Below are 124,036 nucleotides of genomic sequence, written 5' to 3'. Positions count from 1 at the left end.
CTACCTGGCAATGTAATGGCTCGGCTCCGTTGACTTCAATTTAGTTATGTCTCTTGATATTGGCTGGAGGACCAGATCTGTGGCATCTAGTTAGGGAAACAATTTTAGAACCAACAAAAATAAGTATTCCAGATGCAGCATTGAGTCAGCACATAGCGTTCAGTGCTGCCTGAATGTATTGAGTCAGTTGGTGCAGATAGATTTTAGAAGAGATGACTAGTTTTATGACTGTCTATGACATTTATAGACATTCTTGATCTATCTTTTGGCTTCATAAAATATAGGTCGCAGAATGTCTTTGCAGGTAGAGCAATTACTTGTGCGTTCCAAACAGAGAAAAGCACAGTATGTGTCACTCTGCAACTAACTAGATGCATTATGAGGTTAGCTGGGGGTTTCTGCCACTTGAAATATCAGAAATTGTTGAGGACAGGATGGCAAACTTGATAAACAAGGGATTTAAGTCTGTGTAACAAAATCTAGCATTCTAAGCTCTTAGAAAAGAAGAAAGCAGAGCTCTGCCATGATCCCCTGCAAAATGATTAACTCCTGCAGCTATTTCCACTTGTTTCTACCTGAACAGAAAATGCAGTCAAATGGAATATATCACAGAGAGACAGGTTCTGATCCTGCAGTCTTCCATCCTCTGTATGAAACACGTAGTATTTCAATAGGCTTCAGCAGGATTGCTGGTGTGCAGATGATCTGCAAAACCTGGCATGAACAATGGGAGCTGCAGGCAGCCCATCTGAACTGGAGACTCCTGTCAGTCGCCAGCTCAAATAAAATGCACTTCAACCTGCAGTGTATTTCGGTGGTTCACACTGCTTTCTGCAGCATGGGGTAATCGCATACTACTGACGCAGGGATCCCAAGCTCGAAGTGCTTTAAAAAAACTTCAAATATTTCACTCATGTCCCCATGTGATTCTGCCAGATGCGATTTTGCTGCAATTGTCACAAGAACCTTGTATCACCAGAAGCATCAGGGGATTCCAGGTGGCTGGATGTGAAAGAAGGTGTCTCTTCAGTGAGATGTGATCCAATAACTGCATGCCCCTCTTTTTCATGAGGAATGGCTCTTATAAAGAAATATACATCAGGGAATGTGTGGTGGGAATTACAGGACAAAGCTTTTTCTTGTGGCTTAACTCTTTGTGCTGCAATGCAGAGCACAAAAGTATTGGAGCATCTAAAATTCAGATGATGGGTAAGGGTGGCAATTCAGCATGGACCAGTGCTTGCAGAGTAATAACAATTAGCAGCATTCACATCAACTGCTTTTCATAGTTACCCTGCTCTGTGGTAAAGCTGACAGTGGTAAGCAAAGCTGTGTAGCTCTGGTAGATGACTTGGTTATAAGCAGCAGAAGTCCAGTGCGAAGATTATTTCTCAACAGTGCTTTTACTCCAATTACAAGTGCAGAGACTATACTGAATATAGATCATGACGTCAGGAAATCCTGAGAGAGATCCAAGTACTGCGATTTAGTTGATAAATTGTTTTAAAATCCAGTGTATGGCTAATTAACCAATTTTGTGTTGTCAAGAGCATTTGTTTGATAATTATTGACATTTTCTATGTATTGTCCTTACAGCCGGTGTTGGCTGATGCTGCTCAAGTCCATCTAGTCCTTTTGCTGGCAAGAGGCTGAAATGAATCAGTACCTGACAGATAAACAGAGGACCTGGGTTCTTTCTTCTGTTTACTTGTGTACTTGGTAAACCACTCTGTAGCTCAGAATATTTTCAGCTATATCCCGTAACTGGATATGAGCAAGGTGAGATGCCACATGGCTTCTGTCTCTCCTGGATTTTTCTGGAGAAAACTATCTTTGAACATATTTGCAACTGTACAGCTTGGCTTTGAGCACATCTCAGCGTCTTGTGCCATTGCAGGTGTGCCTGTCCTTACCTGGCCTATAGTCTCTTAAGCCTCCCCTGCAGACGGGAAAGGTCCTAGGTCTTACACCTGCCTGCTGCAGCTGAGGACACTGCTGATCTGCAGCCGCCTGTTGAGCTTTGTCTTCTGTGCTGAAGGCCACCTAGAACGTGTGACAACGTTTCATTTTTAGCTCAGAGTCTTCTAGCTTTGCAGTAAGCCAATCTGCTTGGAACTGCCCCAACCTAATTGCAAACAACCCCTGCTTCTGGCTGGTTCGTAATTAGGTTGCAGCCTCTTGTACCCTTTTCCCATTCAAAGAGCAGGTGTAGGCAGGCTTAGGGGAACTGGGTGGTTATAAAACAGGCTGATGACATTTTAGATGTCATTTTGAACTTGGCCTTCATTTTCCTTGCCTCTTTCAGGAAATGCCTCAGGAAAGCCATCAAATAAACACCAGTGGGCAGGGCAGTACTCACACAATGAGGTTCTTTGAGTAACGTAGATCAAATCCATTTAAGATACAGCGAGACAAAGTAGTCTGACAGAAGAACTGGACTGCCTGTCACCCAGCAATGGAGTTTCCCGAGCTCATTGCAAAGTTTTAGGGCTGTATAGCTGCCTTGCATGTATTTCTCATGCCACTCCTTCTAGTCAGATAACCACAACAGACCTACTTCAATGAACTGGGTTTCTTCAGCTGTGTTTGGGAACCCAGGATTGCCTGAATACCAGAAGATGAACACCATAGGCACAGCAGAACTATTCATTCCCTGAAAATTTGTCTTCTTTGATGCCTCTGGGGCAGGGCAGGCTATGCTCGGGGACTAAGTGATGGGATAGTTCTGGTGTAAAGAAGACAACATATGTATCGAGCTAAATAACCTCTTCCAGGCTTTCCTAGGGCAGGGCTCAAGTTTTCAGCTCCATGGAGCTCACAGAAAACTTCTAGTCAACCCAGAAGGTGAACAGGATGGGAGGTGGAGTCAGAGATGTGGCATATTTTTCCACTTTCGCCAGATATGTGCTGTAAAGAGGTGCTAATCTGTCAGCTGGGGCCTTCCCCGGTGCTGCCCTGTGTGAGAGCAGGGCTGTCTCCTTGCTGCTGGGAGAGGCTGTGTATGGGTCTACTGGAGCCTCGGCTGGGGGGACAGCTTGCTGTGCACCCAGCAAGGTCTCATTAGACCCTCAGTTCACGCAAGCAGTCCCTGAAGCCCACAGAGGGGTCTGCCCTTAAGGAGCACAGCAGCACTTGTGTGGTGGCAGGAAATACCCGTGTGTTTGTTTCACCTTTTTCTGCCTGAGATATGGGCCCCAGGGCCCCGTATGTGGGAAACGCTGCACTTCTTGCAAAAAGCCACTTGTGTTGGTGTGAATGTAGGTTTTGGTGGCAGGGTGGTGAGGAACCCGGCCTGGTCTGCCAGTGGCGCGCCCGAGGCTGGGAAACCCTTTGCAGCCCGGCACGGTGCTGTGTAGCAGGCATGACAAAGCCATGTAAAAGAAGCTCCCTGAAAGGCCTTCAGAAGTCAGAGCAGCCATACAGCAGCCCGGGAGCTTGTTAGCTCCCTTGCTACATCGGCCTTGCCATGAGCGAGAGCCTCCATCAGCGCCACCTCACCCTGCTGTACCTCAGGCCCCGCGCCTGCCCCCACCTGCTCAGGACAGACCCCCAGACAGACAGACAGACGGACAAGGATGCACTTGCTCTTCCCCCCACACTTCTTTTTCTCCCCTTTTCCTTCCATGGCTTTTTGCTTTTAAAGGTTGCTGCTGACAAATCTATCTATTTGGGGCAAATTGTCAGTGAGAAACTTCCGCTCGAACTCTTTGGGACAAAACTGCCTCTTTGAAAGGGTAAATCCCGTTGCATGAAGGTCTGAACAATGGCCAAATGTGTTGCTGCTACTGCTGCCGCTGCTGCTGAGGCCGGGGCTGTGACAAAGAGCGGATTAATTGGTGCCGCGGCTGACTGGTTCGAGATGGCTCCACTCAGCCCGCGCCGCGGGGAGCCCCATTGACTGGGCCCCGAGTCCCACTTTTCACAAACTCCAAACAAAAGTCAATTTCTTTTTTATAAGGCGAGGGAAGAAAAAAAAAATCAGTTCATGTTTGAGCTCGGGAAGTTGACTTGTTGGATTATAGGGCGTCATGCTCTCTCTGTCTGTCTCTCCCATGCTTTAAAGTTGCTTCTCCCCCTACGAGAAGAGTGAGGGGAGAAAAATTGAAGCAGAAGGGAGCCATCCCCATCAGCATGAATGTGAGCATGTGCTCCAGGGATCAGAAGTTATCCAGCAGCCTGGACTATGCCTGAACTCTTCTCTGGTGGAGATAAACTTCTCCAGGTTGTTGTCAAAGGTGGCTGCAGCACTTTCAGTCCCTAGGTAGACAGTGCCGTCGGGGAACGAGACCGCACTGGTGTGATTGAAGTCAACGTATCCATACGGGGCATCGTGATGGCAAGGTCTCCTCCCCTGTTCTAACAATGATGGTGTACACATGGGAAAGTGGGCAACACAACTAGATGCCTTGTGTCTGCCTTGCTTGGCCTTGGACTTGCCCCGACTCAAAGCAGGTCCCTCTGGGGAAAACAGAATGTGGCTCCGCAGGGCTGCATCCCATGCGCTCATAAAAACTACTTCATATATATGAGCGATCAGAGACTGAGAGAGACAAAAACAACAAAAACAAACCCAGGGGATTACTCTTGTTCATGCAGATGTTAATAGCCATTACCAAGTTGGCACGGTTTCTGTGGCTGAGGTTGCGCTTGGAACATTTTAGGAAGTTAATCCCTGTAATTGCTTTGATAATCTTGTGGTATTTGCGATATCACTTAATCAATATTTAGCTCTTCTTTTGGAAAGAAGTGATCCCCAAATACAAGAAAGAGGCTATTATCAGATGTAACTGCTGACCCTCTCCTCCTGGCGGTGGTATAGTATCAGATCTCCTAATTACCTGCAATTTATTTGCATATATTTTGTCCTTGCAAGGGGACATCTTACACTGGGTTCTATTTCTCCCTTGTCTGCGGAGCGGAGCCTTTGATCTGACACTCACTAATTGCTCTGACACACTGCGGAAGGAGTAGTGCGTCTAAGAGTTAAAGTTAATTTTCCCTTATTTATTTAAACATAATTTTTTGCAACTTATTCTAACTTTAGCAGGAAACACAGGATGTTTTACTATCCACAGCTTTGCTGCAGACTGCATGGTAGACAAACAGAGCATGAAACTAGGGTAGCAGGGCACAGAGTGCAGCAGTTTTAATTTCCCAGTTTGATTTGAAGTTCATGCTAATTCTCCTGTGTTACGTCTCCATGTGCTATGAGCATGAACCTCTGATTTTTTAAGGTCCATATAAACTGATTATGGGTTTTATTCCACACACTTTCCAAGTGTAACTAACTTTATAGAAATGGGTACAGTGAAAGCCAAAAAGTAGGAACATCTGCTCGTGTTATCCATGTAACTCTGCAAGTATAGTCTAACGTGAAAAGAGCCTCTGGCTTCATTGCTGAGCTATAGGATTTAAAACAAACAAGCAAACAAACAAAACCAAAAAGAAACAGCAACAACAAAAAACAAATCTTGAACCTTTGACTGTGACCTTCACCGTGCCACAGCATTTGCTTTTATTCTGCACTATGTTCTAACTTACCACTGGAAATCCTCTATTTTCCCAGCCTGATTCTCTTTCTGTCTGTATATATAGTTCAGAATTAATATATCTCTAATTATATCAGTAAACAGGGAGAACCATGAAATCAACAGATCTGTAGAAAGGTCAAATTACTGGTTTCATTATCTTCCTTTTTTTCCTCCTCACAGGAAACTGTGTTTCTCAAGTGAACTATGAAGATATGAAAGGTGAAATCTCACATTTTGCAGCATCTGGCATTGATGACTATAGGCAGCGGAGAGATCCTGTGCTGGGATTTTCCTTACTGTTGGGTTCTGTCTTAAAATCTTCATGGCTTCCTAAGAGGAGCTTCATTAGTGTGCAGAAGACAATACAAAGAATTATCCTTTTCATCGTGCCCCTATTCTTATGCTTCTGGCTGTCAGCTACCAACCTAACCTAAAACTAAAGATGGCAATTTTCAGCAGAGCAGCTGAGCTGGGGGGAAATCCAAGGGAAGGAATGGTCTGATATGTCAAAGGTGTTGGAAAAATCAAAGGGTAAGAGGCTGGAGAAGAGGTGGTTAGAATTGACTAGAAGGACATCATTAGTGATTTTGGAGAGAGCAATTCCTGCAGCGTGAAGTGGCTGAAAACCAGACTGCTGAGTGTCAGAGAGGTGAGTTCAAGAGAATGGGAGTAAACTAGTCATTTGAAAGGATAAGAGGTAAAGGAGATGAGAAAGGCATAATGGTATGTAGGGGAGGGCTGTTTTTGCAGGGACTTCAGAGGCTTATTTGAAAACAGAGGAAGAGGGGGTCCATAGAAAGAGTGTGCTGGTGAGTCTGGAGGAGAAAAGTGCTAAGCAAAGAATGAGTAGGGGTGGGAGGAGGCTGAAGGCACACTGGCAGGGAGCGCGTGAAGAAAAAATTATTTTTTTCCAAGGGTAAATGAAAAGATGCGGAGGGTCCACATCACAAGGGTCCAAAGACATTCACCAGAGCCTGTGCAAGGATAAAATGAAGCAGTGTGGATGCTGGCAGAGCTAGTGGTTAGTGGGTGTGGTAGAGCAAGGGAAGCTGAGAGGAGAGCTATGGGTACCTATAATCAGGCTGATGGGCAAAGCGAGGACAAAACAAGACAAAGAAATCAGAGCAGCAGCCAAAAGGTAACTGGAAAGTGTGCAAAGTTTAAAAGGCAGAAACAGCCACACAGAGTGGTCAGCGACCACCTTTTGAGCTGGCAGCTGATGCCTGAAGCTCTGAAACTAGGACTCAGGCTGCAAGAGCAACGAGAAAAAACCCAATCAGCAAAAATAAGAAGGAAGAGGAAGGGTTCCCAGGAGCACATCATAGGGCAGCAGCTAAAGAAAAAGAGAAGAAAGAGACTGGCACCACAGTTGGTGGACATAATAGAGTTCACAGTGAGGCAAAGAGAACTGGGGAGGTGGCAACGCCATTATGTACTGAGGATTTTGACACGTTAATCTAGTTTCAGGTGTGGCCATAAGGGCTTCCAAAACCAATTGTCCTGCCTCAGCTGGTGTAATCAGGAAATATAAAGGAGACACTTCAAATAATACAACAGCGGTGTTGTTCTCCTCATCTTTCCCCAGGCAGAAGGAGACTAAATTGCAGCTGGTAAACTATATGTTCTGGCTGGTGTCTGGTGTAAATTGCCCCAGTTCAAAAAACAGAGATGGTTTTTGATGTCCAGAGAAATATCAGCAATGAACCATTTAAGAGCTTTAAATCTGAGGTCCTGGTACACTTGTGTCCCTGGAAGAGCTTATGCAGTGTCCCATGGCAACACATTTCCCTTGCTTCTAACTGTGAAAGGCATAGGTATAGGTATATCCTTACCACTGCAGGATAATGAGGAGCCAGGGATGAGCTGCTCTGCAGGGAACATTGGTGTGCTGACTTGAGAGCAGAGACAAGAGCATCTGAGCAGGTTTAACACTCGGTATTGCTTTACTTTTGGTGGTGGTAGTGTCTAATGGATTGATTTTTGCCTTCTTTCCCTCTGAGCTGAGTAGCACTGCTGAAGCCTCTCTGTAGCCAGGGAACAAGCTAGGGCTGATTTTTTTTTTTTGTCCGTGTAAGAGACTTGGGAATCCTCAGGACTTCTCAGATATCAGGATTTGATCTTGGACAGAAAGACCTGCCTCCTGAGCCTGTGTTAGTTGCTCCCTAGAGACTACCTAGAGAGTCCAGTATTCAGCAAAGGGCTCTCCTGTTAAGGTTGAGCAAAGCACTTTGCTTTTGCTCTTGGTTTTCCCTTTGATGCCTAAGATCAACATACAGGTGCCTATATGAACCTGTAGGCACTAAAAGTACCTTATTTTAGAGATAAAGCCTTTGTTCTCCCTACATCTCTGATACTGCGCAGTGCTGAGCCGCTCAGTCACCCTTACTTTGTTTAAGACTTCTTTGTGGGTCTTAGCCCAGCTCATCTACAAAGATCTGGCAGTGTAAAGGGACCTGAAGAGAAAAAAGAATATGAGCTATGCTTCTTTATATCACAAGAGTCATGTGGATGGCTCTTTGCTTCCAAGAGAAACAGTCTTATTGCATCAAAATTTTATGAAGGTGATCTTTGCATTGGGTACTACGTTTGCTGCTGTAAGTTAGGCATAGATTAGGTAAAGGTAGAGATGATTTTCATGTCTGCCAGACACACAGATGCTATAATACCTGCCAGGATGCCAGTGCACTGGTCTGCGCTGTGCTCACCCCAAGCAGGGCCGTTTGCTCAGCCCCATTAGGGAGATGTGCAACCCCAGTGTGGGGACAGTGGGGTGTTGCTGAGTCTGAAGGACTGCTGCAGAGCACCAAGGTGATCAGAAGTGATCAAGTCTCCTGCTTCTCAGAGACCAGGCTGACAGGTGGGGAAACAGAAACTACCATTTTTTTTCATGCAAATTAAGCACTTATGGTGCAGAAACCACCAAGAAGCAATGAATGTGCAGCTTTGCTTTGCTTTGTGTGCCGTCACTTTTATAACTGAGCTCACTTTCAACCTGCAAGGGTTGAAAGCTCATCTCTATGAGCTTCTTCTCTAACAAAAGCTAGGAGTGTAGAAAGCCCATATGAGCCTCCTGCGATGGGAAGCCAACTCATTCCACCCCTCAGGGCTGAGGAGGGAGCAAGGTGGAGTTCCTAGCCCAGGTGATAATGCTGGAGTTGGAACATTTGCAGTTCCTGAGGTCCACCTTCAGTCCTGCCGAGGCAGTTGGATGAAATGAGCTATGTGTTCAGGACCTTGCTACCAATTTGACCTTAAAAAGATAATGTCGGTGTTGTGTGAAGACATTCTAAATGTATTTCTGGAGCCCTGGTTTACATTCTCTGCAACTTCTTTTTATGGTTGTTTATGTGAAAGTTTTGCTGTTTCAGGATAACAACTGAGAGTAATTTAATTTAACACTAACAAGGGTATGTGGTAAAAGTAATTTCCTCCAGAAAGGGATAGGCTGAGCTGGAGGGAGGCATCAGTCTTAAGCTGCTGCCTCTTTCAGAGACTGTGAAACATGACTTAGTGTCAGAGAGTCAGAAAGTTAAGTCAACTTCTGGGTACAAGAAGAGAGATATTTAATGTCTTGGTTGCTGTGTAATACTTCTATGGAACATTTATTTTGTTTGAAATAACAAGGTCTAAAGTGTCTGTTATATTCATTACTGGGGAATAAGTCTTATGCTTTCTTCTACTGTCAACCAGGCTTTCCAAATTAATTAGTCATTGGATTATTTAAGATGCAAAGACAGTTAAAACAATATTACAAGATATCTAAACTATTTTCATCAGGGCCCTCCATTGTGTTTGGTGTTGTATAAACAAATAGAGGAAATTAATTTTACGTGATTTTAGAAATCTGAATTGCAGAATTGGTAATCTCCATCTCACTTTATGGTGAGAAAAAGTCATTTTTTATGATGCATTCCTCAGATCGATTTTAGATTTTGATTTTTAGGTGAGATGAACTGCGTCCTAAAAACACCCATTTAGTAGACATCCTAAAAGTAGCTCTGTAACTCCTGCCAGGTGAATCTCAGTGATGGTCTTTAAGGACCTTACTGTTTAAGAGGGCAAAAAGGACAAAGGATAGTAGAAAGGAAATTATCTCCATCACACAAACAGGGAGCAGAAGAAGCAGGAAGAGACTGAAGGTGGGATTCATCTGACCACAAAACTGACATTTGCAGTATTAACTGCAAATGTTCAAATTTGGTATGTGGACTGTTAATAGACCAAATAAGGAAAAATCTTCTGGGGCACAGTGCATCCATCCTATATCAGACATCCAAAGTAGGCACTTCTGGGTTAGCAGTGGTAGGACTTCTTTCCTTCCACTGACTCAAGAGGGATCCAGTCTCTTAAGGCTCAGATGAAGCTATCTCCACAGGGATACTAAAGGTCAGCTGAGATGAATACCCAGCTCCATGTCGCACAGGGGGTTTGTGTTGGTGCCTGGTAATTAATCCAGTTTTCCTGAGAACATTGACAATGACGGTCTTCTAGGAAGATCTTTTGCATTAGTACAAATACTCCATCCAAGGCAGAGACTAATAATGGGGACCTTGAGTGCTTTCAGTTCTGCGAGTCATCAACCTATAAAGAGCAATACGTAGCCATAGATGTGGGGTCACTTGTCTCCCAAAATGTCTGTCCTCTGAATGGCCAGGTAAAACATTGCCAGGTTACAGTGCTCAGTCACAGCAAGGCAGAGCATCAGGCCTCCAGCTGGCCTCCAGCTGCCCAGAGGGAGGGAAGGTGTGCTTTATCTTTCTTCCATCCTGACCCCGTACACGCCGTTTGATTGTTTTTCCTCAACTACCAAACCTTAATGATGCCACATTGCCTTTGGGACCTTGCAGGCAGAAGCGTAGGAGATGTTTAACTGAAGGTACTTTTTGAAAGGTGACATAGTTCAAATTTCCTCTGAGTTATGTATCCATGGCCAAGCCATTCCAGTGACATCGAAGGGACACTTGGGAGGATGATTGATAACACTTGCACCACCTGACTGGAGAACAGAGCAAAGAAACAGTAGGCACCTTCTCACCTGCCAATTATTCTCTTTGAAAATGTACACATGGTGGCAGAATCAAACCATCAAAAAAAGAATTGGGCTATCTGAAAACTCGGACTGTGTCTTGGCATGCTGCATTTTGCATGTCTATAGCTTTCATATTTGATCAGTTCAAAGCCTTTTTTATTTTATTTTTTTTAAAAAAAAGCTATTTCAATGAAAAAATACACCTGTAAAGATAGAGAAAATGAATCAAAGTGACCATTTTCCACTGTGAACCAATGGCAGTGAGGGATAAGACTGGAGACCACCTGATTTTTGAGCCTCCCTTAATCATTATAACATGCTTTCTCCTCAGTTAATCAAAAAATTTCTCCAAGATACTATTTTATTCTAGATTTGATTCTTTCTTTCTTTTTCTTTTCTTTCTTTCTTTCTCTTTCTTTCTTTCTTTCTTTCTTTCTTTCTTTCTTTCTTTCTTTCTTTTTATTTCTTTCTCTCTCTCTCTCTCTCTCTCTCTTTCTCTCTTTCTCTCTTTCTTTTGATGTAAATTTTAAGCTCAGTTCAGTACATTCTGTCCAGGATTACAGGTTGTACAATCAAATATTTGTGCAAGGATGCACATCCATATATTTGTATTGGAGAGCAATTATTACTCTCTTCTACACTACTCTGTTGTCCTATGCTGAGTAAAGAAAACTAAGAACAATTAATTTCATGTATCTCCCATAAGCCAAAGAAGCACTCTCAATCTTTACTTTCAAGAAGCAATTAACTTCAGGTTTATTAGTCAAGTTGTGCTACGAAGTTTCAATCTTTCATTGTACACTGTGAATTTTAATTACAATTTATTAAAATAATTTAATTGACTTCAGTCAATGGGCGTGAATGAGGGCAGAATTTCCCTGAGAAAGCTGTAGACAGAAGAAAAGGCCACCCATCCTAAATGCCTTCTGCCTGCCCTTTTTTTGGGTTGCATCAGACTGTTTGAAAGAGGGCCGCATTTATCATCTTTGATGCCTCCAGCTCAATGGTCAATTCATATTAGATTCCACAATAGGCAGTGAACCAAATTCATCTCTGATACAATTCCATTGACTTCAATGGTCTTACCACAGGGGTTAATCTGGCCTAATATTATAGTATTAGACTACGTGTGTGTGTACTATTAGCCCAGACTCTTTGCTTGAGATCATGCCGGGTAAAAGCTGATAGCTGTTGCAGTTGCAATTTGCTCAAGAAATCCAATTCCTTTTGTTGACCCACTGAAGTTCACATTCCAAAAAAAAAAAAAAAAAAAAAAAAGACCCAAACCCCCTCCAAATCCCTAACCAATTTGAAACTGCAGCTGAATTTAGATGCATATTTGCTAATTTGGTTTATTATGCATGCAAATATTGGTATAAAAGGTGTTTCAATTATTTTCTAAGGCAGGGACCTATGCATTCTCTGCAGTCACAAAGAGTTTAAATGGAGTTATTTTTCCCTGCCTATAATCGTTCTCCCTTTTAAGTACCCAGGCAGAAAAAGTAAGTTTACTGCTTCTAGCACAATGGCTCTCTTCACTTTTAGGTTTGGGAGACCTGGGTGACCTACGAAAGTTAATTAGAAGGTTAACAAAGACTAAGGCAGAGTAGAATACAGCGCCTCTCCTCCAGCCAAAGATGTCATCCATTAATTAGGGAAATCGTTAAGGTGGCCTTTATTGAATCCATAGAAAATCGGCAGTTGGCGGTCGACAGTTTTGATCAGATTTTCCTCTCCCCAATAATACTACCCTTAATCGTAGGAGAAGCAGAGGGTTCGGGGCGGGACGGGAGGGGTGAAGGGGGAAAGTGTGTGCGCGCATAGGGGGAGTATGTGTTTCAGCGACATTACAGTTAAACAGCCGCCAATTGTGACGGCTTTGATTCTCAGGCTTACATGGCATACTTTGTCCATGATGTAATCTTTATTGAACCTGGAAGCTTGGGGGTGGGGGGCAGGGGGCAAGCGAAACTCGCTGCCGCTGCTTGCTGCCGCCGCTGCCGCTCAGCCGCAGGAAGCCCTGGGAGTTAATATTGCAGTCATCATAGGCAGAGCTGGCTGCTTTGGCATGGTAATACGCTATCTGACTCCCCTTCTCCCCTAGCACCACGACCGGCTGCTTCTAGCAACGAGAGCAAGCAGCCATCTGCACAACAGACCCTTCATTTCTCCACGAATACATTCACTTCAAAGTTGAAGGGCCTTTTTGAAGACCTCAGATTTTTTTATACCCTTTTTTTTTTCCCCTACAGTACCAAAGTGGTGTTGCTATGGAGAATTTCCAGTGAAACGTTAGACAATCCCGGCATTTTAACGTGTATTTTTTAACCTAGTGGGAGAAACCAGCTTACTTTTCACGTTTTTCCCTACGTGTTGAACAAGCTCTGCCACGGACAGTAGTTACAGCAAGTGTGTCCGGCGTTTTAACCAAGAAAGTGACCTAGCATCAAAGCAGTGCTCTGCTGGGACACGGGAAGCCATCACCTTCCAGTGGAGGAAGGCAAGGACAAGGGCGACTGCAGTTTGGGATGTTTACATTAAAGCAGTGCTGTCCCAGCTCTGATGTCCTGAAGCCTATGGGCTGGAGCCACTGGCTTGAGGGTTTTAAAAAATGTGGAATTGAGCTGTTGGGATGTTTAGAGGTCTATATCCTATGCCCCACATGGTACAAAATGTGTTAGAAAGATTTTTTTTTTTTTTTAAAGACAATCAAATGATTAATAGTTTAATTGACTGGTCTTCTTCAGGAGAAATTACACATAGTTTCAGGCCATTAGAGACTAACAAGCTACTAAAAAAATCTAGCACTCAATCTTGCATTTCATATTCTGGTAAAAAGCTTCTTCATGTTAGCATGAAGTTCTCTACCATAAAATGTTCAAATGTTAAATGCCAAGAAAAAATGGCTACATTTTAGAATCAAGTTTCCATCTGAAATGCACAGCACACACATCAACTTTATTTCTTATGTATTTTTGAGCACTGCAGTAGATACTGTTTTATTTTTTATATAACCTATAATTCAGCATCTCCCGTAAAATATTTCAGCCTTTACCTAGTATTTTAAGATGTAAAATATGTCACAGTGAAAGCAAGTATCAGCACAGGAGCGGTAGCAAAGAAATGTCGAGCTTCCTGTATGCTCCATGCAACCCCCAGCTTGTCTGTATCCTTCTTCTCATATCAAAAGGGAGATGAAGCAAGGTTTACTCCACAAGTTAGGCTTTCTCTGTGCTTTGAACAGCTCACAGAGAATTGTGATTTGACCTGGAGAGGCGTTGTGTTCCCACAGCTCTGTTTTGGGCTTTTTTTCTCTTTTAGGCTAAGAAACAAACTAACTCACCCATTGTGTAGCCACTGAGGTCGCCTAGATAAAGTACTATAAGAGTGCCACACACTATTATTCTTTTATTACGGAGCAGCAGTAGCTTTTCAAGAGCAACTGTGGATTTTTATATGTTTTCCTACTGCCTTTTGTCTTCTAGTAGCAGTCCTGTGGTTTTGAGAGCTTCGTTCTCTGCCTGGAGGAGGGTTCCTAAATTTAAGGTGGCATCTTTAGGAGGCTTTGGAAGTCATTCTGGGTAGGTGAATGCAGGTTTCCTGTTACTTAAATGTATTTTTGGATCATTGGAGCTTCCATATTAAAGTATGTATGAGGGTGGAGAGCTGGTATCAGCTCTCTTTAACTTCAGCACTCTTGTGATGAATCTCCTGTCAACATTGAATAGCATTTGGAGAAAGCCCTGGTGTAAGCGGTGTATTACTCACGGAGATGCTGTCCAGAGTAGAGACAGGATGAGGACACCTCCCTCAGGGGAGGGAGGAGATTCTTGTAGCCATGGCTGTAAGAAATGTATGAAGGATGAGAAGGTGACTTACAAATATTTTTTTCTCAGCCAGTGCTCCTGGAATTACAACCCAAATTTGCATCATTTGGTCTGGAACTTTTCTGGATTTTTCCCATGATTTTTTTCATCTGGTGGCTGAGACTGAGAGCAAAGCAAACACAGATCATTGCAAACACAACTTGACAATGATTTCATAGTTAATACATCTTTGATAAGGCTATTAAAGGGTGCATACTGAGAAGAGAAAAAGTGTTATTTATTTATTTATTTATTTATTTTTAGTAGTAAACCCACTTATTTTTCAGTTTCCTGGAAAGGCACAGAAAGGAATTGGTACAGGAGATGAGGAAGAATGCTGGCAGAAGCGTGGAGAGACTGGAAAAGATTAGAGCAGGCTGCCATAACACAAAGCAAAGGAAGTTCAGTTAAAACTGTACTTCTGTTGCCCAGGTCTCTCGATGTCCACGAGCCCAGTTGTAGGTGCTACTGCAGGTGCTCCTCCACCATCTTCTCTAAAAGCATCATGGGAAGGATGTCTGGGGAAGACCAGGTATCTAGAGGAGGGTTCCTAAATTTAAGGTGGAGTCTTTGAGAGGGCTAGTAATTCTGCATAGCTTTAGGCACCTACACCTGTTTCAGTGTCCTTTTATATCCAGGGGAGCAGAGGAACACTTGAAAAACACATTCTTTTGACATTTTTCCATTCTAATAAAGGAACTCTAGTATATCTAAATTTCAGTGTAACCGCTTTTGGGAGGTCATGACCTAAACAGGAGGAACAGGGAGCAGTCAGATCAAGGAAAATCACTCTTTGGGTTTCTCAAGAAGTTACCCAATTTATATTTTTAATAAACACCTGGGTGCAAAATGAAACACCATCAACTATTCAGAGAACGACAGGAATATCCAACAGGAAGAGTTGATCGCCTTTACAAATAGAAAACCATTGATTTGTAATTGTGTAAAATGGACTTATGGATGAATCAGAAGAATTTCTGCTTGAAGCCAGAAGTTCATTACTTAGAAATGCAAAGGGGGAAAAAAAGACCTGTTACTGACCATACTCTGATCATGGGACACTAGAGCTATAGGGTTGCCAAGTAGGCAAATGCAATTCTAGGTTATTTCAAATTAGCTGTTTCCAGTGGAGAAAGAATAAAAATAAATAAATAAATAAATAAATAAAATAAAAGAATTGCTGTGCTCTGCCATGCACTGAGACTTCCTGTGAAACTCTATGAACAAAACCTACAGAAACTGAGGATATCACAAATAACCAAAAATAAGGTCTAAAATCTCAAGAGAAGGGCATTAGACTTCACTGAAGGGATTAAAGCAGCATCTGAAGGCTGTGCTGAAAGGCTTGGGAGATGGCCTGGGACTGGAGGTAAAATTTTTGGGGGGCAGCAGAAACTGGAACAGGTTCAAAACAGATGAATAAGGAACCAGTAACCAGATGGCTGAGGACCAGCAGCTTTTCCGGGGACAGGGGAGGCCAAGGAAACTTTGGCAAGCCTGGAGGTTACTAACTGAGCAGGACTGCAGTGAGGATTCAGAAAGCTAAAAATACCAACAGCACAAGGAAATCAGAAAGTTGCAAAAGTCAGAAACCTGATGTGGAATTAAGGCTGTGGGAGGACTTCTATTGACTGGTCTCACAGCTACAACTGCAGAAACTGGAAGGGAGGAAGTCAGACTGACCAATCCAATATATAAAAATATATAAATATATATAAGGAGGGAAGCCCAGAACCTTTTGTATCAGTGTTTAATGTGCAGCCTAAATCAATGGCAGAGAAAATGGGCAGCAATAGCGTTTCCCAGGAACCAAACCATTCTGAAGCCTTACCTCCAGCAAAAATAAATGACGGGGCTATCCACACCGTTTCCAACCCACAACACACAGTGTGAAGTCAGAAACCAGTCCCGTAGGCTGGGGTTCAGCGGAGATCTTGGAGAAGAGATGGGAAGAAGCTACCTCAGTAGTGGGGGAACCTGAGGAGCCATCGTTCCTGGCACACCTCCAGCAAGGGCCGCCAAGATGCTTTGGCAATGGACCAGTTCAGAGGAACTCAGCTGGGCTTGGCCTGGCTTGCAAAGATCAGTGAAAGGAGGCCAAAGGCATCCTGAGAGGTGCTGGAATTTGCCATGGGGCTTGGGTGCAGTTCTGCAGTGAGAGGGGACATCGCTGGAGAAGAGCGGCAGGACCCTGTGAGGGTGGGGGACAGTCTGATAGGAGGGATGGGAGTCCTGCTGATGACGTTTCTGAGTGATAAGGATCAATGTTACAACCTGTTTGTGAGGCAAGGGAAGTGGTTGCTAAGGGAAGCAGCCCTGTTAATTGCTCATTTAATGGGGGCAGGTAGAGGAGCACTGCATTCAAGGTAGCTGGGACCGTGGCCAAAAAAGAGCAACTGGTGATACCCAGTGAGAGCCCTTGCTCAGCTCTCAGGTGCAAAAGGTGCAGCTTATTGACCTGAAAAGTCAGACTGTGAGGTACAAGGGTCACAGCTGCCTCAGGTGGGTAGGACTGGCTGTGGCCGAATGCGTGAGGGGTTTCCATCTCTGGGGAACTGTGGCCAGCAGCTGAGCGTGCAGGTGGTTGGGTGGGCATGGACTGAAGTGAGGAGACACCGTGGTGGGGACTGTGCAGTCTGCTCCACAGCTTGTTGCAGAAGGCCAGTCACAGAAGCATGGGGCCTAGCTCCAGCAAGAGAGGGCTGAGGCCCTCGAAGACGTTGTGTGGATGAGGTGGGGGAGCCGAATGCAGGGCAAATCTGATCTGCAGGGCAAGAGTGACCTTACAGGAGAAGGTGTTATCATGCGGCCTGTGCTGTGCCCGTGGGAGAAAGCTGGGAAGATCCCCTGAGGTCTGGGAAACCTTGGTGGTGAGAGCTCCTGGGGTGGAACCTGCATAAGCACCGTTTTTACTTCATCATTAAAATGAAGTAAATCATTAAAAAATCACTGGTTTTACTTCATCATTAAGACTCAAGGCTTATCTTTAGAGGCACTGAAGCATTAAGCAGCCCCACTTTGGCGAAAAGGTGCTTTACAGACCACTGACGAAAAGTACTGAGGGGATCTAAAGGTGCTTTCAGCAGTAACTTCGATGCCATCCCCAGGTCTGGTCACAGACAAGGATAGTGCATACCTCAGTACAGAGCAGAGCACGCTGAAGGGGATCATGCTGTGATATGTGCAGTCAATGCCGTGAGCAGGTAACACCCTGGGCAGTGCAGCAGTCCAGCCTGGTTTCTGTACCGGGTTTTAAGAAGAATTGGCAAGTGGCAGTGGAAGCAAAGAGCAGGAGTGAAGGGCAGGAGACAGCCTTTCTACTGCGTCAGTAGGCAGCACTTGAAAGTGCCGGCTTCTGGCTGACACCAAGTGATCTTGGAAGCGGTCACTGCAAAATAGGTCCCTCTCAGCCTGTCTGCTGTACTGAGATGGCTCTGGGCACGCTCGGGGCTGCTGCTAAGAAAGACTGCATTTACAGCCGGCCTGGGATCAGATCAAGGCTGCCACTGAGCCCAAGCTTCCTGAAATGAGAGTTGCTCTGAAAAGAGGTACCTCCTCGTGGACACACAGCCCCGTGAGAGAGAGTTTTCCCTAACAGAAAGGAAAATATGGCTGTGCACAGGGCTCGGCAGTTTCCTGGGCAGTCACAGACATGCAGGGCTCTGTGGGGCTCTGAATTTACTACGAAGGCTCTACCTTTGGATGTGCCAGTATCACAGAGCTGCTGTATGAGCTGGGTGAGAAAGAGACGCCACCACAGAGGTGTGTGAGAGCTGCTGCTTTCAAATTTAGGGTTGCTTTTGCCTTGGCCAATACTAAAACACTTTCACGCAGGCCCAGATTCCAGTCCCTGCAGACTGGATACTGCTCTGAAGCAAGAGCACAAGGAACTTACAAAGTTGAAGACTTAATATCAGTGATGGTCTAAATAATCCAGAGACCTCGTAAAGGGGAATTCTGAGGGACAGTTTGCCTGGAAAGAGGAGAAATGGTGAGGTTTTGTAGTCACACCCTGCAATAAGAAAAATGCTACAGACACCTTGTCCCAGCTGCCTGGTGGTAGTGAGCTGCAGATATTGCCCTGAATAGGATTGCTCAGGAGAGGTTCTCTAAAATGTAAGTTTGTCTCTCCACCTTCACAGTGTTTTCAGGTGCAAAGGCTTCTGGTGCATGCCATGAATACCACTAGACATAGGATTAGAGATGTCAGAGAAATGTAAATATTTCTTAAAGATCACACCTTCGATGTAGCATGCTGTGTAACTAGAAAGTCTATTGGCAAATGTACACGTCCACGAGTACTGCGAAACTGTCATTGCAACAAAGATCAAAGGGAAAATGATGTAAAAGGTGGTAAAACTTATCCAGTGATGATTCTGGTACAAGATGATGACCCTAAATACCGCATTGCTCAGTTCTGATCCATGTAAGCATTTTGAAACTGCCAGATATTCAGAGAATGTAAAAGTCTTAGGCAAACCTCTGATTAACGCTGAATAAAGAACCAGAAAAAGAGCATGCGAAATTTGTCAAGAAATTAGCAATTTGCAAAAATAAAGCTATTGAGATAGGGCAGACATAGAGGAGCAAAGAAGAAGCTGGTTAAGGATTTATAGAGAAGGGGCGCAAAAAAGGAAGCCCAAGTCTTTCAGTCTCCTCAACTTCTGCAGTCAGGAACATGGCAGATAAGGGAGAGAGCCTGCCGCATGGCTGCACATGGCACACACACACACACAGCACGCATTATACAGCTAAGGACTGTAGGTCACGTCATCAGCTGGGAGAAATCAGCGAAGCTTCATTTACTTTCATGGAGCACCACCAGTTCCCCCCAGCTGCAGATTCGGCTCCTCTGTGCCCTTCTGCTCCGCAAAGTGAGCTGTTTTTCCCGGCAACTTTGTTTTCTGGGGTTTGTTATTGCTGTGGGGGCTGGGAGGAAAGCAAAGATGTGTCCTCCTGAAGCGGACCTCACAAGTATGTAGGGAGATGCCTCCTTGTACAGTCGCCCTTTGCCACCTTCTCCTGCCCCTGAGACCAACCCAGCGTGCTTGGTTATGTCAGTTTTCCTGCCCGTTGTTGCAGAGAGGGAGCCAGCCTCCTGACTCCTGAAAAGCCTTAAACTTAAGTTTCAGGAAGAAGGAAATTTTATTTACTTTATCAGATAGAGGGAAAAACAAGAGCTATGATGTAGCCTCGAAGATTACCTGTGTTGTGATCAACTCAAGCCTCCATCTGTCTCTCCAGACCACCACATCAGTGTGTGTCTCGGAGTGAAGAAAATGTAAAGCCCCCTGCTGCAGTGGGAGAGGCTGAGAGGGAGGGCTGACAGGGGGCAGGATGATCTGAGGATGTGAACTAGGAGGCAGTGAGGGGCAGAGGCCAGTTTTGACTCTGCATCCTCTGCAGCACTCCACGTGATTGCTCTGGTGGCTGGGAGGGACTGTGAGGCATTTCTGTGCATTTCGGTCAGAGCAGAAATGGGGGGCAGTGTCCCATGACACAGGGGATCTGGGATGGACAGAGAAGGTGTGGGGGGTGGGAGGGTCCCAGCAGGTGTGGAGAAGAGAAATTTCTGCATGGAAGCAACAGCTGCAAGTCAGCAGATCCCTGCTCCACACCTGCTCAGCAATGCCTTCATCAGGATGAGGCACCCCTGGGGTACCAGCTCCTTACATAGCCCCACAGGAGCAACTACCTAAGCTGCTGGTCCCGCTGCCCTTGCACAGTCCCAAGCGGGCTGGCAAGCCCTCTGCGCACGCTCAAATGCAGAGACCCACCAGAGGCAGAGGCTGGCAATGAGAACGTGCCACTTAATCAACGGACCCTGCTCTAACGGGCTGCAAAACAAACGCCACTTCCCTCTCTGCCATATTGCTTACCGAATCACCGCGTAGCGAATAAAATGAAAATCCAGGCTTTCCAGGTCATGAACTCTGGGCCGTGGCGGCCGTGCCAGCGCTCTGCAGAGCGCCGAGCACTGCAACCCTCGCGGTGCCCGCGATGCTCCCCAGCGCCCTGACCACGGGGCACCCCGTGGCTCTTGGAGGCTGCAGCTCCCCCGATCCCCTCCGTAACTGCGGTGGGCTTCAGGTCGGGTTTATATTCCTTTTGAAAACCTTTGCCACATATGCAAACAAGTTGCACTGGGTGGTGCAATTTGAAACCGAAATTAAATTAAGAGGTGACGCGCCAACAGCGTACACAAAACAAGGGAAGCGTTTCCGAATCACAGGCTGGGGAATGAGGAGTTTTTACATAATGGCAAAATTAGGGTTTGGATGACTGGTATTCTTCAACAAACTTTTCAGAAATATTTCCTGGAGCAAACCCAAAGAGAGAATCCTCATCTACCCTATTCCTTTCAGAAGTAATTGAATTCACTTGTTTAGGGTTTCTGCCTCCTCCACCTTTCATTCAGCGGCGATGTGAATTCTGCTAATCTCTCTACAAAACAGTCAATCTCCTCTAGTCTCACTAACCATCATTCAGCCACCCAGTAATGCAAAATTGCTTTGATCTTCTCCGTTTACTTCACCTCCAAAAAAAAATTGTCTCCATAAAAAAAAAAAAAAATAGAAAAAATCTTTAATAAACTCTGCCAACAAAAGGAACCTGCACGGTTAGTTCAGCAGCTTTTTCCCCCTGCAGTGGGTTGTTTGAGAAGCCCTGGGAGTTAAGGACACTGCAAAAGTGGCTTTGAGAATGGGTATATAGCATTAATGTGAGTGTCCGAGTGGTTGTGCAAGCCACGGAAAATTGTGTGAAGAAGAGGGAAAATGCAGGGAATGGATTCGTGGTCACTCCTTCTGGACACTGCCTTTACAAATAAACCTCTGTCACAGATATTTTCAGACCACAGCAGTGCTGCTGCACGCAGCTACCCGGCGCTGTACCCGCACTGTATTAACTCAGATGAGCAGCACGGTGCTTTGGGCGTCTCTTTGGGGAGGAGACACGAGCACCGTCTCCCCAGGGGATCAGTGCATGTGCCAGTCACCTGCAGAGCACCCAGAGCGCTCTCCCCACGTTTTCCCAGGGCAGCTTACGGCAGCCTCTCCGCCTCCCCTGACTACACATTTTCACTGGTACATATTCAGATCTTCATTGTTACAGCAATCAGCAAACTTCAGATATGTTCCCAGAAAACACAGCCATAAATTCGTCTTCTCTGTTCTCCTTGGGAAAAGATCGTAATTGCAGAAACTGTAAAAGCTATTGTAGTTCTGTCTGAGAGGGGATACATAAAAATGAAGCCTTCCCAGCCCTTGTTTTGTCAGATTCTGTGGAAGCCACAGTCATTTCTTCACATGCAAAATGGGTGCTTTTTCTCATTCCTGTACATCCCCTGGAGCAGAGCACAGTTTAACCCGATGTGCCACAAATCTCCAGTACCTCTGTGACGAATTTACAGGCTAATTTCCTTCTGCTTACTGTCCCAGCCCGGTGATCGTCAGAGCTAGTGCCGTAAAATGCCCTGCAACACCTGGAGAAAAGTTGCAGTGCTTTTGGCAGCACCCCTCAGCTGAGAAGGGCGAGGCGCCCCGCGAGCCCTCGGGGCAGGTCCGGGGAGCACTGCGAGCGGGGCATTTTGCTGGCATGAAACTCACTTCCATTCCACGCACAGCCGTGTGTCTATATGTGTGCTTTTATTTTCCTAGACACATTAGTTTTAGTTATTTATCCATTTGTGCTCCAGATAATTACACGCTGCGGATTCAATTGGATGCAGATTTATTCTTCACTTCCTGTCCTAAATTCTCCGCAATTAAACAGCTGCTGTGTGCTTGGTGTAATGAATTTACACAAAATCTGTGAGGGTTTGGCATAGCAGAAAGGTTGCTTGGCACGGGCCTGGGATGGCTACTTTACGTATGACTGGCAGCACCTGCGCGGGCCGTGCCTTCTCTCCCGAGCGAGCACCACCGCGCCACGGTGCAGCCTGATCGAGCCATGAGCGGGACGGAAATGGTTACAGATTCACAACTTGATTTGCTTGGCTGTTTTGAATGTCCTCTCCCGATCTGAAAAGAGAATTTCCTCGGCTGTCGATGGGCTAAGTCTTTTGGGAAGACCTAGATGGAGAGGAAGGAATTATTCAGGAAGCCTCCGCCTGCAGAGGTGCCTCCACACCGTTTTGCCAGGAGGAGCTTTCTCCCGCTGCTCTGCTGAGAAAGCCAGAAAATGCAGAACTGGGCTCTTTTACATATTTCTGCGTGTACCGTGGCGTTTTGCAGCATTTTGCATAGTCATTGATCAAATGCAGATCAGGAGGTTATCCTGCCCCTTGCAAGGGCACGCAGAGAGCAGCATCTCTTGGTCCTCGCTGCCCTACACCTTGTCCTGACCCGCCTGGCTCGGGAAGTGATGCCGGAGCCCTGTGTCATACAGTTCCCTCCCGATATCTGCCTGTTGTCCCCACGGTGTCCCCATATCCCCACGGCACCTGCAGCCTCAAGTTACTGTGCTCAGTGTTGGTGTGTGGGCAGCACTCAGCCCTTTTGCGGAGCAGATGCAAAGTTGGCTAGAGCGGGGCCCACAGAGTGGAAATCAGCGATGCACTCCTGTTTATGAGCTAGCACACATGTCTTTTTGTTTCCTGATACCTTCTGCATAATGAAGTCAATGAGAGTTAAACTCCTCAGCTGTGATTCACATATTCATTAATCTTCTGTAATAAGAAGAACAAATTTTTACGGCGCATACAGTACGCTTATTACCAGCATAAACAACTTGCTGCATCGAAAAAAAAAAAAAAAAAAAAGGAAAAAAAAAAAGTGTTGTGGGAATTAGGTCCCATTGTATTGAACTGAAGGGAAGAAGAGTTAGAGAAATCTGCTTTGCACTGCTGGCTGGGCTCAGGCGGCTGCAGTGTGGTTGTTACCCGGCAGCGATTCTGGATGTGCTCGAGAGAGCCAGCCTCACGGCTCCCACAAGTGTCATCGGGGGTTGCTGAGGCCCCGCAGGAATTAACGGGGATTTAGCAAGCCCTGGGAGTCGCTGAGAAATGCCTATAGAAGCAGCGCATCTGAAAGCAGGACAGATGATTTATTGAACTTATCAGTGCAGTGGTGAAATAACACTAAGGCAGGAGCAGGGAGCAGACCGTGCAGGCAATCCCGAGGCATCTCCTTTCTGAGAGATCACCCCGTGGGACAGCTTTTGGGGCTGGGATATCCCTCCTCGCAGCAGATGACTTTGAACTTCAGTTAGGATCACAAGAAACATCCACCTCCTTCTTTCCACCCCCTCCACAACCAGTGCCTGTATTTGCTGTGACCACCTATCCTTTCTCTGGGAACATGCCTGTTGCTTGGCTTTAATAAGGGACAACCCTGGACATTTTAAAAAGGATCATTTTCCATTTCCCATCCCCCTTGACTCAGCTCCTGCTCAGGGTATAGTGTTTTTTTCCCATTTTTCCCCCCATGGAGTTCAAGAGGAACAGGATCAGGCCCATGACACAACACTGTGATACTCCTTGTGCTTTCTGCTCCTCGAAGGCTGAAGTCCAACCCACGCTCTCTTCTCCCTGTGAAATGAAGTCGGAGTTCCCAAGGCTTCGGGTCCAGCTCCGGGGGAGCTTTGGGCCAGACAAAAACTGAGCGGACAGGAGCTGCAGCCCGCAGGTTGCTGGCTCCTATAAAGACGTACAGAGAGCAGCATCTCCGCGAAGGAGGCTGACGTGTTTAGTGACATAAAGTGGCTTGACTGTTAGCTTCTTTTTTTGCCTCTCTCTAAATGACAAGACATCTCTGCTCCCCTCCAAGTCCCCTCACCCTCCCAGCCGCCCCCTTCCCCCTAGATGCTTGGTGTTTCTTCTTTTTAGAGCGAAAAGAGAGAGAGGGAGGGAGGGAGAGAGAGAGACATTTTCTTTCACACAAGCCCTCAGAATTACAGTTCATGAACTATTCAGTAAACTGACCGGCATGAACCTCCCTTCAACGGCCTAATCTAAGGGGTGGATCTATGTGTTTTGTTGCTTGTCAAAAACAATCACTGCTCGGCCCATTACATTTACAGCACGTCGTCCTTTAATTGGTGTAACACACTGAGGGCTGAAAGGAAGAAAGTCCTACAAAAGCCCCCGAGTGAATGAACCCTGACTCACACAAAAATACTCTTCAGAAGTTCAGATCTGGGCACTAACAAGGGAGGTAGAGAGTTAGCTTGAAAAGGGGTTAAGTTCAGAAATGTGCCACCTTGAAGACCCTCCCATCAAAGCCATGATAGCATTGACAAGATGCAGGGGAAAAAAAGTTAATATTCTGGCCTTTGGGGGGTTGAGGAAGGGAGGGGGGAGGACTGGGGATTCTTCTCCGCGCCCCTTCCCCATGTAACCCTTTTCGCTTCGGGGGCATTCCCATTGTGTCCTTCGGCTGCCTAAAAAAAAAAAAAACGAAAGGGGAGAAGGAGAAAAAAAGGAAAAAGGGAAAAAAGGGAAAAAAGGGAAAAAGAAAAAAAGTGAAAAAAAAAAAAAAGAAAGCAACGACTACAAGCGAGGTGCGGCACAGCCCGGCCGGCGGAGCTGGCCCCGCCCGGGGGGGACAAAGCCTTCCCTCCCCGCTGCATGCCGCCTCCCGGCCCTTAATGATTAGACTAATTAGCAAAATCGATGTTTAACCGTCCGAAGCCACACTTCGGGGGGAGTGAGAGGGGCGAGGGTGCCGGGGCCAGCGCCAGATCCGACACGCAGCGCCCCCGGGAGCCCCGGGGAGCCCCGGCGGGGCCGGCGGCAGCGGGGAGAGGGGGCCGGGGGGGCCGCTCCGCCTCTTCTCTTCTCTTCTCTTCCTCTTCCTCTTCCTCCTTCTCTTCTCTTCTCTTCTCTTCTCTTCTCTTCTCTTCTCTTCTCTTCTCTTATCTTCTTATCTTATCTTATCTTTCTCTTCTTTCTCTTCTCTTCTCTTCTCTTCTCTTCTCTTCTCTTCTCTTCTCTTCTCTTCTCTTCTCTTCTCTTCTCTTCCTTCCCTCCCTTCCCTTCCCTTCCCTTCCCTGCCCTTCCTTCCCTTCCTTCCCTTCCTTCCCTCCTTCCCTTCCCTTCCCTTCCCTTCTCTTCCCTGCCCTTCCCTTCCCTTCCCTTCCCTTCCCTTCCCTTCCTCTCCTTCCCTTCCCCTTCCCCTTCCTCTCCCTTCCTTCCCTTCCTTCTCTTTCTTTCTCTTTTCTTTTCTTTTCTTTTCTTTTATTTCTCTTTTCTTTTCTTTCTTTTCTTTCTTTTCTTTCTTTTCTTTTTCTTTCTTTTCTTTTTCTTTTCTTTTCTTTTCTTTTCTTTTCTTTTCTTTTCTTTCTTTCTTTTCTTTTCTTTCTTTCTTTTTCTTTTTCTTTTTCTTTTTCTTTTTCTTTTTCTTTTTCTTTTTCTTTTTCTTTTTTCTTTTTCTTTTTCTTTTTCTTTTTCTTTTTCTTTTCTCTCTCTTCCACCTTTCTCCTCTGTCCCACCTCTCTCGCACGGACTCTTGCTGCCGCGGGATTTTTTCGCTCTCCCCCCGAAGATACAATAACTATTTTGATGTAAATGGCGAGCCTTGGGTGGGTCCCTGGGGTAGAGAGTTAATGATTCTTCTTCCACCGGGCTGCGCTTTCACTTTTCCTGTCTGCACCGTGTTAATAAATTAATGCACCTTTCATTACTCCTACACGCATCAAACCCCAGCTTTGCATTTTCCGGGCTGACCCCCGTTCCTACACTTTTGTGAGCGAGTTGCCCCCATGCTAAGGCCGGGGCACTTTCAAATGCAGCCCCATAGTCCTATCCAGGTTTGTAATCCGTCAAAAAGCCGTTGATTGCTGCAAGCGTTACTTTTCATTAAGAAAACTTAGAAGCAATTTGGAAGAACCCTTCTCAATGAATACATTTACCCCCAAATGCTTTTTATTCTTCGCCTATACTTGATGAGTTTCTCTGGCACAAATCAGTTCTTACAGGCACAGAATGGGCAATCCCCTGATCCCCATCAATTGTCATCCAGAGTTTGGGCCACTTTGACCGCCAATAGTGGGGAAGTCAGAGCTAATCCTCAGAAGGAATCACGGGAAAAGAAAAGCAACAATAACCAAGTCAAGCGTAAAAAATGAAAGAGAAATCTCTATTATCACTCACTACATTTCCCAGCGATGTACTGAAAAAATCAGCTCGTTTGTCATTCGAGTCAGACACCCGGAGAAGAATATGGGGTCGTGGTGGGTTGGTAGACTCACACGACGTAAGGAACAATATTTTAGAGCGAAAGGCCTCTTCATTTGCCAAATCCTCCTCACATCCGCCATAACCATTAAATACAGACTGACTTTATTCTGTATGGGAAGAACAAGGGGAAGGGAGCCTTCAGCCGCAGAGCCAGACAAAAGTCCCCAGGGCCGGGGACAGGGGAGCCGAGGCGGGAGGAGAGCGCGGGCTGCGTGTCGGGGAGCACGCGTGGGGGCGAGGGCGTGGGGGGGTGTTGGGGGGTTTTCGGGGGGATTTAGGGGATCGTGGGGGCGTGCCGGGACGCGTGGGGGTGCTGGGGGCTGCGAGGGAGCGGCGCGCCCACGCGTGGGGCGAGAGATGAGTGGGAAAGGGGCTGCGTGCGGGTAACACGCGTGTGCACGGACAGGGTGGCTGCGGGGGGGGACACATCGCCGCTCCCCACGCCGACACCCCCGGCTGGCTCCCCAGGAAGGCCGCCAGTCCTTTTCTCCAAGCGAGGGGCAAAGGCAGCCCTCGGCCGGCGGCCGCCAAGCCTGCCGCGGGTGGCGGGGCTCGGGCGAGTCAACAACTTCAGAGCCACCCGGGGGGGGGCACCGGCTATTTCGGGGAGCCCCCCAGAGCCCCGGGGCCCTCCTTGCTCCCCCGGGCTGGCGGAGTGGGGGGCACCGTTTGATTATTCTATTATTTTGTTCCTGGTGAAAAATAAAATCAGTTTTTAATTTTTTAACGGATTTGAGCAAAGCTTTGATTTATTTATTATTTTCATCGTTTTTTTTTTTTTTTTTGCCTTTCTTTCTCGCCCCCCGTCCCCGCAGGTCTCGGGGCAGGCCCGGCTCTCCCCGGCGGCCCGGCCAAGGGCAAGGGGCGAGCCGGAGGGCTAGGGACAGCCGCGGGCCACTAGCCCCGGGCCACCAGCCCCGGGCAGCCCCGGCCGCTCTCGGCAGTCCCCGCCGGGGTGCAGCGCCCCGGCCGCGCTGTCCTGCCCGGGATTTACATAAAAGTGCGCTCTCTTTGCATCATCCCTCATCTCGAAAGGGTGCTTGAAGAACTCGAGACACTCTGCAGTCCTAATTAGTGATTTTTGTCCTCTTGTTACGGGGCTCAGCATCTCATGCAAATGAACTCTTCATCGCCGGCACCATTACCCCTGCGCCAGAATTAACTGACTCTTATCTTTAATGATATGCCGCTGAACTTCTCGGAGCCCGGCTAGCTTTTTATCTTGATTACTCTAATCAATAAGAAATGATAGAGTAGAATTATAAACTCTATTGGCTTTTGAATGTTGCCGACAAGCCCTCTAGATGCGCTCCCCTTTCATTGTTATTTATTAAAATGATCTTCAGCTAACGGCGGATGCAAATAGGGAAACGAGCCGGAGCGGGGGCCCTGCTCGGAGGCCCCCCCCCCCCCCCCCCCGGCCCCCCTTGGCCCAGCTTGGAAGGGGGCAGTGGGGCTTTGTAAACAAGTGCCTCCTTTTACCAGAGGCGAGAGTTAAAAAGAAACAATAATAATAATTAAGGAAAAAAAAAAATACAGCGCCACAAAACCAAACCTCCCCCTTCACAACAAATTCGGACACCCCCCCGGCACCCCGCCCCGAAGCCCTGCACCCCCGGCAGAGGGGGCACCCCAAGGGCCCGATCCCGGCCGGGCTGCCCCCCGGGGACCCGGGGAAAGGGCTGCGGGGTCCAGCGGAGCCAGCGCCCCCCCCTCCGGTAAGGCGGCCGGCAGCGGCTCTCGGGGACGTGCCCCGGCATCGGCGCCCCCGCTGCAGCCCCTCGCTCGTCGCCAAAACGGTTTTTGCTTCTCTGTCAGCAGCAATTAGACACCCTCCCGGTGACACGCAGCGCTTTGCTTTCAGGGGGAAGGATGCGGGGGTATGCGCGCACACACACGCTCCCGCTAATAGCGAGGGCGAGTTTTGTGGCTGCCCTTCCCCCCCCCCCCCTTTTTTTTTTTCCTCCCTTTTTTTTTTGAAGCTAAAAGAGTTGGGCTGCTGTCAGTCCGTCCCGTGGCCGTGTGTCCCGCCGCAGCCAGAAGGCGTGGGGCGCCCCATCCCACCCCATCCCACCCCATCCCATCCCAACCCACCCCATCCCATCCCATCCCATCCCATCCCATCCCATCCCATCCCATCCCATCCCATCCCATCCCTTCCCATCCCTTCCCACCCCATCCCACCCCACCCCACCCCATCCCATCCCATCCCATCCCATCCCATCCCATCCATCCCATCCCATCCCATCCCATCCCATCCCATCCCACCCCACCCCACCCCATCGCATCCCATCCCCTCTCCCTGCCCGCAGCGAGGGGTCAGCGTCCTGCCAGCGCCGCAGAAATGTAGCTATACCGCCAGGCATGCAAATTTTCGAGGACTGCCGGACAGGGGAGGATGCCTTGGGTTGTCGGCGTGGAAACGAAACGAATTTTGGGGAAGGGAGCTCGGTGGGGAAAATCCCCGTCCTCTGGGGCCGTCGCTTCGCCCCTATACGAAGCTGCACTGCGCTCCCCAGGCGCGGTGCTGAAGTTAGCGCCTTGCTCTTTGCCATCACCTGTCGGGGAAACTCCCCGGGGCATGCGGACCCCCGCTGCAGATACTTTTCCCTAACCGCTGAACCGCTGTGATCCTTTTTGTGGGGACCTGTGCTGCGTGCGAGCCTGGCCCCTTAGCGGGATAAGCGATCAGAGGGACGGTGGCGAGGGTGGAGATGAGTTAAACGGGGAGAATCGTAAAAGTAGCACCGCCGGCCAGCCAAAAAAAAAAAAAAAAGAAAAAAAAAAAGTGTTTTTTCCGTCCTTAGGAGGAGCGCACTTGGGATTTTTGGTGCCGCACCCGGCTGGCGGACCGAGGGCGGCAGCGGCAGGGGCAGGTTCGGCATCGCGCTCCCACGCCTGCGAAGCGAAGTCGGGCGCCACAAAGGCAGCCTCGACCGTGGGGGAAGGGCTGAACGCGGCAAAATCATGTAAAATCTCGCTTCTTAGTAACGTCTCGTTATTAGGAATGATGACTAAACCTCCAGGATTATTCTGGACTGTAAGTTATCAAGAGCCCACTAATTTCACATTAAAACCCATTGACTGCAACGGCGTGATTGAAGGGTTTTTAACAATTAACATAATCAGAAAATGAGCGGAGATAATTTTTATTCAACTCATTACTTTTTAATCATGTATTTCTTTTAATTAATATCTGCTCCGTGAAAATAACAAAAAGCCGAGTCCCAGCGCGGCCCCGGGCAGGGGAGGCGACCCCGAGGCGGGCAGGGACGGGCCGGGGGGGGGGCCGGGGGCGGCGGGGCCGGGGACAGGAGGGGACCGGAGGGACCGGGGGGGATCGGCACCGGTCCCAAAGCCTCCCTTGGGGCTGCAAACAGCCCTTCCCCGGCGCTGATCCCCGCGGGCTGGGGCTACGAGGTCCCCCGGCCCCCCAGCACCCCCCAGGGGCGAGGGGCAGCCCTGCGCCTGGGGCTCCGAGCCCTCCTAGCTGCTCCCCCCCAGCCCCGCGGCTGATTTGGGCCGTGGAGGGGCTGCCCCTGGCCGAGGCGGAGCCGCGAGCGAGGGGAAGGGGGATCCTGACGTCTGTCCGTCCACCTGTCCGTCTGGCCCTGCAGAGATCCCAGTGCCCCCTCGAATAGGGCCGAGTCCTGCCAGCCGTGGGGAAACACCGAGCACGCAGCAGTTTGAAGACCAAAAGGTTGTGGGATTGGGTTTTGGTGGTTTTTTTTTTCTTCTTCTTGTTTTTTGTTATCTTTTTTTTTTTTTTTTTTCCCAAACTAGTTATTTTTTAATGAAAAATCAAAGACTAAATGAAAAAAAAAATATATATATATTTCTTCTTGGAAAAGAAGCCGAGCACACCCATCCACACCATTCCATCCACTTAAGGTGCATTCACCACATGTTATATTTACCTTTGAGATACTATTTTTTTGTTTTTTAATAAATCCTGTGGGAACCCATGGGACAAGGGAGGTGACTTTCGGGTTCGAGCAAAGGGCCCAAAGCGCTGCAATCAGCACAGCCAGGTGTCACAGCAGCTGCTTACAAAACATCATCAGGAGCCTTCGATCACCTGAAGCCTTTTGGAAGTGACTGCTGGATCCTGCCAGCATCAGGAAGGACGTGGGGCATTCAGTGTTGCGCTTACGCCCCCTCGGCCAGGGCACGCTCCCTTCTGTGCCCACGCACAGCCTCAGAGCTGAGCAGACCCGCAGCCTGGCAGGTGAGAAAGCTTGGCCCTTTTGGGGACACCGATGCCGTCAGCACACCCCTGACTCGTTGACCCGAGCAGCACCCAGCTCTGAGCAGAACCTGGGCTCTCCCCCAGCCATGGTCATCACCGGCATATTGCTGGTATAACAACCCCAAATTGTGCTGCGGGGTCTTGGCTGTCTTTTTCCTTTTTTAACCCTTGCAGTCAACAGCGATGTGAGAGGAGGTGGACTTGTGGAGCTGGGGAGTCAGCACCTGCCCCAGCACGTGTCCTCGTTGCTGGGGGTCGCTCGTCGGGAGCTTTCTCCACATCTGGAGGGCAATCCCTGGGCATTGCCAAAAAAAAGAGAAGCAGGAAGCTGCATTGCAGAAACGTGCTGCTTGGCTCTGTGTGGAAACGCTGAGAAGACAGAGAGACAGACAGACAGACCTGTGGATCTGAGGTCTGCTGAGGGCTGGCCTCTTCAAAAGTCATTTTTTTTTGCTGCATACCTACCTTCTTTATCTATATATTTACTACTTCATCAGTATCTTCCCGTTTTACTGTCACAAAAGGCATCCAGTCTAGCAGCTTTTCTTTCATTTCATAACGAATGACACAATTAAGACTTAATTAGAAGCATATGAATAAGGAAGTGGCACGCCACCCAGGACCTTAAATGTGATATCATTCAATTGCTCAAGTACAGCATTCTCCTGGAAAAAAAAAAAAAAAAAAAAAAAAGCCTTTTCAATCTGGATCTTTTCAGACTGATGTGACTGACTACTGACAATTAATTGTTTTCTAGTCATGGTTCTAAAAAAGATAATGTGCTTCTTCTTCCCTCCCCCCCCCCCCAGCAAAAACTGCTGACAGGTGCATGGAAATGACAATTCTCTGTGCATGGGATCCTCAGAGATTATTATATGCAAACATTCAAGGTCTAAGCAAAGATCATGTGGCCCGATATGATTCCACAAGCTGTTACACTGTTATGAGCTTACAGAAAATAAAAGCCTTCAAACCAATATGTGGGGTTGTTTTCCCTCTTCAGAGTGTGATGGTGCTACAGAGGGAAGGGCCTTAGCTGGCAGATGTCCTCTTTATGATTGATTGTGAATGAGAACATTAATGCTGGCTTTCTGGCTACATATCTCAGGTCAGTTCTCTTCCCTCTGATGTTCTGGCCACAAGGACGGGATAGCATCCACGACTCTTCCTCCTCTCAGATCCTTCTGGGCGAAAGTGGCTGGAGTGTCCATCAGAGGCTACAACAGCCATGGGTTTCAGAAGAGGATGGCTATGGAAAAGTGCAGATGAATGCAGGGCAGGTCTCTGTGATGGTCAGGACAATAACCTCTGATCCCTTGAGGATCTCAGGTGCCGGTTCAGCCTCCCCCAAGTGAACCAGCTGGCCGTAGGGAGGAGGTAGATGTACCAGGTTGCATGTAATCCTCACTAAACCTTTCTCTGAGGTAGGGAAGCTCCAAAATGAGAGCATGGTGGTTTGGGTTAGGGTGGGAAAACCATGCACTCCCAATTCCCTGTACCATTGACCAAGACAGGCACAATGAAGATCCTGCTCGAGCTGGACAGTCAGGCATAATAATTTTAGCCACCAGCTATTTGGAAAATGTCAGTGCTATCATTCTTCCTTTTTTTCTTTGGTGAGTTCAGGGAGTCAACTTTGACTTTCTAGAAGGTTTGTAAAAATGTGTGAGGCATCATCACCCTTTTTCTGTAGGTCTAAAATTTCTGACGTTTATTTGGGAATAGCATTTCTCATGTAGAGCGTGCTGTCTGTGAGTGGCTTCACATCCCGAGTGCCTGACCTGCCCTGATTCCCACATAGCCAAAGCATCTTTACTGCTCCAGAGTGCTAGAGGATGAAGGACAGGACTACTTGGCATCTGATTTGCAAATCCACTGGTAATTTTGGGGGTTCTTCAGAATTAAAGACTGAAATTATTTTAAACCATCGGTGTCAATATCACTGAACTGCTTTTTTTTTTTTTCCCTAACTTGTTCTTTTGCTCATTCTTCATGATTTAGAGCAGATGTAACTGTCTTCTTGCACTGAGTGAAAAGGCTTTAATATTCTTTGCTACGCACATAGAAAAATAATACTCTGACAGGACTGTGCTAACAGGCACCATGTCTCAGGCTGGCCAGAAATATTGCAGCTAGACAAGGGTTTGTCAATCATTTTTAAACAAAGGCTCACATAATCTTTCGAAAATAAGAAATTGCTTAGACAATTATGCAGCATTGCCAAGATGATTTTCACTTGCAAGCAAACAAAAATAGAACTACAAGCTAGTAGTTTATTTAACATATTTGTTCCCCCACAGGTTCATTTTCCTGGGTGTGATGGGGATGTGTGCATACCCTTAATTAAGTAGTTGTGCAAAACTGCCTTCTGGACTGCTGTCTGATGCTTTGTGGTGTCTGGAAAGCAGTTGTTGAATGTGGTGACCACTGCTGGGCTTTGACATAAGCCATAACCATCACACAAAGGAGCCAACTTTGGCCCTGTGAATAATCAGGGACAGGCAGGGCTGTGAGGGAGGCAGGGAAGGAAAACTTTCCATAGGCAGGAATTTTTTTTCAAGAAGGTGTAATAAGCTGGTCATGTTGAGCTTTGCCATCTTTGCAGTGAAATTAGTTAAAATTAATAAAAAGATTCCTATTTTCCCCTCCTCAGAGATGCCTCTGCAGATGACACTCGCACTCCCAGCTCTTGCTGGCCCCTGTTTCAGCTGAGGACAGCCGTGTAAGCTCAGGGCATCAAGTCTCAGCTCCCAGGGATGTAAATCAGGAGTAAGACCACTGAAGGCAGCCGGGAGACACTGTACAGGCAGAGATAAGAACCAGGTTTGCAGCTCCAAACTCATCGTTTTCTCCATTTCAGGCTGACATCTCCACAAATCCAGCAAGACAGCATAGGAAATCAATATTCACCTGCTGCGTCCTGCTTCTTCACTGTTAAGTAAGGTCAGGCTCTTCCTCCTGCTGAATTATACGGACCTTTTCCTGTAGGCAGGGTGGGCACTGATGTATTTTCTGTGTTTTCAGGAATAACTGGGACTGTACAATAATGCAAGCCTTCTGTTAGTCTGAGTGTTATTTCTGAGATTTCCTGGTAAAGGCCTTGCTTGCTTTGGCCATGAATATAAGCACTTGAGCAGAAAGGTAACAGCACCACTTTTATAAGGAAACTGATTAAGTTTGCTCCACAGCCAAGCTGTCAGACAGGGTGAATGCTGATTTCTGCCTGATAACAAAATTTGTCTGTTATCAGAGAAGAGATGTGGCCCCTGCTTTCCTCAGACCCTGTTTTTGATCCACAGCTGACAAAGTTCATGAATTTCTAATTTTGCTTTGTAATATCAGGGTTATTACTGATAAAAATGAGAAGTACTTAATGACAGGATGCCTTTTTTACGGGTCTGCAGCAACGCATTTATTAATGCCAGAAATATGTGTATTCGGATTTTATTCTAAAACCCTTTAGACTTGTCTTTTTTCTTTCCTCCAAAGGCCAGTTTTCCACCCATAGGAAGAATACATTCTCCATCGTTTAGGAGGAGGAAAACACACTCCCTCGAAGGCCAGGATTTAGCTGCCACATGCCGTGGGACAGCACATCCCTCCTGACCTGGGAAGACGAAGCTGCGGCCACCAAAAGCCCCAGCAGGTCCTTCCCAGTGACCGTGCCTGTCTGCAGGAGGGAAAGCCCCGGCGAGGAAGGCTGCTCTGGGGATGCGAGAGGCTTGTCCGTCCGTCGGCCCCCGGGATGCCAGTTTTCTGCAGGAAACGCCGGCCTTGGGGCAAGGGGCGAGCGCGGCCGCGATGCGCCCGAATGCTGCTGCCCTCTCCCGGGTGGATGCAGCCAGACAAGACACATCGGGCCGGGACGGAGAGCCCAGGGGACACCTTCGCCCTGCTGGGGAGCAAGAGAGAGCAGGGCAGTCCTCACCCCAGAATAAAGCGATCCCCAGGCTGGGAGAGTGCCGCAGGGGCACCTGGAGCCAGGGTGATGTCGCCAAAGCTCCTCAGACTTTGGGCTGCACATGGGAGCGTGGGCCACACTCAACTGAAGAGCGCGTTGTGGCTCTCAGGCTTTGCCCATCCTATCAAGGGATCCTGGTCTTCCAAACGTGGTGCTCTTGGCCATGCTTGGGCTGAGCCCGCAATGCCGGGTGTTATGCAGGAGGGTATCTCTTGGACTCGGCCAAAATCTTGGCAGGGTCAGCTCCGAACATGGAGCCACAGGGCTCCGTTCTGCCTCTTCGGTGCATATCTGAGCAGAGAGCCTGAGCCCTGGTGAAAGGCCCATTGAATTCCCAGGACTCCGGTGACAAGGGATGGGCATGGGGTCAGGGTCCCACCACCACAGCCGCTGGCATAAAGCGAGGCCCCGCGTCTGCTGCCGAGGAGGCTGCGTGGTGCCACAACTCACGCTGCGTGCCCTGGCAGGGACCTCCTTCAGGGGCTGCAATTTTTGGGGGGAAAATATAGGGACAGCTGGCAGGCGGGCGCGAGCAGCGTGCCCAGCTGGGGATTACATGGGGGGCAGTGCACTGCAGGAGGGCGTGGGCTGTTCCTCACCGGCGCTTTTTATGACTGGGGGGATCACTGCTGTAATTACTGCATTTTTAGCACTTTGTGGGTCGCTTCCTATGCGACAGATACCTCGCACTTCCCCCAAACCACGCACAAGCCACGCCCACAACCACAAAGCCACGCCCATAAACACGAAGCCTCGCCCACCCCGATAACCCACGCCCACCCCCCCGATAACCCACGCCCACCCCAATAACCCACGCCCACCCTGTGAGCGGCGCGGCGCTTCCGCTTCCTCGGCGGGGCCGCCATGGCGCCGCTGCCCGGCTTCCATCTCCGCCTCCTCCTCCTCCTCCTCCTCCTCCTCGTGCTGCTGCTGCTGCCGCCCGGCCCCGCCGCGGGGCTGCAGGCGCTGGGCGAGGCGGCCGAGATGGCGGCCGGGCTGCGGGCCGGGCTGCCCGAGCTGGAGCTGGTGCTGACCGGGCTGGAGCCGCCCGAGCTGGAGCCGCCCGAGCTGGAGCCCGAGTGCCGCCGGCTGCTGGCCGCCTTCGCGGAGGGCAGCGCGGCGCTGTCGGGGTGCCTGGCCCGCCGAGCCCGCCCCGTGCGGCTGTGCCAGGCGTGCCGCGGGCAGTACCGCAGCCTGCTGGGCCGCTACCGGGACATCGCCCGCGCCCTCGGGGTGCGTCCTCGGGGAGGGGATGGGGATGGGGTGGGGGTAATGGTAGCGGGGGGCAGCGGGGGCAGCTGCCCCGCACCCTTCCGGGAGGTGGTCTGTGAGTACCGGCGTGTCCCCGGGCGTTGGCTCGGTGAGGTTTGTCCTCTCCAGGGCAAGCGTCCAGCCAGCAGTCATTTGAGTTGGAAACCGGCGCCGCGTCTGTTTGGTTCTCGCAGGGGAGCTGTTCTGTAAGGCCTCCGATCAGGTCGTGTGGAGGTGAGGGATGGAGCACGTAGTTCTCGCTTCTGTGTGACACCTTGCCTCCTGAAGGGTTTGTAACGCAGCCGAAATGCCCTGCACTTCAGGGTGGAGGCCATCGCTGGGGAACTTTCAACACAACGTTTTCATTGCCAAACAAATCCCGGTGCTTATAATGTGTGTGAACTCGCTAAGGCCTCTGTTCTGGAGTACCGGCAGCCTGGGAGGGCAGGTTCAGCATTTCGCCTGAAATGCACGTCTGTGTTTGCCTTGCGCTCTGTGCGTGGATTGCCTAACCGAAGAAATAAAGGAGGCAACCCCTTGTGACCTGGGTCCATGATCATAAAAGTGGCCAGATACCTGATGTAACCTAATGTTCCCATCCTGCAGTAATTGTACTGCAGCATGGAAGAAGCGGCCAAGTTAAGTTTTGGACAGCTCTGCAAAGTAAAATCCTCAGTAGGCTAGGCAAACATCTTTAAGGAATGATACAGTTCTACCAGATCCAGTTTGGGATTTAAAATGCTTTTTTTTCCCTACTCAGGATTAAAGCTGGTGAGGAAGTTTCACAGTTTTAACTCGCTTCCTGAAGCAACCAGCGAGTTTCCTGCATAAACAACTGCCTTGCATGTCTGCATGTCACTTAGCAGAATGGAAGCGTGGGAGTTGCCAGAAGTGACTTCTGCCTTTGAGTCTCATGGGGAAACCTATTTAAAAAGTAAACCCATTTTAAAAGAGAGAGGTGCTGGATCTCTCATAAAGCTGTGTAAGCAACATGCTTCTTGCTGAAGGGATTCTTTTCTTGCATGTCCCACGTTGCTCATCAAAGAGGCTTTTGGCAGCTTTGGCAATTTTGGGGAGTGCTTAAGGCAATTTAGCAGCTAGAAACCAGGAACTGGAGCATGGGAGTCAAGTGACTGGAGAGCGTGGTTTTCTGTCAGTGACTTGGGGAAGAAATGAAAGCTCTGGAGGAGAAAAACGTTAGTCTAAGTTCTGATAGGGATGCTTTGTTTCCTATTTATTCTGTAACTGCTTTTGGAGTGATTCTGCATTTTTCACTAGCTTGGTCCAGAGAGTAATTTGCTGTAAGAGTTCTGCCATGCCTCCCCTTGGAGGATGGGGTACATTGGATGGCGCTCTGAGATGAGATCAGCCTGGTACCTGTATTGGGTGAAGGAGAGCCTGGCCAGACACCAGGCTTGTGGGAGCGACCGCTGTGCAGAGGACCCGCGTTCCTGTATGCGGGGGGGTGGCCGTGGTACAGCGTGTTGGTACGGCACTGCCAGACCTTGCTCTCTCGTGTTTGGGGTTTGTTTGCTTGGAGGCCGTTCTGTTGGTTCAGCTCCTTCAAATAAGTCTGCAGTCTGATGAGAATGGTACCCTACCCATCTCTGGCTTGAGCTGGCTCCTAGGGCAGCAGCCCAGAACTGGATGAGTACAAGTTGGCTGGCAGAGCAGGCTCTGACTCTGTGCTTTCATGCGTCTGTGTATTTTTGACCAACAAGCGTGCAGTCCTAGTAGACCTTCAAAGACCATGTGCACTAAGCTGTGTTGCTTGTAGGATGATTTGGAGGATCAGAAGATGTTTATCGTTCAGTTGATTCTGCTCTAGAAATGGCAATGTGATGAGATGCGTTCATTTAGCTGTGTTTACCAAAAATACTTCTCAAACTTTCCCTTCATATTTTTAACACCTGATGGCTTTTTTTTTCCCCTTTTTGCTCTAGAATTCTTCTGAGAGCCACAATTGTGCCAAAAGCATCTTGACCTCGGACAGGCTGCAGATAGTTGTGACCCTTTCAGAGTTCTTTAACGAAACCTGGGAGACAGCCAACTGTGCAAGTAAGTGACTCATTCTACAGCTTTCATGCCACTGTTAGGACTTAGCTAACTTTGGCCCTAAGATTTGCACAGATCAGAATTGTATGTATTTGTTTAAATACATACAGTATATAACATAAAGATCCTAAACTAGAGCAACTCCAATGAGGGCTACAGGAGGTTTTTATTGGTTAAGGGATACTGCCAAAAATCTGAGGGTGTTCGTCTGCATAAAAAATCAGAAGTTATATGTGTTTGTTCTAGGCAAGCCTTTCAAAAGGAGGTTACATTAGGGTTGTGTGTGTTTGTGCAATCTGCAAACCCTGCTGGAGACTTCCCTTAGTTTCACTGTAGCTTCTTCTGTTTTTCCCATCTTTCCTTTTTTTTTTTTAATTTATGTAAGGAACTTTGACTTTTTTGTTAATAAGTCAGTAACTGCAATGCTTACTTGTATCTGCCTCCACAGTCATGCCTGTTATTTCACTTCATGGGTGGAGGGCGTCCAAGTCCATCCTTGTGCCTCCCTATCCCCATGCTGATGGCGCTGTGCCATGCTTACAGATAAACTGCAGCTCTTGGCTCTTCCCCTGGTGTGGGAAGTGGGACGCTATGCTAAAAGGTGCACTAGAAAATGGAGGGAATAGCACTGTGAAGCTAAGCATTACGGATAATGGGGCTTTCTACAAAGTCCTCTGAGAGCCTGGCAGTTTTTTTTTTTTTTTTTTTTTTTTCCATTTGCGAGTCTGGCTTCATGATGGCTGGAAAGGCAGTGTGGAAGGAGCCCTTTGGTCTGTGCTGTCCTGCCATGCTCAGATTTTGATCTGTGTGCTGCCTTCCCTGTGTCCTTGTGAATGCCCACTCAACACTGATGGTGCTTCCTTCTTTCATGAGAATTTTCTAGGATGTCTGCTTGCTCTCATAGTACTGTTGCTGAATGTCTAAATTCCCAAACCCCTGTCACTTCCAAGGGTTTGTCTGGTTACAGCACCTGAAATTGGGTGGCTGGCTGCCTGGGAGTGTTAACGGGCTGGGGTTGAGCGGGTCTGTGACCTGGAGGAAAGCCCCAAAGCTCCCCTGAAAGCTGGTGAAATGGTCAGCTCTTGTATTAAATAGCATTAACCTACACTCTGATTTCTACCACTGTTCATGGTCCAGCTTTTCCCTGGGTGCCCCCCCCTTTCATCTCTGCTTCTGATGCTTCTGCTGCCATATAATGGCTGTTACTGTTGCTGGGCAAAGCCAGATTTTCAGGGTAGAAAATAAAAGTAATGTCTTGTTTTATCTTAAAGTCCAAAGATAATTCAGACCTCCTCTTCAGAAAGCTCTTGATGATAGTCTTCATCTTTCACTTAATCAAGGCCAATTAATTCTGAAAAATGTTCTCGATGAAGAGTTAGGTCAGCAGGTCTAAGACATCAATGGCAGGCAGATAAGGAAAATGCAGTGTTGACTAGACCAGTCTTTTATAGTCGAGAGCTCTCTTTGCAAGAGTGGAGTGCCTGGGGCTTGTCAGCTATGGAAATGTTAGAATATCCTGATGTTTTTCTTTCTCTTTGACAGATTGTTTAAAGAACAACAGTGAGGGATTATCAAATTCTACTGTAGAATTCCTGGATTTATTCAATAAGTCTCTGACATGTTTTGAACATAACCTTCAGGTATTTATGCTGTTGTATTTAAGAGAATCACTAAATCCTCTAATTGCTAGAAAAATCTTGTTTATGCTGAATAAACTGTGGATACGTATTAGGCAAATAAAACTCTCAAGCTCGCCAGCAGTTTAGGCACATAGATCAGTGATCTGCAAAAATGTGGTTATTTACAGACTGAGAGCCTAAAATTAATTCTAATTGATATTCACCTTGACTTCATTTTGTATGTAGTTGCAATGTTACTTCACATCAGAATTTCTGAATTCACAACAGTTGATAATTACATAGTAAGTACGATAATGTCTGACTGCTGTCACTTTTTCTACCTCTTCGTGGAACTGTTGTCTTCTGACTTAGCAATTCAATCTTTAAATAACCTTTTGATAACATAGACTAGTTCAGAAACACCAGCTACCTTATATGATTGTTACAATTCTCTTGACTAGTGAATTTTTTGGTAGTCCGTACCAGAAAGGCAACATAATGCACTTTGTGAAATAAATGTGGTAATTTTCCTTAAAGAAAATGCCATAAATCGCCTAAGAAAAGGCACATAATCCATTTCATTTGGAAACTAGCCAAGTTCTGACATCATTCAATAGTAAAAATGGGAAATGATGGGTATGGTACAATTTCTGAGGTAACAATCTGTGTTTTTTATTATTAATGCTATCTAGGAAATGTGCCTGGATAGGCCTTGGTCAGGCGCAACACGGAGTGGTCTGTCAGTCAAATATCCAAATTCGATCTTAACCCAGTGGTCAGTGGTTAGCTGATACAGTAATTACTGGGTTTGGAATGTCTTTAGAAACTAGTTTTGTTTTCAAGTATGTTCTATTGCATTTGGTGATGGTGAAGGCCATAAGTCAAAAGGATTGTTTATTATGGCAAAGTCTGCGGTGGTCAGAGTTGCTCAGCAGTAGCAACAGTTACTTGCCTATGGTCAGATGATCAACCTGGTCAAATGAAAAAAAAAAAAATACAAAACACTGTTAAGGAACCTGATCTGTGGCTCCAGAATAACAGTTAGTTGCTTGCAATTTTTCTCCTGTCTCTCCTTCTGGGAGCTGGTACTTCTAAAAATGTTTTTTTAAAAACATAACACTTGCTGATTCAAGAGATGCATAATCTGCAAAAAAAAAAAAAAAAAAAAAGGGATCTTGTCACTAGAGCAGCCCAGTGAATTAGTGTTTTGGTCCCTTTTCCTCCTGCATTGTCATGTGAGTTGTCTGTCTGGGCCTTTTCTCAATGTGGGTTGTTATAAATCTGAATTTTGGTTCAAGCTTGACTGTAGTTTTTATAATTCCTTCAAACTCTGTATGAGTGCTGTTCTGTAACCCTAGGGACAAGCCATCGATGTGTCACCAAATAACTACACCGAAGTATGTAAGAACTGCAACGGAACCTACAAGATGTTGAACGACCTCTATAACAACTTGCAGAAGCTGAACAGACATGGCAGTGAGTCTGGACACTCCGCACACTTGTGTATCGATGTGGAAGATGCAGTAAGTACTTGTTCATGCTCAACAGGGAGACCTTAATCTGTGTCATGCGTGCTTTTCTTGCTAGGGATTGCTTTTTCCCCATTCAGTTTGGGACCAGCAGCAGGGCTTTTGGCAGGCTGATGTCCAGTGGAAGGGAGGGAGCCCAGTTAGGTCCTGTCCTCAGTCAGGCAGCGGGAGCGTGACTGAGGCTCCTGATTGCCTGAGCACATTCCAGTTTGAGTAGCTGCACTTTAATTTCTTGTTACAGTGAAGGGGGTGGATTTAAAAAAAAAAATCTCTTAATCTTCTGGCTTTTAATGCAAAGCTTTACTGCTATTGTTCTAGCTGGTGTGATAATTGATTCCCTATTACAGCAGCTGTTTCTAGGGGTCCTCAGTATTTGCGACCTATGTTTGGAAGGAGCTTTGTTACATTGTGAGGTTTCAAGCAGTTGGGTAAAAGGAGTGTTACTGAAAGCGTGAGATTAACCCTGTCCCCACAAACTGTCAGTGAGTTCTGCGGGAAATGAGCACGTGGTATTGTCTACAGTATATATGAGTATAGTCTTTTTTTTTTTGAGGCTTGTTGAAACTTTGATGTGAGATTTTGGCTCCACGTAAATTTCATGTTTCTACATTTCTAGGGATTTGCTTGTTTTTGGGGGGAGATCTGTTCAAGCTGTTTTCTGAGGTCATGTTTGAGTGCTTGAATATCCTGAAAATGCACACGTTCTCCTTCACAGTTTTCTTATGTTTCCGTGTAGATGAACATCACTCGGAAGCTTTGGAGCAGGACTTTCAACTGCTCCGTTCCCTGCAGTGATACGGTCCCGGTGATTGCAGTTTCATCCTTCATCCTCTTCCTACCTGTTGTTTTTTATCTTAGTAGCTTCCTTCACTCAAAGCAGAAGAAACGGATACTCATTCTGCGTAAGTGATGTTGCTGGCGTTGTGCTGTTAGAGTTGGGTGGTGCCAGGGACTCTCTTGGCTCTTGTGGGAGCAGGGGCCCAGCCGGCTCTGCCTGCAGCTGTGCTGACAGCGCTAATAGTGACTATTAGTCTGCTGCTGTCCCCTGAAGAAGGGTGGGAAAGAGCTTCAGCCATATCTTTTCATTAAAGTTTTTGGACGTGAACAGAAAGCTGTTTGCAAGTCTGTGGCGGATAAATAGAGGGAGTGGAGAGACGAGTTTTGTGGAATTCTTTGTGTTTAATTTTCATATAATTTTTCCCTTTCTAGCCAAGCGTATCCAGTCAAATGCCAGTCTTGTGAACATCCAAGAAAAATACAGCTGAGCTGCAAAACAAAACCTGAGAACTGCTGCTGGTATACAGTGGGTACAATTGTGTTGGAATGAGGCCGGCACAAAAGAGGAGTTAATTATGGTTTAGTGTAATGATACAGAGCAACACAAGTTAAACAAAATGCTGTCTGACTTCTAAGCAAGGATATTAACAAACGTGACAAGGCAGGGCTGTGTGACACTGTATGGACTCTGGCTTTGAAAAATCTGTGTTTTTTTTTTCAGTCTCAGGCTGAAGCTGGTGTTTTTCTCTCTAAGCTTTTGTACTTCTCACCAGTAGAATAGCTATACTTTCTTTGCATGTTTTTTTTTCCTCTTTAATTTATCATATTTGATTCACAGAAACCTATCTGAGATTCTGGATCTTTTTGAGGTGATTTTCGTAGACAGGAAAAACTTGAAGTAATATTTGATGTTCCTGTTTGAAACATTATTTCCATGTAACACTCTGTCTTGTCAGACTTGGAATGGACAGGAAACCTTCAAAAAAAAATAAAAAGTTCCTATCTTTTTGATCTTCTCTCTAAAGTCATGCTGCTGCTCAGCTGATTGTAATGGTCTCTGTGAAAAGCATGAAATATGCAGAGGAAGTGGTAATACATAATGTTTAAAGCCAGCAACAAAAGCAACAGAACTGCCAGTGCTAGACGTGAATAGTAATCATTGATGACTACAGTATTCAGCTATCTCTGATATAAGTGGCATATTTAGTCATTTGCACACTTCAACCACTAAAATATTTGCTTTTCAAATGTTATATTTTCAGAGGCTTATTCTAGGTGTCTGCCCAGGTCATTGGGAATGCATCACTATCTGTTTATTGCGTTGTTTCCTTTGCCTTTAAAGTGTGGTGTTTTTTTTTTTGCTTTTATAAAGTATTGAGGTAAAGTCAAGTCACTGGACATGCTGAATTTCCTAGTCTAGAGCTTGCTGTGGCTTAATACAGAGGTATTTACAGGAGTGTGGTAGGGAAAAAATGGTCCTTTCATGCATAACATGTATTGTACAGGTAAATGAACCAGGGGGTTCATGCAACTTGAAAACTGTCTTGAAGGACAATGAAGATGCTGTGCTTGGAATTTGATGACTTTCAAGAAACAGTCTTAAAAATTAGCCCTGTGAAACAGATGAATAATAAATACAAGCATGTGGAATTCCAAAGCAGATGAAAAAGCTGTACAGTAACTGCAGGGATGGGTAGTGCTGCTGACAGGCAGTGGGTACGGTTCAACAAGCAGCAGCTGCAGTGATACCAGAGGTTCGATTTGGCTGATGATGGTGCTAATTTGGGAGAGTGATGGGGTTGAAACAACTTATAGCTGTACTTGATGTTAATGAATGGCTTTGCTCCCATTTGGAAATAACTGTTTTTTATAACCGTGAGATAAAACTAAATGGCCATATCATCTAAAAATCAAATTTCTCTTGAAACCTGTGTGTCTGACTGTGGTCAACAACTGTATGAAAGTCTTACGTACTTGACTTGCATTTGAGCCTAGTTTGTTTAATTATTTCTTTGCACAAGGGCTCAAATACATATATAATGGTTTAACAAAACAATCCTAAAGTCATCCTAGTCATCGTGTTTTTTTTTGGTTTTGAGCCATGACATACTGTCAGTTTTAAAGTCAAGTTGACACTGTGTGTTTGTTATCAAGTAAAATACTGTGTTAGTGATTGGCTCCATCCACATGACTGCTTTTTTTTTTTTTTTTTTTGCATTCTATGACTGAGAAGTATTTATCTCCCTCTGTTAAATATGAATTACTAGGTCAACAGTCAGTTTGTTCTAGGTAGCTTGTAACAATAATAGAAAAGTTTTTCTTCTGGTTATTCTATAGTTACTTCCTTGTGGCTGGGAGAGGCATGTTGCCTGTAGGAAAAAAGACATTTAATATTTTTTATATCTGTTATTCTTAAACTTCAACTTTCTGGGACTTATTCAGCTGCCTGCTCTAATAGCATTACATCGATTTGGGACATCATATGATTGAGAGCTGTTCAAAACAATCTTTCATTCATGCAAATAAAGCCAGTTTGTATGTGCAGCACTTCAGAATGACAGCTTTTATACTGTAAGCGGTGGCTTTTTGAGCACATTCGTGTTAAGTAGGTCTCAAAGTCATTACTTCTGGATATGGTGGTTAAGCACTTTACAAAAAAAATAAAAAATAAAAAATCAGCTTTTCTTATTTTCCTGGCTGCTAAGCCAAACGGAAATACTCATGTGACTTTTTTTTTTTATTTTAAAGCAGCAGTAATGTTTACACTTGAGATTTTAAATCTTATATCCACTATTTCTCCTTTTTTTTTTTCCAAACTTTGTACTGCTAACTTGCTTTACACAGTTATATTTTTGGTAGGATGCTTCACATATAAATTGACTGAATTCTCTTTATAATCTTTCCAAGAGTAATGTGGAAGCACACAGATGGTGTGTTTGAAGGAGAACTAGAACTCATTTTGCTGCTAAACTTTCATCTTCGTTTATTTTTTGCCTTTTTGGTATTATATGTACAAAACAGTGAACTTTGGAAATACTGGTTGTTTGTATCCTTTTGTGCAAATAAACATTTCTAACTGTGGGGTGGCACTTTGATTCGTATTTATACTTATTAGGAATCCTCTAAACGCTGAGAGTCAGCTTTAATAAAGATTGTCAATAAACAGTGAACAGTGTGGTTTCTTAATTGCTCCATTTATAGGAGTTTTATATTCCTGCTGTTCGGGGTTTGTGTTTAGAGGTACCTGCTTATTATTCCTCATTATGCCATTTGCAGGAAAACAGTATCAGAAGGACATTTTCAAAGCAGCGCTGCAGTGAATTACAGAAGAAATGAATTGCAACTGTTGAGAAAGGGTGGAGTTTGAGTGCAGTTAAATCCTGCAGAAGTATACAAAAAGAGTCTCAGTTGCAATGGAGTTTCTTAGTTGTCTGGGGGTAAGGGTACTTGGGATAACTTGGTGTCCTTCTGGGGTGGCTTTTAGTTACCTGCACTGGCCCCTCTTTCAGCTCCAGCAGTTGCCCTGTTGAATTTCTTTTGGACTGGAAGATTTTCTTAAAATGACAGTGCAGTGAGTCAGGGTGCAGAGACCTGGGTCTCAGTTGATGATAGCATTATGCATATATGGTAGATGTGAATGTCTCAAAGGCAAATTTAATCTCAGTTTGTCACAAAGGGACTTCCAGAAAAGCTGGGAAAGTATTATGCCAGTATCTGAGGTGCAGCTTCAGCTGGAAAACTAGGTACAGTTCTGCCTGCATGTGTTCTTGGGATTTGAAAGGGAATAAGTATAAGAGAAGGACAGCAGGAGGAGTGGGGGATTAACCCAGTGAGTGGAACAGAGGTGCAGGTGGAATTGAGGGTGGAAATGGGTATCTGGAAGCACACTCAGTTGCACGCTTTTTAGCCTGATCTTCATTAAGTTTGACTTAGGAGAGCAGTGATTTTACTGATCACATGGCTTATCGTTCCAGAGAAACTCAATATAAAATGAAGATGGTCTTTATGTTTGACCAACACTTCTCTATTTTTGCAGTGTTTAAAGGTACCCTTTGAAACAGTGGAGTCAATAAATTCTATGACTTTCCTGAAGCATTACGTCTCCTAGCATTACAAATAGTATCTGTTCCTACTTGCTAGAGTCAGCCAGGATGACCTGTGTGCAACTAGTAACCTCGTGTTGTGCCAAGGGTTGAAGTGAAGTTGTTGTCTGCTGGAAAGATGGTGCTGGTCCAAGCTGTTTTCCCCCAGCATCTGCTCTGAGGTCCAAGGAGCTGCCTGGGGTGTTTCTGATTTGTGCTGGCAAACATAAACGTGGGAGCAGCCACAAGCACATCTGCTTCTCTGGGGCTGCAGGGGGCTAGGATGGACCTTCGTTCCTTGCACAGATTAGAGATAGGGGAAGAGGAACATTTTGTCCTGTGGGGTTTTTGTAACTTTCAGCCCTAGACAGAGAAGAAATGGTTGTCTCTTTACCCCTAGACAAAACAGCCTCCTTGTCCACCTTTCCTGTTGAATCCTGACTTTGAAATATTTGTATACGGTGACACTGACTTTCACTGTCATCAGTGTTTTATATGGGATCTCCACTCTATATAGATATTGCCAGATTGCTTATGCTGCAGTGAGGCTGTCTGCTATCAGGGAGCATTTTGCTCTTCTATTTAAGCCTTAACTGTGTTTCTTTTTCTCTGGGCAGGTCTACTTTGAGACCATTGGAGGTCACCAAGTCCAACTCCCTGCTCAAGCAGGACCATCTCTAAAGCTGGATCAAGTTGCTCAGGACTCACAGACGTGTTTGGTTCCCCACTTTTGGGCACTGTTGGGTTCTGCTCCAAGCAGGCTGTGCTTTCAGCTCCCCAACATGCAGGGGTGCAGGGTGGCTGCCGCAGCTTGAAGAAACAAGTATGAAAAACTGATGTCCCCTGCTGCCAGCCCACTGTGGATAAAGAATACAGGGATAGTTTATGCTATGGTGTAGCTTCGAAAGGAGTCTGCGGTTTGAAGTGTGAGCTGTTTGGTTTTTTATTTATTTCTGTGCATCTCACAAATAGAAGTAAGACTGACCAGGTGGCAGGAGGGCAGGGATGCTGTCGCAATGCTTTGCAATCAAATGCAAAGTTGCAGAGTTAACTGCTAATTATTTTTTTAAATTACTTAATGATTTTTGCTGGAAATAAGTTAAATAGTTAAATGAACCCTGAAATCTTCACCTACTCCCATCTAAGGTGAAAATGTTGGAAAGCTATTTCAAATATTTAATAACAGAGACACTTGCTAGTAGCTCGGTTGAAGTTTTAACTTTTAATGCTGAAAATTCCACTCTAGTGCCAGCACAGTAAGTATCATGGATTGCTGCAATTAAGCCAGTGCCTTAAGTTATTCATAATACTCTTTCTGGGCAACATTCCCACCTGCTTAATCTCTGCTCTACAAGCGTTTATTAGAACTGACTGTTGAAAACACCAAGCTAAATCAGACACTAAAAAAAATAATAAAAGAAAAATCAATCAATATGATGCCCTAAACTGGTTTAATATCTTTCCTCTTTAATAATCCTACACATTACTGATTTATTTGCTGTAATGAACATGCCATTCAACCAAAACAAGATTAGCTGAGAACACCACAGCATTAAGCACAGAGCAACTTTAGTGCTGCTTTACATTTCATTGTAATGCTCAGCACTTACAGTGTTGTCTCTTTCTTTCCTCTGTAATAAAGAGTTTGTGTGAGGATCACGAAGGGCTCTGGAGTGTTGTTTTGTTAAAGCATTTGAAGCAATAGATTTGAGTCTGAGTTGCAACATAGCAGCTCCTTCATCCAACCATAAGTGGAACCAAACTGGTGAGCAGGATTAATGCATGAATTTCTATTCCCTGCAGGATTTTTCCGGGGTTAACCATGAAATAAATGGCTTATGTCAAACTGATCTAGGTTAAGACAGAGAGTACAGCCACTGGCAATCAGAATATTCCTTTGGACTTCATTCAAAAAAAAATTTTTTTTTTAGTAGCATTTGGAACAGCAGCAGTCTTCTGTGCTGCCGGAAATGCACACTGCAGTGAGCAGGTACCTTGTTTTTTTACAGAGGAGTCCTGGGATAGATGTGGTAAAGACAGATGACTTTCAAAGCAGTCTGTAGAAAGAATCGGGAAAATATGAATGACAGAAGTATCTTATACCTGGCCAAGCTGTAAAAACAACACCTGGCTAGGTATAATGCAAAGTCTGAAGACTGTAAGCTCTCCAGCTTCCAGGTAAAACTGTGTGTGCCTGTCTTCCTATTACAGGGGTAATCCTCAACTGGGAATCTCTAAAGGCAGTGGGTTGCTGTATTTTTATTTTCCCTCTGTCATGGAAAGAATGCTTTAGACAGTAACATTCCCTTCTTGATGATTAAGAAGCAAGTTGTATTTGTTAGGACATCCATATAATCTCCATAGTTCTAAAAAATAAAAAAAAAAAAACAGACAATGAATTTTCCAGGGATGCTGCTTGCAGTACAATGTTATTTTTCATTTTCTTTGGAAGACTATGATAAGTTGCATGTGTGTACTTCAGCAGCTTTTTGTGTCTTGGAGTCAAGACTTGGAGTTAAGTATTGCAAAAGTGTGCTGAACTGGGAGCAATTAGTCAAACAGAGAAATGAGAAAAAGGTCAAAGAGTGTTTGCACTGTGCTGGAAGAGGTTTTCAAATGTGGGTTGTGTTTCTGATGCTGGAATGTGCATGTTTCTTTTGGCGAATGCTGCTTTTTTTTCCTGTTGATCAGAACAGAGAATTGAAAGTGATCTGGCAAAGGGAGAGTCAAGAGATTCAAGGCAGCTGTTTCTGGAGGAGGAAATGGACTCTGAAAGTCTGCAGCCTTACTTTACATGTCTCCATTGAAAAAATAGTCTGAAGATGCTTTCAGAATGTCTGCCTGGAAGGTGAGTGCTGGGGTGCAAAGAGAGGGCTAGCAAGTATTGGCAAAGATGCTAGCTTGCCATTAATATGGCAGGTTTTCCTGGAAAAACAGTATCTCAAACTGAATGGGATGGAGCACTCGGAGGGGAGCATGTGTGCTTGGAAGGGAGAATTTCCTCCAGAACAACTGGTGTAAAGCTGGTCATGGGATGAGTAATAACAGTCATTTATATGAGATATGGCAGTGCCTTTTTTTTTTTTTTTTTTTCTGTTATCAGAAGACACCACAGCACCATTTACTCTTTTGTCCAGGCCGCACAGGTATTTGCCATGATTGCATTTATCAATGCACCCCCACAGTTTACCTGCTTTGCATTACAGCAGACTGTTTCACTAGTGCAGACTATGCTTTGTTGTCTGTTACACAGATAAGCAGTATAAAAGGTGTATGTACATACATGAGTGTGTATTTATATATAAAAGAATATGTATGCTTTACTGTAGCCACTTGTGTGAGTTACTTTAGGTCTGCTCATGAGCGTTTTATTTAAAGACCAAGTGATCTGTGTGATCTCCTAAATCATGGCAACGGAAGCACTTGGACTGACCTGTTTGGTGTCCAAGCAAACATCAGGAGAAGGGACAGTGAGAAAGAAGGAATGAGGCAGAAACAGCAAGACTGCTCAAGAGAAAGCAGGATCGAATAGTCCTGGGAAAGCCTCTGCCCTGCCTTAGCTTGTATAACGGGGACTTACACAACACGTAACCCAATCTGACCCTGACCCTGCCAGTGTTCAGAGACTATATTTTTACTGAGATTAAGCTTTTATTTTCTTTCTTTTTCCCGGTACAGTTTCCTTGGCTTTCAGCTTGCCTGTTGGCTGTCTGTCTGGCATGGCTGAGGCTACCTTACCTGTTTGTTCCTATGACACTTGGCCAGCTGCCCTTTGCGAAGGGCGGCCCTGCGTGTGCCCAGCCACCCCGTGGTGCCCCACAGCAGTGCTCACCAGGGACGGCCTGGTGTCTGTTCTCTGCTGGCAGCAGCACTGGCAGGGAAGGAGAGACAAACACGGTAAATGTAACCGCACCTTTCAGTTTAGCAAAGCAGCTGTGAGCTTCCCAAATAAAATGTCACGCTGCATGGGAAGTGGCAGAGCTTGGATCCTCTAGGAGGCCTGGTGTTTTTTACCTTTCTCTTCATGGTAACGTGAGGGACTGGTGTCATGCCACCTTGCTGTCCTGCCTGCTGGCCTCACCCCTGGAAAACGCTGAGATCCCCATGCCATGAGAAAGGCCAGGGGAAGACCCAGCCCTGGAGGCTCCCTTGGCCATCCCACGCAGCACGGGGCCACCACACAGCCCCCTAGGCCTGCTTGCCAGAAGCATGTGGGATGGCTGGAAACTTGTGCCCCATTTTCACACAAACAAATCATCTTGCCTAAAGACAGTCCTAGCTCAGGCTGCCCTTGGTGTCCCCCATTTCCAAACCTCTGGGGGGTGCAGACTGCACTGGGCACATGCAGCCCTGTGTCATGGTGAGGAGCTCCTGCTGACTGCCTCATCTCCTGCTCCCCTGGCCTTCTGGGGACCATCTTAGAATCACAGAATCATTAAGGTTGGAAAAGACCTTCAAGATCTCCCTTCCTTCCAGGTCTGTGTGGTCCTCTCTGTGTCTTTAGAGTGGGGATGAGCTTTTTCCCTAGCTAGGACACAGGTCATGGATGCAATGTGGGCCTACACCGCTACCTGGACGTTGGCTGGCACAGGGTGTTTTTTGGTCTCACCTTTGAGCTTCCTGGTTTTAGCTTGCTCTCATCTCAAGCTGCCTGGTTTTACACTTGCAACTTTAAAGCATCTCTCCCTGGGATAGCTGTTCCCACCTCTGTGGCACCATGGGGGAACAGGTAGGAATTCCAAGGGGAAAAATGCTAAACATTTTCCCCATTACTGACTTAGGAGTTCAAACCCAGCCTTTAAAAATGTGCTAAAATCCACTGACTCAGAGTACTGTGCAGCATCCCAACAGCCAGGGCACTTGAAAGGCAGGGCTTGGACTCCTGTGAGACTCTGTGATTGCTGGAAAATATTCCTCCTCTTTCAGATATTAGGTATTTTTGAAAACACTTGGTCAAGTTTGGCATGCAAGTGGTCATTAGTTCATATTTCTCAACTTATCTCAATTGATAGTTTCCTGTTCTTTCTCTAGTGGGGCTTTGAACATTCTTATCCAAGGGCTGCTGTACAGGGTATATGGACTGGCTTTTCCCAGTCACCCATGAGAGGGCCCTGCAGTGTTACGTATGGTGCCCCTGGGGTTGAAAGCCACCGCTCAACTCAACCTTAAGCTGTTAGGGTCAATGCAAGGGTGAGCGTCTGGACATCCCTGGCTGGTGCTGTAAACCACACTAGCTTCAGTGCCTCTGACCGTTTCTCTTGGATTTAAAATCTTCCAGCAACACCTTTCAGGTGTTCTCCTGTGCTCCCAGGTCTTGGTGGCATATCTCCCTGCTCTGAATTCCATGATCTTCACGGCTTCTTCTGGCTCCATACCATTGCACCATGATGCAGTAACATTTGCCATCCCAGGATGGTTTCTTCACCCCACGGTTCCCACTCTGTCTTTAATACTTGCTGTCCTGATTCAGGCAGGTGGGTGCAGCTCCCTGTGATGCCGTCAGATGGGAGCTGGGTTCTCATGATAATGCAGAAGTGACCATGGCAGCCTTCCCAAGGAAGCGTTGCTCAGCCAGCTGAGAGGGAGAGCAGAGACTCGCAATCACTGGGGGCTGAAAGCAAAGAGAAGTCTGTAGCCTTGAAGGGCAAAAGAGACTGTTCGAGGTGAAAGCAGATTTATGTAGACTATCTCCCAAAATGCTGAGCAAAGACAATCTTGCAGCATAATCATTTTAACATTTGATATCTTGCAGCATGAGCAGATTGTGGATTTGTACGAGGAAGAATTGTTTAACCCTCACCAATACCCAAATGCTTCAGAAAGAGCTTTCCACCTGAACACAGATTCTCTTCCCAGTCACACATCCAGCAGGAACTCCAAGTTCACAGTGACTGACCATGACAAACACTTGAACTTTGCAGGCTGCCAACCCTGCTCATTCCTGCCCTTTTAACACGCTGGGACCTACATGTTCACTGTTTGAGCTAACTCCTCTGGACCATCTACAACATCTAGAATACATCAAAGCTGGGAAAACCTGTGTTTTTGTCTCTAAAATGACTCATATTTATGAATGCTTCAATTCAAGATTTGCTTTTTTTTATTTATTTTTTTATTTTTTTTCTGTACTCAGCTGAGAGTGCTGAGTACAGGAATGGTATTGTCCTTTACATGATCAGGGCAGTAATTAAACTGCGTGTTATGTTGATGGCGTGATGCTATGAAACTCATTTTTTTATTCATACTAGAAACTCATTCCAGGGGGACAATAAGCATAAGATAACAGGGACAGGTATATAAGTGACAGGAAAAAAAATAGATTTATAAATAAATATATATATGTATTTCTTTTTCTGCTAAGTGCATCTTCTTGATTTCAGAGCACATTACCTAGCTGCTGCACTGTGAGTCAGACAATTCATGAAGTGGGTTGCACAGATTGTCTAATTTACTCACTTTCAGGGTCTGAGGGGGTTGGTAAGGGAAAAGGAAAAAAAATGTTAGAGATTGTTAGATGTAAGACTAAGAGATCCCATCTTACTGGTAGGAAAAAAAAAGATATATACTGCTAAAAGGAGATAAAAAGAGCATAAATTCCAGTCAGATGTGCCTCTCGTGAGAAATGACTAATTAAATGACATCGGTAGCTTAAAAATAGACCTTGCTTTAATGGGAAAATATTTTAGAGGTCATTTAAAGAGAAATCAAGACCCAGGAAAGATGAGCAAGTATGACTGCCTGCCTGGGCTTTGTTATTTCTTGGAAGTAAATCTCATTTGGGGGGCAGTTTCAAGAACAGTGGTAAAGCCCAGCACATGTACAATAGCCATGGTCATGCAAACAAGCACCATGCAGCCTTACAGAAGGCCCATGGAGGTCAGAAAACAATGAACTGAGCGGTGGATAAATGAACCAGCTATGGCGTGAGGAGTACAGGAGGGCAGCCCTGAATCCAGCCCATAGGAGCTGCTGCGCTGGGCCAGCGCTGCTCCAGCAGCCTGCCTCCACCCTGCGCTGCCTCGCGCACCGTAAATAACAATTATCGGTTCCTGTGATCCACCCCCGTCGTGATTTCATAAACCTTTGCCATTTCTCTTCTGCAGTTGCCCCAAATAGATATTTCTCAGACCACGTGCCCGAACACCTGCAGGATGAGGTTTGGTTTAAATTTAGTTTACATACTGAAAACATGAAAAGGATTAATGCAAAGGGGAAGCGTTTGATCTCTTTGACCAAATAACCATATCAAAAGCTCTTTTCAGTGCCTTTTGTTGAAACATATAAAAGTCACGAACTCCCAGGCTTCTAGCCAAATACATCCGAGTGTATGGGCCAGGTTGTTGCCCAGTGTAAGCCAATGTCACTCTGCTGATCTCGAGGGATATGAAGTGACTTTCCCCATGTTTGGACCCAGCCTCCGGGGATTAACAAGGTGCTTGTATGAGCAGTAATGCTGATCAGCCTGCAAAGAAGTGGGACAAACAGGTTTGCAAGCCTGTGAATGTATCTGAGAGGAAAAGCTAGCTCCTGAAGTAAAATAGATATTATCCCCAAGAGGGACTGACAGATTATCTTTGAGATGATTAATAGGAATAGGATTAAAAGCATTATTTTATTCAAAGCCTCGCTTTGCTCTGAATACTTCGGTGTTGACTTCCTGCTTAGTGCCAGCTGAGGTTGCTCCCCTGCAAAGAAGTTCCCTTTAGTTCTCATTTTGATAGCAGCAAAACCTGATCGCAGAAATTCCTCACCCTCCTGAGCTGCGCCGATGGTCCAAAGAGAAAAGAGGAGGTATCTTACTCTGTTTGTTCACCCTGTCCTTTACTTCAGAGGTTTTCCAGCTTGCTAGGAGGGGTGCTGATGGTTCCCCAGCTGGGAACCGCCAGAGAGCTGTGAAGCTGAGGAAATCCCTGCCGAAATGGGAGCTGGAAGCGGTTTGTGGGTTGCTCAGAGCAGGTGTCCCAGCAGCGGTCCAGCTCCCCACAGCTGCGTGCCCACAGCAGGACAGCCAGCACAGCTCCTGGAGTCTGCAGGGCCGGAGAAACTTCTCCTCGTGTCTTGTCTGCAGCTGCTTCTGCCTACGTTTCACGCAGGTCCATGACAGTGGTGGAAGCATCCCTCCTTGGTGGGGTCTCATAAAATTGCAGCCTGGCAGCAGTGGATGTGGCCATGGTGCTGGCGAGCCCTCTGTTCCTCCAATGCAAGAGGATTTTCTTTCCCCTTGGTACCAAGGAGTTTTATGCTGAACAGACGGAATAAGACTTTCCAGCAGAATAATTTTCCTGGAAGATTAAGAAAGTCAAATATTTCTTAGGATCTCTATCATGTCTGAAATCCCCTTATCCTGCATATGAATTACGTTTTTTTCTTTTCCAACCAACAAATGCACTGATGCTGAACCCGATGCTTTCCCTCCCAGCTGTTGCTGCTTAGCTGCTCTCCTCTCTACTTAAAAACTTCTTTTTTTTTCTTTTTTATTATAGAGAGAGCCTGAGGGAGGTCAGATGGAGCATAAGTGCTCTGCTTTTTTCTTTCATTAGCACAAGTGATGGCTACCCATGGATTTCAAATTTGTTTCAGCTCTTACTGGGAGCTCTTTGCAACCTGAAGCAGGGATTGATTGTCGGTGAAGAGGTTCTGCAATAACAAAGACAGAAGTCATACAGCAAAGGTCTGACATGTGAGCTGTCAGAGGTGATGCCACCAGCAGCTGACCTATCATAAGACCTCCGGGAAAAGCCACCGGGCGCCGTGCTTGGGAGTTTCTAGTGCCCTGCTCCCCGCTAGTTTGTGCTTGGAAACAGATTGACTAACATAATAGAGTGATTTTGTAATCTGTCATAATACCATAAGCTACAGATCCACAGACTTTGACCCCTCGCAGGTATAATGAGCTCCTTTATTCAGCTGCACATGCTCTCTCGATGGGGGAGGAAGGGGGGGGCTTTTTCTAATTATATATCCAAAGCATATGTTTTGCCCAGAAACAAAGCATTATATTCATTAGCAAAATCCTATAAGCTAGGCTCTTTTTATTAGCCAGTTAACTAATTGACAGTTAAGAACGTGTATTAATATCACGGTGTAACCATGCAGTCACTTAATCTGACAGCTTTATTAAAATCATAGCATTGCTCTTCTAAGTTGCTGCAGCGAGAAGCTGTAGCATTTGCATTATAAACCTCGGTGTTCGGAAATGTTGGGTGCTCAGCTGCAAAAAAAAAAAAAATCGATACATCATCATGCAGGCTCAGCCTAGTGGCCGTCTCCCTTAGTGCTTTGACAGGACCGGAGAAGAGCGCTAAAGGTCCTCGCATTGTTCTTTAAAAATCCGCTCAATCAATTTTAAGTAGGTCTCGGGAGCGCGCAAAGCATATGTTGGTGCATTTTCTTTCTCCCTTCCTAATTCAGAAAGTGATCTCACTGGAAGAAAATGCAGAGCGTCGCGCGTCTGAAAGCATACTGTGGGATGCTGAGAGCAGCACGGGGCGGGGGGCGTATGTCGGGGAGAAGGGGGACCCCGAGTGCAGCTGCGGATGTTGCACCGAGCAGAGCCCGTCCATTTGCGATGGTGGGTTAAAGAGGTGAGTGACTTGTGTGTGGAGAAGCTTAGGGAATAAATACTGATAATGGAATCAATGTCATCACAGTATGAAGACGTTGTACAAATCAATCTTCCGTCCTCACTTCACCTAAATAATAACCCTCTACAGTAGCCCATGCTTAAAAAGGTTTTGGTCACAGATTTATGTCGCAAAGCACGGTGTTTTGGTGAGGAATAATAATAGGGGCTCTGCAGGATTACATTATTCCCTTCGTTAGGCTTGCACAGCCTCTGCGTTTGGCTTATAGATCATTATCACTCAGTGTCGGAGGTGGAAGATGGAGAATACAGTATGAAAACACACAATGATGTTTTCACAGGTCTTTGTTTCATATACCTTGGCAGAAAACAAGGGAAAAATGTTTTCAACTCCCTGCCCCGAGCTGCCACTTGTCTGGCTGCAGCATTCCCATTGCAGCTGGGAGTTTTGTGTCTAGCTGGGCTGAAGCTACTGGGTATTTGCTGAGCTGGTTGGTGCGATCGCTAGGCAGGATAATGCCTTGCTAATCAACATTTTGTGGAGTGCTGGCCTAACCTTTTCCATGGCAAAGACGTGCATGTGTGTCCCTGCCCTCACTAGGTCAGGCTAAATCCCGTTGATTTTACTCTTCCTTCTGCACCCAAATCTCCCCAGCCATTGTTTCAGCTCACTCAGCAGAAGATTGCCACCTGGCACCGAGGACCATCTTGCTCCTGGTGCCCTGGGTGCACAGCTCAGGCAGGTGGGAAGATACAAGTTGCTGATGTTCTGGTTTTTCATGATCTGTCCCAGCTTTCAGGAATGATCTGGGATGGGATGGTTTGGACCAAGTTAAAATCATCAGGGCTGAGGAACTTGAATTTGGGCTGGACATTTACAATGCAGAAGCAGAGAAGTCAACAGGTCCTCAAGAGACTGTTGATCATACTGCAGATAGGAAGGCTGCTCATGAAAAAAAAGGCAGTTTTTGAAGCGAAGAAACCTCTCTACACAGATATCAGTGTGTGTGCATGAATATAAGGACAGGTGATGCTCCTTTCACTGGACAGTGGCAACAGGAGATGCTATTTAGGACAAACGTGAGCCTAGCCACCTTTGATGGTCCATTGACCCCTTTCTTTGCCGCATATAGTTCTGCTGTACTAGGGATGTTCAGGGGTACATCCTGGCCTAGTCCTTGTAGCACCCATCCATGGACCTGTCGTCCATCTCATCCCTCTATGAACCAGCTGGCACAGTGCAGCTCCGCCAGCCTCCTGTAGCTGCCAGCTACAGGAGTTCACTGCCTGCTGGACGCAGAAGTACTGGCTTTGGTCTGTTCTAAACAGCCTCTTCTCACAGGTAACCAGTGATAGGACTAGAGGGAATGGCCTCAAGTTGTGCCAGGGAAGGTTTAGGTTGGAAATTAGGAGACATTTCTTCTCAGGAAGAGCAGTCAGGCATTGGAATGGGCTGCCCAGGGAGGTGGTGGCGTCACCGTCCCTGGGGGTGTTCAAGGAAAGGTTGGACCTGGTGCTTAGGGACATGGTTTAGTGGGTGACATTGGTGGTAGGGTGATGGTTGGACCAGATCATCTTGGAGGTCTTTTCTCCCATGCTAATGTTGCAATATTTGTGTGCAGCAGCGCTTCTTATCTTTATTTTTCAAAGCTTTGTAGACCTTAAACATGCCCCTTCCCACCATCCCCTCTGCAGAGTCCCCACCTGCCGAGCCGCTCCTTGTGCTGTGACCACAAGACGGTTCCCTCGATCCTTCCAGTTGCCCTTCCCTGTGCCTCCTCTATCTCCACTTTCTCTGCCAACTGTGTATACAAACAGCCATTCACTTCGGACACAAATGTGAGATGCGGTTCAGTTCAGCCAGTGGGTACTAGCTTCTCTTTGATAGATATTAACTGTATTTTAATCCTCATGAAAAACATCTTTTACCCTTTGCCTTCTGACACTTTAATCAAAACTCAGGAGCTCTTGCCCCCTTAAAAATAAGCAGAGGACAAAGTGAAGCAGAGAACTGTAGTTAATTATAAATTGTTAATGAAAGCTGACAAAAGCTTTCTGGAAGCCAGCACAAGTCCTGATGCGTAACATTTACATGCATGGTTCTACAGCTATTTTCGAGGCAAATCTTGCATTGGTGTCTATCAGACAAGAGTGTCAGTGGGAGTTTTGCCTGATCACTGGCAGCATGATTGAGATTATTGAGAAACAAACAAAATGTCAGGGAAAGCTCTTCTTAAACATTCAGACAACATTCGTTAATGAAAAACAGGTACGGCGAACATACTGTAGAGTTATGCTGTGCTAAGCCTCTGTAACTTGGGCCAGGCTTGTGGGGTGGGCTATAATATCACACTTGCTGAGCATTTTCTGAGCAGCAGAGGAGTAAACAATACCTCTAATGCGAAACCAGAGGTAAAATGAATTAGGTGATGATAACCCTTTAAAAAGAAAAGGTATTTTGTGAGTTTCTGTGCAAAGACCTTTTGAGCTCTAAGCTTTATAATCAGCTTGGAAAATAGTTTAACCCACAGGATCTTTGTGACTTACTTCTGTCTTCCCCAGTTTACAAGGTCAACCATCAAAACACATGTTGTTTGAAGAACGAATGTCAGGCGGCAAGGTCAATTTATAAATCATTTCCCATTTCTAAAGGCAGTGCCACTGCACTGTTTTTAGGCTATGATTAATATCATGGCATAAAATAGTTAATTTAAACAAACAAACAAAAGGGAAACTCAGTGGAAAAAAAGGGGTGCTTTTCAGATAATCCACTTACTGCATCTTTGTTGTGCCTATCGTCATAATACCCCTCAGTCCCAGTTGCTGGATTTAGCCACAGTGCTTTCTAATTTCCAGAGAGGCAGCAGCAGCACGCCAGCTTTTATCGTTAGTATTCCTGATATGAGCACAATGTCCTGATGTCTTTGCAACCCTGCGGCAAAGTCTGCACCTCCGCAAGGGCTGACCTGCAGGCATGCTCCCTCTGTGAGGCTGGTGAAAGGTAAGGAAACGCAGAGAGGGGAGAGAGGAAGAAGAAAAAGAGAGGAAGAAAAAGCAAGAGAGGAAGCGAGAAAGATGAGAGAGAGATGAGAAAAAGATAAGAAATGAGAGAGATAGGGAGAATAGAAACAGAGGAAGAGAAACAGACAGAGTTTGTCTTCACCGAGGGCCTAGAAAGACTGGAGAGAGAGCTCCCTTGGAGAACCTGCATTTTGGACCTAGGTCTGTGGAAACCCCCTACCCCTAATGCACTGTTCAGTGTTCCCATTTCCAGAATTATCCCCAGCACCCAACAAAAAATAAAAAAGTAGGCCCAAATGCCAACCAAACTGATTCCTGATATAACTTGTTCCATCCTCAGATTTTCATCTGAGGGTAAGACTCCAGGGAATCACAGCCCAAATATTACAGAGGAGCTTATGAGGTGCATGAGCTCTTATTTTCCCACTCTGGGCACCATGCGTTGTTCAGGAACATTGTGTGTGTTTTTTCTGTTTGTTGCTGTCGTTTGGTTTGTTTGTTTGTTTGTTTATTTGTTTTCCTTTTCCCCCTGACATTAATCCCTATAAAACTGAGATATAAGTTCCCAGCAACTTGCCCTAGTAACTTCTGTCCTGAATTTGTCATCTCTAAGTAGGAAATACCCCTGATTTCCTACCATCTTTAACTACAGATGTGAACTACAGACAGATGTGAACCACTGAGAGAAGTTCTGCAGTATCCAGCGCACTGCCCATGAAAGCTCCACTTCGCTGTCCTACAGATCTTCTGCCATCACTCTCCTCCAGTGCTTCTCCACTGCCTCCACCATCCCCTTGCTGTCAGCCTGGCCAAATCCTTGCACCTAGTCAGGAGCGGATCTATGGAAGCTTTTGTGGAAATCACTCCAAAATGTTGGGAAGCGTGCCAAGGAGAAGGTGTTACATGGCCTTTCGCATCTCTCTGTGGAAACAAATCAGGTATCAGGGGCACAAGAATGTGATAATCCCAACCAGAGGGAGTCACACACTTGTGGGAGCCCCAAGAAGAGGTTAAAACATGGTACTTTTCTTCCTCATACGGTCGTGTTAGATGCGTTACACAGTGAACTCCTTGATGGCCCTGGGCAGCCATTGTATTTGTTGCCATTGAAATCAACATGTAAATCCTAAGGTGACAGGTCCACTCCAGTCCCAGGGTGGATCACGGGGCCATTTATTTGAATCTGGCTTCTCTGCCAGAAACAAGTAAAATAGCAGCAATAAAAAATGCTAGCCAGATAAGCAATGGTGTTTGCAGGGCAGTGAAGGCAGGTGTCCACCCATCCTAGTACATTTAGCTGGAGGCACCTTCCCTCCTGTAGTGTGTTTGTCTTCTTGAGATCGTTTTCATTTCACAGGTGTCCAGGCTGGTCACATACAACCTTTGCTGACTGGAACTAATTGAATTGACCACCTTGTGTCATGAAACATGCACACAGGAAGAATATTTCTAAAACAGCTGGGCCAAATACAAAGGCTCCTGTGTGACATGGTCTGCAGAGCGGAGGAGGCTGCGAGACAAGAAGCAGGGGTCCTGCACTGCCACTGAACACAGCTGGGTAGCCTGAGGTGGGCCACAGCCACATGCACAGTGCAGATCCTGCTGCCTGGCTCATGCCTGTAGCTTTTCCACGGCTACAGGTGCTTTTGAAGCTCTTACAAAGAGCTATTTTCTCAGTAATGCCCATTTCAATTAAATATGTCATGCAAATCTGTTATCTTCTCTCCTTCCCACCTGAACACACTGATAGCATTCTTCCTTTCTTGGTTTAATGACCCAGATACGGTAGACTTATATAAAGTCACATTGCATTTTGTTGGAAACCAATATACTTGCTAAACTGGCAAATTGAAATCGGTCACCGTCTTATCGGACGTGTCAGGCAACGGCATGAGCTGGAGAGCTCCCCACGGCTGTGTTTGATCGCCATCTGCCGGCCATTCCCTACCTCTGGAAACTCCTGCTCTCCGGATTCCCTCGGCTGTAGGAAGGCAGTTCACCACGACACAGAAGTTCAGGAAGGTCATGACATCTGGGATACGAGTTCCCACAGCTATAGACGTATCTGCCAAATTGTAATTACCATTTCACAGGTCGTAAAATCTTACATTCAGGTTTGAAACTGCCTATTCGTTACACCAGAAATGTTCTACATTTCACCATTCCTACTAATTCCTGCTAAAACAGTCCAACTGTCATCTTTGGTGCCTTACTAGATCTGTAGTAGCTGTTCTTCTGTAGAGATTACAGGATTTTGTCAAAGCATTGTCTTTCTCCTGACCTGGCACCTCCTCTTCTTGATTCACGGAACTGTATGGTTCCCCCAAGCTGCTCCTGATAAAAGCGCAGGTGTGCTGCTAGGTAACACAAGGGGCAGAAGATTTGTCCAGCTCATCAGAAAATGGACGTGTTTTCAGCATGAATATGCATCAGTTGTTGTGCAGTTTCAGATACCGGGCTTATAGTTTTTCTGCCTTCACACTACCATTTCTCCTTTCTGTGCCTTCTGCAGCCAACCTTACCAGTAGTTTGGGTCTCTGGTTCATGTTTAGGGATGAAGGTAGAACTGAAGATAGAATGCTTTTTTTGTATCTTTCCTTTGATGAAAGCCCCAACCTGCACGCTTGGTAGAGGCAATCAGCAGCTGACAATCTCCAGTGACACTGGAAACAACATCAGAGGATATGCAAAAGCGATGCTGGTGGCTGTGAAACCACTATGTGAATGACCACGCACATAACACCAACCCCACAGGTCAACGTTACCAAGCCTTTTGCACTGGAAGGAGAAGTCAGACTGATAAGTGTGCTGGGAGGTGCAGGAGGCAGCCCCCGTGCTTCTGGGGTAATTGCAATAAACCACTCTGCCCCTGTGGAAGTGTCCACTACGACTGCGAGTAGCGCAGCAGGGGTGTGTAATGCAAGAATGCACTTTTGTGACTTGACACAATGAGTGTTAAAAGTATTCTGAGAGTGTTTGGGGAAGATCAAATTCTTCTAGTTTAGAAATAGCTATCTGCTGGGGTGTTCCCAAAATGTTGTCTCTACCTCCAATAGACGCAGCTGCACCTGAAATGCAAACAGGTTGCGGTTATTTGACAGGCTGCCGGTGGGAAAAGCAACTGATTCTCCCTTTCCCCATGGAAGTAAGGGATAACCATTATTGTTCATGGGGAAATTGTGTACACAAGGAACAACACTCAAACAGACTGTTAGGGTCTGTGCTAGAATGGCCTCTGCTCACTCTGTTATTCAGATTCTGGGTGACACACCTCCTAACCAGGAAGCCCAGAGCTGGACAGCAGAAATTATTTTTCCAGTGACGGTTCCCTGATAGCTGGAACAGGCTCACAGGGGAAGAGCAGAGACAGGATGAAGCCCAGAGCAGCCTCCAGGATTCCCTCACTAGATCAGTTAATGCCAAGGCAGCCCCCTCACAAGCCAACTTTGCCAACACCTGACAGAAAATCAATAGCTGGGCTCCATAATAATGGCATTAAGAAGCAGTTTCGTGACCTGCCCTGTGAGAGATGCCTGCTTTCCTCCTGATCTGGCTCCTGTGATCGGCTGAATGCATCGACCAAAGATTTGTTGTGGGGCACTTACACACACTGTTCCCTGTGTGGATTGTACAGTGCTTAGGTAAGATGTTACCCTAGCTCAGCCACTGCTGGTCCTTCACCTTGGAGCACCCACAAACCTTCCTCATCCAACAGGTTAATTTTGCAAAACCTGTAGGAACTTAACTGTCTTTGAGAGCTCTACCCCTTTATCTGAAGAAACGGACTCGGCAGCTGAACACAGTGGCAGAAGAAGCATTTCCTCTGCTTACAAAACCAGGCTAAGGTTCTTATTGATTCTTTTTTCTTTTTTTTTTTTTTTTTTTTTTTTTTTTAACTGTACGGAAACGTTTCACTGTCTCACTGGGAAATTTAGGACTAGAAATGTTCTTGGGGAGGTGAGTGCTTTATGTATTCAGGCATCTTCCAAAACAGCTATTGCAAGAGCTGTCGCTGCTGCAGGAAGTACTCAGTGAAAGGCCACGCACATAGCAAAAGACATAGCAGGAAGTATTTTATTCTGCTTATAAACTCTGCGAGGATCTGACAGGGAATTGTTACAAAAACACCTCACACGCCCCTCAGAGCCCCCAGCCCTCCCCCACGAGCCGCAGCCACCGCGCGGCGCGGGCGCCATCTTGTGGCGAGGGGAGCCTCACGCAGCGGGGACAAAATGGGGGCGTGCGCTGGGCGGGGGGGCGTGGCCACGGGCGGGGTGGGCGGAGCCACGAGCGGGGCGGGCGCGGCCCCCGCGGCGGAAGGCGAGGGGCGTGGCCTCGCTCGCGGCGAATCACAGCGCGGGCGGCCGGGGCGGGCGCGGCGGTGTGACGTCACAATGGCTATGGTGGCTGCGCAGTGACACGTCTCCTTGCGGCGGGGCCGGCGGGAGCGGGCGGAGAGAGCGGCAGGGGCGCGCGCGCGCGCGCTCGTGCCCGTCTCCGCGGGAGCCCGCGGCGCGTGCCCGGCGGGCCCCGCTTCGAGCCGTTTGAGGGCGAGGGCGAGGCCGGGCCGGGCCTGGCGGTGCCGCTGCCGCCGCCGCCGCTGCCGCCGCTGCTGCCCACGGGCGGGCGGCCATGGCGGGGCAGCAGTTCCAGTACGACGACAGCGGCAACACCTTCTTCTACTTCCTCACCAGCTTCGTGGGGCTCATCGTCATCCCCGCCACCTACTACCTGTGGCCCCGCGACCAGCACGCCGGTGAGCGGCGGGGACGGGGCTGTGCGGCGAGGCTTCCCCCCCCCCCCCCCCCCGGGGGGCGGCCCCAGGGGTTCCCGGGGTGTTCTGAGGCGTTAACGCCCCCCCCCCCCCCGGTGCTGCCCCGCTGTTGGGCTTTGTGGGGTGCCCGGGGCCGGCACGGTGCTGGGGGCCAGCCCCACTGGTGTCTCTTTCAGGGGATTTGAGCCGGGGATAAACCCATTTCGTTCACCCCACCTTTCTATCTCGTAGTTATTTTTTGCCTTTGTATGCCATTTTAAAGGGCTTACGCGTTTCGCTTTGACTGGCTTTTAACCGCAGAATAAATGCTCGACGGTGAAATCTTCCATTACCTCCTAGGAAGGAGTAAGTAGGAAAAAATCCTAGAAGTAATGTCATTTTAGTGCTAGATCGCAGCTGTTTACCTATCTCCATTGCTGGCAGACATGCTTGGGGTTCTGCCAGGGCACGCTGGCTGTAGCACCTCTGCGTTGGGTTGATCTCTGCCCTCTGGTGCTACCTGTTGTACATCGGGGAGTTAGCCCTATCTGTTTGAAAGGAAGGTTTCTTTGCCTTGTCTTGTGCTGAATCCCGGCTGCTGCAAGATGTTGCTGGTGCTGAAGGCATTTTGTGGCCTTTTGGTTGCTCCTGAGGAGCAGGAGATCAAAGAGAGAAGGTAGCTCTACTTCTGGACCTGCTCCCCCAAATGCAAGACTTTTGTTTTGTTATTGTTCTGGTGAAGGGTGGGAGGTAATGGGAAAGAAAATCATTCTTTCTCTTTGGTGATGGTGTACTCACTCCATAGTTTTTAGCAGCTACTGCTGGGGAGAGCTGCTTGGACTTAGCTGAGGTGCTGTGCAGAGTGGCACGGCCAGCAGTGACACTGCTGCTAGCTCCCCGGCTTCGGGGGACTGACAGAAAAACCAGGATCCATAGAAATGTTGCCAGACACAGGAACACTTTACTAGCATTATGTTTGAACCTCATATATAAGGTTATCCTTACAGAATGCTAGAAAATGGGAATGTAAATTTGGAGTACGGCTTTATGAGTTGTACCCAATTTCCAATTAGGTCTACTGTTAAACGTTACTCATTTCTTCCCCTCTGGCCAGCGTTGTCTTGCATGTGTGTGGAGAGCCTACCGCATAACCTTCTGCAATTAGTCCTGGGTTCTTACGAAGCTGTAGCAGACCACTCTTTGAAAACACAAGATAAATTTCATTGCAGTGTTGGTACAGAAATAAGTCAACTAAGTGAAAATCACCAACCGTGGTAATGAGTGGAAATGAAAGAATAATTTCTGCCTCGTAATTGTCTTAATGGGTTTTAAAATGTGAGCACGGTCCAATTTTTAGCGTGTGGCTTCATCGTGTGCCTACGCTCTCCTGGCAGATGTCGTAGTTGCGTTTTGTTCCACGTGGCTCTTTCTACACAAGAAGTTGGTGTTGTGCAAGATCCCGTTCGGAGCTCCTGGAGCCCTCTCCTGCTTCATTGGGTTGGTCTCGTTGTGTGTGTACAGCTCGCGTGACTGGTTTCCAGCAAAATCCCCTGAATAGGCTTCGCACAGCTTTGTATGTATTCAGCCATACCTGTTGCAGCATTTGAAGGGGATACCAGGAATAAATTAAAACCTTATGATGGTGCAAAATGTTGGTTGTTTAGCCGTGACTTCTTGTTTCCAGAATAACACGCTAGTTTAAAGAACACAAAACCAAAACACGTGTAATTTGGAAGCAAAGAGATCCGATTGGGGTGAACTTCAAAGGAAATCACCCAGCTGACCTCCTCACTTCAAGACCTTTTTGCAAACCACAGCACCTTAAACACAGAGTAGGTTTCTTTTGGGGGTAAAAGCTACGTTGGAAGATGTGCTTCAGCCGCTGATGGGTGTTTGATTTGTGGGAGCAAATCAAAGCTGGTGTGAAGTAAGAGCGAAACATTTGTAGTGTGGAGGTCAAGCCTTCAGTGCCCGCTGTTTCATCCTACAGATGTACTGCCGTGGATTACCGATGAGTGATTTCCAGCTGGCTTCAGATGATGGTTAGCATCACAAGTCTGGGAACTGCTGCTGTTCCCCAGCATCTTAGTGTTTGCTCTGTGCTGTAGTTTTGTAGTAAATGCTGACAGAGTAAATGAAAGGGGGGGGTGGAATCAAATGCTTTTTTGCCCTAGTGAAGACTGGAAAGTAGGAGTATATATCTATATTGCCTCATTGCTTAGAGAAAACACAAAATGTTACCTAATCACAAATTTACAGTAGGATAGTGGTTTTGGCAAGCTATTAAGATTTTGATCTTTGTTCTTTTTGGAGTAAACTTTTGAAATGTCATATCAGTGCTCCTCAATGCTGAAGAAGAGCGTGACTTAACTTCTTGCATCTCTCAAATACTGGGTAGAACTTGACCTGCTTTGATTTCATGGTTTTCTGAGTCTGTTTTATCAAGGCACTGCAAGAGAGTCTGTCTGAAGTGTTGCTGCAGCCTGCAGTAGGGATCAATTTTTTTTTTTTTGAGGGGGAGAAAGGGAGGGTTGTTGCTGTCCTTTGGTTGTCACAGAATGCACTATCCTATAACTTCATTACCTCAGCTTTGATAAACCAAACAGGCAGGTAATTGACTTTGTAAAACGTATTTGTCCCAATGACTTTATCTTCCCGGTGTTCATTGTGAAGCTAATAAGGCTGCTGTAAAAGGTTAATTGTTTGGCTTTGCAGCTTGGGCTGTAGTTTCATAACTGCAGGGTAACTTCAGGGTAGCGGTGCTCTGACAGAAGACAACTTGTATTTTCCCCTTTCCCGGTGTGCCAAGCAGAGCATCTGACTGCTGTGGTGGAAGAAATTGCATTGAGCTGAAGCTAAATTTTGACTTTCCCCCCTTGCATTACTTTTTATGAGTATTGGTTTCTGGATAGGGTTGATTCATGGATGTCTGCGCTGGCACGGGGTGGGAAGGGTGCAGCTAAAAGCCTGGGCAGGCACCACTGATTATTTCGGGGATGGTGCTGGCTTCAAGTGACAGCGGCACTGCCGTAATGTTTAGCTTTGACTTGTATCTTTAAAACACATATATGTGTATGTTTAAAAACACCCAGCTCGTGCTTTTTGTGGATTACCTCTGTTTTGGGTAAATATTGGTATAGCTTTAGCATAATTACTGTGAGTAAAACCGTTGCAAGGACTGTTCTTGACTTGGAAACCAAATCTGCTGTTGCTAAAAAGTTATTCTGGTCCAAATTCACTTCTTAACTGAGGAGATATTTTCTGAAAAGAGCATTTTAAAGTTGTATTTCAAAAGTTTCATCTTGAGGGTTGAAGAAACGATGTTTATTCTGAGCAGTTAGGGATGGATGAGTGCGATCCAGAGCATCTGCATGTTGCTGGAATTGCTTTGAATTGGTTTAATTGTAAGTTTGTGTGGATTAAACAGCAGCAGCCAGAAAGGAAATGGAGAGCAAGAGGTGAGTGAATTTAGTTGGATAATGCGTCAGTCGTTGCACAATGCCGACGTGTTTGCTGAACTTGGTGTGCTTCTTGACTTACACCTGTGCTGCTGAATTGAGGCACACAATTATAAAACTGTGCTGAAACAGGTAGGGGTCGATTGCAGTGTGTTTTGTAGTTACTTAACTACACCCATCTGGGAAGGCTCGTCATTCCAGCCAATTTTTGAGTTGAGTTAGGTATACATTAAATAAATTATTCTGTTGTAGAGCACTGGTTATTCACAAAGTGTTACAAAGCTGCTGGGAAGAATAAAGGTCTCTGTCTCGAGCCTCTTACGGTAACGTGAACAAAACAAGATGTTGAAAACAGTTCAAAGCCCACAAAGAATAATAGCTGTGTGAATGCAGAGGTTAATGTAAATTTTCTCTCTTAGTTTCTTCGGTGATAGAAAAGAGACTGTAGGAGCTATTCTGCTTGGGATGTCAGCCTTACTGAAATGAAGGAGCAGAAAAACCTACTGTAAGAGTGGAGGTAGGGGGGAAGGATGGGCTGCTATGTTTGTATTATCTAGGAACGAAAATACTGACATGAAATGGATAAAAGGTGTTCAGTTTAATTGTGATAAAAATCCGTATAATGTGCGCAGGGTTTTTTGGGTTCTTCCCCTTTGCCTCTCCCAAAACCCTTCTGCTCCTGCTCATCAACCTTTTTCCCCCTGCATCCTCCCCTCTCAAATGTCTGTGCCTGAGACGTAGCTAGAGCTTTCCCAGAGAGCTAATACAAATAAATACTTAGGAAATCTGGTTAAAGGAGGCTATTCCCTGCTAATATTTGGAGATACCTCTAGGAAGTAGTGTAGGCAGTTTGAGAAACACTTCTCTAGTGCAGCCGTTTTGCATTGAGGCTGGACAAAGTACAGAAATACATATGCAGGTAGTACTTGGTAGGCATGTTCAAAGCCTTGAGTGAAAGTCCTTCTATGCAGGTTTACTGTGTTAGGAACCGTACTTCTCTGCATGTCTTCCCACTGTGCTGGATATTCCCATGTAGGAGTATAGATAGAAAGGTTTCTCTGATGTTTTTATTTTATTTTTAGTCTGTCGATCTCAAGGCTCTATTCAGAGGTCTGTATTAATCCCCTACTTTAAGATGGAAGTAGAGGAGCGGAGGGAGGCTACAGTTCTTTGTCTCTTTAAGGACAAACAGTGAGTCTGCAACTTGGATTTGTCTCAAGCCCAGGTAAGGAATGCAGGCAGTGTTCCTTCTGTTTTATTTGTAACAGAGTAATGAACACTTGCACCTAACAGCAGCTGTGGGAGGGGATCTCAGCCCTCCCTGATAGTGCTGCTTCCGTTCCAGGGTAGCACTCTGTGCTGCTCCTAGTCTCCCAGAAAGCTAAAATAAAAATGAAGTTGGTTGGAGCGGGTTGACTGTGACCCCCATCCTTGCTCACAGCTCACTGAAATCTCATTAACCTTACCTCGGAAGGATTTCTCAGCATTTTAGTGTGTGCTGGTACGAGGCAGGATAAAAGTACTGGATGTTGGTGAAGTAGAGGATAAGGATGCAGGATACCCTGCTCGCTCCTGATGCTTATGTGATGGACGGGCATGGGTGTGAAAACTCGTTAGGTGTGAATTTGAGTGTTTTGTGTTCACGTGTGCGTGTGTATCATCTCATGTTAACATAACCTGTGGGTATTGTGTCAGGAAGTGGAAGGAGGAGTCAGTGACACTCAGATACGCATTTAAGAATGATTATTACATACAAATTGATTTTTTTTCCAGTATTAAGAGATTGAGTGTGCTGTGGTTAACTTAAACTATTTCAAGTTCAGAAAAATACAGTTTATTAAGTGACTATAATGAGGGAGAAGAGAGTATGGTGGTGATATTTAATGTTTTGTTAATTTTTACTTTGTCACAGTTTGGAAGCATTAGTGTTTTTTCAGAAACATTGGAAGAAAGGGCAATCATCATGAGATGTCATTGGTAATGCCTGGCAATTATCTCACAGAATACATTTTAAAACAAAGCTTTTGGACAGTTATCTAAACTGCTCTTTTATTTGGAAAAAAAAAGTCCTTTCATGGAAGCTTTTTGAATTACTGTAATTTTATTATGAACATTGTAACATCCTAACAGTAAAATAAAATTAATAACCCTGTGTTGGAGATTAATTGAGTAGCTTCAAGACTGTCCAGAGCACTTAAATCTGAAAAGCCTTTTTTTGCAAGATAAAGACCAAGCTATTACAAGAACTTTATCTCTCATTACATGTATGTGAAAATAAAGCTGTTTCTATTATTTTTAATTAAACCTGTGTAATGGAAGCTTATGGAAACAGTATGGTAAAAGTGGGATTATGTACCTTGCTGTTCATGTTTTATTTTCTGTAGGGATATATTGTCTGCTCACGTTAGACCCTATCGAGCTACCAGAATGGACAGGCCATGTGTTGGAGAACTTGGGTTAGTGCCATTCAACCCGATAGATTCAAGGGTAACGTATGATGGTTCAGTTATGGCTTTGTGAGCAGTTAAACCGCTCACACAGTAGGGACAGGAACTTGAGAGAGGAACAAGGTAGAAGACGCAGAATGGGGTCATCAGAGACTGCAAAGTGGGAGTTTAGGGCTGGTGGTGGTGGTTCTTTAAAGTCATGCCAGTGAAGAAGGTGCAGTTCTGCATCAATTTGAACAAGTCTAGACCAGGACTGTCTTGTCCTGTGTTCCTGCTGTCTTTGCCCCCGTGTTTCTGCCTTCTCCTGCTGAGGGAGCTTGGCTGGAAGCCACCTCACACACGTGTGCCTGCCTCCGAAAATGAGGGAGGCTGTGCTGGTTGGACCATATCAGGATTAGATGGTGCCTGAAGCAGGTACTTCATTTCCTTCCACAGCAGAAAGATTTCTGCCTGCACTGTTTTTTAAATGATCATACAGTTTAGAAGATTGAAGAGGTGCCTTCAGATTTTCACCTTTACTTAACGTTTCCCTTGTACAGAAAATTACTTCTAAGAATTGTAAATACAAATATGTTGGTGATGACGCATTTTAGACTCAAAAGGTGCCTTTCTGTTGGTTGGCTGGCTGAACTATTTGAAACTAGCATAGTTGCTCACAACAATGAAGTGCGAATAGTGCCTAAAGAATATGCAGGGTTTTTATTCTCACTTGTTTAGTTTTTGTGTGTCCTTACAGAAGTTGTTACGTATGTGGATGCATCCCTGTTCTGTTACTTGGATGTATCCCAAGGGTACCAGGACCCTGATGCTGGCTGATGGTGTGACCGATCAAGTATGCCACCGGTTTAGAGGCTCCTTGGCTGATGACCCTCCTCAGTTTAGTTTGGTTGTGTTTTGAGTCTGAGACACCAAACAAAGTAGAGAACAAAGGAGAGGCTGAAAGGGAGTGAAAGGTAACCAATTTTTTTTTTTTTGGCAGTCGTCCTGGATCAGTTCAGCTGCCTTTAAGAAATGGAAACTGCAGATTGTTTCACATTAGTGTTGCTTAAGTAGGGACCTGTAGGTTTATGTTTATCTTCACAAAGTATTTTATGTATATACACAAAGACAATGTAAAAGGGTCCTAAAAAGTCTGACCCAAAATTCATGTTGACTTAGTGAATTGCAGAGTTAAATTAGTGAAGGGTAGGAATCGTTAATGTTGCTCCTTACCTAACTTCTCCAGTTTTCTATCATCTGCTGTATTTCTCCTGTTAACTAATCACAAGTTTCTTTATTTTTTTATTTTTTACAGGGATAAGTATATTCATGTCAAATTATGAATTCCAGTTATTTTTATGAATGCAGTTTTTACCCTAAACTACTGTACAAATCGTAAAGGGAAAAACAGTTCTAAGGATATCTATGGCAGTCTTGTTCATGTTGCTTCCATCATGCTTTTTGTAGTACTGAAAATGATGCATCAGTTACAGCTGAGGACCTCTAATTATTTTTTGTGAGCTATATTATCTCAACTTTTACAATCTCTTTCAAAAAGCTATTACCATATCAGTGTTATTAAAAAAAAAAATGGCTGAAGGGTGATATTTTTTAAATATTTTTTAATTGTTTCTCTCATTAATGAAAATAAAAATATATTTTGTTGTCCTCTGCAGGAGCATTGTGACTTCTGCAAAAACTTGCCAAAAAGTCCAAATATCATCAACATCTATAGAAACAAAAGAGCAGACATACTGGGTCAGGTCTGATGATGTCCTTATAATATGGCAAATGCTTATATGCCTTAATAACAAGACAAGTATAAACAGTGCTTCTTTTGCATATTTTTCCAGTTGTCAATGGTTTTCAGTTCAGTGACTTCTTTAACATAGCATCCTATGGCAAGGAGTTCACCAATTCTGCTGACCGCAATGCAAATAATCACCTTTGTTTTATATCTTTCAGTTTTTTTTTTCCTCCTCAGTTGTTGTGCTGGAGGAGGCAGTAAATTATTGTCATATCTGTCCTGTCACTTCTGGTTTTTACAGCCTTCTATTACTTCTCTTTGCACTTCTCTCTGTCTTCCGGGGTAAAGATTTGTGGCTTGTATTTTGGATGTAAATCTTATCATAGTTTTGATGGCGCTTGTTGACCTTAATTGAATGTTTTCTAGTTGTCCCTCTCTGGTAGGCGGGGGCCAGGACTGTGTATCATACTTAAGGTTGTGTATACCCTAAGCTTGTGTGGTGAAATAATATTTCCCTTGTTTACTCATAACTCAACGTTTGCTTTGCTTTTTATCAATAATAAGTGTTCGTTCAGCTGACATTGTCATAGAACTGTTTCTCACAATAACAAGATATCATTCCTGAGAGGTAACGGTCAGCTTTCATATACATATGAAACTAGGGTAGTCCCCAATGCTCTTTTTCATGTCCTGGATTTCTCGAGTCGTTCTGTTGTCCACTTGATATTCACAGCTCTTCAGGATGCCCTTGTCCTTGCTACCCAGAAGAGCTTAGTATCATTCAGAAGCTTTATTTTACTGCTTGTTCCATTACTCAAGTTGCTTATTAGTAAAACTTTAGTATCACAGTTCAAACACTGATTCCTACAGATCGTTTGGTGATTTTTTTTTTCCCCTGTGAGAACTGGCCGTTCCCTCCGTCTTCTAGCCACGTATTTACTTTTGCAATATTTAAGTGGCTTTTCTAAAAGATTTGTAAGAGGAACTTTTCAAAAACTTTTTGGAAACCATAAACTGTATCACTAGGATCTCCGTTCATATGTTTACTTTCTGTAGAGAACTCAGGTTTGTAAAGCTCAATTTTCCTTTACAAAAATCTCACTGATTATCTGTGGATGTATGGTACTTATCTGTCCTTCATTATAGTTTATTGAAGGTATGCATCGGAATAATACTGAATACAGGTATTTTAGTGGTTGGTGGTGTCCTGAATGACTTGCCAACATCTTTTCTGGAATGACTGTGTTCTGTTTTCCTCAGAGGTCCCCCACATCAATTTGGTAAAATAAAACTAATAATTCAGGAGTGTTGGGCTCCAAGACTTCCACATCCTATTGATTTCATCTAAAATTATTAACTGTGATTTGTGTGGGTGTCATTCTGTATTAAAATGGCTAGGTTTTGACTCTTCTCAGCCTCTGTTGCAGGTTTGCTGATGCAACTATAGGTATGGCCCAACTATAAGCTTGATAATTTAGGTGATGTAGATTAAGACGTTAATATAGTTAGTCCCACTAGTTTTGCCAGCACAAATGAGATGACCAACTAATAAGGGAGCCAATCACTTGATAAGGAGTAATTGTAATGTGGAACTGTGCCCTGAGACCAGTGAGGCTAACCGTAAACAAAATCCAAGAAAAATCTAACCTCTAAGAAGTTGTTAACTTTCAAGATGTTGAATTATCTTAGTCATCAAATAATTAGTAAAAAATATTATCTCTTGGTCAGCAAATATGTGTAACAGTATGTGAATGTAAGGTTTGGCTATCTTTTGTCCCACTTAGCCTTAATCTTGTTACTGGAAAAAAAAAAAAAAAGCCCTGGAAGGTAAGGCTTGCTACTGAGGACTTGGACAGGACTTTCTGTTGGTTGTGAACTGCCTGGAGTTTTAAGGGTTAAGAGCAACATGTTACTCAAACCCTTCTGGTATTTTGATTACTTCTATGAATATTTACTGGACAGATGCAATCTCTTTGGAAAACAACTAGGATTAGATTATTCAGCTGTAAACATTTCAGTGAAGAGGCTAACATGGACGTGACCTCTTTATGGATCAACTTGGGGTAATGAGGGCAATTCTCACAATAATAGGTATTAAAATTGGAGAGCATCTATTTAATTTGTTGAAATTTCTGCTAATATGATCAATTCAAAGTCTTTCACCAGTGTTTTATGTGACTTACCTCCTGAAACACGCTTTCCAATAAAAAAAAAAAATCTTAACCGAAACACTAGTGTTCATTTGAAAGCTTTTGCCTTTGTACAACTGTATTTTAGAATGCTGTTAAACCAACTTAATTTACTTCATGCCTCATAACTTGGGGTTTTGCACTGAAGTCAACCCTTTTGTAATAAGGTTTGAAGTTATTTAGCATTGAGCTCCTGCAAGTTTGAATCTTGCCTTAGTTCTTGGGGAAGATGGGTCACTGCTTTAAAACATCATTGTCAATTTGTCAGTGTCTTCTTTTTAAAGTGTATGTAGTGTTTTTCCTTATCTTCTCATTCTTTTAAAATATTCTCAGCTACCCTAGGTGGCCTAATAAGTCGGTGCGGCAACGTTGTCATACTTGTATTCATCACCTGCTATTTGGGAATCGGTTCTGTAATTTAACAAAGTAAATTTGTTCAGAGGTCCCCAGCTCAAGACTTCAGTAAATAAGTTGTCTGTAACGTTGTTTAATTTCCGTGATTGCATAAACTCTTAAGAGGTCAGCCTTTGCATAAGTGTATGTATACATAGCTTGCATTAAGGGCTTGTGAGTAACTGGTGAAAGGAAACAGTAACCTTTTAGTGCACAATTTACAGGATGAAAATTATCAAACAGCAAACTGTGTAACCCTGTCTGATTCCTCAAGAGGAGGTAGAAGATGAGAAAAATCTCCCTTAAGTTTTCTTTTGGCTCACTTGTTGGAGCCCTCAGAACCTTAGACAAAAAGGTTGGGCCTAAAAAAGCATAATTTGTTAAGCTTGCCTGTGGATAAAATGGAGCCTCCTGTATTTTCAAAAACAAGTAAACGAAACTTTTCAAGCACTTTAAATAGTAGAATAGCGAAGACCACTTCTGCTCCTTTGTCAGAAGGGAGTAGGGCAGGAATTATTTCTGAAGTGATGGATAGTGTAGGTTCATTTACACTGGTTACTAAAAATGAAAGAAAACTATTACAGTGTTGTTGTATTTGTATTGCTTTATGGTGTTTGCCTAAAGCCAACTTAAATCCCTGATCTTTTCTTTGATGTCTTAGCATAGCTGAGTTAATGGGTGCTGTTACTGTCCACGGTAGCAGTCCATTCTCTATATGGTACTGCTTTTATCACGTTTCACGAGGTTGTGCCAATGTACACCTCAGATCTTTGTGTCAGCAGAAGGACTCGTGTCCCTCGGTGCCTGGCAGGGCCCGTGCTGCTGCTGTCCTTGCTGCTCCGTCAAGAGACGTGTGTCTGCTGGTAGTCCTCAGCGTGATCGGGCTGTGGTAAAACAATGTGCAGTTGCTGCCTTCTGTTAAGGCCTTGGATTTGGAAGACAGTGTTTGTGCGGGATGTCAAAGACTTGGCATCTTTGTGATGTGGTGGGACGGGAGGGGAGTGTGTGTGCCAGAAAGGAAGGCTTGGGTATGGTTGAGCATCAAAAATGTACAACCAAGTCAAGCATGGCCAAGTTGTTGGCCACAGATGGTATGTAAGCTGTGGAAACTGTGAATCCAGCCCGTGGTTGGCCTCTTTCTGTGTCCGGGTGCCTTGTGCTCCTCACCCTGCCCGTGATGGGTAAATGGGATAGATGTTGAGACTGACACGAGATGTTTCATTTTCCACTGTCAGGGTGATCAAACACTGGAACGGGTTACAAAGAGGAGCCCCTCTCCTTGAAGATACTCAAAGGCCTACAGCCAAGGCCCTGAGCACCTGCTTTTGTTGGCACTGCTGTGAGCAGCAGGCTTAGACTACATGACCTCCAGAGAGCTCTTCCAGCCTCAGGTGTTCAGTGGTTCTGTGATACCCAAGAACTACGTGGTCTGGGTCACCCACCCAGGAAAATTAGGCAAGTCTGCCTTACTCATCCTAAAATCACTCCCTCTGAAGGTGTGGCTATTCAAGAGGAATACATAAGTTCTGACAAAGAGGACAGGGTTAATTGTTAATACTTAAGGATTTCCTACTGATCTCTGTATTGTTGTCTGGAATATAAAAAGAAAAGCCTTAGTCACCAAGTAAAAGAAATAAAGACCAAAGATCAAAGACAGTCCTTTTTATCTTTTTTTTTTTTTTTAAATAATGGCTTTGAGCTTGTTGTTCGGAATGCCTCTTTGTATTCAAGATAAAGTTGACTATATCTCTAGACCAATGATTTCCAGTCACTGTCTAGTTAAGGTACGTAGTCAAATGGCCAGCTACCGGTTAAGGAAGAAATGCTTGTAAATTATTTTCCTCCAAAAGTAGTAACCTGATTAATATACAAATGAACTGTACTTTTTTTTAATTAGATATCCATAACCTAACTGTGTCAGGGTCTGATTTTATTTTCATTTCTCTAAAAGCTTTGGACAGTGTTGGACTAGTCGATTTAAAATACTAACTAGTATCATTGGAGGTTGTGACTAGTTCTTCCCAAGTAATTGAAAGAAGTGGCCCTGATTACTTTTTGTACCAGTAACTTGTTAATCTCTCAAGAACCTAAGGAGTGTATTAAGATTCAGTTTTGGCTGGATATTCATGTACAGTTATTAAGATACTGTAATAGGCACTTCTGAAAACCCTGAAAGGTTTCTGAAAACTCTGCAAGGAAAAGAGTTATACTGATGAAAAATTGCATGTGAATCTCAGGAATTTTGGATGCATCTGAAGGAATTTGGGGGGAAATGAAGGAATCGTGGGATGCTTCCCCGGGTTACTGACAGGAATGAACTGGCACTCTGTCCAAGTCTGAGAGGGGTGCTTTAACAATACCTTGATACATGGATTATTGTTGGTGAGATTAATTCAGAAGCTCATGGATGCATTACGCCTTTGCTTTTCAAGGCTCTCTAATACCTATTTTAGGAGAAATGCACTATTGTTAAGGATTTTACCCATCAAATGAGAAGTCACTTTGACCAGAGGAAACTCATTTTTCCCCCACTTGTCTCCCTGTAATCCCATCTCAAAGGGCAGTGTATGAAGGGCTCTTAGGCTTTAATGGGGAGCCATGATCTGGAGTGAGAAGAAACAGAACTTTTGTCTGCTTTTCAGACTCTGAACCTTTTTCCCTGACAGAGCAAGGATTCCAGAGCTAAGATCTAAACGCGGTACAATTCCTATTGTATGCTGCTCAGGGTAAAGCTTTGCAATGAATTTATTTATTGGGTAAAAATAAAGGGTATTCCTGCATGCTCGGGGTCTGCAGGGGATTGCAGGGGCAGCATGCCAGTTCTGTGGCATGGCAAATCCACTTGTGTGAAAGAGGGATCCTTGGGAGAGGAAGGCAAAGCAAAAAAAAAAAAAAAAAAAAAAGGACCTGATTTATCCACAGCTTGCTCATTAGGAATACATTGCTGCTTTTGTTAGGCACGGTAATTATCTGGTATTCAGGCTCTAGCTAGGCTTTCTTTTTTGTTTTTCTTGTGCAACCAACTTCTTCCTAACAAGATAAGTGTTTTCTTTGGTGCAATCTTACAGGTTATCCTTAAATAAATAGGAAGTCTTTTTTTTTTTTTTCCTGTGTACAGCAGAAATGTCATGTATCTTTCCTACTCAGGGTGTTGTTTCACCAGTAGCTTTCTGCCTAAACTGCAACGGATGCTGTCTTTATTCTCTCTTCCTCCTCCCAAGTTTTTGAATTCCACAAGTTAATGTGTTAATGATGAATTATGACAGAAGGGAGTGCCTGGGGGTAGTTCCAAATAATTTGAATAGTCTGGACTTTAGCATCAAATTGAGCAAGTTCTGGTTCTCTTTCTGTTCCAGACAGATACCTATAAAAAATCACTCATCTTCTTAATGCCCTGTTACCTTGTGGGGTTGTTAATCAAATGAGACCATTGCAGTGCCAAGATTGGAAAGAAATTAATGATGTATTTTTGCTCTGATAGGGTTTAATCAATTGTAGTTAAACTTGATCCAGAGTTTTTTCATGTGTGTGTAAAATGCAGTGACTGCTTGGCATCATATCTTAATTCTTTATTAATTTGAAGGGGTCCCCCTGCATGGCGTTGCTTTTCCAGAACATCATTGCCATGACTCTTGTGTCTGACTTGGGTGTCATGTTTACACATCCAAAGGGCTTAACTTTTGCTCCTACCATTTGCCTCGTTTTTCTTTTCCTTGATGCTGTTTTCAGACTGTTCACAAAATAACAGCTCTTGCAGCTGTTACTGAAAGGCTGTTCCAAAACCTCAGTTCTCAGGTTGCTACAAAACACCTTTAGCTTCTCTGTGGTCAGTTTTCATTTGACCTAGTGCCAGCTCTAATTTACCTTTTATAACTTTTTTTCCTTTTTTTTTTTTTTTTTTTCCCTTCTATTTGTCTCGTCTTCCCCGTGGGCTTTTTGGAAGCTTTTTGGCATGGTAAGGTGAAGGGTGTTGGTCGTTCTTGCAGGGAGGATGTAGACAGGGGAGAAAGGAGAGGATCATCTGGCAATTGTCAGGGCTGGACAGCAGGCAGATGTGGGAACCGGGGCATTGTGTCACAACATGGCACAGATCTTTAAAGACAGGGCAGAGCATCTTGTTAAAAGCCTCCTTGCAGAAACACTAGGAGTCATATCCTGTTAGGCTTTGCTTCACAGGATTAAGTAAAGCAAGCTCTCTTAGTCACCTCTAGGTCCCCTCCAAGTTCTCTTAGTCACTTGCTGTTTCTCCCAGTGCACTGGTAATCCATTTTCACGTTAGTTCTAGGAATTTCTCCAAGCAACGTGGTCAGCTAGGGCAGCTACCGAGCAGCAGCGCCCCTGAATTGTGCTGCAGAAATGCCTGTGGGGCCATGCCATGGATTGGGTCGGGTAGCTGATCTCATCTGATCTGCTTGAATTGAACAGTTGGCTTCATCTGGCTTCAGCACAGCACAAAGTTACAGATAGTGTTTGAAGTGAAAGACTTGTACCAGCACGTGTCTTGTCTTAGAAGGGTGATACCTGATTTGTTCAAGTATCATAGGTGACTTTAATAAAAACATAGTGCTGTGGCTTGTAGTTGTCCAGTGGCCATTTGAAATCCCCAGATTGTTTTCCTGCCTATTTCTGTAGCAGAGTTCTGTAGTCCCCCATTACTTAATTGTCCGGCTAGTCTTTAATGCAGTCAGCTTTTATGATACACCAGATCTATGTGCTGGTAATGTCCCTTAGCTTTGCGTTTAAAAAAAAAATCTAATTTTAAGTAACGATACGCTCGTGTCTAGTTGTGGCAAATTTAGTTCTGAACCAGTAGAGCTCTCCCACAATTTTTTTCTTAAAAAAAATAAAAAAAATAAAAAATTCTGAAGACAAACTGCCAAATTAGTTTGCATTCTTCCATTAGGGAGTCAGTGTTGCATTTTAACCTTGTTTTCATTGTCTTCTGAATCTTCACAGTGCCTTACACAACAGTGAGGTGAAACTAGGTTGGCAGTTGCTAAACCAAATACTAACCATATCTTTTTTGTTCAGAAATTTCACATTTAATACATATTTTAAGTATGTGACCAATCCTTGCTGATGGGGAGAACTTCAAAGTATCTGTGCAGTTTACCTATTATACAAAAATGGGAGACAAGCTTGGAAGATTATTTTGAAGCCCTGTAAGACTCGGATCAGAGACAGGGGATTGAATTATCCTCTCTCATCCCTGTCTTCAGGGATGATAGGACAACTAAATTAATCTTCAGAAAGAATCCCGTAAAGCTGTTTAGCGTTATATTGAGTTGCTGGGAAGATACGCTGTATAGAATTAAGGAGTTCAGAAGAAGTTGATAACATTTGTGTGGTTCAGCATTACCGTGCGCTGCTTTGACTTTTTTTTGTCTGCTTTACTAGTTTGTGGCTGATCAGGTATTGTCTGTGTTCGCACTCTTTCTGCCAAATCAGCCAGAGTTTAAAACGTTATCCAGTGCTCACATCTGATCCAGATTTAGTTTGAATTTGTGGTTGATCTGATGCACCGTGTTGGTATTTGCGATCATGTTTCTCTGGTCTCAGATAGTTTGGTGGCTGCACGTTAAAGTTTCTAGATATTTCATTTGAATTGTGTGCTTACAGATGCTTGTAGATTACTGTGCTGTCGCTGTTACTGTGATAGATTACTGTGCACACACAAACTAAGAATGAGTAAATAGAGGTGGTCATTGTCTTCCACTGTAACCTTTTAGAAATTTGCCAAAAGAAAACGTTTCTATGTATCATAAGCACACTTCTAGTTAAGATGAGGCCATCACTTTGTTAAAAGTACAAAGTTCAGGTTTAAGGCTGACTTAGGATGTGGTCGATGTGTGCTTTGGATCACAGTTGTGGGTATAATTCCTGCGTTTAGATAATTCACTGACTCATTTTAAAATAGCAAATTTAATGGCTTTATGTTCACCAGCAATATCTAAAAGTGTTGAGTCAGGAGGAAGATTTTTTTCTTAGTTCTTTTTCCTTTAGTCTGAGAAGTGGTCTTATTCTCATGCCGGTCAGGTACGGTGTCCACCGCACTTGAGGAGCATTACGGGTCAGACTGCATAGTCTCTAGATAGGCAAGTTGCGTAAAGGAAAACGAGATCAAAGTCACTTTTATAGCATATAATTTCAGCGCTTACAGAAATTCTCTACAAGCTGTTTGCTTTCCACCAATTTTTTCTTGGTTTGAAAGACTACTTTAACCAGGTTAGCCTGGTCTTGCTGAACACTGAAATACAACTAAACTTCTGTCAGTGGGAATTGCTTCCATGCCTTGTCATGGTGATGACAATGTATACGTCAATATAATAACAAAATTGTTTCCAGCTCTATCTTCTCCTAAAAGGAAATGTAAGGAAATCTTGTTGGCTGGTTTGTTTATAATGGATCCAGTCTTACTGAGCTACATGGTTTACACATAAGTATTAACTTTTCCCTCCTTTCCCCGCTTAGTAGGAAAAACCTAAATGAAGGCAACTTATAAAAGGCAAGCATTGCAAAGAGAAGGAAAATGCATCGTAATTTGAATTGAGGAAATAGCTGTTGATCTAGCCTTACTCTTTAGCTGCATAAAAAGTTTTGCACTATTTTTTTGTACACAGTAGTTGATGTAGTGAAATGGGAGACTTGCTGGAGTTGACTGTAAAATGGCAGAAGAAGAATCTGCAGATGGCTTCACGCGAGCAAAGAGTGGGTTCACAAGCGTTGGTTGCTTCATGGCAATAGGAAAGTTATAATAGATTCCTTTTAGGTAGTAAAGAATAATTTGGACTAACTTGTTACAGTTATGGAATGTGCAGACTCACTTAGATGGATGAAAAGCATTCTTTCTTTCAGTACTCCTGGTCTTTTTGTTAGTCCTCAAACTCGCCTTGCAATACATTCTCCAGGATGAAGTGAGTGTGTGGCAAGTGCTTATGGCTCCAGGCCTGTTGGTGTTACAAAGAAGCTTTTGGACAACACATGTAGATATGTGGTTTAACTCTTACGCTGTCCTGTGTGGAGCCGGGAGTTAGAGTCAGTGATCCTTGTGGGTTCCTTCCAACTCAGGATATTCTGTTTGCTATTTTGCTTTTTGTGAGATTGATTAATCAGAATCTCTCTCATTATTTTTTACAGAGCAAATTCGGTTAAAGAATATAAGAAATGTATATGGAAGATGCTTGTGGTATCGCTTGCGACTGTTAAAACCACAGCAAAACATAATTCCCACTGTAAAGTAAGTATATTTCACTTGCATGACTTCCATTAAAACAATTCCTACATCCTACTTTTATAAAGCTATTTTTCTTAATCAAAGCAGCTGGAATTATTTGCATTGTAGTTGTTTTTGTGTCATAGAAGAGACATTTGCAATTTACTATATTTGCATAGTACCTAATCATTTTTATCTAGTAGGGCTTGAAATCAAAATGAATGCTTTATCCTTTATAAAATACATGTTAAATGAAACCAGTGAACCTCAGCACTAATAAATATGTAAACAATGCATTTATTTGTTCAAAAAATGCTCTTCCCTCACAGAAATTAGTGGTGCTAGGGATATCTTTTGATTTAGATATTTGATGTGTAACTACATATATTCAAATATACAATAGTAATAATTCGTATGTTCAAAGCTGAAGACTCTGTATCCTTCAGTTTCTTGTTTCTTACTCCTGCTCTCAATATTTTACCTTGTAATGCATTTTTTGCCTTTAAAAAACAAGAAAACATTTGCCTTTGTCTAGGATAAGATTAAGGTCATTCTTTGGAAATATGAAATGTTACTGTATGCCTGTTGAGGACAGACAGTTAAAGAATGTGAAGTGGCTTTGATAGGGGCTTGCCTGTTTGTTTGTTTGTTTAAAAAAAAAAAAAAGTTGGAAGTCAGGTCAGCTGTCTTTATCTGTGCCAAAGGTGGAGTTATAACTGATACTTGATACCTGCTTTAAAGCACTTTAATATTTCTTGCTGTTTGAATATTGTCTTGTAGACTGATATTTGTAGAGTTACACTAGACCTAATGCATTTGTACATGTTAAAAATTTTTTCTTCCAAACAGGAAAATAATCCTCCTTGCTGGATGGGCATTATTTTTGTTTCTTGCATACAAAGTTTCCAAAACAGACCGAGAGTATCAAGAATATAATCCTTATGAGGTTCTACATTTGGATCCTGTAAGTAATAGCATCTTTCAGTAGTGTGTACTACTGTAATTGTATGTTTTGTGTCTAGATGTCAAATTTTAGACTTTTTTTTAAACAGAAGTTAACTCCAATGAATGCATCTAATGGTTTTGTTCTTTTTTTTGGCATCTGAAAATTGCTGCTGTTCGTTGTAAAGTCCATCATTAGATACTCTGTATATCTGTACTAATGTATAACTTTTGCATCTAACAAATTCAACATTCAAATGACTTCCTTAATGCGATGAGGTGGATTTTTTCAATAATTTTGAGGCTTACTTTGGTGTTACTTTTCTCCCTTTTTACAGTAAGAAAAATTCTGCTGTGTATGCCCTGTAGAAAATCCTCTCAATAGCCATTTTCAGCGATGCCGCTGCATAAGCCATATAAACAAAATGCTGATTCATTTGACTTAGTCTGTTATATAGTGATATTTCTCTTGTAAATGGAAGAGTTTGCTGAAGGGTATTAGTGATGTGCATTTTGAAGTAGTAAAGGTTACCTTGAGTCTCAGTTGCATCTGTGAATGGAGCATCGAAAACCATAAATTCTACATAGTAATACAAGTCAATTAGTTTATTAAACTGAAAAAATGTAGTGTTGCTATAGAAAGCAGATGTGCAGTGCTTTCTTTATATTGAATGTCTGATTAAAAATGAATATAAGAAGTTATATGTCTGGAGGAGACGAATAGACCTGCCGGGCATGTATTAAACTCTGTCTTAACGGCAATACCTCAAGCAAATTTTCTACTGATGGTAATTATTTCCTACTCTTTTGAGTATCCATAGAGTCATCTTTTCAGTTCTGAAGCCTGACACGTTACACTCTCCAGTCTAAGGAAACGCACTCCGAATACAGCTCAGCACAAGAATAAGGAAGAACTTTGAATGTACCCCCGTTTTGATTAAACTTGATGTGTATTGTTAGTGTGGGAGAGCTTAATATGAATATGAACATTTACAAATACAGCTCTTGCAAGTAATGACATGGCTTGTCAGCATAAGGATAGGCATCGCTGGTACTGCTTTCTGTGCTAAGAAAGCCATTGTAGCAGATGTGTAGACCTCAGCCTATTTCTTGCTAGACAGGTAGAACAAGACTTGTCTGTCAAGTGCGGAGGCAAGTTATTTAAATTCAGCCTCTGCTCAGTTCCTCTGTGAATTGACTGATTGCTGACTTACCTTTTCTACTGACACACGGGAACAAGATAAATTTTTTGCTATTGAATAGTATTTGTTGGAACTGTACAGTTTAAATGTTCATATATCTGGGTTAACTTTGGTTAAACAAATCAGGCTAGGGAGTAGGTCATTAGTGTATTTTCTTTTGTTGTCTTTAGAAAATTTCTACAACCCAGAGGGAAAAAAGTGTAGGTACTGAATTCTAACTTGATGTTTATTAATGAAGGTTTGTGAGTACACTCAAGACACATGAAAATTACCCAGGTTGTAGTGAAGAATCCAATATGGGAACGCTCAGAGAACTGGTGCATAGAAAGAGCGTAAGGACAAGTTGAATTAAAACTGGAGATGTTCCATGGTGGATGAAGAGATGTGTGTGAAGATAAATAGTTGAAGTAGGGGTAGTAGAATCTAAGATTCTTTAGAATAATAGTGTTTGATGCTTGCGCTATCAGAGATGTCTGTTGTATTCCCCTAAAAAACTTCTGTACTGGACTTAGGTGAAAGCTAACAGCTGCCTTCCAGTACCATTGAAGTGTAACCTTTAGAGTTACGGCCAGCCCCCTTCATGAATGATACACCTGTTGAAGTGTTGTTAAGTAATGGAAATGTTGTTGCCATTAAAGAAAAAGGCAGGAAAAAGAAAAAAAAAACTTTCATTTTTTTTCAGAAAAATAATGGAAGGGTTGCAGATGCAAGCATTTGAAAGTTTTTATGCACAGTAATTCATTTTCTTTACGTTCACAGCAAGGCCAAGGTTATTTTTTAATCTTATGTTAGCATACAATGAGGCTTTTCCTCTAAAAGTGAACCACAACGTGAATGAAGTCCAGTTAATGTACAAGGACCTTATCTTATATATAATATCAACACAATAGCTCTTTTTGGAGCACATCATTTACAACTCACAGATACATGGGGCACTGGAATGGTTTTACTGGGTTTATTGAACAGGCAGAAAAGTGAAGCACAGTATTAATTATAGTTTTAAATTCTTCAAAGAAGACAGGCCCTTAAACTTTAATGTAGGCAGTTAATGTAGGAAAGCTCTGTGTTCCAGGCAGGGTGCTGGCTGACATGAACTATCCTAGGCTGTTACGCATTTATGTACGTCAGGCCTAGTCTCTATAGCCTAGCACTTGAAAACAAGGAGTAAGCAATTAATGATACATGGAAAGTTTATAATCAGTTTATCTGGCTTCACATGCTAACCTCTGGTAGAGGAGGAAAAAACACTGGGATTTCTTCTTATTTTTTATGTGCAGGATTCAAGTGAGCCATGGAAACCCACCTCTTCCTTTCCAATGGACTGATTTTTTTTGCACTTTCCAGCTTCTGTTACTCATCTGTCATTCTTTGTCTAGTCTTGAGGTGGTTGTTATTACCAGCTCTAATTTATTGTTGATTAAATTCATCCCAGGTGTTAAATAAGGCAGGCATGCTGTTAAAATATAGTGTTGGAAAATGATAGATACTTTATCTTTCTTTATGCAAAGTAACATAGTAAATGAAGCCTTAGGGTAGGTTGATTTCTGGCTTAAATGTATTAAAACTGTATTGTTATTTTGAAGTAACTTCTTATGTGTTTTTTATATACTTAATGTAAGCCTGTTAGACCACCAACTGTTGAAAAGCCCTATGGGTAATGGGTCTGTGAAACTTAGCAGATAACTTAGTAGAAAAAACTTTATTTGCACTTACGTTAGTCAAGGAAATCCAGAAAAGTTTTAATGAAGTTCACAGTCCAGCCTGAAAGTTGGTGCACATGGGTTTGGGCTGGTGGCATTTAACGACGTGCTGTAGTAGAATAAGGGTTGATCTTTTCCTCAAGTAATGTATTCTGTTTATTCAAGAAGTTTGAAATTATTTATGAATAGAATGATTCTGGGCAAAGGCATTCTGAAGTGGCAAGGCAATCCACTGTTCCTAGTGAATGGCAGATTTGTTTCTGCCTAAAAGCTGCAAGTGAACCTTCATGTTTTATCTATGAACTGTTTGCCTAAACAGTGGACTATTGCAAATGAGAATTCTTTGTGTTCTTCAATGTGTTCAGGAAAAGATGAGATTCCTCAAACTGGTGAGGAAACCTTACTTTTTTTTTCTATGAATGGACAAACAAGAAATCCAGAAGAAAATAATAGCCAATTATCTGAATGTCTTTTTGTTAGGCGGTAGCTTCTAACTCGGTTTAAAAGTAAATGGTTACTTTTGGCTGCTAGAAAAATGCTATAATCATGTTTCCATGAGATGCATATATAGTTTCATCATCATATGAAGAACATAATTCATATTAGAACATAAATCTTTAAACGTGAACGGCTCAAAAATATTGCATAATGTGCTTTAGTATACAGATCATAGAAGAATGGGTTTGATTTAAGGTATTAATAACACAAAACTTTCTCTTTTAAGGGAGCAAGTATATCAGAAATTAAGAAACAGTACCGCGCACTATCATTAAAATACCATCCAGATAAAGGAGGAGATGAAGTTATGTTCATGAGGATTGCTAAGGCTTATGCAGCGTAAGTTTCTTTTTTGCCTTTGAATAAAATTGGTATCTTGGGAGGTTAAACCTGTAAGGTAATAACTGGACTGATCCAAGCAGCCAGGGAAAGTGTTTCGATATGTAATGAAAAAAAAAAAAAACAACAAAATAAATCAATGTGTGACTCAGTTCAGTGCATGCCTGTTGTGTGTACAAGTTAGGAGGGATAATTTAATTGTTAGCAACTGTCAGAATACCGTAAGGTGTTAGTTCTTTGTATTTAACTTTCATGTCAGCTGGGAAAAGTGCTTCCAGTGTGACACATACTAAGTCTTGAAAAAGAACAAGATGTGTTGCAGTGTTTAAGCAACAAACCCTGTTATGCTTCAGAATGGCCATCACGTAGAGAATAAAGGTACTGTTCATTTCACCTGGTGGTAAAGCCAGAGTAACAAACAATATTCTAATCCTGTTCCCATCTGGCAGCAGAGGTGTTTTTCTGGTTCTGATTTAGTTTTCTGTTGGCTTGCAGACTTGATTTTTGACTCAGTGACTGTTTCATGTTATCTATGTAGTTCTTAAAAGAACATTCAAGGATTCAGCTTTTCCTCCACTGTATTTTTTTTCACTCATACCTGTGTTTGTAGCTTGTTTTTTTGGATCTGAGTGAAGATGTGTAATATTAGATTTCGGCATAAAAGAAATCCCCCTTTTCTGATTTTCTCCAAAATAAAAATGTGGATTTTTATAATACTATTTGTACACTGAATCTTGTACAACTTTATATTCTTCTCTACTCTAAATAATCATCCAAGGATCTAGCAAATTGTAGAATTCTGCTTTAAAGTCAGTTGCCTATGTGGTTGACCTTACTGATTGAGTGTATTGTATGAGATGAGAAGTTCGATACTGAGATGATTTGAGTTTGATAATGAGATGAGAAGGAAAGCCAACACCGTGCTCACTTTGAGCAGTTTTGAAATTCTTTCTGCTTACAAATAACTGCATTATTGAGATGCTTCTGTAGAGTATTGCTTTATAAACTCATGAAAAATCTCACCACTGTTTTGCAAACTAGCAATCAAATGTTAGGTGAGTGCAGTCTCATACTTAATATACTTGTGCAACAGCTATGACAGAGGCAAATCTGAGAGAATGACAGTGGAGTTCCTTAGCTGTGCTGTCTGGAAAGAATATAAAGCTACATATTCAGTAAGTCTGTTTGTTAACAAGTGTGAGACTTAGAAATGATTAGGAGACTTCTGACTGATTCTCCAGATTTCTTCTGTGGCAAAGTCTTCTGTATGTGTGGTGTTGAATGTGTGGTGTTGTGTGATGTCATGTATCCTAAAGCAGAAGGTTCCTACTTCCTTGTAGTAGTAGGGATTCTTCTTGAGATTGCCTGTTGCCAACAAAATGTCATCATGGAACAGGTACAGAAACTGTAAGATTTAGGAGGTAGTATCTCATTTTTCTCTCTTCTTAGATATGGAACTAAGTAGTTCCAAATGAAGAAAATCAAACAAAAAAAAATCCCCACAACTGTACTATCAAATGTTAAGTCTAGAATAACAGAATATAAGCTTCTAGAGAGAAATTCTGACTTATCAATTCATCTTGTGTATTTACCTTCTTCCACCCAAAAGATAGCATCTTCAACCTTCGTTGTCTTTCAAAGTTTGCTGTACTGTAACCTGGTGTTGAAAGGTGATTTTTGTTGATGGATTGAGCAGTCAGTCTCACAAAAGGGAGATGTCATTGTCTGATTTCTTGTAAGAGTGCATCCTTTTGTTTCTAAGTTCTTTTGCTGTCAGATTGATAAAAAGGATTTTCCTGTGTATCATGAAGGAATACAGCAGAATTGTTCTTATCAGATTTTATATAAATAATAGAATTTTTTAGTCTCTGAACGATAGTATAAATGCCATATTTTAAAGTTTCTGTATGTTAATTATTTTGACAAAATTCCTTTATTTCTGTATTAACTTAATATTTCTTCTTGAAATTAGCCTAACTGATGAAGAATCACGGAAAAATTGGGAAGAATTTGGTAATCCAGATGGACCACAAGGTAATAATTATGAATGACGGAAGTCCTGTATTTTCTGAGGATTAAGATGTCTGGTCATTTGAGAAGCTCTCAGATCTTATTTTATGTAAAATATTTTTTCTTTGATTTGAAGATACCTAATAATTCTTTGCATGTAAAACTGGCTGTGGTGTGTGGATGAGAGAAATGGAAAGTCAGGGAGGAGTTTGCTTTTAAATTTCTTATTTTTTATCAAAGGGAAAAAAAAGCTATGTTACTAATGACCCAGCTTCAGTAAGTACCTAGAGAGGATTACCAGTGTTAAAAGGAGTTTTAAATGGAAAATAGTCAATTAGTCTTCAGAAACTTGTCAGTTTAAAATATTTTTTGGTATTTATAATCAGGTAATATATGTAAAAATAAACTGCTAGGCATAATGATACACGTCCTCACATCCATTGCTTCAAAGTGTGTGTTTAAGTAAATACTGTATATACATCTGCCTTCCATTTGCTGGAAGCTGTACTGTTTGGAGGAAGCTCTATGCCACTGTCATCGTGAGGAGTCCTGGTGATTATCCCTATGCTGGTCGATTGTTCCTGGGTGGGTAGCTATATGGGAATGATGTCTGGTGATATACATGATGATGGTATCCTTAAAATTTTAGCTTAAGTGATACAAACTAAAACAATTTAAGATTGAAAGTTACATTTTTTCCTTCCTGTTTGCAATCCCATCAGTCACTTGTATAACATCTTTGTAACAGTTGTTTGTGTACTAGTTGTGAGGGAAATTATTACATCTCCCTAGCTGCCTCTAATACTTGTTACAAACAAAAAGGAAACCTGCAGCCTGATAAGACGGACCTGTGACCTCCATAGATCTCTGGCTGTTGGTGCTATGTAGTTTGAGGGACTAAGGTATGCTACGTATCTTCATGGAATGAGTTAAGGGTAGCTTGGAAGTCGAAAATAGACTTTAACTTGAATTGATCTGCAGCTGTGACTTCAAAACAAGATTTGGCCAAAAGCAGATGAGAGTTTGAAAATGAGAAGATTCTTGCATGGTTTGCTCAGAGAGCTTTCACAAACGTGAGGGCCTCTGGATTCCTGAAGGGCAAAGTGAAGTGGTTTTGTAGGGCAGCAGTTCATATTGTTGACTTGCAAGCCTTCTGCTCTTCTGAAACCTTTACGGTCTGTGGTGGAATGAGAGTTCTCTGCTTTTTTAGATCTTGCTTTGTTGCTTGATCTGAATGGTTGGAAGAAGCCTGAGTGAAATTCTCCTTCTCCTGTTCTCTGCTCTGTAACCTTGTTCCTGCAGTGTGAAGAGAATTCTCATTTAGTGAAATTAATCTTTTCATTTAGACACCTGTAATGTAAAGATCTGTATCCAGGTCATGTGCTGTAGTTTTTAGTTCTGCATAGCCCAAGAATGGTGACAGACCCTCTTACAGGTACATTCTGGGATGGGATGAAGCACATCTTACATGCTTAAAATTAGATGAGGTACATCCCACCCTCTGTGCCCAGCACAGGGAAACATCAGCAAGCAATATTCATTCCTTATCCAACTGAATCAGCATGGAGGTTAGAGGCAGGCAAACAAGATTTCCTCATCTTGCTTCTTTACTAAGTAAAATACTAAATGTGCAAAAGAGAGTATTTAAAAGCACATGAATGGATCTGGAGAATAAAAATACATGCTTTTAGGAATGTCAGGCAGTTTTGGTAAACTATTTTCTCTTGGTATTTGCTAGTCTTTCATCCTGATGAGCATGGGCAAAGAGATTCTTCAATGAGAAGAGAGCTTTGTATTGAGCTACTTCTGCCCTTGGAATAGCTTGGAACTACAGTCCTAAAGATCAAAAGCATTATGAGAAACTGGAGTTGATATCACCAATAAAAGACACATTACGGATTTTTAGAAGAATCTATTAAAAATGTAATGATTACAGGTAGAAAAATGTCTCCAGACTCTCTTCTTCAACCAGAGCATTTCCTGTAACATAATGCAGTAAATTCACTTTGATGTTCTGTTGGACTATTAAGCTTGAGGTCAGGTGTCTAACTTGAATTTTGACAAATAGTAGTTTCTAACGTAAGAACTACATAGAGGTTATGTTAGACTTGTGCATAGCAACTGGTTGTCTGAATTGCTAACTGTCAGAACCTGTTGGAAACAGTAATTTCTAAGTACATAGGGAATCCTAGTCCGTCCTAGTTTAAGGTAATGCTCCTCATTGGTCCTTACCAGTACAGAGGAAAAGATTTTTTTTATATAGTAGATGGTGGACCTTGGAGCAGGCCTGTAAATCTTTAAAGTTTTTTTCTCAGAACCTCTAGTGTTGCATGTCTGAAGGCAATCTATTTAATATTAATTCTGTATTCAGTTCTGTGCACTGTAGACGTTAGGGAATCATGGCTTGTATTTTCTCCAGCCGAACTCCTTTTGAATTTACAAGTGTTGCATTCACTTTCTTACCAATCACACAGGAATGTGAAGCTCTGTAAGGCAAACCTCATAAATCTTTCCACCTGCGAAGTCTTCTCTCCTTTTTGATTATATTAATAAATCTTGCGTGTCTATTTCACTGCAGTCTGTTAAGCTGAAATCTTAGGTATTTCAGATGTTGCATTTAAGTCTTGTCATTTCATTGCATACTTGAGTGTGTTTCTAGTTTGTTTTTTGATTAGCTAAATTTGTTAGAATTTTACTGATTGGAGTGCTATACATGAGGTGTGGGTTTTTTTTGTTAGACTTAATGTGACTTTAAAAAAAAAAAACTGCTTAATATTTTACAGCATATTTCTTTTCTCTCATCCTACAGCTACAAGCTTTGGTATAGCTTTGCCAGCTTGGATTGTGGATCAGAAAAATTCGATTTTGGTGAGTCATCTCACTTAGGTTGAGATTTTAAGATGAACATTTAAGTCTTCACCTTAAAACATGTGCCTATGCTTAATACTTCATGTTTAAGTCAAAGCACATGGTTAATAATACTGACACTCTGGTCCAAATGCACCTCTGAAGCAAGTTCCAGGAGTCAAAAGTAATAGAATATCTTTCTACTCTCGAAGGCTATATTTATGTGCTTGGAAGTATTTCATTGTAGTGATAATGAAGTGGTACTGTGCTGCTGTGAAGCATGTGTTTGCTGTAGCAAGAAAGCATATAGAACTGTTTCTGTTCGCTGGATGTATGTAGTCCCATGTGGTTTACTAGAGATGCTGTAATCACACAGTGCCTAAATAAATGCTGTTTGCATTACATTTGTTGCTGTAAGGTACTTAGCTTACCTGCTTGCTTCTTGTGCAGTAATCTCCTCCGTCCACTGAATCACAATTAGCTGCCAATTCTTCAATAATTATAGAGACCCACCCAAGACAATGCATGGATGATTCAAAAGATTACTTACACTGAACAAATACACTTTATTTAAACTGTATTCAACTGATTGTATTGCTTGTAAGTTCTTCAGAAATAATGACAAGTACTGTGCAATAAGCTCGTATTAATTTGTAGTAGATTTGTGATAATACTGCTTGATCATATTTTAGAAAAAATATTAAATGAGAGCAGTATTAAGTAACTGAAGTACCTAATACAGTACGTTTCATAATTTTTTCCAGGTTTTGCTTGTATACGGATTAGCATTTATGGTTATTCTTCCAGTTGTTGTGGTAAGTATTATCTAATTAGTATTCTACCCGCTGTAAACAAAGCTTTCTCAGACTCTAAATGAATTGCTCATTCTTTCCTTTCATGGAGAGGGAGAGCTTTTATTTTTTTAACGTGGATGTTCTCCTTTTTTATGGAAAAAGTGTAGTTGCATTACACTTTCCAAAAAACACAGTGCTGTGTTAGAGAGAGGGCTGTTAGGAAAATACTAGATAGCACAAGAGTTGGAGATTCAATCAGGTAATTTGTCTTACACCTTCTGTCATGTGTCACATGAAAATTAATACCGTGTGGTGAACTTGAGAGTATATTCAGTAGTTGTTCAGTAGTGTTACTGTAGTTATTCGGTAGTGTTACTGTTGAGCCAAGACAGATGTCTTTAGCTGTGGGTACTAGAACGATTGCTGCTTGTGGAATAAGTTGTTTTGTTTTGTTTCTCTTGACTGTCTTTGTTTTCATAATTTTAATTTTTACTGATCTTCTATACACAATGAAATGTCTGCTCTTGAGATTTCTTTGTGTGAGGAATCAATTGCAAGACGAGTGATATTTCAGGGCTCCAGTTTGCCCTCCAGTACTGCTTTTGAACAATGTCCCTTATCCAGTGATTGTGTATAGTCGGGGTATGGCTTGAAGACAGACTCAGAAAATTAATTCTCATAAACCTTCATGCTCTTGGGAAAACGACTTTCATTTGAGAAAGTCTCCTGGGATCTTGACAACTGCTTATGTCTCTGTGTACTGAGAACCAGCCAGGCATTATCACTTCTCATAGGGAGCCTTTCTGCCTAACTGAAGGTCTAGCATAACAAATTCCTGGTGCATTGATTTCAACAACGAGTTGAGTAACAAGTGTAAAATTCAGAGTAAGATGTCTACCTACGCTTCCTTCTTTCTCTTTGTGTTTCAGTTGGTGCATGTTGATTTTTTTGTACATGTGTACTTTTAGTGATTTTTATACCAGGTTCATCATAGCTCAAGTGAAAGTAAACATCCTTTCTGTTGTTATGAAGAAATGTCCTAAGTGGGGGGGGTGCAGAATCTGCCTCTTTTTGCCCCTATATCAAATGTAGACTTATGCATTGAAACTTGTCATTGTAAATTTCTTTTATAGTCAGTGAAGAGGAATAGTTATTTTTATGGAGCAAGTTATTGTATCATTTAATTCTAAGCTAGGCATATGAGATAATTCATACCTTTGATGGGTCTGTTTCTTTTCTGTTAAACAATAAAGAAGCCTAAGTTAACAACAGTGTAGTCATCCAGTATCTGAGATAGACATCTAAAATTAAGTAAGTCTAGTTCCATCCTTTGAATCCAGATGTAGAAAAGGGAAAATACTGATGCACAGTTCTTTGTAGACTTCCATTAACCTAAATAATGTTCTGTATATGTACATGAGGCAAGAGAAACTAATATGTGTCTGCAAAAGTAGGTAGGGCAGCCTCTTTCATTTAGATTTGGACTGGCTGTAGTTGCACTTTTTCTTTTCCAGTACCTATACTTAGTTTGACAAAAAGTCTGAGAGCTATGGAAATATAATATACATTTTTCCACAGAAGAACTTAAAAAAAAAAAAAAAGGGGGGGGGGGCTATTCTTCTGTGCCAGGGTTCATCTATTTATGGAAGAATCAAACTTAATTTAAAACAAAGAATCAAACCTAATTTAAAACAAACTAATTCTTCTTGTGGGGAGCCAGTCCTAGAACATTTTCCAAATAATTAAGTAAATTGCAGAGTTCTTGCTGTGCTAGCAGAATTTACACAATTGCCTATTAAATTAATAATAGCATCCATCATTTGTTACTTCATTGCTTGCTGCGTTTCACTCATGATAAACTTTGTAAGAGATGGTGATTTATCTTGAATGTTTTTCCTAAGCTAGTGAGCTTGGTTTACAAGGGCGATTTTAGCAAGCAGACTGCAGTTTAAGAAAGGTGGCGTGATAGGTTATAAAATTATAGAGTACAATCACTGTACAGTGAGTTCCATAATTTGAAGTCTCTGTTGTAATGCTAATAAGGGAATTGTTGGAGTGTTTCTGAAGGTTTGGAAAAATTCTTCAGTCAGCATGAAGGAATAAGGCTTAATTCTGAAAATTTCCAGCAAGGACACTTGGTCACCTTTAGATTCCTCTAGTGGAAGATACGCCTGCCTGTGGCAAGGGAATTGGAAGTAAATGATCTTTAAAGGTCCCTGCCAACCCCAACTATTCTATGATTCTAAATTTTCTAAAAAACCATTTTCTAATTAGGAGACTTAAGGTAAATTTGGTGGTGGGGGGGAGGGGAACAAAAAAAACATGTAGTTAAAGAAATCTTTTGTTTTGGTCTTGGCTTGGACTTGGTCAGTCTAAACTGAGTTTCATTTGGATGCTGTGTTACATGGTAAGGAGTTACCGCTTTCTATGTAAGGGGTGACTCCAGTGGATTCACTGTTTAGTGGATTCACTAAAACAACACCATAAATAAACAAAACAGTGCGTGCATGCGTGCAAGCTTGTGCTGGGAGAGGGTAGATTCTTATGGCAAAAAAGCATCTCAATTTTTAGCATCACGTTCTCTCAGACGAATATATTGATGTGTGTTTAAGATTACTGTTGGCAAAGATATTTTTGTTCTTTCTGAAATTCATTTGATTTCGACATAAGTCAGTTGGGGTAAGTAGTTTTTTATGACGTACGGTTTACCTAGTTACAATGAACAAATACGAGGTGATCTTGCATCGGTGTTTTGATACTGATACCATTGTGCTGATGTCATGTTGTTCTTACTAAACATTTCAGGGTTCCTGGTGGTACCGATCGATACGATATAGTGGAGACCAGATTCTCATTCGGACAACTCAAATATATACATATTTTGTCTATAAAACACGGAACATGGACATGAAACGTAAGTGAAAAGTATCTGGACATGCTGATTTGTTGATGTTAAAATGTTTTTGCTTTATAAGCTTTTGTTATGTTAAAGTATTGTTTCTGATGCTGTAAGAATGGTTTTAAAAAACTTCATTTTGTTGCAGGTGAAGAGTACTCTATAAGAAAACTTATTGGGGGAGGGAGTTGCATAGATCTTTATCTGTCATCTATACATTTTAAAAAAAAAAATTGTATATAGGGAAAACAGATGCTGACCTGCCTAAAGCCTTGAAGTTTCTTTGTGGCCATTAGAAATGCAACCTTTATCTGCATGTTTTCTTCTGTTCCTGTAACAAAATAAGTGTCTTGAATTTTGTAAGGGTTGTCATAAGGCTTTTATATTACCAAAGAATTTCTAGTTCTCTGTTCTTTGTGGTGATATACCTAAATTTCTGCTTAATAGTTTTGCTCCCTATCAATTTCTTGTTGTTTTGTTACTTGTTTATAGTTGTTGATATACTTATTTTTCTTGTCTGCTCACACTTAAGCAAACAAAACCAAACTTCTTCTAGAGAAATATGTAGATGCATTACATTGGGCCTTATCTTGGTCTACAGTATCCTCAAGTTCAGGAATTAAATCCTTCAGTTAGGAGGTTGGCATGGGCCTGAAGAATTAGCATGATATTAGTTCTAGATTGGATTTTACTGCATCTCATGCTCAGAGTGACTGAAAAGCAGAATAAACAAACAATAAAAATGAAAAAGGTGTCGTAAAAAATCACCTCTTACTCCTTTAAATTGCACTGTTGTTCAGTTATAGATTTGCTGAAAGGTTACTGGAAGCATCCATTCTTGATGCATCCTTTCCTCTTGAACAGAAAGGCTTCATAGTTAAAGAAGTCTATGAGATACGAGTACAGAAATACACTAGCATTCTAGTCACAGCAAAAACAGGTTTACGTGTGTGGGATTAGTTCAGGTTAGTTTGTTCTCATACTCTCATGCTTTTACCTTTCTCCTCCTCCAGACAGCTGAGTGTGAAAGGATGAAAGGGAGACTAGGTGAGATTTCTTAGAAGTTTAGAGAGATCATTGCAGACCTGTTCTCTTCTTTCTCCAAGCTTGCTGTCAATAATTGGGCTCAACATGAAATAACCTCACGTTTGAGGCTTTCATTCTCTCTCCTACAGATCAGTAAAAAGTTACCCCGAAGTTTAAGTGGCCTTATTTAAGGATTTACCATTTTCAGGAAGTCCTAGGTTCAGAGGCAGGTCAGTTTTTGTTTTTTTTTTTCCCCACTGAGGCCTGTTGTACAGTCTGCATGAAACATGAGGCACAACTGAGATAGCTTAGACAAATCACACAGTGATCAGGTGAGGCCTTTGCTTGGTTGTGAATTTCACACTGGTGAGGTACCAGACCCAAAACTTGGGGCTTAAGCCTGGGATAATGTAATCAAACTAGGGAAATGGTGAGACAGATCTGCATGATGTGGCTTATTTTTTTAATACATATATATATGACATATATATATGCGCAAACGTGTGTGTGCATGTAAAAATATCTAGATTTCAAGACAAATGAGTTCTTAAGACTTTTTGCCTTAGGATCTGTAATTATGAAGCTTAAATAATAGGAAAGTCTGAAACTCGTTGTTATGTCATGCTCAGGAAGTAAACAGATAATTGAGAACAGAAATGGAAATTGGTGCTCAGGGAACTTAATTGTTGGTAGGTGGAATTCGCTGAGCACTGCAGGCAGGCAGAGTAACTTTGACTTGCTCAGAAAAGAACTTGCTCAAAATACAAGAATGAAGCTTGAGTAACTATAGCTGAAAAAGTTACTTTAACTGGAAGAAATGATGGGGTGAGTTTTCTTGTTTCCTGTAGCAGAGAGGTCTGACACATTCATGAGCAGAAAGCTGGCTAAAACATCCCAGGTGTTAGATTTTTAATCTTAGATGACAAAAGAGATTTCAAGGTAGTATGGATTTTCCTAATCACATTTTCTGCTAGCAAAAGAGCTGTCTATCTTCATGGGATTTGTTTGCAGGGGTACTTATTGAACTGCTCTTCTAATCATTAAAAGAAAAAAAAATGGTGAATTTTTAATGTCAACTGAACAGAAAATTGAGTTGAAATTTTCTCTCCCATCTCTCCTACAATGCACACATTGAGGGGCAGCCTCAGGCATATGAATTCTGAGGTGAATGGTTTTGTGAGCATGCAGTAGTAGTCAAACTGCTGTGTGGTGACGTCTGCCAGTCCCAAAGAAACCAAGCTATGGTTTTGTGAAGACATTTAGAGTGTTTAATGCCATCCAAAATGGAATCTTGAGCTATTTCAATTATCTTGTGCGAAGCATCATGTTCACAGTAGCTTTGCACTGTAGCAATAGTAACTCATCCCATAGAGAATATGAACACACATGGTTACTGGGGGAAGAGTGGAGGTAAGTTTTGTGGCTGAGATTTCTGAAGAAATCATTCGGTGGCATAGGATATTGATGACTGTTTGTATGTCTCCCATTATCTTTGCAGGGCTTATCATGGTTTTGGCAGGGGCATCTGAATTTGATCCTCAGTACAATAAAGATGCTACAAGCAGACCGGCAGACAACATTCAGATACCACAGGTTAGTTATATTGAGAGGTGTTTCATAAATAACTGACCCCTTCAAGGGAGGAGGGTGATGGTGTTCCTGGTTGACCAGCTGACAGAATTTAATTTCTCAGTGCATTAATTTTGTTGAGATTGCAACTATGTCTTTTCAGAAACAGGAATTAAAACCTAGAATTAGAATTAAAAGGTAGATTTAGAATTAAATATATATAGATAGATAGATAAACAGCATTAACTGGTTATAATACTTACTTGAAATAGAATCTGTTTAGTATAAAAACTTGGATTGCTTTTTTGGGAGAGGGTTGAACTAAATAGGGAACTAAAGTATTGGCCCTTGTAAATTTTGTGCGTCAGTGTTAGGCAATTGCTGTTTGATAAAGCTTCTTAGATATAAGCAGTTGTATCAGTAGCAAAGATCTGGTTAAATATGTTAATATTGAAATAAGATTGTCTTGCTTGAGTTAATAATATCTTTAACTATTATAAAGACTCCTTCATGAATTTCAGGTCTCCTCTGGTTGCCTATTTTCATTCTGTCTTTCCAACAGAGATACAGTAATATATACTGCAACAAATAATTATTGCTAGCAGAGTTTTAGGAAGACTTATTTATCAGAAACTAATGTTTTGGTTTAAAGCACCATGTACAACATGCTCTACACTAAAAATATTGAGTTAACAAAATGAGGGGGAGTAGTCCCACCGATTTAAACTTCGCCTGCATGCAATTGGATTTTCAAGTCATAAGCATGTTTTCATGTCCTAAACATTAAGATAGACTAAGGTATCTCCTTCCTTAATTGTCTTAATCTCTTACAAATTCTTCATCTTCTTGTAGGCTTTGGGAAAGACCTAGAACTATGATTAGGTGGCTTTCTTTCTGCAGGCATTGTGCTCGGAGCATGTGACTGGGAAAGAGCACCTTGATCATCAGGTCTTCTGTGCTGTTGTAAGCATTGGCATTGTGCAAGCCCTTTACGTTTAGCCATTTTTCATTTAAAAGGCAGTCAAGCCTCCTGTTCCAGAACTTGCTGTTCTAGTGGTTAGGAATCTTGTTTGTGACCAATTTATATCTGTGGTTTTTGTCATCATTATTCTTGATTTTTTTTTTCTTGCTCTGTATACCCTTAATGCATGTATAGACAGAAGCATTAACCCATGTGTTTTCTTTTTGCCTTCATTTTGCTAAACTAAGAAAGCTGCTATCTTTTCTCTTTCCTAAAAGGCTCTTCACTTCCCTCGTCCTGCTACATGCTAAATGAGTTACTGTTCACTGTTTTTATATTTTTAAATTTGACATTATTTTTTACTTTGGCCAGAACTGTCCATAATATTCCATTGTTAAGTCTCAGCATTGTATTAGTAGCATTCCCTTTATTTCTGCAGGAAGTAACTGTAAGTGTACTGTTGCCCACAACTGTTTCATATGGGTGACTTAATGTAATCTTGAAGCCTCAATTCTTGTTGTTATGCAAGTGTGTGGTGGCTTTACCCTGCTGGGCAGCTGAACTCCCCCTTAGCTGCTCTCGTACTCCCCCTTCTCAAAGGAAGAGGGGGAGAAAATACGATGGAAAGGGCTCAAGGGTTGAGATGAAAAGAGGGTCTGCAGGGCTGGTTCTCACTCCTCTTTCCCAGCTGCTGTTGCGCAGCAATTTCTTCTGTTTCTTCAGTTTGCTCCCCTAGAGTCCCAACCACCATTGCTCCCTGGCTCGGCTCTGGCCAGCAGCAGGTCCCTTTTGAAGCCAGCTGGAGCTGGCTCTGATGTAACGTGGCAGCTCCTGGGCTCTGTTCACAGAGGCCACCCCTACAGCCCCCCTGCTACCAAACCCTTGACACACAAACCCATTACAAAGTGTGACCTTGTGTTTTATACTATTGGATCTTCCATTTCTAAAGCTCCAGTCATCAGTTTCATCTGTTTGTTTTTTAGTATATGACAATACAAGTCCCTGAAGCATAAATACAGGAAGGTATTGCTAGTGTTTTTTGTTAATGCATCTTGCTTTTTGTGCCATGATCATTGTTCACATTTTTATTTCACCTTTCTATCATAAACCCAATACTGATAATTTTTATAAAAGATTTCTTATCAGAGCTTTATTCTTCTTGGTTTGGTGTTACACCATGACTTGTTTATTAGGAGCTTTTTATTAAAAGATCTTTTTTTCAAGTGTAGGGAAAGACTGGTCCAAAGTTAGTGTATCCTGCTTGTTGATATCCTACCTTCTGTTTGTGGACAGATTTTTGGAACTTCAGTCCCTCCTTAGGTGACTTGTTGACCTAAAAAGTGAAGCTTCTGGGTTGTGTCTTGATTCTTATAAACGATGAAGTTCAGTTAATCAGGTTTTCAGCCTCTCTTTCTAGGGTCTTCAACAAACTCAGGTGAGAGACCTGTTTGAACTGTGCATCTTGGTCTGGTCAAGATCAAGTTAGGTCACCCAGAATGAAGAATGCCATGCCTTTTCCAAGTTGGTGCTGTTTATAAAAACTTAAAATACTTGATCGTCAGCCTACCAGAGAATTTAGGCTTAAAAACCACGTTCTTGTGATATTTGAGTCTGTATCTGAGGAAGCTGGCTTGATCTTAGGTGAAAAGTCAAGGTGATGCTGTTGCTAGTGCATATTGTGTATAGTATAAATACCTTAGCAATATGGCTGAATCTGGTAAACCTTGGCAATAATGACAGATTCTTCAGATATTTAGCTATCAATATAAACTTAATCAAAGCTCATTCAATGCAAGTTTCTTGTGTGCAAATCTTCCCTTCCCCTCCTTCCACAGGTGAAAAAACACAGTGAAAGATACCTCTTGACTTGGTGGAGCTGTATTAAAAATAAAATGACCATGTTCATCTCTACAGAACGTTCCAGGGAAAAGTTACTTAAAGACTTGCATAAATGAATTTAACCTTTTTCTCTTTTAAAAACTGTTGTCCTCACATTTGTTTCTCTTCGGAGCCAAAATAGCCATTTGTGTTTAATTATTTTATTTTAGCTAATCAGAGAAATTGGTGGCATAAATTTAAAGAAGAATGAGCCTCCACTTACCTGCCCTTACAGCCTGAAAGCCAGAGTTCTGTTGTTGACTCATCTTGCAAGGATGAAAGTCCCTGAGAGTCTTGAAGAAGGTAATGACTTTTCTTCCTAATCAGACATTGTTGAAACAGAGCAACAAATTGCATGCTACAGTACTCATAATTTTTATCCATTAAAGAGTTGCATTGGATCTCTGTTCAATAATCTCTACACAGAACACTTAGCTTTTCAATTTGAATGACTCTTTAAAAACACTTACTTAGCATTTTATTGTTCTCTTGATAGCCCTGTAATACTAGTATTGTAGTTGTTGATGCTTTTTGCCTGCAAATGTAACTTCAGAGTGTTTTTTCTTTGTAATACACTTCACACATGTAACTTCTTAGTCTATTTCCTTCTCAGAGCAAAGAAATCTAAGATGAGCATAATATTGCTCTCTAACTTTTCCATTCATGTTTTTTGACTTCCACCCTAACTCTGTGTGAAGCAAGGGAGATTAAATTAGAACTTCAAAATATCCGTTACATACGAGCTTCAGCTACATATTTTGCAATTCTTCATAATTGTAAATGTTCAGGCAGAAATGTTTCGAAATGCGGTTCTTAAGTTTCATCCATGAAACTCATGGCTTCTTAGGCTGACCAGTGAACTTAGTGTTCCATATTTTAAAATTTCCTTAAAAAAGAAAAGGCTTTGGTTTACTTTTTTTGAAAGCAACTGGAAAATCAGATGATTTTAAATCTCTGCTAAAAATCCTTCCTTTCCTTGTTATTGAGTTATTGTTTGTACTTACATAGATGTTTATAACTAGATAATACTTTACAAATTGTATTTTTTTCTCCCACGTTCATACTTCACTTAAATCCCTCTGTTAAAAACCTGTGATTACCTAAAGAATAACACTGTGTTAGTAAGAGTGATAAATTGTTTGGACATCCTGTATTAGATTGATTTAATAAGTACTTTGAAGTGAAAGCTGTTTGTCTTGTGTACAAAACTTTTATTCCCTCTTAGCACTTTCTCTTTCCTGTTTTGTTAGGGAATCCTATAGACAGATGCTTCAGTGAGAAAGAAGTGGTAGTTTCAATAATACAGGAATGAATAGAAATGAAGGCTATACCATTAAATGACCAGTTCACGTAAATTATTCCCTTTTTTTTCCTAATAGGATGCAGTATAATTGCAGTAAGTTTTGTCTTGCAGATCAGCAGTTTATCCTGAAAAAGAGTCCGGCACTACTTCAAGAAATGATTAATGTGATCTGCCAACTAATAATAATGGCTCGAAGCCGTGAAGGTAAGGAAAGAAACAGTATAGTTAAAACGGGTAAATATCATTCTCCATTGCAATACTTCAAAAAGAGTCTGTGGTTCTTGAGGAAAATTTAATCTGTGATATTTAGAAATGCTTAAATGCGCTTTCACTCTTTTTACTGTAGTGAGAGAGTTCTCCGCTTTCAGGATTGAAATGCTGCTACTGCCAAGTCCTACTCTGAAATCTTGAGAATCTGTGTTCAGCTTTTAATTTTTGCTATTAAAATTTTCTCTTAAAATGCTTTGAAAAACATTTTCTTAAAGATCTGGTCCATTTTTGACAGCATAGCACTTAATATAAGATAAATTGAACCTTGTGTTCATCCATCTTTTAATTGCACTCTTTTCTAGCTCTTCCCCTACTGTTATGAGCGTCACTTGTTTCAGCTCATTTCTTTGCTATCATTTCTGTTGTGTGTATTGTTCAAATTTCTCCATTTCTGGTACCAGTGTTGTTTAGCCTGCTGTGTATGTTTTTTTCCTGATTTTGTAATGGCAGGTAGTTAGCTGTAATTGCTGTAAAAAAAAAAAAATAATTTATTTGAAATGTAATACTTGAGCTTTTTCATTTTTATTATAAAAAGGGTTTAAGCTTAAGAGGGTTGTTTGTGGAGTAAAGACTTGGGTCTTATTCCTTTATCACAACAAATATAAGCAGGGCATACTTATGCCAAACTGGTGACTATTATGGTAGCTGTCAAATAATACTCATTGGCTGGTTTTCACTAGACCCAAACCCCTTTAACAAGCGTTATAGCCTCCTAACGAATAGTTTTGGGGAAGATCTTCCTCAGCCCTATTGCATGTGGTGCTGGAAATAGTGCTCCATAATCTGGTAAAATGAGAGAGAGAGGAGACAAATAGATAAAGCTGTTGCATGCTGTTTGACTATCCTATTTGAGAAATAAGCAACAAAGAAGTTAATGTGTATTTCACTTTTAACCCCTATCTTTACCAGTCTCTGAGACTGCTGGGGAGCAAACTTGAAACCTAGGAAGAAACAACAGATGCATTTTTCATTGTATAAGTTATTGTAGCATTATATTTAGTAATGAGTCATATTAGGAGCTCAGCTGTATGTAGATAGATACTGGGTATGTTTTTGTGAGTGTTCTCTGGACTAGCACCACAACCATACTGTAAAGGAATCTCAAATACGTATTTAACATGGGGAAACCAATGCTTTCAAGCTCTATTTGTTTAATAGTTTAATAATGTATTTCATAAAAAGCTAAGTAGCTGTTTTCGAAATATTTTTTCGAAGTTTTGCTAGCTCAGCCAGGCTGAGTCAACATATTCTAGCTAATTAGAAAACTCACTTGTATGAAAACATTTTTCTCCTTATAAGCCCTTGCGTGTGCCAAATAGAAGTATTTATTCTTTTGCTATTTAGTTGCTTAGCAAATTTAAAATGTTGGCTCTATTTTTAATGACAGCACACATGTACAGTTTTACTCCCTGCTGACTTTCTCATTGGGAACAAACTGGAAATTGAAAAGCTGTTGTTGTTTATTTTCTTAAGATATGAGTAATATAAAAGATACTGCAGTTTTTGAAAGACTCTTTTTTTCGTTTAAGTCTGTATTTGTCATCTTAGTGTAATATAAAGTACCTTAAAACTTAAACGATGGAAGTTTCTGGTTTCAGTTCTAATTTTCAAATTAGTGGCATGGTACATCAAATTAATTATCATGTTCTCTAATTAGCAATAGGTGTCCAGCAGTCCTGATATTTGAAAATAGAGGTGAAAGCATGGGGTTAATATTATCTGAAGAAACATTTTGTGGATGAATCATATTTTGTGAAAGCTAAATTGATGCCTGGGTGAGGAGTTTTGTTTTGCACTATGTTCATTTGTCTTTTAAATATCCTGAAATAATACTAATAATAATGTAGCAGTAGTATTAAAATCTGTGCTTTCAAAAATTCTGTAAGCATTTATGCATACTTCTTTGTAATCAAGTCTTGAAGAAAAGCACCTTGAAAATTAATCTTCAGAAACTTGACAGTTTCCTAGTTAACTTTTAAAATGTCCATACAGCATTCATCTCAATCCCATGTCAGCTGTTCTTGAAGGAGATGCAAGAAAGAATGACAGATACTAAGGACAGCACATCATGGAGGGAGATTTATGAAGTTCCCCTGACAGGGACAAGCGTCCTTCCTCTGTGGATCGCAAAAGTAGTGCTGCAGACTGTACTACTACTGTGTATCCTCATGAAAGCCATGGACACTAGCTTTCTTAGCAAGCCCTATTAGAAATAATCCATCATAAAAGAATGAATGTAGGTCTTAATTTTTAACAGAGCTGTCATTCTTTGCAAATAAGTTTGAGTTTATTATTTGTTATTTGCAAATAACAGTTTGAATTTTCTTTCATAAAAACAAAATGGATGTTATTTTCATTTCAGTCCAGTCAGAGTTTTATTCACTGCTGTGATTTTTCCAGCCTGGTGAAAAAATGTGGCAGTTGTGAATTACCTTCAGATAAAATGTCTTGTATGCTCTTGCCAAATTTCTGCATAGCCCGTGAGACTTTATTTTGCATTCTGCTCCCTGAAAATATGCCTTGCTCTGTGGCATCCCTTGTTTGCATCCATTGTTTTGTGGTGGCAACTGGTAGTTTAGGCCCACTGATTATCAGCTATCTTGATGGCTTCCTTGAGATCATCCTTTAAGCGGAAAGCTGCCCTGTCAATGCGGTGTTTGTTGTCAAAAACATACAATATGCTCTAGAAACTGTATGCAGGAAGGTTTAAGCATCAGCTGAGCTGTCCGCTCAGAGTAGGTTTCATAATTCAGACTGGGAGACGCAGTATGACTGAGAGGTTGTGGTTTGACCCATTCCCTCACAAGCAGCTGTTGTTTGCATTTAAATTTGTGATCGACTTGTTTCATGTCATATGTTTTGGATGTCCTTGTGTTTCATAGATTATAGGTCATCTTATCTTGTGCACTTTGACAAGCAGAAGCTGTCAAAATATGTGCAGTTATGACATCTATGTAGAGGGCAGTTGGGTATTGTTAAAAGTTATACTGTTCTCAAATTCACTCTCAGAGGGATAGTCCCATGTTATTTTCAGGAAACCAAAATAACGTTGTCCAGCTTGGTTAAAACATTTTCTACTGTCATGTGGATGATGAGTTAATGCTTTGAGAAACAGGAATATCAGCTTTGACTGGTGCTCTGTGGTCTCAAAGCTCTAGGTGAATTTCCTGTGAAAGCCAGTTTGTCAGAGAATATTTAGGACCTTTTTATTAACTTAGTTTGCAGCGTGACTTTCCTTAGAAGCAGACAAAAAAAATTACAGGGGAGGTTGTAGATAGGTAGGACGGAAATGAAATTTTGTGCTACTTAGTTGGAAGGTTAGTCTACCCATTACTATTTTTTGAAAGGTAGAGTTTGCATCTTTGTTACTTATCAGCATGTCTAGCCAGATGGTTCCCTTCATAATCTCTCTGGTGTTATTTTTCTCTCTGCTTTGCATATAATCTTTGTGCTATTTTTTAATATATTGTGTTAAAAAACGTCCTGTTGTGTAATTTGTTCTGATAGCTGATTGTATTTATAGCTTGGTGTAATTCATGAAGAAACAAGCCATAAGGGGGGAGAGGGGCCAGTGGAGCACAGGAGATGGAGCAATCTTTCACATATATTTAAATGCAGTATTAGCTGCCTATAAATGTGCAGAAAAGTAGTGGTGTAGATGAAGGAGAACATATACTGAAGACATCAAGTTTGCTTTCTTTGGTCAGATTTGTTACCTTTCCATATTTCCTCTGTAAAAGGTTTTAAAATTAATATGAACTTGTTTTGTATCAAAATTCTTGGCCACTGGTGCTTAAATAGAACACTTGGCAATTTTTGTTTTGGTATTTTTTTTGGTGGGGTGCAGTTTACAGCCTGTCTGCCCTCTGATCCAGGTGCAAGTAAACCTGTTGATATCCACATCTATAACTGCCCTGATATTGTGATAATCATGGTTGCACAGCCCTAGCAGTGTGGGTATATTCCATCTTACCATCCATCTACTTATTGAAAGATGCCTGTGTGCCCCTGTTGTAGCATCTCAGACATACCAGTAACAGTCAAATCCATCTATACCAAATATATGTATTTGTATACATGTATGTGTATATTGGTATTTGTATGTGCACAAATAGTTGTATTTATACTTATATTCAGCATAGAAATATATTTAAAAATAGCTGTACCAGTCAAGATAATCAAAAATCCTTTGTTTCTGGGAAAAGTTTAGGAAAATGCATGCATGGATTTATAGATAAGCTGACAGGCTTTGTAAGTTACGTCCTTTCTGTAATGCTTGTTTAAAACTGCCTTCAGCTCTTTCATATGCCACATACGAGTTCAGAAAAGAATTAAGTTGCTTAACTTCCTTTTGTCTCTCTGAAGAACATCTAACTTATTTTTCTGTTTCAGTGGAAAGTGCGTATAGAGCAACCTGAACATTGCCAATTTCATACTTGCAACAGCTCATGAGCTGCTGGATTCTGAAATGGGTTTCCTAAACAGGGTTTTGTGAAATCTTATTTATGAATTGACAGTTGTCAAATAAAGTAGTAGAGAACAGTATGTGGAAACCTGTCTGCCTTGCTGTTCTTTTTTTCTTTGCAGACATGATGAAGAGTATTAAATAGCAATTTTTTTCTTTTGCTGCGCTCCGGTTAAGACTTTCTCCTTGTGTATCTTCGCTTTGTTTAATGATGTAGCATATATATCTCTCTGTACTTAAAAAATCTAAATGAAAAATTGTGTAGATATTTGCTTAGACACCTATCCTCTAGGCTTGCTTGTAAGTCATCTTGCCTTTGATATTTTACGGCTATTCTTACTGCCTTCCAACATAATATGCTCTGCTTAGCTTCAGTTATACCTACGTTTTTTTTCTTGCATGTGCTAGGCTGCTACTTTTACGTTTATCTCTCAAGATGATCTTAGAACCCTTTTTAAATTTTGGAAATAACGTGTTGCAAAAGGTTAATGATAGGTTATATTTAATGATATGCTTACAAAGTAGAGCTAAATGTGTTAAACATGCACACATACATAGTATACAAATGTAAAACAAATTTCTGATGCTGTGTTTTTTTCCACAAACTTTGTGGTGGAGCTTCTCTCTGTAACTGGCAGCGTAGATACATTGTGCTGTTGTTCCCTGAGACTGTTAGATGGAAGCCTTTCCTTTTCTTAGTGTTCAACTATGATAGCTTAAATAGGGGGGAAAGAAAATGTCTGCTGAACTATGTGACTGCAAGGAGAGTAAAAAGGCTGCCTGATTAATTATGCTGAAAGCTTTAAAATGCTACTTTCTTCTGTTCGGTTTACTGAAAACAAGGTTGCCTGTAGTCTATAACTCGAATATAGATTGGAAAAGTGTAAAAGGGGGAAAAAAAATTAAAATGATGTGGTATATTCCTTTCTCCCCAAGAAAGGGAGTTCCGTGCTCCATCTTTGGGATCTCTGGAAAATTGCATGAAGCTTTCCCAGATGACTGTCCAAGGACTTCAGCAGTTCAAGTCTCCGCTTCTGCAGCTGCCTCACATTGAAGAGGACAATCTTAGGCGAGTCTCCAATCATAAAAAGGTACAAGACTAGGAATGATGCTTGTTAATTTATTAAAACAGTGTTTTGATTAACCTGTTGGTCTATAGGGGAACAAGGTCACGAATTAACTACGAGAAAAAAGAAAATATCAGTATTTGTGTGTGTGTATATATATATATCTATGTATAAATAGGATGTGCATATATAGGAGTATGAGGAATTCAGTGTAATATATCCTAGATCTGTGTGTTTTTTGTATTTTTAAATTCCATCTCTGTTAGGAGGTAGGAATTAAGATCAGATATCTGTTAAGTATAAAAGGCACCTTGACCTCAGAAACAGAAGAAACAGTTTCTTTCTTATTGCAAAGTGTTATCTTCTGTTGAATGTAGCATGTTTTCACAGTACAGCTGGAATATGTTTTTTTGATTGTTTGGCTTTACACCATTCTGTAATCTAGTTTGATAGAAAATGCAATTCGATGATAGCACAAAGGACTTCATAAAGGGAAAAAAATAGTTAATTACTGTGTTTAAGTATTTCAGGTTTTGTGATCCTTTGTGTATGAAAGAGGATGCATTTAAAAAACAAAGCTATTGCTGTGTAGTTGTAGTTGGATAAGTATTGATATTTGTAGAATTTAAGTACAAAAAAGATCGTGTGACTGTGTTGTCTGAATACCTGTATACATTTCTTTACGCCTGTTGCACTGACTAATGCTGTGTTCAAACCTGCTTATTTGTTTGACTGTAGCATATCTTCCACAAATTCCTGGTTAGAAACAAGCAGTTATATTCTAATAGAGGTTGACTTTTGTGATAGTCTTATGACAGTGGCTAATTGTGATAAATGTTAAAAATATTTTTATGTAATGAAAGTTTTGTTTAGCTTTAACTACAGCATTAGGTGGTGTTTAAATGCTTCTTTATTAGTGTAAAGATAACGAATTCTTGAGTGCTACATTTTTGATTTAGTTTGAAGATGCTCATTCACTGGCATTAGTCTGTTCCTTGGGATCAAGTAGAAGAACCTTTCTCTTACAAGTATTGTTAAATGCTTATTTTCCTTAATCCAGCTGCAGTCTATAGGGAGCATACAAAAAAGTACACACAATTTTGAATATATTTTTGATATGTATAGTGTTCCTAAGAAAACAAGAATTTGACTACTTTGTAATCCCACTCATCTTTTCCCTGAAAGAGAGGAGACCAATTTGTTAGGCTTATTTGTACAGGATTCCCATGCAATTCATTTAAAATATAGTCCCCTAGATGGAGACATGATCAGCCTGCCCGGAGTCATGATCAACCTGCCTAGATACGTTAAGTTGATTTTAATAAAATACATGCTTTCCTAATAGTCTGAGGTACTTTAGTGTTCAGACAAATCTGTTTCTGTCGTTGCCCCTCCACTCTGCAAATCTTTAAAAAGGAATAATTTTGGATTTCTTTGTAATTCAATGTAACAACTAAGTACAAGTTACTTAGCTTTTTCCTACTAGTATAAATATCAAAGCACTGAGGTAGTCCAGTTAAATAAAGAACTCAATTAGTAGGGTTTCTTGACTCAGCTTTCTGAAGGAGCTGAGCTTAAATAATAGTTTTGTAACAAATCTATTCAGTTTCTAAGGGATCGCATTCTGTGGAACACACCAGTGTTCAGACCAGAACCATTAGGTTTAGAATGGAACCTCTTTGTTTTATTGCTTAGCAAAACTTGCTAATTTTCTAAAGTGTGGCTTTTTCATATGAACAAATCAAATGTTGTGTATGTATTAGTAATGTGGGGACACGAGTGATGTATTAGCAAGAGTTTTTGTGGACTGTGTTCTCTGCTACCATGTGGTTTCTTTTTTTTTTAATTCAGTATAAAATCAAAAGTATTCAGGATTTGGTGAGTTTGAAAGGTTCTGATCGTCGGAATTTACTGCATTTCCTTGAAGATAAGAAATATGATGAAGTTATGGCTGTCCTTGGTAGCTTTCCATATGTCACTATGGATATAAAACCACAGGGTAAGTCGGAGGTCTTTTTGTTCTGTATGTGTCAGCCTTCTGACATTTTGGTAGTCTATTGGCGATAGTCTTTTGGAGGACTCTGAAACACAACTCGCTATTATTTATGTGGCTTGGAAATGACATTTTTTGATTGGCAGACTCTTGTATGTGAGATTAATAGTCTGCGAAGGTAAAATACATTAAAACATTTCACAAATTCCCAAGCCAGCAATACTTTCTCCTACAGGAGCTTATCTGGTATTTCACCAGTTGATTTAATATTTCACGAGTAATATGGAATTCTGGTTGAAATGCCACTTTTATTAGCTATCTTAAAAAGTTGTCCTCATACCAGAATTTATGCTCAGCTTATTCCAGTATGGAGAGTCAGTTATGAGATTTTTGAATTGCAGACCCTGATGACTAAATATTCATGGGTCTATTTGTGATAATCTTTCTACGGTTTTCATATATGGTAGAATATTTCCATGCTATGCTTAGATTTTTTTATGCACTGTTTCAATGAGTGTATAACTGTCTTAATCTCCGAAGTTTAGGTATATTATTAAGCAGTCCCTGTTAGGTAGCTGTTTAGTGGAAAGTGGATTGGTTCTTCAGTCTCCTTTCCTGTGTAGATCAGTGCTAGTAAATCTGAAATATATGAAAGGTTGTTCTGATACTTATTTATATTGTTACTGTGGTGGCGATGATCAAATTCAAAATGTGATGGATTTTGTTTGGGTAGCCTAATTTTTAACTTGTCATATGCATAGTCCTCTCTGAGAACAAAATGTTAATGAAAATGCCTGTTAAGGAAACAAATGTCTGTTGAGCTTGGTATTTCTAAATATTGTTTTTTTAAAAAAGCAAACAACAACAGAAACCCCACTACTTTATTGTACTGAAGTTATATGGAATATAATGAAACATTGTATGAAATATATATATGTGAAACTAGTGAATAGTAAAACTGCCTTCCTGGGGCAGGGTGGGGTGTAAATAAAAGTTCCACACTGGGATATAACTCTTCTTCCTCGACCTGGGACATTTTCCAGTTCATAGACTGAAGAGAGAAACTCCTCAATGGCCTTCCTGTGGGTTTTACGTTTGATGTTTTAGTTAAAGTAATCATTGCTATTCTTTTATTTTCCTTCGCCTTCTACTTAAAAAAGAATTAAATGCATGATTGTTAAAGTGGCATTGAAATTGAGTTGTTAATCATATGAAAGTCAGGAAAATCAAAGTTATGATTCCCAGAACAAGTACAACAAGGTCCCTTTGGTCATATGCGGTATTTCATGTTTCTGAAGTTTTATGCTTTAATATATATAATGCACAATATAATAGAATTATGGTTCCCACAGCAGCAGTAACTTTGAATTTTCTAACTTCCATGCAATTAAAATTTCAAACTCAGTGTTGCTATTTTATAGTTTGCTACATTACCAGCCCTCATCCTGATAGTATATTTGATGTTGTAAGAGACTTATTAAATAATATTTTGAGATGGTTTCTGTTATGTCTAAATATAAGCATACAAATTCCATTTTTTGACAGAAAATAATGTGTAATGGAAAAAAACGCTTGACAGAAGTGTAACAGGTAATTTCCTTTCCTTTTATCCTAGTTTTGGATGATGAAGACAGCAACAATATTACAGTGGGTTCTCTTGTCACTGTTCTGGTCACACTGACAAGACAGACCATGGCAGTAAGTATTAACAATACTTGTTCTTTAAGGTTAACTGCGATTATCTGCCAGTAAGCAAGCATTTATTCTTTGGGAGCTAGTGTAGTGTTTTGTAAATATAACTGTAAAATAAAGATTCGAAATTGAGAACTTGTGCTCTTGATCCTCTCTATATTTGTTTCTGAATGAGTCAGTTTTCCTGGGGTCAGATTGAAGTTGAATCAGACCCATTGCAGCTCTGCAGGAAACAATAAAAGAATATGGCAGGTGATACTGCTCTGAGGTGTGTAAGTAACAGTGAAAGACATTCAGAAACTTAGTTCCTGAGATAGGATGAAGTATTTGATCAAATACTTGGGATAGTGTTTGAAACTGATTTCACTTTGTGGGCTCAATGTTACAAATCCGTTGATTTTTTTTTTGGACACTTAGGAAACTCAGTCCAGCAGAGTATAGCATATACATAACTTAATATAAAGGAAATACACCTGTGCCATAGAAAGTAGACTGGGTAGCAACATTATGTAACCAAAATAATACTGCACCCTAAGAGTTAAATTTCTGACTTGTGCTTATTTTTTATCTTAAAATGTAGTAATGACTTTATTTGAATGAAAAAGGTAGTACACAAACTAAATAAACTTTTACCCAACAGAGCCTCCAGTATATTTTTTTACATCTGTACTATTTGTCTAAGCAAATGGAAGGTCTTGAGTTAAGTCGCTAACATAGGGCATACAAGCAGGAGTATAACAGTTGGGGACCAGACTACACACTGAAGGCAGTTAAACACAAAGCAGTCTGTATGTGCAACTACCATGTGTTCATGTTGTGGAATTTCAGAATGCGGCATCTCAATGATAACTGAGGATGCAGTAAGTAGAAATTAAAAGCACCATCACTCTGCTGGAGAAAGCTGAAAATTGTGAGCAAACTTAACTGTACTTCAAAATTAATTAAGAGGTCTGACAGTGCATAGAAAACTTTAAGGTTTTTATTTTAAGGTGCTTTCTACAGGGAACTCTACTAGGCGGTCTGACCTTGATATACATGGTCTAAACACTAGAACTAGCTCTTTATAAGACACTTTTTGTGGTGGTATCTTTTGTTTGCCATCATTCTGTAAGACATATCCCTGTAACTGTTTTTATGTTCTTTTTAATGGCACATAGTATGCTTTGATGAAAGAAAGACATGGAAAACTTCCATTTATATAGATATGTTCTAGTGAACAGAATACTAACTTTGTGTTTTTGTCTTAATGTTTCATATATCTAGCTTGATTGCTTTCTTGTGTCCCTGATTAGCAGTACAGCTGTTAGTTTTTAATGTTCCGGCAATTGGAACAGCATTTGCATTTTACTACTGTTTGCTTTTGTGATAAAGGATTTTTTTATAAAACAAGCAGGTTCTTTGGAACATGATGGCACGTTGTTACTAAATTTCTTTTTAATGTTAGCGATGGAAAAATCCTAGACCAAATGTTTGAAATAGTCTAATTTTGATGTGTTAATCCCCTGTTGCGTTTGTCAGTGGAAAAAAAATTTTTTGAATAAAACCTTCAGAATGAATAAAACCTTCAGAACGGATTTAGCTATATTTAGATAAATTCAAATATAAATGCAACTCTTTAATCATTTGCTCGTTTGGTACAGAGAGGTATTAACAGTTCTCACATCTTTCTCTGATCAGGAAGTGTTTGAAAAGGAACAGTCTATATGTTCAGCAGAAGAGCAGCCAGCAGAAGAGGGGGTAAGTTGAGAATAAATGTTCCTCTTGCTAGCCGAAGAGAACTTTGAGTTACTATATTTGCCCTTCTCAAGCATCTTCTTCAGAAACACCTACTAAGTGTCTCTTGAACTGTGTTTTCTAACTTTGGTTCTCAGCTTAAAATGCTTGAAGTAGAGTGGATACCTGAAATTTGATGAACAGAATAAATATTTTAAATACTACTTCCTTACAGCAAGGAGATGGCAACAAAGTGAAGAGCAAAGGATGGCAGCAAAAGAATAAAGGAACCAAGAAAGCTTCAAAATCAAAGAAAAAGAAGCCATTAAAAAAGAAACCTGTGCCGCCTTCATTGCAGCCACCAAAACAGCAGAAGCAAAAACAAGCTAATGGGGTAGCTCATAGATTCATTTGATATTTTAGTTTTATGTTCAGGTTATCATTCCTAATCTGATATTTGTTTTGTTTTTTACATTTCGTTCAATGCTTCTGTAAAGCATGTTTCCTAAAATACTCTTTTTCTTGAAATTAAAAAAAATTACAGATAAAATTATCAGTGAACCCCACCCTAGTAGTGTTTCTTGTGGCCCACTGAAAATTGTGCCTAACTAGATTAGAAGTCTGGCTTCATATTCCCTTTTTAATAATTTTGTTATGCTGCCATCTGGGATATGGATTGTTCCATACCTTTTACTTTTACTTTAAGGGCAAAAAATGAATAAGATGAAATTTTCTTCTGGTAAATTAAACAGGTTTAGTACCTTCATGCTCCCACTGCATGGTGTTTTGTCCATTTCATGGGTCATATTGTAGGTATTTCCTTATGTTCTCTCTAATTTTTGTATGACTCTTTTGAAATGCGTCCCTGGAATCAAACACTCCTTTCTCCTATTTGTGTTGCGGATACCATATGGAGAAGGAAAATTGCTTCCCTGCTCCTCTTAGGACATGAGGTGAAAAAGATTAATCTTCATTGTAGACGTTCTCTGTGACACAGGAAGACTGTAGATCAAAATAGGAAATGAGAGCTATGACCTTAAAACAAGTGCTGAAAATGCTACATACTACAGTAATGCAGACAAACTAAGTTAGAGGTGGGTGGTTTTGTTGTTTTTTTCCTCACTAGGAAGTAGTTGTGAAGGAAGAAGAAGAAGAGATCTCTGATAAAGGAAGTGAATCTGAAGAAGAAGAAACAAACAGGGACTCTCAAAGTGAAAAAGATGATGGAAGTGACAGAGACTCCGATAGAGAACAAGATGAGAAACAAAACAAAGACGATGAAGCTGTAAGTCTTGCTTTTTCTTGAAGGGTAATGTTGCCTCTGGGCTTGAGAGAAAATGCATTTTAATCCTCTAGCATCCCCTCAGGCTAGGCAACACTAGGATAAAGGAGTAATATCAGTACACCAGAGGTTTTCAGGCCTTATTCTGGCATAAGAGCTCTGTCATTGCAAGTCTGTTTTAGAAAGAGTAGTGAAAAGTCTTTGCAATGTAGTCAAAGCATAAAAATGAAAGGAGAAAACTAGCTTAACTTCAGGGAGTGATTGCAATGTTTCTTTCAGCTTAATTTGATTACTAACTGCTGCAGATTATCATATAACACCTCTCCTTTGAATTTTGTTCTTTATATACAGTAGCTATTGTATACTGTATAATACATACTATAGCATGTAGTAGTTGAAGGAACTAGTATATGTGCTTAATATGGAAACTCTACTGTTGATTATTCGGTTAGTCATTTGAAAGTGGGGATTAAGAGGTTGCAATTGAGAATGAGGCGTTGTGGTTGCAGATGATTTCTGCACCACCGTGGAAGACTTAAGAGAGACAGCTGGAAGTCCAATATAGGGTGAGAATAATTTTCTGCCTGGGCGGGGAAAAAGAGCTCTTAATCAGGACACTTACAGATTAGATGAGTGTTTATAGGTTATGCCATAGTAGAGAGTTCTGAATGTGCAGACTGATCTTGCAGATCTGTTTTTTGTTGTTTTTATAAATACCTACATTAGTGGTTTCATTAGTTTTACTATTAGATATATAAATATATATATTTTGCTTTTAATTGTACTGTATAATTTAATCTCTGTGCCTTTCCCATTTATAAAAGATAGTGCAGTATAGTGTAAGAGCTTGTCCTAGGTATCTTTTTCGTAGGCTAAAATTTTTCCTTTTTTTGGTCAAGAGATGGGTAGTGCACAGTAACTCTTTAAATTTGTCTTTGACAGGAGTGGCAAGAATTACAGCAAAGTATACAGAGAAAGGAACGAGCTCTTCTTGAAACCAAGTCGAAGATAACACATCCCGTTTACAGTCTCTTTTTTCCTGAGGTCAGTAATAGAAAACATTATAGTTGTGAAACATGAGAATTAATATAATAAATAATCACTCTTTATATAGTTTTCCTGTAAATACTGGACTTCAAAAATATCTTAATACTTGAAGAAATTGTTAATCTTTACTTGAAAATGTCTTGCTTTCTAAAATCCTCTTAAAAAATCCTCTTAAAATTTTCTCAGTTTAGTAAAACCTGTTGATATGTTATTCTTTCTATCCAGTTCCCAGAGACTTGCAAATTTGTATATAATTTAAGATATTTTTTCCAACGGCAACAAAGCTAAAGTTTTCTTCTGCTGATCTACTACGTACAGATACATTCAGAACGAAACCTTTCAGATTTAGGGCTCTAATTTATGGTACTCTCTTCCATTTGTGCTGTGCAATGTGAAAGCACAGCAGTTGCTCTAAATAAAGAGTTAATGTAGAGCATTACCTGCTCTTTAGCTTGCTGCAAGGCCCTCTGAGAGGGGGAGGTCTTGACTCCTCCCGTGTTAACAAAAATGACCAGAGAGTTTGGGGACTCATTTAGATCAGCAGTTGTTCTGGCTTGCTGCTTGACTTCTAGTCTCAATGCAACAGCGTGGTGGCAAAGGAGGGTGCAGCTGTGGAAGATGGAGAGGGTTAGTAAAGCTGCCTCTTTGTACCACAGCATAGTCTGGAACCGGCATATGCCAATCATGGAGCACTCTTTTCTATACAGCTTAAAAATATAAAGTCAGCTGTGAGGAGGTGCCAGAGAAAGGAGAAGGGGATGTATTTAAGAATGGTGTCTCAGTACTGTAGGTAGGTTGGGGTGTCTCTAGAGCAGCCTTTGGTTTTGCAAGTTCTATTGGTTGTTACTTATGCAAACTGCTGGCGAGTTTGCAGGTGGCTGAAAACCCATTACAACAATGAAACCATGAAAAGGATGGGATTTTTCAAAGTGTGGGTTTTGTGTTCTGAGCAAGTGAGAGAGCTCAGTGGGAGATGACCAGATTGGAACCAGAAAGGAGGAGTATTTGGCCATGCCTTCTTTCCGGGCTGGTGGTTCAGAGGGTTCCCTTTGCTTCCCTGCTGTCTGACTAGGGAGCTAATCTAGGGTCTCTTCTCCTGCATTGTGCTGGCTCCAGTAACAGGGAGGAGATGCAAGCCTTATGCTTCCTTTTGTGGTTTAAAGGAGGTGACTGAGATAGGGAAGAACAGGAGAACATTGGAGACACTGTGTATCTGCTCCTTCTCTTAACTCCCCGAGACTCTGTGCTCTGTACGGCTTGTTGCGTGTGCAAAGCATACACTGTTGTACCCATGCTTGTGTTCCTACTATTCCTGCTGTCTTTACTCCGTTCTGCTATTATTAGAAAGCAAAGTGTGGGAAGCAAGAGTCTTCTGGACCTCGTAGAGATGAGGATGTAATTGTGAGGACAGGGATCTGACCAGTGTGCCTGCACTGTCTTCTGTGACTTCTTTATCATTGCTGAGGAGCCAGGCAAGATAGACAAACAAACCAAAGAAACTCTTCCTAAAGGCCTTAGCTGAGAGTTGTGCTGCCTCATGACATCTGGTTTTGTAGAGGTTATTGTAATGCTGCATTTTCCTGACGTTGTTAGGCAACTTCTCATCTCTCAGTACAACTTCTGACTGTGTACCAGTATAACAAGAAAAGTTGTACTGGCATTTTGCTCTTCTATCTGCCTTAGATCATGTCAAATACGCAGCAGAGTTGTTGCTTGTTGCTGCAAAGGCAGCTGGCTTTGGTCGGTCATCAATTTAACCTCAAATAGTACATACTATGCGCTGTGCTACAGGGGTGCTAACTATTAGGTTTTATTTTTACTGCACTAAAGGTTCCTTCAGAGGCTTTGCTTATGCTCTCAAGTAATAAGCTGCTGTGTGTAACAAAGCTGTTGATGGATTTTATGATAAAATCAAAACGCAGTATTTTGTTTAAAAAAGAAAATATAGTTCTGAACCGAATATTTGAACTTGAAGGAAATGCATGGTGTTGCAGTTGTAAATTTTCTGGTTTCTCTGCACTGATTTCCCAAAAGTTGAATGCAGCTGCAGTTGGAGCATATTCAGAGTTGGTTTGCAGAATCTGAAGGAACAAAACCTGAAGAACAAAACTCTCTGGTTTATTTTCTCCTCTGTGATTTATGGTATGCTTAATCATGATTGTTGTCAGCTCAGAGTTGCAGAGTTGTGGATGAAGTGTTGTATTAATCTTTGTATTTCCAGGGTTTATGGATGTTTGAGTGTTGCTGAGCCTCATTGGGACTGCCTCCTGAGGACCAGTATACGCTTTCATCGAAGTTTTTAGGCAGTTGATTACTCTGCCAGTGATGCATCTTTAATCTATGCAGGTTCCTAAATAATTATCTTCTGCTTCCACAACGATAGATCCAGAAACTGCACAGATTGTAGTTTTGACATTTTTAGGTAGAAACTAGCCCTGGTATTCCAATTTCATGAACATACTGGTTCCCTGGCATGCCAAACCTTGCACCCATCTGTTAAAGGGCATTTTGCCCATTTGCCTGTTAGCTTGCCAGATTCTCACAGGCACAAACTTTAAATTCTACCCAATAAGAGAACGGAAAATGACACTCCTGCACAGTTGTCCTTTCTATAAAAAATGACTTTGTGTTCAGGTTCTTTACTTCCAAAGAGTTTACTCTATAGATTTCTTTGAGCACTAGAGTGATGAATGGTATTTCTTTCCCCACTTGGTTGGGTGTTATTTTTACCAGTTTTTGTGAAAATTCAGTTGACAGTTCTGTTCTTTGCTCTAAAGAAAAAAAAGAAGATTCCTTGCCATTAAGTGTGATGGAAACATCCACAGCGTATAGCAAGTCAGCACAGTGTTTTAGTAATGTCAAAACTTACATCTTGGTATAGAAGATGATCTTTTCTGTTATGGTTAGAGGCCTCATAGGCTCAAAATGGCAAGTAGCCATGTCTGTAATGGTTCTACCTTCTTTAGTTCTTGTTCTTGTTAGTACTGCTTATACTGTTTATCCTTCTGTTCGTAGAGTCCCCTTGGCTGGGAAATAAACATTTCTACTGTGTAAGATTCTTCTTTGCTACAAGCGTCAAGGAGATTGACATTGTATTTTCTGTTAAAACTTACACTTAAAATAATTTATGCCTTGTAATCACATGGAACAGTTATTCATAAATAAATCACCTGGAGTAGCTGCAAAAAGGGCTTAATTCTACAAATTCTGGTCTTAAATTGTGTATGAATAGGTGTTTTTTCTGTTCTTAGTGTTTATTCTAACCATGTGAAGAACTGCTGTTGCTTTACTGTGACGCAGTTGCTTGTACTTTCATACACTGCAGTATGGGCATTAACATATTGAGTTAATTTTGTACTTCTCTGCTATGGGACTGAACAGTGCTGATGAGGGTCTCTTGGATGCTGTTGCATGCGTTTTGATGTTATAAATCTATACTTTGCTAGGTGAATATTCCAGTGAGATGTTGATAATGCTTACTAGCATAACCAGTCAATTCAAAAGAAGAAAGTTATTTAGCTTTTGTGACTTTTTACATGCGTAATTTAAATTTTAGGTTAGCGAATACTGGTTCTGAAGTGTTCAAGAAGAAAAATAAAACAATTAGGATTTTGGACTAGTCAACTGTTTTTAGTCTACTATTTCAGTAGACTTAAAATTCTTCAAATTCCATACATTAACAGTACTGGATTCCCACCTGTGGAATTTGTAAGGGGCTCAGAGGTTTACTGGGAAGAGTACTTTGTCTTTCAGCATGCTTTGCTGTGTATGCTGACCTTTTCATCCAGGTTGGGTTTCTGTTGAAGGACTTAAGGTAGTATTAAATGGAGCTGGGGAGCGTTGTACTTGCATGAACTTGCTCATTAATCCTCAGTGTACACAATTCTTCAGAATGGTTCCATGTTGACATGGTAAATCGGGTTGGCTACGAATGAGTGAAACCTTTGGAGGCCAACAGTTACTTGTGATAACCTGTTTTCTTTCAGTGTGTGGCATATACTATTTATGTTGTTAATACATAAATAAGAATTATAAAAAAAAAGAAACACAACATCCCTTGTATCTGTATTATAAGGACTAATGAATCATAATTAACTGCTGTAAACAGTACAAATATGTCTTTGTGGCTTTAATATTCCTGTTTTTTAATATTTTATTTTATTTTTTGAAAGGAAAAACAAGAATGGTGGTGGTTATATATTGCCGATCGAAAGGAGCAGATGCTAATATGTATGCCATACCATGTTTGTACACTAAAAGATAAAGAAGAGGTAAAGTAGTGGAAAAACTTACTTTTTCAGTGTTGCAAAGCTGTACTAAAGTGTATTATGGTATGCAAATACATTTAATTCATTTCAGTTTTATTTTTTTCATACTTGACTCTTAAAAAGGGAAACAAATTTTACTGTCCTGATAGAAGTATGCAAGAGCCTTTTAACCATGAAAATTGATAATGGAAAAAGAAAAAATAATTTAAGCCTTTCAACTTCCTTTCCAGATCATAATTTTTTCCTGATATCAAAAGCTGATCAACCCAATATTCATACAAAATGATCATTCTTAAAGAAAGTTATTCAAATATGTGAGAAATACTAAGTGCTCTTTTTTCTGTAAAACATTAGCCTTGGCTCATCTGAGCCTTTTCAAGACTGTAACCTTTCAGCTGTGTTCTTTGTGTTTCTGAAAACTGGAGACTTGATGTCTTTTGTTCTTTTTAAATAAATTTTATGTTCCATTTCAAATAACAGTAAACTAATACTTTCAGCAGACCAGATATTCTTCTAAATCCACAGAGGTTAGAGTTAGGAAACACACAACAGGAGGAAATTGTATGCTTAAAAATGTAGAGCTACTTTGGTCTAAATCAGGAAAAAAAAAATTGACTACGAATATTAATCTTTCTTGCAAGGTATTGTGCTTGGGTATTCTTTATTTTTCTGCAGATACTCTATCATATAGGAATTTTCAAATATATGTCACTTGTAAAAAAAAAAAAAAATATATATATATATATATATTATTCAGTAATAGTATTTATTACTCATTAGAGTACTTAGTTAATTGTTCTATTATGTCATTTCAAAGTAGTAAGAACTCACGGAGTGAATTCTCTTTTGCAGGTGGAGCTGAAATTCCCAGCACCAGGCAAGCCTGGAAACTATCAGTACACAGTTTATTTAAGATCAGATTCATATATGGGTTTGGACCAGATTAAACCATTGAAGGTGATGCTTAACTGTATTGTGTTTTTGTATTGTATTAAAAGGTACTTCATATAGCTATTAAAATCCTCAAAGCCTCATTATCTTTAAGAATTCAAGATGTCCTAATTTTAAAATTGTTGCGAAGAGTGGCTTTCAAGTGGTTTCTGCCTAATCCCAGTAGTAGCAGTTTTATGATGGATTTAAAAGGGATTAAAGGTTGTGATGCTTTTCCAGTGTGTGCATTTTTTAATATATATTTTCTTTTTATTAAATTTTGCAGTGTAATTTGCTCTGTCTTTATATCTTGAGCTCTGTCATGCAATTTCTCTTTTCTTAGTCCTAGATACATCTATTTAATGCGAAAATCTAGCATGCCATATTTCTGGAAGCAGTATTTTTTTTTAACCGTCAGTTTTGTGTGGCATGTCCTTTTTGGTTTTGTTTTGTTTTCTCACTGGTGTGTATTTTTTGTAACTCTTTTCTCCTCTTTTCTTTCTTTCTCTTTATCCAATTACAGCTGGAAGTTCATGAAGCAAAACCAGTGCCAGAAAATCATCCTCAATGGGATACAGCAATAGAAGGTGATGAGGACCAGGAAGACAGTGAGGGCTTTGAAGACAGTTTTGAGGAGGAGGAAGAAGAGGAAGATGATGATGATTAAACAATACTGTTAATTGACTACAATATCTGCACACACTGCAAACTCTTGGTCTGACTGTGGAACTGTACAATAATCGAGAAACACAGTACAGAAGCTTTGAGAAGGCTGAGTTTAATTTTTCTTTACCAATTAAGAGTGCATTATGTAACTTCTCAGTGGAGGTGAAACAAATCTGTTGCCATTGATACAACCTTGGAATATGCTTATGGCTCATTATAGCCTTCAAGTGCAGGATGGTGCATTTGTTTCAATTGAAAATAAAAGCTTTTTTACTATAAATGTCTGAAAGCGTGGGCTATATATCGTCTGATCAGTTTAGGGTCAAATTTAAATAAAAGGTACTATTAGCTAGGAGCCAACTTTAAACAAATTTTTCTGCATTAGGAATTTATTTTAGAAGACATTTCAGTATAGTCGACGTTATGAATCTTTGTTGGTTGAAACAACAACTGCTCAACTTTCAAACTTGGTTCTGTGGTATTCTTTCAATATTTTGCTGTGATACTGCTCACATCATTCATAGCTTTAAAAATCTGTTTTACTTAACTTGATTATTCTATATTGACTTCATACCCATTGCTACATTCCATATATTCTGGAGGGCTGCTTTTTTAGAACTGTTGCCTTTTAATGCCCAAGATTATTATGGAAATCAAACTTTTTTGACTCTGCCATAGGAAATAGTAATGGCTTAAAACATTTTTTAAGCCTGTATTTCACCAGATCAGCAGAAGATCTGAATCTTTTGATAAACACAATGACTGAAAGCAACTTTGGGACCATGTGTTACATAAGTTAGTAGCTTTTGCTTAATACCTTTGTAAAAGGTACATGCTGAAAGCTGAAGTGCATTCTTAAATCTGATTCTACCTGACACTATCAGAAACATTTTAAGGAGTAAAATACAACGTGCAAAGAGTGCATGTTTTGTATCAGTTTTGAATTCCCACCGATAAACTGGATATTTTGATGCCTGTTTGCATTTGTAAATGTGCATCTCTTAGAGGTCTTTTTTTATTTTCAGTCTCCTTCAGGTCTGTAAACAAGGCAGTGATTCTACCCAACCCCTGCTTAGAAAAAATAGTCTGATTGGGCAATAAGTTCAGGGAAGAGAGAATCAAGGCTGTTGGTTTATTGTGTGACTTGTCAAAATCCACAGACAGATTCTTCTTCTCAACTATGAAAATGTGATGCTGTAAGACATGGGGCAAGTTGTCATACTGAGAAATTTCCATCCTATGAAAATCACCCAAAGCCAGATTAGCTGTGCACTAATTTGTGACCTTGTTTATTAAAAAGGGATGTCACTTTAAATGCAAATTTACATTGATATATTCTTTGTAATTGCAGTAGTTGCAAATAAAATTTGAAAATGTTTTAAATGAGATTATGGTATTTTTCAAAGTACTTCTGAAGTGCACATCACCCAGGAAAAACTTGTAAAACATGAGAAAACATAAGCAGTGTCAGATGTTGAAAATAAAGTATGGAGACTAGGTTTAAATTAAACAGCTTATACACTTGACACCTTAACTCCATTCTTCATTCGCAAAATACAGTAAAGAATTAAAAATATAACAAAAACACTAGTTGCATTTTAAAGTCTTTCGAGCCAAATATTATACTGATGAGAGAAATGGTTGAGAAAGAGGTGTTAGACTCACTGTAATCAAGGAGGCAAAATGAATGCCGAACTTGCATTGTTCTGTCAGAGCAATTCCTACCGAATTTGCAGTTGTTAAAAATTGGAAAGTGATTATAGTTAGGAGTCAAAATTGATAACAGCATGGGAGAAAGTGGGTGTTCTGACTACTGGTTCCTAAATTTTACTATTAGAAGTCAAGCTATATACTTGCAAGATGTGAATGCATTGAAGTGGTTTAAAAGAAAGTCTCTGGTCTGTACAGTGAATTATTTTCTTCTTGAAGATTAAAGCTGACAGCTGGGATTACACTGGAAGTCTGAAAACCATGGATAATTATTGAACTAACAACGACTAAATCTAATACTCCAAATGTGGGCCTGCTGCATAGCCAAGGTAACTTAATAGAAGATGCAAGGAAAGGAAGTGAAGTGGTATTGGAAATCTAGTTCATAATGTGAAGAAGGCAGGTTGGTGCTTTCTCTCCTAAAAATATTAACTGTATGTTTGTGCATCAGTTTACATCCTCTTCTGAGAGGGGTGCCAAAGTGGGTGTGAGGAGGTATTTAAGAGCTTCATGCAAATAGAAATACCAGGTGCAGATACACAGCTCTGAGTGCTACATTATTGCATTGCTGGTTGGCTCCTTGTGTGGTCTGACCATTAATAACAAGTTTCGAATAACAATTTCAATTGTTGCTCAGAGATTGAATAACTCTTACTTGAGTAAGTTACCCGTATACGTAAAACTTTTGACTGGAAGAAGCAGTATTTTGCATTTACTGTTGTCTGTCTTGCTTTTTGAGAGGATTGGAATGAATTGAACAGATTTTTACACTCAACTCTTTGAAAGTCCGGACTAGCAACTTGAAGAATAGAGTAAAAAAAAAAAAATCAGTAGAAATAAAATGTGCTCTGCTGCTGCACCCCCTGTGCACTAGTGTCCTATGCATAATTTAGAAGTACTTTTATTTCTGTGTAAACAGACTTGATTTCTCCCTTGTGCTGTCATACTCCATTTTTTTTAACCTTCTGTTGGAGATTGGAGCAGATACCCGTGCAGCTGGACCATCCACCTGAGCAGAGATGCTGCAAATCACTTCAGAGCTTGCAGAAGCCATTTCCATAGGCCTGTGCTTGGATTTGGCTGCAAGAGGCAGATGGGTGATGCAGCACAGCTGGCCCTGCTGCTTCTGGCCTAGCTTAAATACTGATACAGGATGCGGTGGTAACTTGTGGTTGGCAGATGTAAGTACTGTGAAATACATTGAAGGTAGATCAACGCCACTTTTTGAAGTTTGGGATACATCTGAAGTAGATACGTGTAAATAAAAAGAACAAGTTATAAAAGTGATTTTTGTTTGAGTATGATGTAACGCTCCTGTCCCCCAAAATGTTGTCAGTGGTTGGTTGATGCTTTTTCTAGTCTGCTACACGATGACTAGAAAGTTATGGTCACGCAAAAATGTGCTAAACACTTTCAAAATTGCAAATGTCTTGTAACTGGAGGGAAAAAGTCTTTAAGCTGTACAAGAAGAAAAGATGCTTCTATTCAAAACTGCTTAATTCCAGCAATTCCAGCTCTTCCTCCAGCAGGGGGAAGCAGGGGCATAAATTTCTTCAGGAAACATTGGGATTGTTCCAGTTGACACCTAGTTTGTTTTTAGCTGCAGGTTTGGTTTTGTCCTCCCCCTTTCTGGAGAGGGAAGGCATAGATGGAGGTTTCTTTTATCTATTTCTTGTGTTTTAAACTACTGTTTGTTCAAAACTAACATTTTCCTCTTTTTTTTTTTTTTTTTTACCAAACTCCTTGCTGACTATTCATTTAAAGACTGTTGAAGGAAACCCTTTATAAGACAGGAATTACTACAGGATTATTTAAAAATAAAACCTGTATTGGAAGTTGAGTGTATGCTTAAATTCCTTTTTATTTAGTAGTTTAAGCATCTGCTTTATTGCCTGTGTTATGTTGGGACCTTGGCAAGTCACGAAACAAACATAAGTGTACGAGATATCTTTGGTTGATTCCTGCTTGGTATTGAACTCTAGATGAAATACCAAAATTGTTCCCGTTGCATATCTGTGTGATTTTCATGGCTTGCAGTTTATTTCATGCAGTGTGTAA

General features: G+C 42.0%; 3 protein-coding genes and 2 long non-coding RNA genes across 5 annotated transcripts in view; 4 read left to right on the top strand and 1 right to left on the bottom strand.

Moving 5' to 3' along the window:
* Positions 1–3,484, bottom strand: part of NR2E1 (nuclear receptor subfamily 2 group E member 1) — a 27,403-nt gene extending 23,919 nt beyond the window's left edge. Inside the window, exons 1-2 of the mRNA XM_040551077.1 lie at positions 3,422–3,484; positions 1,914–2,043 (exon numbers count right to left, since the gene is read on the bottom strand). Coding sequence (XP_040407011.1) covers positions 1,914–2,043; positions 3,422–3,484 — 193 coding nt within the window. The remainder of the gene's footprint in view (positions 1–1,913; positions 2,044–3,421) is intronic.
* An 8,979-nt stretch (positions 3,485–12,463) lies between these two features.
* LOC121067664 lies at positions 12,464–14,657 on the top strand. Its single transcript, XR_005818371.1, has 3 exons — positions 12,464–12,631; positions 14,046–14,141; positions 14,457–14,657. It is a non-coding gene; the product is annotated as an uncharacterized LOC121067664 (long non-coding RNA).
* A 20,958-nt stretch (positions 14,658–35,615) lies between these two features.
* On the top strand, positions 35,616–45,126 carry OSTM1 (osteoclastogenesis associated transmembrane protein 1). Its single transcript, XM_040552605.1, has 6 exons — positions 35,616–36,047; positions 38,009–38,123; positions 39,663–39,760; positions 41,098–41,262; positions 42,005–42,170; positions 42,478–45,126. Exons 1-6 carry the CDS (start codon positions 35,679–35,681, stop codon positions 42,531–42,533), a joined length of 969 nt encoding a protein of 322 aa, XP_040408539.1. The 5' UTR covers positions 35,616–35,678; the 3' UTR covers positions 42,534–45,126.
* Positions 45,127–48,856: 3,730 nt separating this feature from the next.
* On the top strand, positions 48,857–52,335 carry LOC121067392. Its single transcript, XR_005818277.1, has 2 exons — positions 48,857–48,975; positions 51,880–52,335. It is a non-coding gene; the product is annotated as an uncharacterized LOC121067392 (long non-coding RNA).
* Positions 52,336–63,145: 10,810 nt separating this feature from the next.
* Positions 63,146–121,652, top strand: SEC63 (SEC63 homolog, protein translocation regulator). Its single transcript, XM_040551827.1, has 21 exons — positions 63,146–63,487; positions 80,835–80,934; positions 81,760–81,874; positions 85,479–85,591; positions 87,564–87,625; positions 90,411–90,469; positions 91,213–91,263; positions 94,048–94,156; positions 96,663–96,757; positions 99,743–99,875; positions 100,987–101,079; positions 106,547–106,701; positions 108,529–108,676; positions 110,286–110,368; positions 112,040–112,099; positions 112,311–112,469; positions 113,202–113,360; positions 114,300–114,401; positions 118,577–118,675; positions 119,525–119,629; positions 120,126–121,652. The coding sequence occupies exons 1-21, from the start codon at positions 63,364–63,366 to the stop codon at positions 120,267–120,269; spliced, it is 2,268 nt and encodes a 755-aa protein (XP_040407761.1). The 5' UTR covers positions 63,146–63,363; the 3' UTR covers positions 120,270–121,652.
* Positions 121,653–124,036: the final 2,384 nt, after the last annotated feature.

The sequence above is a fragment of the Cygnus olor genome, chromosome 3, assembly GCF_009769625.2.
Source record: "Cygnus olor isolate bCygOlo1 chromosome 3, bCygOlo1.pri.v2, whole genome shotgun sequence".
Classification (NCBI taxonomy): Eukaryota; Metazoa; Chordata; class Aves; order Anseriformes; family Anatidae; genus Cygnus; species Cygnus olor.
This window is presented reverse-complemented; position numbering and strand designations above follow the sequence as displayed.

Excerpts from the sequence above, each read along its gene's own strand:
- OSTM1 (XM_040552605.1), top strand. The coding sequence starts at position 35,679 with ATGGCGCCGCTGCCCGGCTTCCATCTCCGCCTCCTCCTCCTCCTCCTC. Across the intron at positions 38,124-39,662 it reads GGAGACAGCCAACTGTGCAA|ATTGTTTAAAGAACAACAGT; the intron begins GTAAGTGACTCA and ends TCTCTTTGACAG. Across the intron at positions 42,171-42,477 it reads GAAACGGATACTCATTCTGC|CCAAGCGTATCCAGTCAAAT; the intron begins GTAAGTGATGTT and ends TTCCCTTTCTAG.
- SEC63 (XM_040551827.1), top strand. The coding sequence starts at position 63,364 with ATGGCGGGGCAGCAGTTCCAGTACGACGACAGCGGCAACACCTTCTTC. Across the intron at positions 63,488-80,834 it reads GCCCCGCGACCAGCACGCCG|AGCAAATTCGGTTAAAGAAT; the intron begins GTGAGCGGCGGG and ends TATTTTTTACAG. Across the intron at positions 112,470-113,201 it reads AGCAAAAACAAGCTAATGGG|GAAGTAGTTGTGAAGGAAGA; the intron begins GTAGCTCATAGA and ends TTTCCTCACTAG.